The following is a 132,333-nucleotide window of genomic DNA, read 5'->3' as shown; positions in this document are numbered from 1 at the left end:
AAGTTTGCACCAGACATGAATTCTGTGTGCACATAGTGGCACAGAATTCCCTCAAGAGTAATGACCTTCTTCTAGGTCTCCTAAATAGCTACTACCACATAGTTACAAGACAAGTCTCTGAGTTGTGTTCTGCCAGTAGGGAGGGAGGCAGAGGGGCAGCAGCGACCTTCACTGCATGATCTCTCTTATCTCTGCACAAAATGCATTCTAATGGAATGCCATGGGACTGAGGAGTTGAAATGGGGTGTGGTCTTCAAAATTCACAAGCCCCAAACCCCTCCTCTCAGACAGAGAGGTTCCAAGGACTTGGATACTTTCTTCTTGGGTATATCTCTGAGAAAGAGTGTGATCTAGCCTTCAGATTCATGCCTTACACAGGAAAAACTCCATCAATATAACATGAGATGATGTGCAGGACTGAGTTCAGGATTTGGCCATTAATGCACATACATTTTCCCATGGAGAACCCCATTTTATAGGCCAGTGCTGCTCAGCACTACGCAGGACCAGTCAGTGCCTAAGTTACCAGAAATAGGAGACCTAAGGTCCCATGAAGGAGAAAATAAGTATAATGCAGTACATTTTGGTCACATCCTTGACCCTTCTCTCCATCCCCTGACAGACACACACACACACACAAACTTTGTGAAGAGGCCTTTGTAAATGAAACTACATGTCACAGAGACTCCCTTCCACAGGGACAATTTCTACTCTCTTTAAGGAAGGCTCTTTTAGAGATGTATGAAGAGACTTATGTATAACTAGGGCTCAATCTCAATGTATTTTATTAAGATTGTACTTTAGTAATCAGTGTCATCCTACCTTTCACCTATCAAATTCTGCTTGACTTACAGAAAAATAATGATAACAAATCATATGGTAGCATGTTAAAGACTAACAAAGCCTGTAGATGGTATCATGAGCTATCATGGCCCTGGGCACAGCCCACTTCAGACCAGTCATCTGAAGAACTAGGTTGTGCTCATGAAAACTCATGATACCATCTATAGGTTTTGTTAGTCTTTAATGTGCTACCATACTATCGTTGTTTTTTTAAGTTTACCCTGTACAGACTAATTCGGCTACCCCTGTGAAGCAAAAAAATAATGTAAAGTTGAACTAATTAATTGCTTGTCACAAATAGCTGATTGAGCAAAACAGATGACTAAAGTCTTCACAGACAGTACATATGATGAGTGACTCATAGAAAGAGACTTGTTTAAACTGGTAAAAAAGAAGTCTGAATAAAGGATTATGTCTGCTTAGTTTTTGAGCTGCAATTAAACCATCTTTGTCTTTGAGCTCCCTCTAGTGGACGGTATTATGTTTTTCTGTACACAAACCCCAATGGCCCTCAAGTTCAGAATAAGGGACACAACAAAACAAAAATCAAAAAGTCTTCTTAAGAGCTGAAACAAAATACAGGACTATGTAGCACTTTAAAGACTAACAAGATGGTTTATTAGATTATGAGCTTTCGTGGGCCAGACCCACTTCCTCAGATCAAATAGTGGAAGAAAATAGTCACAGCCATATATACCAAAGGATACAATTTAAAAAAATGAACACATATGAAAAGGACAAATCACATTTCAGAACAGAAGGGGAATGTGGGGGGGGGGGGAAGGAATGTGAATGCCTGTGCGTTAATGATATTAGAGGTGGGGAAGGGTAGATGTCTGTGAGTTAATAGTATTAGAGGTGATAATTGGGGAAGCTATCTTTGTAATGGGTAAGATAGCTGGGGTCTTTGTTCAGCCCCCTGCGGAGAGTGTCGAATTTTAACATGAATGCCAGTTCAGAGGATTCCCTTTAAGTGCAGATTTGAATGTCTTCTGAAGTAGGATGCAGGTGAGTAGGTCATTGAGACAGTGTCCTTTCTGGTTGAAATGGCAAGCAACTGTTTTTTCTTTGTGATCCTGTCTAATGTCTGTTTTGTGGGCATTGATTCTTTCGCGAAGTGTCTGAGATGTTTGTCCAATGTACATAGCAGACGGACACTTTCAGCACATGATAGCATAGATTATATTTCTGGAGGCGCAGGAATATGTATTCTTGATGATGAGGTTTCATTGTAACTACTTTTAAATGAGAAATGTAGTATGTAAAGTGATCATTTAAAAAATAAAAAAATCAGATTTAAATAAAAAATATATTTTTAAAACATTTAAAAAAGTCAACGATTTTATCCATCCTGCTATGAATTATGGATTTTAAAAAGAAATTAGCAAAGCCACAGGGAAAAACTTAAGAAATGCCACAAAACTAGAGAGCAATTGTTAATATCTATAAAAGTTATTTTCAAAAGTCTAATTGCTGAAACCATTTTAAAGCTCAAGGAACAAAACCCCAAGGATAGCAAGTAATCTATTTTTCCTATTATTGGAACTGGGTTGCCAACAAATTCAATTACTCAGACAATGAGAAAAAGGTTAGCTACAATAAAATGAAAGCTGCTATTAAAACAGAATCTCTGTTTTACTAGCTCATCTCAAAAGCAATACTACAAAGCATCACTACGTGATGATGAGAAATGAGGAGTTCTACAGCATTCCAGTCACTGAAATAAAGTATTAGGCATTCAAGAAGGATACATGTACTCGGTGGATTAGAACCAACAGGAATATTATAGCAGCAGGCTACAGGGTTCTCCAGGATCATTCTGCTATTCGTTTGTGTGCTGCAGGAAACCATCCCTCCCACTCCCATTAGCCACGATTTGGCCAATGGGAGGCGGCGTAAACAAGATTTGGCAACTTTTGCATGCTGCCATTACATTTGTCACCAAAACTTTCCAGTGTAGACATAGCCTTCGGCTGCGTCTACACTGGCATGATTTTGCGCAAAAGGTGTTGCTTTTGTGCAAAATCTTGCTGCCTGTCTACACTGGCCTCGAGTATTTGCGCAAGAACACTGACTTTGTAATGTACAAAATCAGTGGTTCTTGCGCAAATACTCTGATGCTCCCACTCAGGGATAAGCCCTCTTGCGCAAGAGGGCCAATGTAGACAGCAACGTTAATTTCTTGCGCAAGAAAGCCCGATGGCTAAAATGGCCATCAGAGCGTTCTTGCGCAAGAGAGCGTCTACAATGGCACGGATGCTTTTGCGCAAAAGCAAATCTTTTGCGCAAAGGCACATGCCAGTATAGACGCTCTCTTGCGCAAATACTTTTAACGGAAAAACTTTTCCGTTAAAAGTATTTGCGCAAAATCATGCCACTGTAGACACAGCCTTCATGTTTAAACAGTAAGAATATCTTGCACATATATAGTGCACAGATCCACAGGTACCAAAGCACTTATGGAAAGTCTGAGAGGACATAGTGCTGGGGTGGTTTTTTTTCCATCCTGGTGACATGGCTGAAGAGTGTACAATGCCACTTTTGAATATAATAAGTGACTGGTGGAAGGCCAGGTCTCTGTAAGATGATGAGATTTTGCACAAAGTCAATCCACTTTATGCTCAGAATTTGACATTGACAATACATATGGAACTCCTGTAGCTGCCCTAAAGCTGCCTTTAAGAAATACAGGTAGTGCACAGGTACGATAGCCCCTGAATTTTCTCTCAGGGCAAAGACATTTTTGCATCTGTAAGAGAGACATAGACTCTAAGATATGATGTGATAGCAGGAACTTAGCTTGCAGCCCACATAGATGACTTTTTCTACATACTCCATTGTACCCAACCCTTTCTGCTCACAGGATTTTGATAGCCCAGAGACATTCAACTCCATAGTACACATGGCATCTTGGAGACTTTAGAGGGCAGAGATAAAATTCTCTTCTGAATATGAAAACCATCACTGGCAATCCAAAATCAGAACAGTAGTTCTGAATTATCTTCCTATCAGGAGTTGTGCTGGACTATGACCAGTAACTATTATCGGTGTTCATCTGTCCGAAGAACGAGGAATTAATCTTTGTACAATAACATTTTCTTGATGGTCTGTGCAGCTCTCTTACCCTCTCCATCTGTGGGTAATAAAGGTTCCTTGCAGGATGATCAAAATCATATTCATTCGGAACGTCAAGTTCTCTCAAAATGAATTGTGGTCCGTTGTCTGCCATTAGTGGCTCTGGAATACTGAAGTGAGCCGAAGTGTTTTTCTGTTTTTCAACAACACTGCAACATATTATGCCTTTCAAGTACATCTAAATACCTGGAAAAACAGTCCCTGCGACTAAGTAATGATGTCCTCTGAACCTGCTGTCAGGGCTGTTCCCCACTCTGGCACTCTAAGTGCAGAAGCCCACATGAGACCTTAAAAATACCTTGCCTCTACGGGCTCAGATTACAATTCCCCAGAGTCACAGATTCACTGGCCCTGGGAGATAGACTGCCACCATCAAAACCCTGTAAATCAGGTAGAAACCCTGGACCTTCTTTCTGAGGGTTATCCCAAGCTCTTTTACCACAAGAGAGCTTGAAAAAAGAAAAAAAAACCACAGGAAACAAACTGCAATCCAGTCCTGCCTGGATTTAAATCATCCTGTTCCTTCAAGCTTCTGGTTTAAAAACTTTCACAAAGAGAAATGGCAGCGGGTATATATTGACAATTTAAATTTCAGCACTGTATGCCATTGGTTCTTCTGGCTCCCTGCCAACCCCTTAGTTACCTGAGTTTAATCCTTTAGTCGCTGAGGCTATGTCTAGACTGCAAGCCTCTTTCGAAAAAGAGCATCTAGATAGCAACCAGTATTTTTGAAAAAGCAAGCCGCTTTTTTGAAAGAGAACCCCCAGGCAGTCTGGATGCTCTCTTTCGAAAAAGCACAATTTGCATTACATAGTGTTTTTTTTCGAAAGAGCACTTTTGAAAAAAGGCATTATTCCTCATAAAACTAGGTTTTCCGCAGTCGAAAAAACTGCCATGTTCTTTCGATTTACTTTTGAAAGAACACGGCAGCAGTCTAGACACAGGGGAAGGTTTTTTTGAAAAAAGGCGACTTTTTTCAAAAAAAACCCTGTAGTCTAGACACACCGAGTGCTGGCCAGCACACCTCTTATCCATTAGACCTGCATAAATCTGAAGCTAGTCTCTTCCCAAGTCTCTCTAGTAGAGATGTTTGTACACGATATGGTTCAGCAGCAGCAGCTCCAGCTGATTTGCCCTGGAACTCCTTTCAAAAGTCAAATATCAAATTTTTCACCAGATTTTTCCATGTTTCTCAGTAGTACAAAGATCAGCCCAGGCAACAACTGAAGGCATCCAGCTACAAAGAGGGCACAGTGTGCAAGGTCTGGTATCTTCCCTCCTGCTCCACTGCCATCAGCAGCTGCCATTGCACTGTTCCTCTCCTCCCTCCCGCCCAACTTCTCTTGACAATGCTGCTCTGGACCAGGAGAGTCCTGTTTTCTGTCGGGGGGGAGGGGGAAGGGGAAAGGAGGGCTGATGCTGGGGTCCTCCTCCCCCTACCTGTGTATCTGGTCTCTGCTGGGTTCAGATGGTGGACCGGGGTAAATCTGTGCTCCTGCCTCTCTTAGTCAGTAGTGGTAGCTGCTGGCAGCTGCTTGTGTCTGAACTTGCTTCTAGGCCCCTTGACTTTGGGCTCTTTCTTAGAGAGAGAGCAAGATGACACACTCAGGCACACACACACACATACGCTCATGAACACATACACAATCTCACATACGTGTTCTCACACTCATACTCTCTCTCTCACACACACACATTCCCACAGTACATATGGTCTCCATCACACAGTCCCTGCAATACACACAACACTAGGGCTCTGTGCCTCCAGGTCATTTTCCACACCCAGGCTGCCTTGTGAGTTGAGTAACTCCCCTGCCCGCCCCTTCTGCGACCCAGGTGAGAAACGTGACTTGGATTCAGGGAGCCCTAATGTTGCTTCTCACACACACACGCACACACCACCCTTGGGGTACACAGAGTAGCAGTGTTCTGAGCAGGAGAAGCACTGCAAGCTGCTCTGAGCATCCAGGCCAGTTTCCCACCATGGGCAAAGGAGGAGGATGCAGAGTTAGGAGTGCAGGGGGCACAGTGAAGGGCTTAGAAGCAAAGAGAGGGTGAGGAACCTCAGGAACCCATACGAGCCAGGGGTAATGAAGGCCCGGCCAAAGAGTTTGTAAGGCCCAAGGCGGCACGCTGTGGTTGGTTGTGCCTCATGGCTCCTAGCCAGGGCAGCGAGCAAGCAGCCAGCTGGCCAGGTGCTGGGCAGCACCGAAGGTAACCGCCCTGCTCGCCTTGCCTGAAGGCTGGGCATGGGGCAGTGATCAACGCACCCACAGGGGCCAGGAAAAGTTTGCTCAGGGCAGTATTTTCTCTAAGGCTGGCCTTGCAATAGCCCATCATGGCTACCACACTGTGACTGAGGAGGTTGCTGATCCATTGATCACATGCTTTCTGACTGAAAAGTTTGTGTCTTTGTAAGTTGTTTCTTTGGTGAACTGTTACTGGTCCATGCAGTTCAGAATACAGCCAGGGCTAGTCGGCGCTGCCAGGGGACCTCAGCTCTGAGAGGGGTTGAAGGTGAATGCAAGTTCCACTTGAGGAGGCAGGGACATCAGCTCCTGAATCAATTCTAAAATCAATAGTTTTGCCATGAATACTCAGTTTCACTCTCTTTGAAGGCTTTTGATCATAACAAGTGACAGATCCCAGAAGCAACCGCTCTTCGTTGTCTGTAATGTAAGCCAACTCCCTGAGTGCTTTGGTGCAGCAAAAAGCTGCAGAATGCCCAGAGTTCACGTGTTTATTACATCACATGCCTGGGGCTAGGCATACATCATGTCTTGGGATATGACTTTTCCCAGATCCTGTACATATAGGCTGTGTCTAGACTGCATCCCTTTTCCGTAAAAGGGATGCAAACTAGACACATCGCAATAGCAAATGAAGGGGGGATTTAAATCCCCCCCCCACTTCATTTGCATAATCACGGCTGCCACTTTTTTCCAGGTTGGGGCTTTGCCGGAAAAAAGCACCAGTCTAGATGGGGAACTTTCGGAAAATAAAGCCTTTTCCAAAAGATCCCTTATTCCTCTTTAAAAAAGGAATAAGGGATCTTTTGGAAAAGGCTTTATTTTCCGAAAGTTCCCCATCTAGACTGGTGCTTTTTTCTGGCAAAGCCCCGAGCCGGAAAAAAGTGGCAGCCATGTTTATGCAAATGAAGTGGGGGGGATTTAAATCCCCGCTTTATTTGCTGTTGTGATGTGTCTAGTTTGCATCCCTTTTACGGAGAAGGGATACAGTCTAGACACAGCCATAGGCTGGGCTTTGTCCCTCTTAGCCTGGGAGTTCTCTCTCCTTGCCTCAGGAGTCTTTCAGCACTCATGCGGCATCTGCTAGCAACTTCTAAGGGTACGTCTACCCAGCAGTATTATTTCAAAATAACTGATGTTATTGCTGTGCTGCAAAATCTCTTCCCCAGATGTACAAATCTAAGGACTCTCAATTGGAACATCCCAGTCAATATCTAGTATAAGGATAATGCATGAGAAAAGGCTAAATAAGATTCTCCTGACCTGACCCATAAAGGCCTTTATGCATTTTATCTGGTTTGCGATGGGCTTCTCTCCTTCTGCTTCTCTGCTTCATAGAGCAGTAAAAGGAGCAAGCGGAAAAGAATGCTTGCACCTTTGGCTGTTCTGTACTGTGCAAGACGTGCTGTGAAATGTGCCGGTGCAGGGATGAACAATGTCCCAGACTGAGCCAGCAGAGTGGGTAAGTTGCATGTGGTCTCCTTTGAGTGACAGTGACCAACCAGTTCACTATCAATAGGAAGTTTCCTCACTTTACTCCATAAATTGATAGCAGTGGTTCTTTGTAACGTTGTTTCTCTCTCATGGAGGAGTCATTTTTGGCTAATGGCTGTCTTATTTTGACACGGGAGGTACATTATGGGCCCATTATTCACCAGTAAATTGACTCAGAGATTGTCAGGTGCAGTGTGTATCATACGTCTAAAATAAGAGTTTACTGCTGCTCTAATTTTCCCCTGGCCTTCAATTAAGAGAGAGCATTCAACACTTCTTTTTTAAACATTAGGACTCTAAAAGCATATCTGAGTGACTAACATTTGAAAGCGTGGTGTAGCACATTGAGCCAGATATTGATCATGATACTTATTTTGAGATAAAAATATTTCTACGCTTCCGGAGAACTTAACTTCTGCTGGGGGAGAAAGTCTAGTGGAAGATGAAATAACATTAATTGTTTCTACATTGTATCATTTTTGCACTAATGAATTCTCCTTCTTGGAACATGCAGAGGTCTCCACCCAGATTAATAGATCTGTAAAATGATGACCGTGGATCACAAATTTGTTTGATTTTTAAGCAGAACTTCTCAATAGGGCGTTTTAAAATTTATTATTTGTACTCTACCCCACTGGATAGAACAGAAATAGCAAGGGCCAGATAGTGAAATATGAAAGTACTAATAAAAAGACTAACCCCACAATTCCCTGACGGCTGAAGTTGCCTTTTTATGTAATGCATCCCCATGTGGCTTGCTAAGGCAATTTGTTTTAATATATGTAAACAGCATCAGTTGCTATGGGCATGCTCACTATATTTATTAAATAAATAAAAATGGCAGTTAGATTTAGTGCCATAGGCTGGAAAAGACATTCCCTTACCATATTAGTTTTTCAAGGTCACACGGTGGTTAATTAAATATAAAAATACAGTGAACCAAATAGAGTTGAGTTTAAGGACATTTCAACAATTACAAATTGTCTTTTTATTTTTCCATATCTGTGGACTCATGACCAATCCTGAAAAATGTATGATTGAGAGGTATCGAACAGGAGACAGAATTCATGAGTTTTATTCCAGATTCTGCCTCCTGGTTGCTGTGACACTTCAACAAGTCATCTAAAATATCCTGTCACCCCTCTCCCCCTGATTTCCTGAACTATTTCTCTAGGGTTTTTTTCTGTTACATTTCTATAAAAGCTAGAGCTAGCTGGAAAATGTGTTCTTTTTTAAATGACACTGTTAAAAGGCATCTGTGTGTTCAAATATTTTTCAGTGACAATTTGCCAGTCTAATAGGAGGCAGTCAGAAAATGAAAACAAACAGACAAAAAAAAAAGCTGTTTTTTTGGTTTACTACTTTGACAAACTTTAATGAATAATGAAGTTCGTTATTAATCCCTGCTACCCTCTTCGCTAGCATTAACTCAGCCCTTACCCTTTTGTTTTATGTATATATTTATTTTGTATTTTTAAAACCTCAGATCTTTGAGACAGTCATTGGAAAATCACACCGGCCATTTTCTCCTTGCATTCTTTTCCAGGTCTGCTACAGTTAGTATGTGTTCAGTAGTATGTAGTAGTATTCAGAATAATACTGTTTTCTACATAAAAACCAAATCTGTCTTTCTACCTCTGGATTTTAGGGTATGTCTAAACTATATCCCTCTTTCAAAAGAGGGATATAAATGAGACATATTGAAATTGCAAATGAAGCCAGATTTGAATTTCCCATGCTTCATTTGCATAATTGCATCACGGTCTTTTTTCCCTGAAAATCGCTATTTCGAAAGTGAAACCACGGTCTAGAGGCAGTTCTTTCGAAAAGAAAAACCTTTTTCGAAAGCTCCTGTAAACCTCATTTTACCATGACGCGATTGTGCTAATGAAGCACAGGAAATTCAAATCCCAGCTTCATTGGCAATTTCAATGTGTCTAATTTACATTTCTCTTTCAAAAGAGGGATGTAGTCTAGACATAGCCTTACTGTGCAGATTGCTTAATTTTTCAGAACTTTCTTTTGTGAATCCATTGTCTATTACACTGAATATAAGTAGCTCATAGGCATTAGTTCTAAAGTCCATTCCTCCCTCCCTTTCACCTCTGAGGAAGTGAGTTGTAGCTCACAAAAGCTCATGCTCTAATACCCTGATGTTAGTCCTTAAAGTAGCATCGGACTCTTTGTTTAAACCTGTTTTTCTCCTGTTCTCAGACTTCCTATCTGTTAAGCCCTGTCTATGCAAGCAGATTGCATAAGTTCAAGCTCTGTCCACTGGTGAACTTCCTGCTACAAGTAATAAACAGGGCAAAATTGTTAGAAGGTCTGATCTCAACTTTTCATTTGAATTTAGTTTGAATGGATGAACCGTTATCAATGAACCGTTAATGAGAAGGTCCTAGAAGTATCAGACCATGTAAACTTGAGGATTGCATCAAGTGGGAAACTTAAATCAACCAATGAAACTCCTGTGCAGCAAGAAAGTGCCTCTTGATCTGATAGTTGTTCTGAAGGGTTGTGTCTAGACTGGCCCGTTTTTCCGGAAAATCAGCCACTTTTCCGGAAAAACTTGCCAGCTGTCTACACTGGCCGCTTGAATTTCCGCAAAAGCACTGACGGTCTCATGTAAGATTGTCAGTGTTTTTGCGGAAATACTATGCTGCTCCCATTCAGGCAAAAGTCCTTTTGCGCAAAAGGGCCAGTGTAGACAGCCCAGATTTGTTTTCTGCAAAAAAAGCCCCGATTGCGAAAATGGCGATCGGGGCTTTTTTGCGGAAAAGCGCGTCTAGATTGGCACAGACGCTTTTCCGCAAAAAGTGCTTTTGCGGAAAAGCGTCCATGCCAATCTAGACGCTCTGTTCCAAAAATGCTTTTAATGGAAGACTTTTCCGTTGAAAGCATTTCCGGAAAATCATGCTGGTCTAGACGTAGCCAAGATGTATAATTTTTTATTGAAGGATGAGCACTGAATTCACACTTGTTTTCAATGTTGTTCATTGAAACAGGAAGTGAAGGTGTCTCATCTCTTCATTCTGAAGTACAAATTTTCCGTACTTATTTTAATTGAGTGTGCTGATTGCTTTGTGGGTGAATTAAGTCTGTCAAGTTTAGTTTATCTAGCCGAGTTGTTCACACATCTCCACGAAATGAACGCTGGTTACTGGGGTGAAAACTAACCCTGTTAATGTTCATGACGACACAAAATCAACAGTAAAGAAACTGCAGTTCATAGTACAAGACAAAGAAGAGAGAAATTGCCAAATCCATTCACTCAACCATGAAACATTCTCCATATTAAAAATTCATCCTGGCTCCATTGGTGACAGAAAAGACCAGTGCCTGAATTTGGTCACCAGTTGAAGCTGATTGATATCGCCTTTTGCTGAAAGCACTGTTGTCCAGTAGCAAGCACACCCTTCTCATCTATGGCATGGTGTTCATTTTCTCCATGCCTACTAAACAAAACAACATTTTTTTCTTTATTTAAGAGTTGTAACAAGAAAAGCAAAGTGAACATTGGCTCATATTCAACAATAATACAGGTAAGGGATAAGCAGGATCTTCAAGTTCAGCAAAATGAAAGCCAATTTGTAAGAATGGCTTCTTCTCTGTATTTTTTTCCATGCAGTGTCTAAAAACTTGAGATGTGAAAATGGATGTTAAAACTCAACATTTCAGGCTTCCTTTGGCATGTATTTTGATATAAAGTGTCCAAAAATACATATTTTAAACCTATTAAGGTGTAAAATAAATGTACACAAAATGGAGAAATTGGCATATGGTACTTCAAACAATGGTTTTAAGGAATGTGGCATGTAAACTAACAAAGTTTAGGTACCAGTTGTTCAGGTCAAAGAACCAATTGATGGCCTCTAGCACCTCTTCAGCATAACAATACCCATGTCAGCTTTACCTAGTTCCCATTATAGCTTTAAAATCCCAGAACCCTGAATGATTTATCTCCCAGACAGAAATAAAGAGAGGAGAGGATGTGGAGGCAAAGAGCACCTGACATCAGAGGGAATGGGAGACAGAGCCCATGGCACGGGGCAGGAAGGGGGGGGGGGGGAAGAAGAGCCTCCAGTGAGGTGGAAACGAAGTAGGAGTAGCATCAAGTGCCTGAAATAATGGCGGCTGGACATGGGTAGCGCATGACTTCCCCCCACATTCAGGAAGGTTTGGTCTGAGTGCTGGAAGCACCTTAGGAGTGTCGGGGCCACCAGCACCAAGACAGTGGCCTCAGCCCCTGTTCTTCCCAGAGGCCTTCCTGAATTCAGCCACCTCTCCCCACAGCTCTGCTCATATTGCACTCCCACTCCTCAGACAGGGACCCTCCCCTGAGGTTCCCCCTACCCACACCTCTTCATTCCCTTCCACCCATTGTGGAACTTTGAACCAGTATTAAAACTGGGGAGAGGGGCATTTGTTGTCCCTAGGCACCTTTAATTGCTGTCTGCTGTTTACCAGAAGGTTCTGAAGGATTCTGGGGCAGGTGGAGTGGCAGGGGTTCCCCTCCTATCGTGGCCATTTCAGTTGATATTGCTCACTCCCCACCGCTTACCCGTAACCAGCCCTGTCTGGTGCCTGGTGCACACTGAGTGATTCAGCCCTGCAGCAGCTTGGAAGGGAGGAGACATTGTACCCACTGCACAGAGCATAACACTGGCATCTTATTTAGGGAACAGAAAAACCTGAGTGATGGACAGGCTTGATGGAAGGGCAGAGAAGCACAAGCAGTGGGGCTCTGGGAGAAGAGAGAGAGTGGGGACAGCAGGAGGGGGAGCGAGGGCAAGAAGAGGAGCAGCATTAGGGTGATTGGGGCCTGAGGGCAGAACGTGGAAATGCTCCAAGGGTGGCAGGCTGGCAGCGTGCTTCCAAAGAAAGATGTGCGGCATCTTGTTTGGGGAGGCTGAGCCGCCCCTGGCCTCCTATACCCACTACCCGTGGGGATGACAGATTGGCATGAAGAGAGTTTGTAAGGAGGGACTGGAGGGTTGCAAAGAGACTCTATGCAATCACTGACCAGTTGTGCAAGGCTTACAAACCAACAAAGCATGTGTAGGACTCATACTAGTGTTGCCAACTCTTGTAACTTGCCAATCTGATGGTACTTGGTGATTTCTTAAAGCCTCAGATCCTGGAGTCCATGTGATCACATAAGAACCTCCACTTAGGTTTCAGCCTACAACCAGAGGCAAATAAAATGAACCACCACCTTTTAAAAATTCTGAAATCTCATATTTTTTAGCCAAATCTCACAAACTTTTCAGGTGTGACTCATGATTTTTTGAGCACCTGTGGTTGGCAATACTGCATTCTGCTCCTATTGAAGAAATTAGGATTTTCTGTTTTTGTTTTACATTCAATTCAATAAGAGCAAGATGGGGCCCTGATCCGTCATTAGGGCACTGGAAAGTTACAAAGTACCAATCTGACTTTAGAATGATGGGTACATTAAATTATGGTGCTGAAAACTAACTGGTTTTGCATTTAGCAGAGTCAAGGGATTTAGTAAAACTGTCAGAACAACAAGAGGAAAAACTCAATGTGTGTGACACAAAAGTAGTAAAAGTATTACAAAACATGCATTCTTGGATTTAAAAAAAAAAAACTCAAATCCCCCCCGCCCAATAGTTCTTGATTCACAAGCATGTTTTAGGATTGTTGCCTAAACTAATTACTGGAAATACTTCCTATTTCCTTTCATCCCACAGGCAATCCCTCTTTTTTTTATATCCTTATAAATCACAGCACCCAAAAGGTTCAGACATTTTCTCTGGGACACTTTATTTTTTTTTGCTACAATATTTCATTTACAAGCTTAGCTGATGTTCTCAAATACAGTTACTGCCTTCCTTTGCCAAAGAAGGCTCATGTTAGATTTCTTATAGATTATAGCTAGTTCCTTTGAATGGTCTTGGTTAACAGAATTAGGCAACATTGTTTTCATATGAGGGTAGCAGCCATTTAGTCATGATTGGAACATCCCTCAGTTGAAATCTCAATTTCAACCTAATCTGATTTATTGAGATTTCAAGCTTGTCCTTCACTCACATAATTTCAATAACAAGTTTCCACTATTTTGCTGTGGCTTTCTCTTTCCTACTGTTAGCAGTCAAAATTGTACATCCTTCCTCTAGGCACCAAAACAAAAAAGAGCGAAAGTATTTGCAAGACTTCAAACACGCTTAGTGGAGGGGTAGAACAAGGAGGCTGCGGGCAAAGTGCCTTCAGAGGAGTGATCACATGATTAAAGGAACATTCTCGAATTGAAATTAGAGCGGTCAACCAATTAAAAAATTCAATCTGCATTAAAAAGTGAGATTAATCATGCTGTTAAACAATAACAGAATACTATTTCAATATTTTTGGATGGTTTATATTTTTAAATATATTGACTACAATTACAACACAGAATACCAAGAGTATAGTGCTCACTATTTTTTATTACAAATGTGTGCATTGTAAAAAATAAAGTTTCAATTTTAGCATTACAAATTCTGTAGTGCAATCTCTATCATGAAAATTGAACTTATAAATGTAGAATTATGTAAAAAAAACCCTGCATTCAAAAATAAAACAATGTAAAATTTTAGAGCCTACAGATCCACACAGTCCTCCTTCTTGTACACCAATTGCTTAAACAAACAAATTTGTTTACATTTGCAGAGAATGGTTGTCCGCTTCTTGTTCACAATGTCACCTCAAAGTGAGAAATGTTCACATGGCACTGTTTTAGCCAGTGTTGCAAGATACTAAGGTGCCAGATGTGCTAAAGAGTCATACGTCCCTTTATGCTTCTACCACCATTCCAGAGAACATGCATTTCATCATGCTGATGATGGGCCCTGCTCAATAATGATCCAACTCAGTGCAGACCAGTGTATATACATTTTCATCATCTGAGTCAGCAGAAGCTTGTTTTTCAGATTCTGTAGTTTCCACATTAGAGTATTGCTCTTTTAAAACTTTTGAAAACATCTCGGCCCTTTCAGATTTTAGAAAGTATTTTGGATTCTTAAACCTTAGGCTGAGGACTGTAGCTATCTTTAGAAATCTCACATTGGCATCTTCTTTGCTTTTTGTCAAATCTGCAGTTAAGAAAGTGTTCTTGAAACAACAATATGTTCTGGGTCACCATCCAAGACTATCGTAACAGGAAATACAGGGTAGAATGTGGTAAAACAGATGAAGAGACATACAATTCTCCCCCACAGAGTTCTGTCACAAATTTAATTAACACACTTCTTTAATGAGTGTCATGAGCATGGAGGTATGTTGTTTGAAATGATGGCCAAACCATGAAGGGATCTATGAATGTTTAGCATAACTTGCACATAAATACCCTACAGAAGTGCCATGCAAACATCTGGTCTCACTTTCAGGAGACATTGTAAACAAGAAGCGGGCAGCATTTTCTTCCATGAATGTAAACAAACTTGTTTGTCTTAGTGACTGGTTGAACAAGTAGTAAGACTGAATGGAACTGTAGGCTCTAAAGTTTTACACTGTATTGTTTTAGTGCAATTATGAAACAAAAAAACTTCATTGTAAATTGCACTTGCATGCTAAAGAGATTGCACTACTGTACTTGCACGAGGTGAACTGAAAAATACTATTTCTTTTGTTTATCATTTTTTGTTTATCAGTGCAAATATTTGTAATAAAAATACTATAAAGTGTAATGGAAGTCAATATGTTTAAAAATGTAGAAAAAATCTAAAACGTTTAATATTTCTATCTAGTATTCTATTGTTTAACACTCCAATTAAAACGGATTAATCATGATTAATTTTTTTAGTTAGTTTCTTGAAATAAAGGTGATTAATCGACAGCCCTAGTTGAAATCTAGTCATATTTTAAGAAAGGAGTTTCAAATAGCTTTGAAGAAGACACCAGCTCCTGTATCCATCTACCAGATGTTACAAATTTACCATTGTATAATCCTGTTTTTAGAATGAGTTCTCTCCCCGTTGCTATGTAGAACATGCCTACAAGCAATGGGGGGAGGACTAATTGAAATTGGCTATCATATGCACAGAGTAATCAAATACCTTCTCCCCTCCCCATTTCTTTCAGTTACAGTAATCTCAGCTGTTGCTTGTTACTAGCTACAAAGTTTTCAGGCAGAAGAGTAATTTCTTGAATTGATGGTTTCCCTTTAGTTTGGATTTACCAGACTGCAAGGCCCTAATCTAAATGGAGCAGAACGTGCAGGAAGGTCACCAAGTTGGCCTTACCCACAAACTATTTTGATGTCTAAGTTACGGATGTTAAATTTCGTTTAATCGGCTAATCGAGTAGTCGACTGAATTTCCATCGACTACTCAATTAGTCAATTAAGGGGAAACTGCAGAGCCACAGCATGGTTAGCTCCCAGCCCTAAGAACTAACCCCACTGTGGCTCTGTCTTTTAAATGTAGTAAGATCTGCCAGACTTTTAATACATTTAAAGGGCAGAGCTGCAGCATCTGGAACTCTGCGCGATCCGGGACAGCTGATTCCCAGTTTGCATCTGGTCCCCTGCTGCGCCTCTGCCTCTTCTGCTGCCCCTCTGAGCACTATCTCCATGGGGTGGAACAGGCTTTTAAGCTGGCTCCCCCAAACACCGGCTCCTGCTTCCCCCACTTGTTGCCATGATAAAAGCAGCGAAGGGGGGGGGATGACTAATCAAGTAGTCACTCAACTAACCGCTTACATTCCTACTCCAAGTACAGTAATATTGCTGTGTACTTAACCAAGCATTTGGTAATCCACCATAGCCCACGTGAGCTATTTCTGCTAACAGAACTGTCATGTAAAACGAGAATTAGTGCCACCAGCGTTTTACAAAGGTATCTGAATAAGGTTCAGTCCAGGCTCAGCTGGAAAGATGCTCTAAATTACACCAGCTAGAGACTGTTCATAATTTCCTGCCACGCCCTTAGCACAAGCAACAGAGCAGGGAGGGGCAGAGAAGGAGCAGTCACACTGGCTCTGTCACTGAAGGTACCCTTGGTGATCCTCCTGTGGCCAGTTATGTGGATTTTGAAGTGGCTTTACTCTGGCAATGCAGCACAAAGCATCCATGCCACAGTGCAGGCCATCAAGTGCAAAGTGAACTGCTTTTTAAAAATTACCTTGTCAATTATCTCTTTAAAATTTACAATTGAGCAGCTTTAAAATAGTTTGTAATAATATGAATCTAAAGTATAAGGATCTTTGATCTCTGTATCTGATATACTTTTAAATAAATACTTTTGGCTCCAATGCGGGATGTTTTTGGTGACACACACACTTAACGTGGGTTTTTTTTTTTAAGCTGAAATTAACAGTTGGAGTTTTAAACAAACTTAATATGCTTAAACATTGACAAACTCAAAAGTTACACAAACTCAAAAACACACTAACTGCACAGTAATTATAAATACAGTTCGGTAACAACTGAATGCATGCTTATCAACACTCCATCAGCAGTTTACAAAAAATAAGAGGAAAATAAGAGAATTTCTTTAAAATCAACTGGAATTAAATAAATAAACCCAGACAAAGTGATGTACTGAACCAGCCAGTAACACTTCAGAATATAAAAGCAATTTTCCCTCTCTCTTTGTAGATTAACCCAGCATTACAACAACATGAAACACAAGGCCCTACTTGGGGAAAAAAAGACAATATTGTTCTCATATTTCATTTAGAAAGCAAAAGTTTTTCATTAATCTAGACATTTTAAATTGCTAGTTATAATATAAAGCTGCAAGTGAGGCTTCCTAAGGTGTAAGCCAACCCTCAGAGATGGGGTACATAAAACAAAAACCACACAAGCCATTTTTTCTGTAAAATAGTGATTTCAACTTTCACTTAAAAAAATACTCATGAGAGTGCATTAGGAATAGTCAAGCTTACTAAAGGGACAACCTACCTGCAAATACAAGAAAGCATCATCATGTTCTAATTCTGAGTGATATCTTGATAATTTCACTTCATGTTATTTTATACAGTAAATACTTAAACCTGAACATATACCATCATATAAACCTAGTAAGCATTTAAAACATTGGGTGGAGTGAATTGTAGTCGCCAAGCAGACTGTATCCTGAGACAGAAGAGGTATAATTTCAAACAACACTCATCTCAGAGCTCTTCCACTGGCTAGTTCATTGAGCCATTAGCAGAAGCAGCTGCCATATTCTGGTCATGACTAGGGCAAAGGGCCCTACAATCCAACCTTGTTTTTCACTATCTTGTCAGCAGTTCTCTGCCCTACAAATACGAAGGGCTGTGCACAAGCAAAAAATAGCAGTTCATTTAAAACAATTCATTATTACAATTTAAAAATTGTTGAACCTCTCTAGTCCAGCAACTTGGGGATCTGACACATGCCAAACCAGAGAGTTTCCCCAAACACAGGATGTCACTGCTTGCAGTTGGGGTAAAGTAGAGCTAAGTAACAGCCCTGAACACTGAGAGCTAGGACTGGTGGCTGTAAACAAACTTTATCGGACCATGGAAAACTTGGCAACACCCATGATAAATGGACATTCAGCTAACTAAAATCATGCTGGACCATGGATGTTGCTGGACCAGAGCGCGCTGGACTAGAGGCGGTCAACCGGTATTGAAAAACAGAGCAAATTTAAGTGACTCAAATCTCAATCCTGGGAGCAAAGCCAGAGTAAAAAGTGTTTTGCCTAAAGGAATGATGAGCAAGATGGAATCCTCCTCTGTGACTGCAACCCATATGACCTGAGGCACCTGCATAGCTGACTCACTTACAGTTATTGTCAAACAACGACAGAATTAGCAGCTACAGATGACTACCTCCACTTACACCATGTTGTGATAACACAGGTCCTCAGGCCAGGCTCCCTACATATCCCCATCCCAGGGAGAGTTAGTTAGGGAGAAATCCAGTCATTGACTTAAATGAAGCCAGGATTTCAGCCACCCCTGCTGTGGGGATCCCTCTTTTGTATAATCTCTCTCTCGCTCTCTCTCAAAAAACATCAACCCCTTCCTGCAGGATGACAGTGACCTCAACATGTCACTCTGCATCCTGCTGCCTGCCTCTACCTTCAGCTGCATGGCCTCCCTCCTTTCCTGTTCCTCTGAGGTGGAGGTAGAAGTGGGAGAGCTGGGGCTGGCACAGACTCAGCTCGGTGGCTGGGGGGAGAGAGTGGGAGAGCCAGGGCTGGCACAGCCTTGGCCTGGTGTAGGGCATGGGAAAGGGCGGTACAAGATTGCCACGCCACAGCCCGGCTCTCCTCAGCGGCCAGGGGGAGAGCTGAGGCTGCCTACCTGCAGAGAGAGGGGGCTTGGAAGCATAGCAAGCAGGGGCACAGCCCCCAGTAGTATTTAGAGCAAATTTGTCTAAAACATCAAGTGTCTGAGATGTCCAAGTCCCTTTTTCAAGAGAGTCTTAGGCACTTACAAACTAGGTCCCACTGAGTTGCAGAGAGACCTAGGCTCCAAAGGTCTGCTCCTCTCCACTGAAGTCAACCGGTATTTTATCATTGACTTTGACAAGCATAGGATCAAATCCAAAATGCCTAAGTCACATGTGAAAATGGGACATACAAACTTTTGATAATGTTACCTGTGAAATCCATGGGCTCTCCAAGGCTCTTGCAACTCTGAACAGTATCCCCTATTGGCCCTTTCACAGAGGTGTACAGTACCCAAGGATTTGGCCCTGAGTTCATAGATTTCCTCCTGACAGATACATGTGATACACTGCAACTCTAAGAGCTCTTCCCATGTTTTAGATGTTTCCAAATGTGTTCTATGGCTTTGAAGATTTTATTGGCATTTTAAAAATTATGTTGAGTCTCCTTGCTGCAGTTACCTTTTTAAATATGAATGACCACAATGCTGCCTTCCCAAGTCTGCAGACAGAAGACTAAAATGAATATGGTGAGATATGAACTGCTCTGTTAATCTCTATGATATATTCTAAATGAACCATGGACTAAAATAACACAAGTTTAAACTATTCCACTGATAATAAATTAGTATGAAGGGATCTCCCATATAAATAAGATTGCAAGTTGCAAAAATGAAAATATCGATAGTCTCAAAATAGTTTGATTTGTTTTTCCCGTTCAACCTGGAATCTGAAAGGAAAAGGAGAGGAAAAAAAATCTAGGAGAAGTAAATCTCCATGAAAGGAGTGATCAGAATATATGAAGGAGTTGAAAGATCAGGGTGAAATAAAATGTCAAAGAGATGGAGAGGATTTTCCTTGAGAACCAGACATGGTGAAATAGAATCAGTTTTATTCAAAGTGACTCAGTAAAGCTCAGAGGTAAATAGAAAAACACATGGCAGTTTGACCTCTGAACTTTGTAGCTGGTCTTGGCTCTATGCCAACCTGAACAAAACTTCTGGGCACTTATAACAACACCAGATAATTCTATACCACTCTCCCTCTGCAGATGTTAAAGCACTTTACAGAGGGGGATAATTATCAAGGATAATTATCTCCATTTTGCAGATGGGGAAACTAAGGCAGAGAAGTCACTGCAAGAGAGTGGTAAAGTTGGAAAGAGAACCCACTTATTCTGATTCCTAATCACATTGGCCCAAGCTGCTTTACTAGTATGAGTAAGAATAATTTTCTACACTTAAGTCTTCTGGGAATAAATTTTCATTGAAAAATCCCACAAATTTCCAACACGAATCGATCCAATTTTTGGATTAAAATTCCATAGAATCTGGCAAAACTGCCTGCAGATTTACCCACTCATGATAACTGCCCACAAACTTAAAGACATAAGGTCAATCCCTTTATATAGTATGAGGCACTGCGAATGCTAATGCATTCTCCTCACTCCACCCATAATTAAACAGCTTACCAGGTCATTTAAAATAAAGACATTAAGACTTAAAAGAAAAATAAGGAAACATTTTCATAAAACACAGACTTATTGCATGATAGCGAGAGGCAACACTTTTGTGCAAACAGCTGTAAATCAAAATTGTCCTTTCACTAAGATTGCAAAGATTGCTTACAATGTGTGGCAATGGGAGACTGTACAGAGGCGGATCAGTTGTTATTTCTTCTTCACTTCCCAAAGATGTCGAATGGCTGGTTCTCTTGGTTTCAAAAGGTGAAGGCAATGACATTTTGCTTTTATTCTCCCAATCCACACTTGATTTATTTCTCCCCACCTGATTACAAGATCAGAGAGTCCTTCTCAACTGGTATTTAAAGGTTAGGTTTATGTCATCAATTGTACGTCACCTAAAAGGTGGCACATATTAGACAACTTGAAATCACCATTTTTTTACCTTCTCTGGTAATCACTGGTGACCTGTCAGCGTATTGTCCTGTCAACTAAGAGAAGGCTATCCAGTGTTTAAGTTCCTCCACACCCTGCAATATCTGGGTATAGTAAAAGTCCACGTTGGCTTCAAAGTCAGTACATACAGCAGATTCCATGTTTCCAAAGGTACAGTACAGTGCAGTTCCTCCAACGCTAAGGAAAACAGTTGCTATGCACAACAGGATCAGCAAAATGCAGGAGCCGCCACCAACTTCATCTGTAAATATAAAATATATGACATATAGGATGTGAAATGAAAGACCTCAACAAGCACAACGTTTTCATGTGATTAGCCATATGAAATCAACAGAGAAACATGAGATTTATTTAATTGGGGAATTGGAAACGACGTTAGGTACCAGGGCTGTGTGTGCCAAAGTGACAAAATATTACTAATTATAGAACATTCAAAAACAAATGTGTGTTTCTGCACCAATGTGATAACCTATCAATAGTCACAGGATCTTAATTCTGTAACACCTGTTCTTTCCCTGTCCTTTTGTTGAGTCCTTTCATATTTAGGCCATGAGCCTGCAAACTCTCCTCACACACTTACTTAGATTTATCACCATACAATTTTATAGCTTCTCTCCTGAAAAACAAACAAACAAACAAACAAACAAACAAACAAACAAACAAACAAAACAAAAAACCACTGACACATTTGAAAACGAGAAATTACAAATAATTTTTATACCCCAAACATTTTCACAGGGGAAAAAAATAGCGAACTCTATATTATAAAACACTTCAGTACAAAGTGCCTTTTCATTTGTATGCAACAAACCCAAACACTTTCAGGTGCTGTATGACAACACTGCTCTCGAGAAGCTGGCAAAGAAAGAGAATATAGGATATTCAACTATTGGCAGCTGCAAGAATTCCCCATCAGTTCAAGCAATAGAGATCTTTTATTTCTAGGGTAAAAAGTTTGCCACTTGGGGCTTGTCTACGCAGGAAAGTTTTACCAGTTTATATTGGTGTAGTGAAACTAATTTAGTTATACAAGTATAAATTCTTCAGGTAGACACACTTACTCTAGTATAAAAGTGCTTTTTATTGGTTTAGATCAAATTCCTTCCCAAGTGACATATGCTAAGCCAAAAAAGGTCCTCTTAACCCCTTTGCTACATTTGGTGATTTCTCAAAACTTAAAAGGCATATTACTTGTGGCAAAATGTTTCAGTAGAGCCCATGTCAACTGTGGATACTGGGCCAGGAAAATTTGACTCTTGGAGAGAAAGGATTATGTTTGTAACTTAAAATATACATTTTGCTGACCTAGAAGAGTTCTACTGCCATTCAAGATCTTATATACAATATTATTATTGCTACTTCTACCTGTACTCTTGTTTTGACTAACCAAAAAGCGTAAAATGACTTAGCTACAGCTATTGTATGCAGTATTAGAAAACGAAGCTTACCACTTGCTATAAATACACTCTAAATGGTTTATAACAGGGCTGGCCAATTCGTTACAGATGAAGAGCCAAAATAGTGGTGGATACAGTGCAAAGAGCCGAGGGAAAAAAGTTGTTGAACATACACACACAAAAAAAAGGCAGCCCAAATGCTGAGACACTGCCCTTCTAAGAGCAGGCATTGCCCTTGTGATAGGGTGCAGTCACAGACAATGCCTCAGGGGTTATACCGGACAGTCTGGTATTTGCATGCTCTGTCTGGTAAAAAAAAAAAATCAGAAAATACCGGACACGTGCAATGTCAGATATTTTCGGATTTTTCCGGCTGCACACCGGATGGAAGCCTGGCGTGGGCAGGGGGAGCAGCTGGGAGGCCGGGCCGCAATTGCCGCCTGGAGCCCTCAGTCAGTTGAGAGTGAGGAGGGGAAGCCGCCTCCTCGCTTGTGCGTCGCTGGAAACCTGCGCGGGACAGGCAGCAAGTGCCCAGGTCAGTCCCACTCGCTGCCAGCCAATTTGCTCCCCCACCCCTTCCCAGCCGGTTCTCCCCCACTTCCTCTCCTGATCTTCCCCGGCCAGCCCCCCTGCATACTCCCCAGCTCTGCTTACCGCTCCCCTTTCCTCCTGGCCAGTGCCGCTGCACGCCCTCCCCCCCCCCCGCCAGCGCTGCTTCCTGCCCCCCCTTCCTCCTGGCCAGGGCCAGGGTCACGGCCCCCAACCCCTCCCCAGCTCTGCTTCCTGCTGGCCCATTCCTCTTCCTGATCTCCCGCGGTCAGCACCATTGCACACCTCCCGCCAGCTCTGCTTCTCGCCCCCCCCTTCTTCCCAGCCACCCTCGCGGCCCCTGATCCCCCAGAGCTGTGCTTCCTGCTCCCCCTTACTCCCGGCCAGTCTCCCCTCCCCCGATATCCCGCAGCCAGCCCCGTTCCACCCAACCCCCCACCACGACCAGCCCTGCTTCCCGGTTGGCCCTCCCCATCTCCCCCAGCCAGCCCCGTTGCCCCCTACCCTTAGCTGTTTCCAGTCCGCCCCTTCCTGGCCAGCACTGCTCCCTTCCCGGCTGGTCCCTTCCTTCCACCCTCTCCCTACAAAGCGTTTTTTTTTTTTTTTTAAATGACTACCTGGTATCCCCTAGCAGTGATCCAGGTTCTTGGAGTCCTTTTTTTTTCCCCCCTCCTCAACAACTTTTGTTTTCACACCACCTTTTTTTCTCCCCTTCAACAAAATTTTTTCCCAGTGGTTTTTTTGGGGGGGCGGGCGGGGGGGTCGGTATTTTTGTTTCAGCCATCTGGAAACCCTACCCCCAGCCAAGGCCCTGAGCAGAGGTCCCTGCCCCCACCGAGAAGCAGTACAGACACTGAACCACTTTAGGTCCAAGGAGAGTGCAATTTAGTGCCCAGCCTCCTGAGACAGCACTCCCCAGATGGGATCAAATCCCAAAGAATTAGGTAAGCCCCCTTTAGCAATGAAAGGGGGAATGTGCACACTGGTTCTCTCCCCCCCCCCCCGGTAACAATTGCTTACACTAGGTTTGATAGAAAATAAAAATGGTTTTATTAAGTTGAAGTAGTAGGATTTAAGTAGTAATAAGAGAAAGAAGGCAGAGCAAAGCAGGTTACAAATTAAAAGAAACAAAACTGCTTGGCTAATTCTACATTGAAACCTCACCTCAGTACAAACATAATCGAACTCACCCTAAAACCTCTTTTCCAGCAGCCACTCTAAACCAGGGCTCTCGTCCCCACCCTGGGGTCTCAGGCCCCTTCCTTCAGGTTCAGCCCAGCCCAAAAGACTCAGGCCTCTGCTTTCCTACTCCTTTTGCTAAGGAGTTGTGGCCATTCCCTACCAACCACTGCTCCAACTTAAGGACAAAAGATTGTTTAACAGTGGCTCATCTAGAAGTTGCAGGTAACACCCTCCATGACTCTCATTCACACATTTGAAACTCACAAAGTATTCCCCACTCCATGTGTCTAATTTTACACACACACACACACACACACACACACACACACACACACACACACACACACACACTACATATAAAAGAGTAAGATAAACAGAACCTGCAGATCATGACATGAAGATCGATGGGTTACATGAAATAATTTGCTCAAACCACCTTTGAGTTATGTATATTCATGTCTATGAATCCATTTCATAAACGGTGGGGGGAGGGGGAAGAGGTCCGTCACAGCCCTTTTAATGGTGGACATTTTGAAGGATGCACAGGACTCCACGGCTTTGTCTCTTTCACACAACTGCCCCTTGGTAAAGCCGTGGGTGTGGGTGCAGGTGAGGGAGCCGCAATTTTTTCTTTTAAGAGCCACATGTGGCTCGCAAGCCATAGGTTGGCCACCCCTGGTTTATAATACAAGGTTGTTCCAATGGTCTATAGTGATGTCTATAGTTGCCCCACAATCTCAGCAGAAATTTGATCTCTAGAACTCAAGACAGTACTGGTTCATGAATCTAACTGTACAATAGTACTTAATTACCTAAAAGATGCATACAGTCTAACAACTATTAAATATTTACAATAAGAATTATTTAGTGAAAAATATGTTGGCAAAAAAACAACTCTGGGCACAGAAAAAGTTTCTACCACAGCCACAAGAAGGACTGACTAGAACAGTGGTCCTCAACCTTTCAGGGCTGCCGGGCGTCTGGGGGCAGGGCCGCGCTCGCACTGGGCGTCCGGGGGCAGGGCCACGCACACGCCGCGTGCCCAGGGCTGGCACCGCGCATGAGCCGTGCACCTAGGGGCTGGGCCAGTCCAGATCGTTTGGCGGGCGCACATAAATGCCCCGGCGGGCGCCATGGCGCCCGCGGGCACCACGTTGGGGACCACTGGACTAGAGAGGTTCAACTTATATTACTGTTTTTAGTGTATCACCATAAAAATGGATAAAAACTGTAAGATAATATTTACTGACTGTGACAGGATGCTGGGCTTTTTAGGCATAGGCTACATAAAAGCTGGCAGGGGAAGGAGAAGGGAGCCAACAGAGTAGAGACTGGAACTCTTCTCTGCAGTCCACAAGACTAGTGGTCTCTGAGGCTAAAACCCTGACGCTGTCAGTAGTAACAAGGTGGTGGGAACGGACATTGCAAATAAAAACCACAGGCGAGAGCACCAACACAGAGGTTTCTGACAGCTTTACAGACACAGCAGGGGCAGAACTGAAGGGGGCCCAGCAATGCCCTGTTACACTAAGGGATTCCATCTGTGAATTGAGAACATAACCCCCAGTAATAAAGGTAGAGCGGGACAGGAAATGGTTCTCTCATCCCATAAGCATTTGAGCTTTTGAAATCTTTCCCATCTCATATCAGGACAAAACCAAAACATGTCAAAGTTGTTAGATGAAACAGAGAGAGATGAATCTCTCTCATCCCAGATGAGTGCCAACCAACTATTGGCACTTTCAGGGTGGGCCTCTCAATCTATCCAGTTGGAGCTGTTCCAGTTTGTATACAGAAATAGTTAGTGGATCAAAGAGAGACTGACTCTGTAGTACAGTGGTTAGAGCTCAGGGTATGTCTACATTATCAAGTTATTTTGGAAAAATGGCCATTTTTCCAAAAAAACTTGAGTTACGTCCACAGTGCAATCGCGTTCTTTCAAAAGAAAATTGAAAGAACAGAGGGTTTTTTCCGACATTGGTAAACCACTTTCTATGAGGAAGAAGCCTTTTTTGGAAAGAGCTCTTTTGGAAAAAGGTGTGTGTGGACGAGGAAGGGGGAGTTCTTTCAAAAGAAGAAGAAAGAGGAAAAAGTACTATGGACAGAGTGGCCACCTGTTATCACAGCTTAAATGCCAGATAGTATCCACACTGAATGGACGCTATCTTTTGAAAAAGCAGATCACTTTTTTCAATGTGCTTTTGTGTGTAGACATTCTCTTTCAGAAGAAGTTTTTTTGGAAGATCTCTTCCAAAGAAAGGTTTTTCTGAAAGAAGCCTACAGTCTAGACATAGCCTCACCCGTGATGTGGTGACTCAGGTTCAGGTCCCAGCTTTAAATCAAACACATCAGAGACTTGAGCCTGGGCCTCCCACAGCCCGGTGAGCGCCATAAATCAGCGGAGTCACTGTCTTTTTTGGGCTTTCGTTTGAACCAGAAGTTCCATCCTGTACCTGAGAAAACATTTTCTGACTGATCTTTTGCTGGAACTGATATGTTCCCATGAAAAGCTCCCGATTCAATGTACTACCATTTTTGGATGGAAAAAAAAACATGTTTCATCACAAAATTCCCAACCAATCCTAATAAAATGTGACCTTAAAATGAAAGAACACTCTGTTTTTGGAGGATTTACAGTTCATCAGCAAACCAGAAGTTATAAACTTACATACAAAACAACTTACATACAACATAAGTATCACCTGGAAAGAAAGTGGTCACAGTAATTATCTGTGCTCATAAATTTGAAAGCCATATGGGACCATTATAATTACCTTATCTTAACTCCTGCACAACACAGGCCATGGAATTGCACAAAGTAGTTCCTGCATCAAGCCCATTCTTGCAAGTTGAGCTGCAGCATATTTTTAAGAGACACATCTAATTTTAATTTAAAGCCTTCAGGTGACAGGGAATCCACTGCATCCCTCAGTAAATTGTTCTAATGGTCAATTCCATTGTTTGCAACAGATTTACAGCAGAGATTAATTTGGCCCCATTAGTGTTACAATACTTTGATTCATGATGCAACTTATCTTACCTATACGTTTAAAAATCTTAAGATGCCAAAACTGTAACAGGGTAATGCACTGTAACAGGGTAATGCACTGGTAAATTCCTAGCGCAAGTTAAAAATACATTGATAGAGAAACATTATCCCAACACTTTCCTGGCAGACATTAAATTGTAATGTTAGTACAATAGTGGGAGCCACAAGATCTAATATGCTAAAAGTGACCAGCTCTTTTTATATTTCTAATTATTTGTCTGGTAGTCTTCCCTTACATAATGCTGCCTACTCCAAAATCTGTTGAAATCAGTGCCTGGCTAGTTTCCTTTGCTAATAAAATATTCAACACTATGTGGCAATTGCGGGACCAGAAGATCCTTTATCACTTACACCAGTTTAAATCTAGTGTCATGCCTCTGCTTCCAATGGCATAGGCCAGGGGTGGCCAACCCGCAGCTTGTGAGCTTCATGCGGCTTTTCCCCTGCACAAGTGCAGCTTGTGAAGCCTCCCCTGTGGCTCGCGAAGCCTCCTCCACGCCCCTCCAAAAGGCCTCCTGTGCTCACTGGGGCAGGGGAGCAGTCCGGAGGGGATTCAAAATAGCAGCCAACAGATGGCGGCAGCTGATGGGAACCTGCTATGGCCAAAAAGCCTAAGCCCTCCCCACCCCTCCTTTCTTTTTTTTGCTTAACAACTCTGGGGAGGCTTTCCTCCCCTCCCCCCCCTCGACAATTCTGGTGCAGCTCTTCGCATTTTTTCTGCTGCTGTTTCGGCTCTCTTTGTTTAATGGGTTGGCCACCCCTGGCATAGGCTCTTCTCTCCCCCACTCCCAATACAGTGTTTTTTAAACTATCCACAGAAGAAGCGATACTAAGGGAAGCAGAATTCAAATAGTCTCATTAAGACCAGATGTATCTTCAGAGGAATAATAGCAATAAAAGATGGTAATTACTAAGCCTGCTATTCTGTAGGTCCTGGCCTTTCATAGACTATTGGTCCCCCTCTATGGTTTATGGTGAAAACCAAATACACTGTCAGCTAAATCCCAGTTACTCTCAACCTCCTACAGTCAAAACTTTCTTTGTGTGCAGAGGGGGCATCTTTTCACACAAGTAGTGGCCTCAAGCATTGGGAGCTCCTAACGGAAGAGGAGTCACTCCTGGTACTGATTCCGGTTCGGTACCGAACAATCACGAAGAAATGGAAGATGGATCCTTCCTCTATCGGACCTAGCCCCTGCACCCCCTTATCTTTCAACCTGATCACAGGGTCCTGAAGAAGCCCCTGCAAAGAAGAGAAACAGTCCCAACCACAGGTTACTCTGAAACAGGAGTATAAGAGAGGTTGAAAAATGGGATCTCCCCATACCAAATCTCATTCTCATTAACCCACAAAGGGGCTGCAAGCTCCCGCCTTCTGGACCACAAAGACCCAACCACTCTTAGTTGTGGGAGGAGTCTAGGACACCTGCAATACTTGGGAAGAGGAGCCAGAACTCCTGGCATTCCCACCTCATGCAGGAAAAGGAGCAGACAAATTCCCTGACTCCCCAGGATTCCTGTGCACTGCCCTTCTCCGAGGTAGAGAAACCAGGATTAGTTATCTCTAGGAACAACCACAATGCAATGTACTGGTCAGCCCAGAAGAGAGAGCATAAGTTCCTGCCCCATCAGTAACATGCATTCTAAAATACATATATACATTCTACTATTTTTGGTTAGATTATTTTGGCAAATATGAAACAGGCGTCATCTCAGATGACATTCAGATAAGGAGATGCAATGACCTCAAAATAAGAAACGTTTGGCTACATAATAGCAAAAGATCTTTTTGGACCTGTAATAGGTCATAGTAGGGCCCTCTTAGTCCTGCCTCTGCTCTGCTCCAAACATCACTCAGACACCTCCTGGCTCAGCTGTCATCAGTGCTAGTTATTTACACAGACCAAACCTACCACCTCTCACCACATATTACTGGGGGTTCCAGCTTTAGAGATTTCTCTTTCTTATAGCCAGGAAGGGAGAGATACCCAGTTCTCTTCCACCATCTGGTTGCTTCCCTTCTTCTCTCCTTCCATTCCCCACTCCGCTCATCAGGCTGGTAGCTGTTCCACCTCTGCCAATCTTCTAATCAGTTCCATTTCCTTTCCCTTAATTGAGCGGGGAAGTGACAAGAGTGCTGGCTCCACAGTTTCTGGTGAGTAGCACCCTGTTGCAGGCCCCCACGCTGCTAAAATGTGGAGTGACTTTAGTGAGGTAAGGTTTTGTGGTAAGGTTTTGTGATGAGAGTGAGGGACTGTAGTAAAACCCATTCTAGTTATGACAGTAGAGCGCAAGGATTTTCCCTGCAAATAGTTACCCTATCAATAGACGGGGAGGCGATAAACACAATTTAAACCATGTTTCAACTGCAAACAAATTGACACCAGTGTTCATTATGACGACAAGATTAAAGCCTTCCGAACTCATAGTTCTACAAATACGGTTTCTGAGCTGGCCTTGTCATCCTGAAGGTTTGCTATGTTGGGGGGGGGGGGGGGGGGGGTAAGAGAGGAGGAAGAGAGGGAGATACAGGTTTTTTGCATTGCTTTTTTTACATGTTGGTTAGATTACTGAACAAAAGCCTACCGCTTCCACTTCCCAGGATTAGAAATTAAATGACGGAATATCCAATAGGTGAAAGCTGTCAGGCAAGAGAGCAGTAGGTGTCCTTCAGCTCCAACCAAAGCCGGGTTTGGTTTACAACAGAAATGTATTTAAAATTTTGTTCTGGTTAATTAACTTGTCGCACAAAAGCCTTTGCACACCCTATCCGTTTCAAGAACAAGTTTTAGCACACTCCATTACTACTGCTACCTGGAGAATAGCTAGCAAGGCAAAACAGGGCAGACTACCCCAAACTTTGTTTAAAACTATTTCCTGCTTTTTCCCTCTCTAACATATGAAAGCATGCATATAATCTGTATGCCATGAAAACACATAAATTAAACATGAGCAAACTACCTTGATCCAAGGTGTCTTCCATTTCTTGAAATCTCACTCTTCTCTTTGGATTTTTCTGCTGGATTTGATCAAGTGTCTTTCCTTCACTGTCATCTCTCTTCTTTAGGATTGACACTAGTCCCTCTGCAGGGGCAACCTATGAGAGTTTAAAAGAACCATTTGGCACAGAGTGACACAACAGACTGTGTTAGAAATCCAGACATGAAAGTACTCTCAGTAATGGCTCTGGGGGGGAAGGATAGGCGGAAGGGAATTAGAAACAGCAGAGAAACAGTCTCCTGTTTTTCTTGTAATGCTTCTGCACTGTGAATTATTTTTTCACAAGTACATCTCCAAAGAAGAGAGGTCAAATGCAATGCCAAATTGCAATATCCTCTTACGCAACAGAAAAAGGAATGGCAAGACTTTTCTTTAATTGTTCTCTAGGTTAAGTATCCACAGATCCATTCTCTTAGATAATGTATCAGATTGTAGTTTCCATTAGTTGATATGTAGTCTCAGGCCTTAATTTCATGAGGGATGAGGGTAGTGCCGAATATGGGCCTTCAATAACTTCAGCCAACAAAAAGGACAATAAATTACTTCATCTTTCTAAAGGCCAGTAACCCCACATAGACCATCAAACTACTCTTGGAAATTACACAGCTTGATTCATTGCCCAACATAATGTCTTTATGGCAGCGACTCTGGCTCCCCTGGGAGGAAAGAGAATAGTCTGGGGGCAGAAAGTACAACAGAGGAACAAGAGTGGTAGGGAAAGCTGTCTGATTCTGCATCCACTTCCAGTTTCTCACTGGAACTCTGGGTAAAACAGCACACAGCAATTCAAAAGTTCCTGCTCTACTGGCATTCCCCTAATGCAGCTGGCCATGCTAACAGCTCACATAAACAGTACTCTGGGCAGCAGGTCACTACCCAAAGATTTTTCCATTATCTTTCCTGCAGTAATTAGGTCAGCAGCAAAAACACATGCTGTCTTCCCACCTGCCTATCCTCTAGCCAAGAAAGAATGTCACCCCAACACAGCATGTAACATTTTGGTGAGAGTAGGAATGGAGAGAGGAAGCCAGTAGGGAGGGAGAAGCAAAAACTAAGAACAGGGCAGAATGGGGAATGACTGAAAATTAAAATATATCTGGAGGATTCAAAGCAGTATAAAGAAGACTTTATAGAAAAACAGAAAGCTCAAAGAAGAGACAGTGGCAAAGGAATTAGGCGATGGCATGAGACAGAGAGGTGACAAATGGACCACCCAGCTTCTGACATGGAGTGGTAACACAGAAGGACAGAAAAAGGTCAGGAACCAATGTCATATCACCTATATTTGGCTGCAGACAGAGGTGCCAACTTTCTACTTTTCCTAGGGGTGCCTGACACTGTGATCAAATCACGCCTTAACTTTCTCTTTGTTAAACTTAGGATTTAGCACCCTGACTTTATCACTAAAATATTTTTTCTAATCCTTTAATCATTCTTGCAGATCTTCTCTAAATGCTCTCCAATTTATCAATGTTTTTTTGTATTCTGGACACAAAATCCCAGTAGTAGTGGTACCAAAGCCAAATACAGAGATTATATAATTGCCCTATTCCTTCTGGAGATTCCCCTGTTTATACATCCAAGGATCACATTAGCCCTTTTAGTTATAGCAGAATATTGAGAGTTCATACTCAGCTGACTGTCCACCATGACCCTTAGCCTTCTTTCAAAGTCACTGCTTCCCAAGATAGAATCTTCCATCTGCTGCTACTTGTGCTCTTTGTTCCAATATATATCATTTCACATTTGCCCAAATGTTGGCGCTGATCTCATTAGATAGGCACATAGAAGAATATTTCAAAAACACATCCTGAAGCAAAGGAAGAACCACTGTCTTATGGTGAAATGGTACCGCTGTTATTCAGCCTTAGGATGTTTGGACTGGAGAACCTAGTGAATATTGAACAAACATAGTACCAAATAGGGATGTAACAATGTAGTCGATTAACTGATAAGCAAAAGCTTATAGGTTAATGCTATAGACTACATGCATTCCCCCTGCCCACCTTGCCAGTAAATTGTTTAGCTGGCCAACAACCTGGCTCAGTCCCAGGTTGAGCCAGGTCTGGGGCCCACCTCTGCAGCGGCTCTGCCTTTAAAGTATATTAGGAGCCATGCGGGCAGACAGCACGGCTCAGTTTCGGCTTGCGCTGGGTCAGGGATTCCCCTGGACAGCCACCTTGCTGCTACCCCAGGCTGCTGCCAGCACTGGGTGACAGGCAGCCAGGCCGCGAGGGGAGCTGGTTTTTAAACTGGCTCCTCTCACAGACCAGCTCCCGCCTGGCCCCTCAAGCTGCTGCCTCTGATATAGATTCATATAAAATAAAAATTCATGAGGCTAATTGACTATTCAATTAACTGATATTTAACATCCCTAGTACCAAAATGTTTTAGAAAGTATCTGAGAAAAACATAATAAAAATAGCTGAAAAATACAATTCCTTCAAAGACAAAAAAACCCTCAAACCAAGCAATTTTAAAAAAATATACCAAACAAAATTATTTGTGCATACTTAAGAGCAGAAGGGATCAGGCAGAGTGGTCCCAATAGAACAAAAAGGAGAAAAAGCTGGGCTTCTCAGCTCAAAACAACAGTTTTGCTGAATAAAGACATGAAAGATGCATTCACTGGTTGATGCAGTGCTCAAACAATTTTTGTTTGGCAAGATTAGATAACATCATGAGTTTTTCAGAGCAGGCCTAGTAAGTGGGCAGAGACTAATCACCGCATTGGATAAATCTGTGGCAGAGCGCCCAAGTCTGCAAGGTATTGTCCATCTTGGACGGTCAGGTTCTGAAAAAGTTCAAGTGGCAGTGATTTTCATACTGTTAGCATGATACAATCCCACTGAAGAAGAGAGTAACAACAGTGATGTAAGTACTGATACATGGTGCTTATACTCAGTTTAGTTTAAAGATAGAATCCAGGAGACCAAGTAAAAAGTTTCTGGAATTTGGTTTCTTCATAATGAATTGGAACAGCTACAAAAAATAATGCAGGATGTCAAACTGAAGTGGAGATTCAATTCTGATTTCTGAAGGAATTTCAGTCAAGTACGTAGGTCTACTTTTATCCTATCTACAAAAAGCGTAAGGTAGGAAAAGTATTAGTGGTGCTCAAGTGGTGATGTGGAGTTAACCACTTCTACTGGCTTCACCTGCATCTAATTCAACCTCCAGAATGGAGCCTAGAATATATAGAGAGTTCCATTAATACACAAGAGGCTAAATGATATCAATATAAGGAAGCTAGTTAGGGATATGTCGTTTAAAAAAAACTTCAATCTACTGACTAAACGTGTTTGTCTTTAGTTCTACTCATATTTTTGTAGTGATCTAATATTAAGCTCTAAATAATCAGCTGTTTCAATATTAAAGTAATGTGACCAAAGTAGACAATAGTATTTACAATAAAATAATTCACACAGATAACTGCAATTATACAATTGTACTTCTGGTTAAACAGTAATATATTAAAGAGGATATGCTTGTACTGTGGTCAGTTGTTAGCAGAAACCTACTTCATCCTTCCAAACGACTGTTTTTTAAGCAGAAGCACCAAAGAATGCTGGATTAACTGTTTTATTAATTTTGGTGTGACTGCAGGACTGTTTTGGAATTGCAAGCTATTACTGTAAGAGTGTGAGATTCGGGAAGGTGGGAGGGCAGCTGTTTCCTGGTCTTGCTTGCATTTGCAGGCAATGGTTTTCTGTATCAAAACATGGGATCAGAGACACTTAAAAAAAAGAGTTTAAAGCAAGGTGGGGGTGAGTGCTTTGCTGCCTTAGGAAGCAGCCTGTATTGTCTGTGATTTTTGGTTCTTGCATGTTATTCTGAATTTTAAGAAATAAAGTAGTGTGACATTTAGCTTTACAGCTTTTGTATTTAGTTTATCTGTTTTTTCTGTGAGTATATGCTGTAAACCCAACATACAGTCCAACTGCCTGAAACAGGAAAAGAAAAAAGGAAAAAGTTCAAAGAGTAGCTAGAAGGTACAAAGAACTGATTCATGGGTAGTAATGTAAATGCATATTTAAAAATTTGCTTAATGTGTTAGTGTCATCATTATGATAAACATGGTCACAATTACACAAAAAGAAAAGGGCTTCCATAAAATGGTATTCAACTGAGTTTTTAAAAAGTTAGCTTATAAAAAACTAAAAGAATGCAGCTATAACAGTGTTCCCATTTGCTGGATGTAAGATTTTCACATTGGAGATAGCTCTAAAACCCAACACCAAAATAATCCCGGCACGAGCACACATTCCCTGTGATCCAGATGTTGACAGGACTAGTCAACTGTTTAAACACTGCAACTGAGTTTTCAGGATCATATAGCAAGTATGAGAGGCTACTAGTTTACTGGCAGTCTATGCTTTAGCAAACTTCTAGAACACAAAGAACTTAACATATTTTACAAATTAAAACACACAAGCAATAGCAATGTGCCTGAGAATATTTTCACTAAATCAAACTAAGATAAGAGTTAAGCATCAGTGTCTGTTCACAAACCTCTTCTTTAAAACACCTACTATATTTTCCTATTACTACATAATCCTTTTTGGCAAGAGCATCAACTATTTACAATTGATGCAGATAGTAAAATAATGAGCACTGCGATGTTTTCAGTATATATGATGCATAAAAACAGAAGTGCACACAAAAAGTGTCTCTTACTGCAGAAGAGATAGTCACTGTATTTTAGCAAAATATTTTAAGTTTTTCATGCGTCCTTTGGCCACTGAATTTCAATTGAGTCAGAAGGCGTACCTCAATTTTTCCTCCCCAAATGTTCCTAGTAATAGCCTTCATATGTTGATAGTTATGTCCATGCTGGAAATTAACAGGATATAAAAAAATATATATTCTGATGTGCCCATTTCTGTCCTGACATCATCATTACTTAGCAAGAAAAACATCTATGATCCATTAAGTTTGAGTGAAATGTTACTAGCACTTTTATTCCTACTCTAACAAATCTATTTTTACAAACTCCTGATAATTTGCACTCTAAAAATTTAGCAGGAGTTATCTGAGTACGTTTGTGATACAGCACTAGATGTATATGAAATCAGATTTGCAATAGAACCAAATATACTTTTCATCTACTGCTGAGGGATAAGATCCAACATATTTATAATTATCAGTCTCAATTTCAGATTCAAAAGATGCAGATTCAAAAAACTCAACATTCCAGACTACTTGTCTGGTTTTACACAGCTATAATACTCATTGTAATCTAATTAATGTAGCAGAGGCTGTAACAACATGCTGGCACTCTACAGAAATGGTAAGAATAGCACAAACAGAGAACAAGTGGACTGTTTCACAATTCTGATTTCCTAAATAACTTCTGAGTACAGAGTTATATACTGCATAAATGCACACTTTTAACAGACAAATCAGAGACAAAGGACTAAATACAGAGCTACGACTAAGAGCAGAGGTTGATGGCATAATCCAATAGGCACTGCACCAATAACGTCATTTGTATTTCCAATGACTTATTTGGTGAAAGATCATGATTAAGCTTGGCTCTTTCAGCTGCTGGCAATATTATATAACCATTAGCTACTCAAACAATTGTAGTATTGACACACAAACTAAGAACAAAACAGGTGCATTAGTACACATATCAGAAGTCTGCAGTTTCAAAATTGTACAATCAAATATAATTAAAAGAATAAAATTAAACTCTGATGCACATTTTCTTTTTTATACTCAAAATAAGCCCCATACTCTGATTGTCACTTTGGGACTTAATATATTAGTTTTGATTAACAGTATCTAACCAACAAAAACTTCACAGGAGTTAGTCTGTAACAGGAAAAACTTAAAAAACAACAAATAGTCTAGAAGCATGTAAAAGACTAACAAAACATGTAGATGGTATCATGAGCTTTCTTAGATCTGGACTTATTATACTCCGGTCATCTGAAGAAGTGGGTTTTACCCACAAAAGCTCATGATCATCAATTATCACCTCAAATATCATTAGCTCACAGACAATAACCTCCCCCCTTCATCCCCTCTCTTCTGAAATTTGATTTGTCCTTTTTATATGTGTTCACTTTTTTTGATTGCATCCCCTTTGGTATATATGGTCATGCCAATTTTCTTCCACAATTTGATCTGAGGAAGTGGGTCTGGCCCACGAAAGCTCATCACCTACTAAACCATCTTGTTAGTCTTTAAAGCGCTACATAGTCCTGTTTTTTGTTTCAGCTAGACTAGACTAACACAGCTACATCTCTATTACTAATCTTCATGTTTTGTTAGTCTTTAAGGTGCTACTAACACTATTTGTTGTTTTTTAAGTATAACCAACAAAGCACATTAAAATCCAGAAAACATAGCAAGAAAAAAAATAGTCTAAATTGGTTATATACTAGATGAATGTTATTTGACCCAGCTGAACCAGAAGTAATTGTCTACACATCTCACCATACGAGAGAAGGGCACTGGGGCTAAGTTTTCATTGGTAGTGTTGTTAAAATGACCTTGCAAAATGTTAATAATAATTTACCAGCCCAGGCACAAAAACTGCTCACACTTTCTTACTATGACAAAATAAGGTGTAGGAAGAGAATAGAAGTTTAGGGGACAGAATTTGCTTTTCAAAAAGTAGAATGTTTGCTGCCTGCATGTGTTGCTATAATTGTACTGCTTGTGATAAAGAGAATCAATGGCTCCTAGTGAACTGCCTCAGGAGCAAGCTAGTAGTCACTAGCAATGTGTTAACAGGTTGGTTCAGGCTGTAACTGTGTGAAGGACCATTTTGCTACTCTGAGTTTTAACCACTGAGGTTCAATCAGGTTTTAGTTCTAATATATAAAAGGACTCAAGTAGATTGTATCCCATGCATCTTAAGCTATCAACAACTTATAAATCATCTTCCCCATTAATGAAAGTGAGTGAGGAGGACTTTCAATCTTGCAGCAGCAGAACTGCCTCTGAAATTATGGTCTTTGGGATGTATTAACCCTCTGACCTAAGGATAAATGTTTTCTATCTTATGCTTAGTTTTTAAACTTATGTGACAAAAGTCTATCATTTTAGTTTTATCCAATATATACATAATTTTTTAAAAAATGCATTAAGCAACAAGTATATGGGAAACTGCCAAAAGCAAGACTACTATTAGCAGTTTCATTCTGAAACGGACCAAATCTCTTTTGCTATATTAATAAGACATATGAGTTATTACGTTTCAAGAAGAGACAACTGCAGGGGTGGACAATAATTTTTTGCCAGGGGCCACTTCAAAAATTTTTGAAGTGGCTCCGGGCCGCACAAGAAGCGGTGTGGCTGAGATATTTCCAGATTCCCCACCACCATACAATGACTGATCTTGGGGTGAGGGAGTGCCTTTGCCCCCACCCCAAGTTCCCCCGAGGTGCCCATGCCCCTGGTGTGGGAGGAGACTTCCTTCACTCCCCTGCCCCATGCCAATTAGGGCCGGGGGGTGGGTGAGCATGCAAAACCTCCTCCCTTCTCCCCGCTGCCCCTGCCAGCAGCGCTTTATAGCGCTGAGTGCTCCTAGCAGGGTAGGAAGAAGCTTCATGTGCTCCCCCACCCCCAGGCCATTAAGGCCTGGAGGCGGGGGAGTACGCAAAGCTTCCTCCCACCCTGCCACAAGTGCACAGCGCATGCAGGGCAGGGGCAGAGCGGAGAAGGCCCTACTTGGCCTGGTGGCAGGGGAGCAGCAGGGCCTCCTCCGCGGACCAGATCCACACGCTTAGCAGGCTTAATCCGGCCCACAGAGGCCCTTTTGCCTACCCCTGAGCTACTGGCTATGTTCACTAGTTGCTGTTCATATAATATTTAGATGCCATCGAACCATTTTTTTCCCCAAGAAACTCACCAGAGGGTTACCTGAGTTTCACCACATAGCAGTAGAGGTCCTGATTCTACAAATGTTTAAATATGTGACAATTTAATGTACAGCTTTACATTGAACACTAATCTACACAACAATAAGGAATCTCAATAGGATGTCGGCTTTGGACTTGTTGGTAGAGATGGGGACATTTGATCTCTGATACCAGCCTCTGACTAACAGATTTTGAATACTTCTTTTAAGCTTTGCACACTACACACAATCACATTTCAAGCAATACACCCAAATGCAATAGCTAAAGAATCAGGACAAACAGGAAATATATAATGTAAACATGGACCTTACGGGTTCAAATTGCATCTGTTTACATTATGTGTAAGTCTGCCCTTTAACAATAGGTAAAATGAGGACTGAGTGGTTTCTATAATTCTGTCTCTTTATTGTGGTTACATTCTGTTCAACTGATCTTGCTGTCAAGCTGTCAATTGATTCTTTCAGAAATAATAGCAAGCTGACCTGAGCAGAGGGCTTTTACCTCTGATATCTCTCACAGTTTGGTGATCTTAAAGGCCGTTTGTTAGGGTTTGTGTTTGTTCCAACTTTTGTCCACCTGGCAGGGCATTTTCTTACGATTTATTGTATTTTTGCTGGAAAAAGCCAACATTTAGCAATTTTTTACTTTTTTGTACGGTTCCCAAATCCTGAGGAAATGGCCACCATGTATAAATGCTTGAAATAAATATACAAACTCTCCTTTTATTTTTATAAGTGCTAGTTGAATTAAGATGTACAATTTGATAGCTTTTTAGCCTTGGCCTCTTTCCCTTTACTTTAAATGGCAGCCTAAAAAATAAATATGAACCTAGAGTGGGGTATTGCGTGAAATAATTATCTGATACCAATAGAAGGCTAATAACAACTGCTCTTTACTATAAAGATAGCAATAATATACATGTATGCTTCTTATGTATATATAAAATGTTTTTGTGTTCAATAATTTATTGAAATCTAAGTAATGGTGTCATAAATCCAGACAATAATATCAAATAGGTACAAAAGCCATATGATAGGGTAAGTGTAATTATTTCAAAATAAGCTGCATATTTCCCCATTTCTTTTCCAACTCATTTGCGTTGTTTTATTCCGGTTGAAACTTGCTTCATGATCACTTCCACTCACATCAGATTGATCCATATAATACTTCATGGTCCACTTAGGATTAATTCAATGATTTTGTTTTCCCATTCTCAATGTATGCAAGGATTTTTGCTTTCTAAATATTACAGACTGAAACGCTACTCCAATTTTCCAGGTATTTGCTTCACAAAATATCATATCAATACATAGTACTCATACTTTTTGCCAAAACCAATTTCAAAGGTTTCATGACAATAGTAGGAGATATCTTAATGTGAATTATTTTTAACAGTACTGTTAACAAAAATATTTATATTAAGGAAATGTAACTATAGAAACAAGTTAAAGGGCTAATTTTTCAGAAGTGGCAAGCACTGGAGATCCTGTTTTCTTCTACTGATGTTGTGGGCTCTTAGCACTTCTGAAAATTAAACCCTAAAATAACATTAAGTGGTAAGATTAATGGGGGGGAGGAAACAGAACACAGATGGGCTATATACTGTCCTTAACTCACCCTGCTTAATTTAGCAATTGCAGGCATTTCAGAACAATAATATCCTGCATACTATACATGGTAATTTTTTGAGATTAACTCATCCTTTCCCCCTAATTTATATCTACAGGCTCAGGTCTCCTGCTAAGGATGACTGGAAAGAGACTCTTTAGAAACAAACAACATGGCTCCTTATTTGGCTAGAAAGATTGTTATTGAGTTATGCAAGATACTCTCTTCCGTCTCCAGAGACTCAGTAATGCTGCCACAGCACCTAAAGTGTTGGAAGCAGAATGAAATTAGGAATCAAACAAGATTTCCCATAAGAAAACAATATCAACAAGTTACCATGTGTAGTATGCAGATTACCACACTGATCTGAAATGCCTGCAATTGCTAGACTAAGCAGAGTGAGTTAAGGATAGTACAGCTCATAGCACAAGTCTAGCTTTGGTGAAGAAACTGGGTAAATAAAACATTTGGTCTAGCAGTTTAATTTAACTACCAACTGCTATAGAATGTATTGACTCCTTTCTATATAAAAATAAATGCTTTAGCTGGGTAGCTCAAGATATTGAATTTTGAGAAGATACCCAACACTACGGGATGATAATTAAGGGTCTTCTCTTCTATATATCCACAGGTGTTTTAGGGCCAAATTTTCCAAACCATTCTGTTTATGCAGAGTTTTGCAAATGCAAACCAGCAAACTAGTTAGTTCAATGATGCATGAGAATTATGGTGTTTCCATGCGCAAATTCAGGCCCTGATTCTGCAGACACTTTATCCACATGCATAATATTCAGCATGGCTGTATCTACACTGGCATCCCTTCCGGAAAAGGGATGCTAATGTAGCACTTTGGAATAAGCAAATCTGTGGGGGATTTAAATATCCCCAGCAGTATTTGCATTAACATGGCTGCCGCTTTTTTCCAGCTTGGAGATAAGCCGGAGAAAAGCGCCAGTCTAGACGTGATTCTCCGGAAAATGAAGCCTTTTCTGGAGGATCTCTTATTCCTACTTTCAAAGACGGCGCTGCGGGACCAACCCGGCAGGACCACAGCTGCTCTGCCCCAGGGGTCCCCGATTCAGCCGCTGCTGAAACAGATCAGCGGCTGATTCCAGGAAGCCCCGGGCAGAGCAGCTCTGCCCCGGGCTTCCTGGAATCAGCCGCTGATCTGTTTCAGCAGCGGCTGACTTGGGGGCTCCTGGGGCAGAGTAGCTGGGGTCCTGCCGGGTTGGTCCCGCAGCGCCGAGGGGCGGCGCTACGGGACCAACCCGGCAGCACCCCAGCTGCTTTGCCCCAGGCGTCAGGATTCAGCCGCTGCTGAAACTGACCAGCAGCGTCAGTTTCACCAGCAGGCTGAATCCAGACGCCTGGGGCAGAGCAGCTGGGGTGTTGCCGGGTTGGTCCCGTAGCACCGCCCCTCAGCGCTGCGGGACCAACCGGCAGCACTCCAGCTGCTCTATTGCAGGCATCCCCGATTCAGCTGCTGCTGCTGAAACTGACCAGCAGCAGCTGAATCAGGGACGCCTGGGGCAGAGCCAGACTATTGTAAGGGGGGGCTATGAAGGGTCTGGGGTGGGATCCCCTCCCACCAACCCGGGAGCACCCCAGCTGCTCTGCTCCCGGCTTCCCCGATTCAGCTGCTGGTCAGTTTCAGCAGCAGCTGAATGGGGGAAGCCTGTCCGGCTGCCCCAGCACTTCCGGGTTCCTGATGGTGCTGGACCATCAGGAGTCCCGGAGCATTGGATGCTGGACTAATGGAGTTTTACTGTACCAAGTGCACTTCCCTGGTACCAAGTGCAGGAGGCACTGGGGAAGTGCAGTGTGCTCAACCATGGAGCAGCAATAAGGAGATCTTTGGGCCAAACAGTTTACTGGCAACTCTTGTGATTTTATCATGCATATCACACCAGAGAGGACAGATAATCTAGTGGTTAGGGCACTACCCTGGATTATGGAGACCAGCATTCAATTCTGTGGTCTGCAATTAACTTCCTGTGTGGCTATGGTCTTTTAGTCTCTATGTGCCTATGTTTCTCATCTGTAAAATGAAGTTTATAGCACTTTCTTACTCTTTAAAGAGTCTTAGACACTCAGATACTATAGTAATGCAGGCCTTTTTTAAAACCTCTGCTATTGGACTCTCATGGTTATGTGAGGAAGTCAGCTTTCATTAAAAAAATGTTTCTAGCCTTCATGATTGTAGGCAAAAGCATGAAAACATGAGCTAAGTATACTCTTAAGGCTGAAAAAACAGACAGACAAAAAGAACCCTCAAAAGTGCATTATTTTAAACATCTCATGATTTTGGAGGCCTGACTCATGATTTTTGAATATTTAGGGAGGCCAATACTACATGATTTCCCAGGCCTTTCACCTGGCAGATACATAAGGATGGGATTTTGCCTTTTCTTTTTAAAAATGTAAAAAGAGCTTTTGATATTTAGAATTGTTGATTCTCCTTATGGGCAACACAAGTACAGCAACAATGGTTCTACTGACCAAGCCCTGAAGTTCCTAATTACTTTTATTTCAACAAAACTGACAGAGGTTAAGAAAATTATAAGTATATACATAAAATGTGTCAGGAAAGATTTCTTCCTGTCTTTTTTTCTTGCTCTTGTTTGATAAGTTACCCTTCTGTTTGGGAATATGGGAATGGGAATATATTTTGCCATTTAAAAAAAACATATAGAGATGTATAAAAAGTATTAAAGAGTATATTATATAGGTAATTCTCCTCTCCATTACTCATCTATGTGAATGGGCAGTGAAAAACAAATTTTACTCTATCAGTGAATAAGAATAACTAACACTCACAGGAAGAAAATGTATATCACATATGCATACATGAAATTTGCATACATTTACAAAGGAAAAAAATATGATTTTTCAGTGCTCCTAATAGCAGTGTCTGTATATAAAATAATAATGGTAAGGATATTTTATGCTGACACAGAGTAAAAGTCTAATTTTCAGAAGTGCTGAACCCACAACCGAAGATGGTTTCTGTGGAAACTGTGGATGCTCACAGCACCATTTGGGGGAGGAGGGGGGAATGAGGCTGCAAATCAATTCATAGGAAGACTAGAACAAATAATTTAGTTTTCTTTTTACACTAAAAATAAGGAAGTGATGTGCAGGAACATATATTTATCATCAATTTTAAAGAAAGCACCAATTTCTAAGACTACAATAAATTCAATTAAAACTTTAGTTTTTATAGTTTTCCCAGTGTTTACCTCGGCAATCTCTATCCTTTTTGCAAGTTCATCGAGTGAAGAAAAGCTGTCATCTAAAAATAAAGCCTCTGTTGAGCTGTGTGATGCTTGCTCCAGTGGAGTATCTGGAAGAGTTTCAGAGTCCTCTTGGTTTTCTAAGATTGCAAGGGATTCTTCAGTGTCTTTTATGCTACCATTTAAGAATCTCCCAAAAAAATCTTCTGGTTCTTCATTATTTATCTCCTTCTCCTGTTGCCTAGGCATGTCTTGCAGCCCCTTGCATATTTCTGGATGTGCAGAATTGATATGTTCAGATACTTTGTTATTTCCATAACACATGTTTTCACAAATGTTTGATGCAGCTCTGTCCTGTGGGGATTTTCCATCCTCCTCTCCTGAACTAGGATTCTGCTGCTGTTGGCTAAATGGATTATTTCCAAGCTGGCTTCTGGTAGTCTCAGTAGAGCCTGTATGGTGTTTTGACCTGAGAACATTTCTTTCTGCTTGTACATTTTCATCTTTAGAAACCAAATCAGCATCCGTTACAACAAAGATGTCTACCATTGGCTCACAAGAGAGTTCCACTCCAGGTTCTTTAGCCACGTCTTCTATTTTTGCTACATCCTTAGAGAACTGCTTCTCTGTCAGCTGCAAACTGTTATCTTTACCAGCATCCCCAGATGATAAACATTCAGAACAAGGCCTGCCGACTGTCTCTGTGGACTGGGTGTGTGGCTCCAGTGTTGATTCAGCACTGCAGTGCTGCTCCTCCATGTGGTCCTTCCCTGCAGCTACTTGAAAACTTGCTGTTTCCGTAAGCCTATCAGTTTTACTATCACACAGGGAGCTCTCACTCATCTGTCTCTCTCTGTGCTTGTTTTCTTTTCTTGGTGCAATGCCAGGCCAAGTTTCAGTATCTAAATGCAACAGGAAGACAGTTCCAGCATTTTAAAATGATTCAGAACATTGAAGTGTATAGAAAGAGTATGCTATGACTTGATAACTCTGCATATACATGCTTCAGAATAAAGTCCTCTCTAATGCAGACAGTGCTGCTGCAGTTAATAGAAAGCACAAAATACTCAGAATAAACTAAATATAAAAACCCCAATTCAGCAAAGCACCGAACTGCATATTTAAAGGTAAAAAAACATGCTTAAGTGACTTGCTGAAAATGGATGGGTTTATTCACATGCTGAATGTGAAGCAAGTTCTTAAGTGTTTCAAGGAATAAGGGCCTAATTTCCCCCCCTCAAACATATTTCATGCAACTAACTACATGTAGATCATTCCAAGATTTCTAGAAGGAAGGGTGTGGAAGGAAGATGCATATGAGGTCATAATCACAGAAGAAAATGTTTTCCTGGTTCCATTGCAATAGATAACTTACATATATTACTATTACTGTTACTTATTCTTCACTGAGATATGTAGGTGCATTTGAAAAAAAAAGCCCAACATTGCAAGAATTTAACAAATTTTCGATGTAGTCCTTTTCCCTTAATATTTTACTATTTTCTTCAATGAATGCAAAGTAAAATATTTGATTACAGTGTTCATAGTTGATAAATTACACAGTTATAAATGGCTTTTATGGACTTCTATATGAATAGCCAATATGGATTATATATGCAAAACACAAATACAATTTAGATTTATCTTATGTTTGGTCACAGATATTTTTAATGTAAATTACCAGGGAAGAGTGATCTTTGTTTATTGAGCTGTTATGGAACTTTAATTTGGAGGGAAGTGAGAACAATAATACACATATATTTTCAAAAAAGCTTTGAGCTACACTCATTTTCGGTTAGGATAAATTGGTAAATTATTTATGAGCAGATTAAAGAACTTATAATTCATTAATAATTTATTTCTAACAGAAATTTAAGAAATTGTACATTCAGTGTCAATACAATATGTTTATGTTGTAGCAGAAGACCAAAACGCTAGTCTGAGTTTCTAATAATTTTAGTCACAATGGACCTTAACTGGAAACTCAAATCCAAGTCTCTTTTCCCCACTGTCCCCAGTTTTGGGGAAAGGTAAAGGGAGAGACTGAGATCCAAAAGATAAATCAATCTCTGTTCACCAGACTTATTACATGTTTATACAGAGCGACATAGCACCATAGATTCTGTATTACAGAAGATATTGTAACAATAATGCAAACCACATTCTTAACTCAAAATCTGTTTAATTGAATTTTTAGTTCAGAGCCAAAACCAGAAGCATTTATGGATCAGATTGATGGAAGTCACCTCCAGAGATTAAGTGGCCCCAGAAATTTCAACCATTTTCTGCAGAAGTGTCACAAGATTGTGATGTCTTTCAATGTGAATACACCCTAGCTATGGACTTTGCCTCAAACCTGAACTCTTCAGTACATCTGTGCTGTATCAGAGTACTGCCACTTTTACTCAGCTTTCAAATACATTTAAAACAGTGTTGAGTTGCATTGTCTTAAGGTAAGTAAAGATTATATTTGCTGATAATTCTCATATTTTAAAAGTTAATGAAATACTAGAGAAACATGAAAAGTAAGGTTAGAAATGTTATGGAAGACTATGCAGCTTGAGGACATTAACAGAAGGGATGCCCAGAAGCTAACTTATAGAGGATAAGGAAAGAAGAAATGGGTATGAAAGAGACACAGTTTTGAAAATTAAGCACAAAGGACAAGACAGCTGAGGGGCTGTAATGTGATACTGAGCCGTTCACATAGAGGTCATCGGTTCAAATAGAGCCCAGATTGTCAGCAGCAGGATTTTGTTACCATCTGTCAATTTTTCCTCAGTTGATATGTCCACATTAAAACAGACACCTTTATTGGCAAATAAGACCACCAAAGATTAAATGGACATGGAAATTAAATCAGCCTTTTTATCATGCAAGACAGCCTTTTGAGGTCAGGGTCGAAACACAGAGATATGTCAGTGGGGAAGCTTACACTGTTCTGGGTATGCTGTAACTCTACTAGAGTTGGAAAACTTCAAAGTCCAGTGTTGTCAGTCTTTTTAGGGCTACTCAGGCATACATTTTCAGCAGTGAGTAGTGGTTTTGAGTGGTTGATTTTCAGAAGTGATGAGAACCTGCTCTCTAAAAATCAAGTTCCTTTAAAGGTGTCATGTCAGATGCCCAAAACCAGAGGCATCCAAAAATAACAAAAAATTAGAACTAAATTCACTTAAGGAAACAAAAAGCTCAGTCTAGAAAAATAGTATTAAGTTCATAAGAAAGAAAGAAATGCCTGCGAGAACATGAGAACAGCCATACTGGGTCAGACTAAAGGTCCATCTAGCCCAGTATCCTGTCTTCCAACAGTGGCCAATTCCAGGTACCTAGAAGGAACAAACAGAACGGGTAATCATCAAGTGATTCCCTCCCCGTCATTTATTCCCAGCTTCTTGACAGAGGCTAGAGACGTCATTCCTACCCATCCTGGCTAATAAGCACTGATGGACCTAACCTCCATGAATTTATCTAGCTCTTTTTTGAATCATGTTACAATCCTTCTCTTCACAACATCATCTGGCAAAGAGTTCCACGGGTTGACTGTGCATTGCATGAAGAAACACTTTCTTTTGATTGTTTTAAACCTGCTAACTATTAATTTCATTTGTTGACCTCTAGTTTTTATGAGCTTCAGGGGGTAGCCGAGTTAATCTATTACAGAAAAAAACAACAAATGGTCTGGTAGCACTTTATAGACTAAAAAAACATGTAGATGGTATCATGAGCTTTCGTGCCCATGAAAACTCATGATACCATCTACGTGTTTTGTTAGTCTAAAAAGCGCTACAAGACCATTTGTTGTTTTTTTCTAGTTTTTATGTTACAGGAACAAGTAAATTACTTTCCCTTATATTCACTTTCTCCACACCAGTCATGATTTTATAATATACAATGACTCTATAATTTTGAAATATAAGAGACCCAGGAGTGATTTCCTGTGACAATCTGTCAGCTGATCGCCTGAACAGATTGTTTCCGTTTGGGATTGAACCTAATAAGGCCTAAAAGAATTTGGGAGTTCCATAGTTTCTCCAGAGGCTGAGAATGCAAACTGGATGGTTTGTAAAATATTTTACTACATTAATTATTTAATTCAAGACAAATATGCAGGGTTTTGGCCATCTCAAGTTATAACAGGAAGGAATAAAGACTTTCAGACAGTCACTGAAAGAATGAATCCATACACATATAGTATGTGCTCCAACTCTATTTTAAGAGCAATAAAAAGATTTCAAGGCCTTGAACCATCCAGCTGGCAGAAAATAAGCTCCAGCACCCTGAGAGGAAGTGATTACAGCAGCACAGGTTGTAAAATAGGTGGCTACGTCTAGACTGGCATGATTTTCCGCAAATGCTTTTAACGGAAAAAATTTTCCGTTAAAAGCATTTGCGGAAAAGAGTGTCTAGATTGGCATGGATGCTTTTCTGCAAAAGCACTTTGGCATGGACGCTTTTCCACAAAAGCATTTTTTGCGGAAAAGCATCCATGCCAATCTAGACGCGGGTTTGCGCAAGAAAGCCCCGATCGCCATTTTCGCGATCGGGGCTTTTTTCACAAAACAATGCCACGTTGTCTACACTGGCCCTCTTGCGCAAAAGCATTTGCGCAAGAGGACTTTTGCCCGAATGGGAGCAGCATAGTATTTCCACAAGAACACTGACAATCTTATATTAGATCGTCAGTATTCTTACGGAAATTCAAGTGGCCAGTGTAGATAGCCGGCAAGTTTTTCCGCAAAAGCAGCTGCCAGTCTAGACGCAGCCGGTGAGTCTATGCATCTCCTACCAACCTCTGGCAATTGGGTTCTTAAAAAAGCTGCTTTCCTGGGAAGAATCTCAAGGGGGAGAGCCCAGAATTAGTCTTTTTTTTATTTTGGGAAAAGTATATGTATAATCAATCAATTTCTCCTTCACCCACCCATAATTATGACAACTCCTCCTTGGAGACAGATGTCTTCAAAGGCACAAGCTATATTCCCTTGTGCATGCAATAGATGAATCAAGCCAAGTCGGCTTGAGATTAATGAAGTAGTGTCATTTTCTTTCCAGGATGCTACCACAGTATACATTGTGCCTCAGTACGTAATTATTTAATATACATACACAGACAAAACCCACATGCTCCTGCCACTCCCCCATTCTATACACAGTAGATAAATGGGAGTCTTAGGACTTATCTAGAAGCAGAAGCTATTGAAAAATAAGCTTAGGTCTGATAAAGCACAATAAGCTATTTTGCAATCTCTCCTCATGTGGATACTCTTATTCCACATGAAAGCCTTGTGTACACGGGCAGTGGCAAGTATGGTACATGTAACTAGAGTGAAAAGGAAGCTGCATACATATTATGGTGGATAGCAACACGTGGCAGCAAAAGACGCCAGAAGCTGGGGACATAGAGGGGAAAAGGCTTCAGCGGTTCCCTATCGTTAGAGCCTTTACTTGTAAACATGTAAATCGAGAAGGCACGGCTTGGACACTTAGGGTAGGTCTAGACTACATGGCTCCGTTGACGGACCCATGTAGATGAGTTTACTAGACATAGGAAAATGAAGCGGCGATTTAAATAATCGCCGCTTCATTTACATCAAAATGGCCACCACGCTGTGCAGATCAGCTGTTTGGCATCACAGCAGGGCAGTCTGGACGTGCCGCGGTCGACAAGGGAAGCCTTTGTCGACCACTCCGGTATGCCTTGTGAAATTATTATTTATTTAAATTGCCATTTCATTTTCCTATGTCTAGTAAACTCATCTACATGGCTCCATTAACGGAGCCATGTAGTCTAGACAAACCTATAGAGAGCAGTATAGGGTGCACATCCTAAGGTTCTGATGTGTCTACTTGCCTAATCCATTCCTCACCATCTACACTTCTATTTATACCCATGCTAGGGGCACATGCAGTATATGTACTCAATATGCCACTGGACGTGATAAAAGAGCCCAAGAGTGCCTTTGTACTGTTTTGCTTAACCACTTTGGAAAAGGACCTTAATGGGTTTATAAATGACAAAATTCATTTGTCTACTTGGGAAATGGCCCATAACAGCTATTGTAGAATTGCTATTCCACAATAGATTCTCATGTGGACACTCTAATCCCACACAATTTACCTTAATCTCGAATGGCCCCATGGCACACTGTTTTACAAAAGCTATTCTGGGCCTTTTCTCCATGTAGGCAACCTCTTAATTTGGCTATTTATATTCTCAATAAGGCCCTCTTCAAACCCTTTGGATTTTGCCTTCCCCTTCCTTGCTATCATAGTCACTTTCTTGCCTTTAAAAGCAAGTGAGTGAAAACAGCCAACTAGCAGGTCAGACAAATTGTATGCCCCCTGCTGCTCACATACCTGGATTGTGAGAAGTAGTAATAGCTGATCAAGATAGAGTTTTATTAAAAGCCACCCTCCTAAAGAGATCTGCCAGTGTGAACGCCATAGACACAAGTCTATTGCTTCCCAAAGAAAGTGTCAGCCTGCAGGAAAAGGTGCAGGAGGTTACGTAACCACTCTTCACAGTATAACCAACCTGAGCAATCAGAAATCATTAGTTAGGTTCCCCCAAAAATCATGAGATTTTTAAGCAATCAGAGCTTAGCTGGAATTTTTTTGATGGTACGTAGTGCTATTGAACCAGAAACTACAGTTTTCCATTGGAAAACATAAATTTGTCATAATGTAAATATTTCTGAGACAACATGTACATGTTCACAAAACTTCAGAAGGAAGAAAGTTGTATTCATTTTTATTTTTATATTATAAATTTTAATATACAAGTATTTTATATTTTACATTATAAAGTTCTGACATGATCAAAACAAAATATTTTGAGGTGCCTGAACTGAAATTTTTCAGAATTTCTGTTCTGCTGGAAATTTTTGCCTTATGTTCTGCTTCAGAGAAAAAAAAATCTGTTTTCCAATCAGCAATAAAAATTATACATTTTGTGTTTTCGATTTTTCTTCTGGTTTTTGAACCTGCAGGTTTCAGTCGCTTCCTAATTTTTAAGTTTTTCTTTGTGACCATAAGGGCTATAAACTTACTTTAAAAAAAATAAGGTAGCTGGAAACGCAGAAACTCGGGTTTAAGAAATATATCAAACATTTAAAAACTCAAGATAGAAATCAGAATAGCTGACAGCATGTTCTTCAGCCTTGTGAATGAGCCTAGATACCAGAGTAGTGGATGCACTATAAAAGAACCAGACAGAAAGACAACAGAATACGTGATGGTGGTGGTGGTGGTAATGATAGTAAGGAGTGTGGAATGGAAAGGACAAGAGTTCTGTAGTGTGTGGAGAAATAGTGGTCCAATGCCACCAACACCTCCTACAGGCTGAACTCCCCTCCCCCATTTCCTGTGTGATTACAAATACCCCTGGAGAGGGAAAAAAAAGCACTGAATTTAGACTTCTTTAACTCTCGTCATCTGTCGCTGGAACATGCAAAATCTTGATGTACCAAGGTTAAATAGCTTAAAAACTATCTTACTTCTCCATTCCCATGCAACTACACTGTGCAGGCTATCCTCAAACACATCACTAATGTGTTCTTGCAGAAAGGGGAAGGGAAGCTGAGACACACTTTCAGTTATCATCTTGAATATTAATGTTAATATTGAGAACCCAAAATATGCATTACTCAGTTTTTCTTTATTGGTATGGAAAATGCAGCTTTACACAGGATTGTTACATTGCATACCAGATGAAAATATGGATCATTTAAATAATGAATGGCCACAACTTAGAATATTTATAAAGATCTTTGTCTAGCCTGACCTGGCATTTTATATATTGGAGGATGACTGGAATTTTCCTGGAAGCATGACATTTTATTTATTAAGAATAGCCTTTTGTGTGTTATATGAACTGATATAATACAAAAAATTCAGACATTTTAATTCAGTCATTAGTATTATGAACACCATTGCCTTCTTAGAACTATTCATTATTGATGCTGTGCAAATACTTTATTATATTCTGTGAAAAATTAACATTTGCCCTCTAATTTTTGCTCTTGTTGGAATCTAGCTCATGGGCTGCAACCCCAAACACAGGAGTTGCACACTGTCAACAGGAGTAAATTTAAAAATATGTACACAAGATGTACCTGAATCACAAGCAGCAGCCTCTTTTTCCTTTAAATCTTCTGATACCATTAATTGTACAAAACGATTGCCTCCCAATGACTTTTCAGTAGTTACTACCTGTAAAACAGGATAGCACTTACATGTAACTGTTCATTTTAAATTCAGACACTGGAATTATTTGAGAAGTCTATAAGGTACACAATTACCGAACAACCTCTATAAAAAGTATGTCTAAGCATGCTAAAGAATACCTTCACTCAGATTTTCAATTGGTAAAGCAACAAAGAAAACATAATTTCTTACCTTGTGTTTGGATACAAGTGGCCTGCAAGCAAAAAGAAAATAAGAATAAATGACCACATTCAACAACAATATTCTTCACAACAAATATCACCCTAACTACTCTACAAACTACCCTTACATGCTCTAATATTAGCACAGAACATTTCCAACACTGAAACACTATCAGTGAACTAGCATAGTTTAAAGTACAGAGCTGTACCATATGTTAACATCATTAGAAGGCCAATTATTATAGACATTGCTGTATATAATTGAGAAGACAGTTAAAAAAAACCCCACCACATCAGGAATGTTCTAAATTTCTTAAAATTCATCTTTCTTTCTTAAAAAAATCATACTTATATATGAAAATGTTTTATCAACTAGCATGAAAAGTAACATCTATTGTAACTAAGAGATTTGGGGAAAATATCACACGCCTCTCTCTTCCACTTCTCCAATTTATTCTGGTTCATGTTTTTCGGAAGAATTGTGCACCCATCACTCCCTCTGAAATCAGTGGGACCCATAGGTGGATTAACATCACTGAAAATCAAGCTATGTATTCTACAGCACTAGATATACACAATAAACCAGGGAGCTAATTGTGTACTGGGTGTTCTCTGTTACTGTTCTTTCACACAGCAATAAGGGAGAGACAGATTGTTTTTAAAAATTATTACAAAATCACAAAATTAGCAAGGGGCTTCAGAAGCACATGGAGTCTCTAAAAATGTTACACACATTTTTTTTAAAAAGTGTTTAGATTTTAATCTGAAAATATCCCTGAAAGTACATAAACATTTTTTGCAAAGGCAAAGCAGAACAGCTCAAAATAGTTTCTGAAAGAAAAAAAAATGTTCAGTATGAGAATTTGGATTATAAAATAAATTACTGGAAAAAACATTTATGCTCTCAATTAGAAATACATGTACCTTAAATACTGAAAGAACTCTGTCTTTAAAAAAAATGGAAACAAGTGATTCTGATTATTTTCACCACGTAAATCTAACTTTAATCCCCAGAAAAAAGACTGAACAACAGTCTATGAACATCTAGAGAACACTGATAACATGAATGATAACATGGATATTTAAAGAGCAATTTATGCCAAATAAACAATTTTTCATCAAATTGCATACTAAGGGTGTGTCTAGACTAGTTTTGTCAACAAAAGTGGACTTTTGTCGACAAAACTATACCTGCGTCTACACTACCGCTGAGTTCTGTCGACATACTGTTTTGTCGACGCTGGTAAACCTCATTTTACGAGGCATAACAACTTTTGTCGACAGAGTTCTGTCGACAGAAGGTGTTATTGCATGTAGGGTTGTGTCTAGACTACAGGGTTTTGTCGACAAAGCAGCTTGCTTTGTCGACAGAACTGAATGTGTCTAGACGCTCCTTGTCGACACAAGTTTTGTCGACAGATACTGCTGTCGACAAAAGCCTGTAGTCTAGACATACCCAAAGTGAAGGAAGAGAACACAGCAGATGGAATGTATCTGAATTTTAGTCTCTAAAGTGAGGATACATGGAACAAATTTCAGGAGAAAACACAAGACCACCATTTTGGGCCCAGTAAGATGCTGTGTATACATGTAAAATATATAGGCTATATTTCCATCCTAGCTCACATCCCAAGACTCACATCCCATGTAATGAAGCTGTATATTGGGGAACCTGACAGGCACCTGGGCAAAGGAATCAGTCACAAGGCAGCAGCAGGGTCCTACTGCAATCACAGTACTAAAATTGCCTCTGTGGCACTGCAGGGTTGCAAGTTTATACTTCCCAATGGCTCCATGTCAAATATGCTCTCACGGTAAGTGAAGAAATTATTTTTTCTTGACTGCTGGCAAGGCAACCAAATCTAGGCTTTGACAGTAAAGCTTTTTACATTATTATTATTAATTCTTATGAAGGGTCTGCAAGTCAAATTGTGCCCTCAGTGACACGTGGATGAGAACCGACTGGTTGAAGTTATAGCTAGACAGAAGGCTGGAGAAGGCAAATAGAAAATATGGCAAAAATTGTATCTGTCCTTTAGATCAAACACACATCTCTGCCACGTGCAGTCATTTTTACAGCCTTGGATCTGGTAAGATTTTCAGTTACTTATGAATAATCACTAGTCATAACCAAGATGCCTTTTTTCATTTACAACTGCCCAAGACCTGTAATCTTTTCTTACCAAAGCAAACCTCAATGCAGTGATTCAGGACTGTCAATTCAAGGCCAGACTACTGCAATATGCTGTAGTTGGGACTCCAAAATAAATCCATTTGGAAGGTGCAATTAGTACAGTATGCTGCTTGTGAAGGAGAGTTTCCTGCTTCAGTCATATTAATAGCTGCCTTCCAGATATGCCTTGGTTACCTGTGGGTTTCTTGGTGGAATTTTAGTGCTTCACTGGTTAATACCAACATCTTAATAGCCCAGGTCCAACCTGCTTGAGAGCTCATTTCTCTCTCTCTGTCACACTACCACAGCTGAGATCCATGCACCTGTCTGAATTGTACTTCTCTCAGTATAATAAAAAGGGGACTTGCTGCCCAGGTACACTCTGTGAGATCCTCTTTCCTTCAGAAAGGGCTCCCAGAAGTCCAAAACAGTGCCAACTCTTGTCTTCCATGTCAAGTTTCCTCTTATTATTTACAATGTAACATAAATAAGGCTTTTGAAACAATACCATAAGAAAACTAGGGAAATGCAGTCCACATGAAATTACTCTAAGGTGGGTGCATAACAGGTTGAAAGACCACACTCAAAATAATAGTTATCACACTATAAAGAGGACTGTGGTCAATTGTTCTCCACCTTCACTAAAGGTAAAACAAGAAGTAATGGGCTTAATCTGCAGCAAGGGATATTTCGGTTGGATACTAGGAAAATTTTTAACAATAAATGTAGTGAAGAACTGGAATAAGGTTTCCAAGGGAGATTGGGGAATTCCCACTGGACGTTTTTAAAAACAGGTTGGACGAACACTTGCCAGGTATGGTAAGGAGGCTGGACTTGATGACTTCCAATATAGGTCCAATACTGTCCTATATTTCTATGACTATGGGTTAGTTGGTTAATGGATGAGTGGATGGATGGAACTAACACTATTATTATTATGATTTCTTTGGGTTAACCTTGTAGTGACCTAGAGAAACACAAAAATACACACCTTGAACTCCAGAAAAGCAGACTTCGACTCCCTCAGAGACCTAATGGGCAGAATCCCCTGGGATGCTAACATGAAGGGGAAAGGAGCCCAGGAGAGCTGGCAGTATTTTAAAGAAGCCTTACTGAAGCCACAGGAAGAAACCATTCCAATGCGTAGCAAGAGAAGCAAATATGGTAGTGTGCCCTTGTAGCCAAGAAGGCTAATGGCGTACTTGGTTGCATTAAGATGAGCATTGCCAGTCGATCCAGAGATGTGATTATTCCTCTTTACTCGGCTCTGGTGAGGCCACATCTGGAGTATTGTGTCCAGTTCTGGGTCCCCAATTACAGGAAGGATGTGGATGCACTGGAGAGGATCCAGCAGAGGGCAACCAAAATGATTAGGGGGCTGGAGCATATGACCTACGAGGAGAGGCTGAGGGATTTGGGTCTATTTAGTCTGCCGAAGAGAAGAGTGAGGGGGGATTTGATAGCAGCCTTCAACTTCCTGAAGGGAGGTTCCAAAGAGGCTGGAGAAAGGCTGTTCACAGTAGTGACAGATGGCAGAACAAGGAACAATGGTCTCAAGTTGCAGTGGGAGAGGTCCAGGTTGGATATTAGGAAAAACTATTTCACTAGGAGGGTGGTGAAGCACTGGAATGGGTTACCTAGGGAAGTAGTGGAGTCTCCATCCCTAGAGGTATTTAAGTATCAGCTTGACAAAGCCCTGGCTGGGTTGATTTAATTGGGTTTGGGCTTGCCTTGGGCAGGGGGTTGGACTTGATGGCCTTCTAAGGTCTCTTCCAACTCTATAATTCTATGAAAAAAATAGAAGGGCAGCTCCCTACTGCAGAGAAAGAAAACAAAAAAGACAACAATTTTCTACTCATCTTTCATGCCTAAACATATTGGCTTGGAGGGGGTCCTACTGTTAGACATTGATTAATATGACAATCTTTTCTGAATGACTTGCTAACTGCTAGCAGTGGAAGGAATTATGCTATGGTTAAAGTGCAAGTTGCTAGCATGCTTCATTAGCATTCTAGTGCTGCAGGCTATCCCAAGAGGATTGATCATAACTGTGTATTTGGGGAGTAAAGGACAATTTTGTCCTACTGAATCATTGCAGGTTCAGCAAAAGATGACAGCAATGTAATCAAAGTATAAGCTCTTCAACTGCTCAGACGGTCCAAGTAATATTTTTAGTCTGTACAAATTTTTATAGCAATATTAATACAGTTTGAGAAATTATTGTAAAGCTAAGTATTGTTACTATATATCAAAACAAATACTTTTAGATGTGAATTGGTTTTGATCCATTTTAATCAATTGCTGTAATTTTTATTTTTGGGGATGCAGTTGAACTCTTTACAAACATCTGCCATACAAATAAAAAACAAGTATACTTACACCTGTTAAAGTAAACAGGTTTACTATACTTACTCTCTATGTGACGTACAAAGTTTAGCAAGATTTTCCAACTCTTCATTGTTAAGTCCTTTAGTTGAATTCCTCAGAGTTGTAACTTCACTGGGCACTGCTGTTTTCCACTTTGTTTCTAAATTAACCACAAATAGTTTTAGCTACACTACTAAAAAAATTAGCATGTACTTACCCAAAAAACATAGAAGCCAAAGAGACTAATCCATGGTAAATATGTTCAACTCTAATTTTGTTTTTTTAAATCAATAAAGCAAATTTGACCAGTGTATGTTCTAAAATTATGACAACAACATAGATAACTAGCATAATATCACGACACGATAAGTTGTGCTGTTTTCAAACAACAAAACATGACACACCAGTTTCACTGGAGAATAAAAGAATCAACCACAGCAGAGAATACAATGTATAGAAACTGACCAAGATAAAGAATAATTCTTTATACATGCCTTTTCTTCACGAAGACCAGAGAAAAAAAATCTAAGGAAAGAATTATTTTCTCATGACAGGCTCTGAAAGGTTCTAGTGAAAGAGCTACTTTTGTTTTGCAACACAGTATTGACTGGAAAAATATCTGTTCTGTTATTTAGAAAGACAGAACCAGTTCTGTATACAGTATCTAAAAAAGAACTCTGCTCTCTAACACATCAGAACACACTGTACATACCCCACTGCTTCTGAATGGAAGAAAGATTTTCAAGTAACTGCTCATGATACAGTCGTTCAAGCTGAATGAACTTCATTGCTTTCTCGTCTGAATGGAAGGTTAAAGAAAAATACAGATAGAGACGCACATATGGGAATATATTTATTTTCAATACCACTTTAAAAAGGACATCGTCTAGTTCTATGACTGAAACCTGACACACAAGTACCAAAATGGATGTGAGACTAGTGATTATATGGCCAGCAATCTAATAGACTTGAATAAATTATTAAACTAAATTAAACCTGGAAGACTTATATAAAAACTTCCTAAAAGCAGCACGGAAAAAATTTTTAGGACATTATAATCTCTTTCAACAAACTTTGACCTAGAGCAGGTATATTTGATCACCTATGAGTTTCCAAATGCAAGTACATTATACATTTGTGTGTGAAGGTACTTATTAAAAAAATTATCCCAAGGCAAACAGTCTAAACCAGAGCCATCCATATCCAAAGATATCAAAGAGACTTTGTGTCTGTCTAATTTGTAAGCTTCTCGAGACAAATCTTCCTCTATGCTTTGAACAGTGCAAAGCGCACTGTAGCAGCTTAACCCATAATAATAAAGTAGCATTTGAAAGCAATTTTCTCTCTTCCCAGATAAGACATCTGCCCCAAAAACCTGTCAGACAATATACAGGCTATAAAGACTTCAAGAATTTTGATTTTCCCTATTTATGGCAATACTTTGTACAGCTGCAGTGAAGTATGAAGTTACTACTTTTGAAGTGTGAAGGTGGGGAAATGAGAACTAAAGCAACAGTAATAGCATAAATATGTAGTTACTTTTACACAAAAGAGAACATTGTTAAATTTGATCAATAAAAGGATACATTCCTCTTCCTGAAAATAGGCCTCAGCTATCTGTAAAGGAAAAAGGAAAAAGAAAATAATATTTAACATCACAGTTCCCTGATTCTTTATTACACTAATGCATGTATAATATCTTATTTCAAGAGTGCATGTGTCATTTGTATATATATTTTAAAAGTTATGCTTTGCACATGACTATTTGGTTTTTGATATTATGTAAGTGAGTAGGAAGCAATAAAAACTGACAAGACAGTAAATACAACTCCTTTTGCTTATATTCACAGAATCTGATAAGCTCGACTTAGTTGGGTTCTAGACCTGTGAAACCAATAGGATTTATGCTTATGTGACTCTACAACAAAGAGCTTTGTTAAAGCAGTCTAGATGGAGCACATTTACTTACATCAAAGTTTGAATTCTCTAACTGGGACATGAATTTCTCAAAGCCTCAAAAAGTAATATCACTGCAGAAAATGAATTCTTGAGTAATGCTACAGCACAGTCTGCTAAAAGGTAAAATGAGGAGCCCTCTTTCTGAAAGGATAGAGCCCTGACATATCAGGCAAGAACAGCTATTGGAGGGAGATCTTTAAAGATGGTGGGAAAAAATGCTGCCTGTCACAAGCCACAGATATAACCACTCTCCTCTTTCAGTCTCTTTCACAACACTACCAACTCTAAGCATTTGAAAATCACGAGTGAGGCCTCAAAAAAAAAAATCACACACAAAAAAGACAGGTTATTTTTATTGTCTTCTGAGGTTTTGTGGGGGGTTTTTTTTGAGTTAATAGATTATAGTACAGTGTGGTTACATTGACATGCTTTTTTCTGCAACTACATAGGCCAGAACCTTTTTTTAAAGAAAACTGAAATTCTCATGTAAATCATAGGACTTCAGGAGTTGGGGCTTTAAGGAGAGTATCAACTATTGAAACTTGTGATAGAATTGAAAGAGTTGGCAACACTTTTTTATACAACCCCAAGACCCATGTACTTTCTCTTCAGGTTTTCTCTCCCAACCTCTTATACACAACTGATTCCTGCATAAATCTTGTAAGACCATCTAGCCATCTTTCCTCAATTCACTGAGCCCAAGTTCTGATATCTAAAAAAACTTAAGCATTGCAACAGGAATAAAATGAAGCTAGATTGCAGCTGTGTAATCTGCATTACAGATTTTAGGAGGTAGAATCAGTTTAAGACTTTGCCCCTTATAATGACATTGCTATAACAGAACAGGTTAAACATGACCTTTAAGTGACAGCTCTGCCAAAGGAAATAATGAGAAACATAATGAGACAACATTTGAAGACTCTTCTACCAGATGTAGAACATGCATGTAAGAACAAACAAAACACTAACTGGCAGTTAAACACAGGAAGCCAGTGAACTCTGTCTGTTTCATATAAAATCCACAATACTGTTTTAGGTTTAATCTGGAAATCAAAATATTGTCAAGGACAGATACACAGTAAGAAGAACAATGATGTAAGAAAGGAAGGCTCATTATTTGAAGTAATATTTCAGAAGACCGTGTAAAAATATTGGGAGGGGTTAAATTACTCTGTCAGAGACATGGCCTCACAATAAGCAGGGGAAAAACACAGTATATAGTAAGTAATTTCAATAACGTGAACACTGAAGAATTGACCTTGAAACTACAGGGTCAGACAGTACAAAAAATGTAAACTTTTGACTATCTGGGTTCCAGAATCCACGAAAATGTGGAAATAAAGGATGAAATGAGAGTTTTAATAATTAACACGTTGCTCAAAGGAGATAGAGAAGTTATGTAGCATGTGACAGGAGACACCAGTAAGACTAAAAGGGAAAGTTTATAAAATGGTGGTCTGTTCATAATGATTGAAGCTAAGTGCTGGGCAACAAAGGAGAAACATGAAAAAATAATCTGCTCCACAGAAATGCAACTGTTGGGTATCTGAGTGGTGTAAGTAGAAAGACCACATGAGGAATATGTATGTTAGCAATATACTCAAATTAACCCCCTGTAAGGGAGCGAAGAGAGACTGGACCGTCATCACAGGGGTTAAATAAAGCCTTTTGGCCCAGCTAGCCCTTCCCTGTAGCCAATGCCAGGCCTGGAGGAAGGATAAAAGGAAGGAGCCTGGCTCTGTTAGGAGCTGGCTAGCAAGGAGACAGGAGTGTGGTAAACTTCATAAACAAGGAGACAGGATCATGGTCACACTCCCATCAACAAAACACGAGAGAGTGCAGGTTCAGATGGTATGGTCATTTAAAACACAGTACTGAGACAAAATCTGTGACCTTAAAAAAAAAAAAAAAAAAAAAAAAGACAAGTCAACCCAAGAAGTAGTACAGAAATATTATAAAGGAAGAAGACAGATCAGTATGTAGTATGAGAGAGGATAGGGGCATTGGACAGAGTGCTTTGGAGGGAGAGAACTCATATAGCAGACCCTATTTGAGAAGAAAAAGAAGAGATTAGATTAACCTCTGACTCTTGAAACTCAACTAGCCTAGAAACTGAAAACTAAATACAGTACCATCGTGATGGTTATCATCTCGGCCAATACACTGGGGACTGAAGTGGAGATCGCTGGAGTTAAAAGCATGAGGTGCTCCAGCTGCAGCTAAAGTGCTAACTAACTGTCCTGTTTGGCCGATGTATATAGCAGTAGGGCATTGTGGTGAGTCCGGGATGGAAACTGGAGGCATGCAGGTAAGTATAGCGGTCGGTAGGTTTTCGGTATAGGGTGGTATTGATATGACCGTCACTTATTTGTATCGTGGTGTCCAGGAAATTTGTATCGTGGTGTCCCGGACTCACCACACGATCCATTGTTTACAGCCAAGCACTGAGGTACAACCGCATATGCTCCAACCCCTCAGACAGAGACCTACACCTACAAGATCTTCAACAAGCATTCTGTAAACTGCGATACCCACACGAGGAAGTGAGGAGACAGATTGAGAGAGCCAGACGTGTACCCAGAAGCCTCCTGCTACGGGACAAGCCCAAGAAAGAAACCAACAGAACACCACTGGCCATCACCTACAGTCCCCTGCTAAAACCTCTCCAACGCATCATTAGTGATCTTCAACCCATCCTGGACAATGATCCCCCGCTTTCACAGGCCTTGGGAGGTAGGCCGGTCCTTGCCCACAGACAACCCACCAACCTGAAGCATATTCTCACCAGCAACTACACACCACACCATAATAACTCGAACGCAGGAACCAAACCTTGCAACAAACCTCGGTGCCAACTCTGCCCACATATATACACCAGCAACACCATCACAGGACCCAACCAGATCAGCCATACTGTCACTGGTACATTCTCCTGCACATCCACCAACGTAATATATGCCATCATGTGCCAACAATGCCCCACTGCTATATACATCGGCCAAACAGGACAGTCCCTACGTAAAAGAATCAATGGACACAAATCTGATATTAGGAATGGCAACATACTAAAACCTGTAGGGGAACACTTCAATCTTCCTGGACACACAATTGCAGATCTAAAAGTAGCCATCCTGCAGCAAAAAAACTTCAGGACCAGACTTCAAAGAGAAACTGCTGAGCTACAGTTCATCTTTAAGTTTGACACAATCAACTCTGGATTAAACAAAGACTGTGAATGGCTTGCTAACTACAAAAGCAGCTTCTGTTCCCTTGGAATTCACACCTCCAGATCAGCTGCTAGAAGTGGGCCTCATCCTCCTTGATTGGATCACCTCATCATCTCCAGCCTGATCCTGGCCTGCATATTTATTCCTGCCTCTGGAAATTTCCACTACATGCATCTGATGAAGTGGGTCTTTGCCCACGAAAGCTTATGCTCCTACACTTCAGTTAGTCTATAAGGTGCCACAGGACTCCTCGTCGCTTTTGTAAATCTAAAGTAGGCAACGAGCAGTCCTATGGCACCTTAGAGACTAACCAATACATTATATCATGAGTTTTGGTGGGTAAACCCGCTTCAGGCAGTTCATGAGACATTACTCCATTCCAAAGAAGATAACGCTCTAATTAGCGCTCATGTCACAAGAAAATACAAGCTTGTTCTTCACCTGTTTCATTTTATCTATCTTAATAAAAATGTTAGGCCCAGTATTTTAAATATTTACTAACTTTCTTTCAATTATTTTATTAGGGCTTGTTTCATTTTTCTCAGGAAGGAAGGATGATCTTGTGGTTAGGACGCATGACTGGGAGTCGGCAAGCACATTCTATTCTCAGTTCTGCCAGAGGCTTCCTGAATGATTTAGAAAGAGTCTGCCTCTTTTGGCCTCAGTTGCCTCATATGCAGAAAAACAACTAGAATTTACCTGGTTACATACTCAAGGGGATTTGTGAGGGTAAATTCATTAGTATAGGTAAAGTACTTTGAGCTCTCTGCGCTACTTATACTGTCTTCTTTATATGGTGTTGACATTCATGAGCTAGCACAAACTTTAGATTCTGTTTCAGTCAACAGATTAACTAGCAAAGTTTAATAAACATAATTAATGCAAGGAATAGAAAATTTTCACTAAAGTATCATTTTTTAATAATTGAAAATTCCACTGCTAATGTAAACTGCCAGCAAAATATTTATTGAACCCATCTCTCATGCCTGTTTTATTGATTCATCTTTTGATCATTTATATCAAATCACAACAAGGGGCAATTCAATAGCAAGGAACCCCTTATGCCATCGAAATCAACTGAAGAACAGCTTCAAATGAGAACACGGATGCCCTGTTTTCAACTATGATGGCAAAAGAATAAAACTGTCAAGCAGCATTGTCAGACACCACAAGAAAAAGGAAGCTAAAGGGCTCCACTGAAATGTATCATTTTAGACAATATGTGCAGTAAGGATTTGAGTAATTTCCTAGTCAAGTAGCAGATGGAATTTCCATCGACTACTTGACTAGTCGATAGGTACTTCTGCATTTCTCCTTTGAATTGTACAAGAGCCCTCATTGGGGCTCTTGTACATTTCAAAGGAGGAATGTGGAACTGTGTGTGCAGCCTGGAGCCAGTGGGAAGCCCAGCTGACGCTGGGCTGCATGCAGCGTGCCAGCTTTGAAATGTACAAGAGCCCCCCAGACCTCATGTTGCACTGCTGCTTTGAAATACCACATGGAGCCTGGTGTCAGCTGGGGACATTTCCCCAGAGCCTGGAATCAGCTGGTGACTCCTCAGCTGATTCCGGGCTCTGCGCACTGCGCTGGAACCTAGGATCAGCTGGGGAGTCCCCAGTGTACCCAGGCCTCCATGCAAATGCCTCTGCGGCGTTTCAAAGGGGAAGCGCTGCATGGAGCCCAAGGTCAGCTCCATGTGGTGCTGCTTTAAGGGGCAGCGCCGCACAGCTGAGCCGTGCTGTCGCTTTGAAGCACCCACTCTTCGCTGCCTCTATTAGATAGTGGCAGTGGGGGATGGGGGAGGGGAGAGGAAATGGACTAGTCAACTTAACTATCCAATAGTCGATTAGTGCTTAACATCCTTACTGTGGAGCCATCTTTCAGAAAAACAACACTAATGAACTATATTACAGTACAAAAGGTCATAGCCACATAGCTATGTTATATTATAATCACACTCCCAGTCACCTTTTGCAGGGAAACAAAGCCATTCACCTGTTGGCAGAAATAAATAGCTGTACATTAATTCTCACATACTTTTCCAATCCACAGCTGTACACATTACAATACTGCTTATTCCCTTAGTCTAATGTAGCCTTAAGACAGCTATTAAACTGACAGGTAACATGGAAAAAGAATCATCAGCACATACTAATCAGATAAAACCACCTTCAACTAAGTAGGAACAATCCTTACCATCCATACATTAAGTTCATGCTGGAAACAGAAGTCTGCGATAAGAGTATTTCCAGATTAAAATACTATTAAGGGGCTCACCCTCTGTTTGCTATGCTCACCAACCCCCCTCTCTCGGGGGTGTGTGTGTGTGTGTGTGTGTGTGTGTGTGTGTGTGTATGTATCTGGCCAGGGGAAGGTGCAGGAACGGGCTGAGGGCAGGTTTCTGGACAGGGGGGAGGGTGCAAGACCAAGGGAGAGTGTAGGAGCAGGCTGGGAGTAGGTGTCTGGCCAAGGGGAGAGGGCAGTAGCAGGCTGGGAGTATGGGGTCTTGGTGGAAGGTCTCAGAAGAGTGGTCAGTGAGGGGCCTGGGGATGTGAGGTCTCAGCAGAGTGGTGAGTGAGCGGGCTAGAAAGTGTGGGGTCTCGGCTGAGGGGCTTTGGGGAGGGTATGCAGCTTGTGGTTCCTGCACCCTATGAGGGGGATGGGAGATGCAGCGTGGCTCCTGGCCCCCCCCTGCGAGGGGAAGTCGTGAGGTTCCCACCCTGTGGCACTGAGGAGTGAGGGAGGAGGGTGACAGAAATGTAGCCCTGTTAGTCTGGTCTAGCTGAAACAAAAAACAGGACTATGTAGCTAGCACTTTAAAGACTAACAAGATGATTTATGAGGTGATGAGCTTTCGTGGGCCAGACCCACTTCCTCAGATCAAATAGTGGAAGAAAATTGGCATGAGCATATATACCAAAGGATACAATAAAAAAAATGAACACATAGGAAAAGGACAAATCAAATTTCAGAACAGAAGGGAATGGGGGGAGGAGGTAAATGTCTGTGAGTTAATGATATTAGAGGTGATAATTGGGGAAGCTATCTTTGTAATGGGTAAGGTAATTAGTACCTTTGTTAAGACCTAGGTATAAAGTGTCAAATTTAAGCATGAATGACAGTTCAGAGGATTATCTTTCAAGTCTGGTGTTAAAATGTTTTTGAAGCAGGATGCAGGTAATCAAGTCATTGAGACAATGCCCTTTCTGGTTGAAATGGCAAGAAATTGTTTTTTCTTTGTGATCTTATCTAGTTCAGAGGGTGGTGGGATGCAGAGTGACATGATGACATCACTCTGTCATCCTGCAGGTAAAATGTTTTTATATAGAGAGAGAGATTTAGAAAACCAATCTATTGCTACTAATACCAATGTCTTTAATCTTCAAGTGATTTTAAAGGGATGTATGTCCCTCAAATGGAGTGTACCAAACTCAGGGACCATATCCATAGAAAAGGTAGGATTTTAACATATGTTAAAGCATAATATAGACAAGGCAATTTGTAATTTTAACATGAACTAGATAGTCAAGGAAAACCTCTCTCATAACACATCTTAAAACTACCCATTTACTTGTCTACAGTAGGATTTTAATGTGTTAGGTAACACACACTCAAGGTTTGGGGGGGGGGTTTCCCTAGCAAGGACAAGCTTAAGGACAACAAACAGTATAAAATATAATCACATGTAACAACATGCTAATACATAGTATACCTGATGCAGACACAGAGGGAGTATCCTTGAGTCCATCTGCTCAAACTCTTTTCGAAGCAGGGAAAAGAGTGACTGCAAAGTCTGGTTTTGTTGCTTTGTCTGTTCATTCGCATTTGTTTCATCAACATCTTCATCATGCAATGACTCTGTAACTTTAAGGAGCTCATTCACTCTCTCAACTGTTGCAGGGCCCACTGAAGGAATTCCTTTAAATGGAAATAAAAACCCATCTAAATTATGATGCAAGTGTTATTAGGAAATTTAAAACAAAGCTGCTGGTATTGTTAAAGTAAGGTGTAACAGAGGGGCGGACAGTGATGCATGGCTCTGAGGAACCCTAATACAGTACACTTCATGCATTTTTTCATCTAAAGGGCTGCAGTGGCCCAATTCGGTTTAAACTGTTCTGCATAATTCAGGAAGAGAGTAGTGGTCTGGGTAACTTCATATAATGAAGGCTGTAACACTTTCTACAGTCATACTGATTTCAACCCTTTTGAACATTTTCTAAAACGTTCTTTTGTAACATGGCCTTGAGCCAAAGAGGCATTTTTGCTGCTGGAAGTTTAAGATTAATTAATTTTGAAGACATGCTACTTACAAGACTTTTTGGTGGACTCCTAACTCAAAAATGGTTTTGTTTAAAAAACTTCAAAGTTGTTTTTAAACACTAGCTTTCTTGAAGAACATGACTATTTTTATTATGGCTGGTGGCATTTCCTCCTGCCATTTCCTTCCCCCATTATTCAAGGGCCCCTTCTGAAACCCTGGCAGTTATGTGAAGGATTCTGCAGATGCAACTTCCCTGAGAGGTTTTGGGGAAGCTTAGAGCAATATGTAATTGCAGAGGTGGTAAATTCAGTTTGATACATAGGTATGTATGAATATCTAAGCATTAAAAAGTTATTCATGTGTAATGAAACTGCATTTACGAATTCTGTAGGTGCAGATGGCAGGACCTGAAAGCCTTGTAAGAGAGACAGATTCAGTTCCATCACACAAATTCCATCATCACTGCATCTCACTTGTGCTCAGCTCCCAGCTAAACTACAAGGGAAAACAAGCAGAGATCTCCTGGTTCCCTATGTTAATCTCTCACCTCATCATTCCCTGGATCTGGATCCACAAAAATCTTTAGGAATTTGGTATTTAGCTAAAAACTTTGTTTTCTGACCCCCTCACTGAAATAAATTACAGAAATAAAAAAACTGGGTGTAAATGAGAGTACAGATTAAGTTTTAGCAAGGCAGCCAATTCTTTAGATAGCCTAACCACATTCTAAATTTGAAGTTTAAGTTCTGCAATTTTGAGCAATTAAGTCTCTTTTTAAAGGGAAACATTACTTTTTCACTCCATGAGGAATGAGATTTTCCTCAAACTTTCCAAATTAACAAACCAACCATGAGACCAAGAAAGGAAAGTGTCAGCCTAAAAGAAAATAGAATTCAGTTACTACATTATGCCTACTTTGTTTTGGAGAATACAGAATAATGGCTCATCCAATAAGGGAAACACTCTTTGCTTGCATATCCTGCCCATGGCGAAGGATGGCAGCAGAAATGGAGATACCCTTTTTTTTCCTCAAAAAGGAGTCCACTTAATTTTTTGCATCACCCCTCCCTGGAATGATTCAGAGTTTACAGCAGTTATTTAAATATGCACAGGTAGTACCATAAGCAATACCTTACAGGTATAGTTCCAAGTGGACAAGTGTCCCAATAAAAAGAAAGAAAAAAACACTGATTTGCAGGTTCCTCCCTCTTACCCCCCCCCCCCCAAATCCTAGCAAAGACATAAAGGGGTGAATGGGTTTGGAGAATAAGCTATCATTTACCTCAAATTCATGAGCACATGGAAGGCTTTGACTTCCACTGCTGCCAATCATTCGTGTCTTTTATTAATGTTTAAAAAGTCAACTCTTGAAATAATTTGAGAAATTTGGCAAGACTATAGCTTTATAATGAATGACTAAAAGTTATCGTCAACACGTAGAGTATCACAACTTTCTTAAAATAGACCCATATAATAAAAGCAGCAGAAAGGCTCTAATATTGAATTAAATAAAATCTCAGCTGTGTCTACAAAGGATGTAACTTAAAGCATATGAGATGAGTAATAAGAAACTTCAACATATAAAATATACACTAATGACAGACTATTTTTGGTAATGACATTAAAAAAAACATTTGAGGCGTTTTAAAAAATGTTTAGACAACAACTCAAGAAGTATTCCTCATCTATGACAAACTTGAATATACTCATTCATGGCTGGAATATGATAGGAAACTTTAATCTAGTCATGAGGGTTTAACTTTTGGAAACCCCAAACTGTCTGAAAACCAGTTTGCACAAGTTTAAGGCCTTCCCTACTTTAAAACTGTAAGACTGAGCACCAGCACATTTGATGGCTGTGCTCTGAGCAGTCTGTGGTTGTGCTTTCATCCTGGTTCCTTCTAAAGCTGTAATTTTGCAGGCCTTCCATTTGTGTTCTCTGCATGCTAAACTAGGAATAGAGTTTAGAGCTCACAATGCTACATGTTCCAACGAAGACTACTCTTTTCCACGTACAGTTGCTACACCCTTTCCCCTGCTTAATTTACTCAAGAGTACTGATAATCTCTATAGGTAGATGCAAATGTGGGGCCTACTACCAGCCAAAATACGAGTGTAATTTAACACTGCTTTTCCAATATTGTACCTGTGCTTTTCCACTATTAATTGATGCCTGTTTTCAGCCAACTTTGGCCTAAACATTTTTATTGAAGGATACGTTAGAGATGAAACCAAACCTGTTTCAAAAGAACAGTTTTTTTTCCCCACAACTTTGTCATGTGATCATTAACTATGTTTTCCTCCTGTTCCTGAACACTGCTTTTAACTTCTTTAAAACCTTTACTCCTAAAGAAATGTCAGACCTCAGACTGCACTTCTTAATTACATATTTTCTAGTTTGGTGGTTTTCAAAGTTGGGTTGTGGGCCAGCCCAGGCAAGCTGCTGGCGGACCTGCAACTCTTTGCTTATTTAAATGTCCACAGACGTGGAGCCCCGCAGCTCCCATTGGCTTCAGCTCACTGTTTCCAGACAAGGTGAACCAAAGCCAATGATAATCTAAGCATTACAGATCTGCCAACGGCTTACCTAGGTGGGTCCGCAACCCAATTTTGAAAACCACTGCTCTAGTTTACCCTAAATCCTAATGATCTGTAAGGTACAACCTGAGTTCTGAGTAAACCATACTCTGCAATTGCCGTCATGGAAAAATTACATTTTAATGAAGCCATTGTGGCACCATAGTTATAAAATTAATTTAAAAAGCATGCTCCAGATCAGCAAGCAGCCATACTCTGACCCACCTTGAACCAAATTCTACCCTTCACATTGATCCACTGCAATTCTGATGTAATTTAGTAATGTCCGAGGCAGAACATCAGAAATGGCTGCCCGTCGCAGGGAGCCATAGCCTGTAATACCTCTGAGGCTGGTATAGGGGGCTCTGTCTGTGAGGTGGAGTGTTTTCCATATAAGGGCATGTAAATTAATAATCTTCCCCTGCTCGCTCCACCCATTGCAGTAACAGATCAGCCAGTGGGCTGACTGGTGCTCAGGCCTGCTACTCCACCCACTGCAGCAAAAACCAACCTATGGGGTGATAAGTTCACAGGCAATAAAACAGGCAGGCAGCCCCTCTCTCACTGGGGATTCGCATTGAGTGAACGCCTGGCCTGATCACCCAGACGCCTTGCACCCCCCGCTCTTGAGTCTTACTGAGCGTACTCCGAGTTGGTCGACCCGAGTGGAGACAGTTTATGAGCATGTGACCGGTACTTGTGTTCCTGCTGTCTCCAGAACTGGTATAACACACCCCCCGCCCCCCACCATCATCCCTATCCTAATTGATTTTTTAGTTGTCCTTATTGCTTGCCAAGTGACAGTGGCTAAAAAGTTACTAAGTTAGTTTATAAATAGTTGTGGTTTAGGTTTTTTACTGTTTCCTTGTATAAAGTTGTGTAAATAATCAGCCCTATGGACAATACCAGTGTTAATTCAACTGTTCCTAACCCCTGGGCAGTTATTGGAAATTATTGTGATTTAGAAAAGCCTCAGGGAATTGTTTTGTGTTGTCTGGCAATCTGTTTAATTTTTGTTCTGATGATTGTCTGGCGCCATCAAAATAAAATCAGTTTGTGCTTTTTGAAACCCCCAGTTGTGGTCTCATCCTTTCCGACATCCCTTCGAACCTCGTGTATTACGGGGACTGACAAGTAAGTCAGAAGTAACTGCGCTGACTTCAACAACAGCGTAACTGAAGACGGAATCAGTGCTTTTTTAGCAGTATGAGCCAATGCCTTTATCTATGATAGCGATGTAAAATTCTGATTAATCAGTAAACTGGTTAAACAATAAAAGCTGACTCCCACCTACTCACTCTGCCCCCACGCTGGTGCCTCTGATAGAGAGGCAGCAGCAAGGGAGGGGGAGGAGGCTCTGTGGAGTCGGTGCTTGTTGGTAGCTCCCCTTGAGCACCAGCTCCTGCCACCTGAGAAGCTGGCATGCGCTGAGAGCCAGCTTAAAAGCCAACCCAGGGGAGGACGGCAGATGGCTCTGTGGGAGTGGATACACGTGGGGAGCCAGCTTGAAAGTCAGTTTCCTGCACGTACTGTTGCCACATGTCCCCTCACCCTCCGTGCTGCTGCTTCTCTATCAGCAGAAGCAAGAGAACAGAGTGTGTGTGTGTGAATGAGAGAGAGAAAGAGAGAGAGAGAGGTGTCTCCGTGGGATCTGGCGCTCATGGGGAGTTGTCTTTTAAACCAACTCCCCTTGAACACTGACTCCCACCTATTACCTGCACTGCTGCTTTTGTGGAGGGCAGCAGATGTGGGGCAGGCAGCTCCATAGGAACTGGCACATGTGGGGAACTGGCTTAAAAGCTCCAATACAGAGGCAGCAAGTGGGAGGGGTTAGTGTTTGGATTAACCGATAAGCCCAGGCTTAAAGGTAAATCGCATAAATGACTATACGCTAACATTCCTAGTACTGGTGGGAGCCTGCGTGTAACCATGCATGTTAACAGATGAGCCCAGGATAGAGCAGAGGCTGACAGCTGGGCTGAAAGATGCCCAGAGATCCACACCACTCTACCCAGAGCCCTGCCAAAGTGCCCACTAGGAGGATCTTAGGACTGGTACTGGCCCTTAGGTAAACTGAGTTTGAGACCCCTGCTCCGCAGACTTGCTCTTTTATATTTGCACCAGAGCGAAGACACTTAGAATGACAAATATTTAAAACTTTAAAACTTCAGGTGAAATCCCTGGAATTAGCACCCCTGAGGAAAAAGAGAGGTGAGAAACAAAATTTCTCAGATCCTGCAGAATTCAAAACATTGAAGTTTGTCTTGAAGCTCTGAAGTTTTAATTAAGATTATGTGTACTAAACTCTCTGCTGTTAATATATTGCCATTTGTGACGTGTTGGGATTCCCCCGCCTCCTGCACTCCCGAAATGGCACGACCAGACTCCACCAGCCAGTAGAATAGAGGGAGTTTATTGCTTCTTCAGGATACAGCACAGCACAGATGTTATCTGGTTACTGGGCCGGCCTAGGATGCCTCAGTCCCCCTTGATATGGGGGGAGGGGGGTGTCTCAACTTCTAAACCCCCAACCTGTTGCTTAGGCTGCTTCCTCCATGATCCCAGACAGAGACTAACTAACTCTCTTCCAGCCCTGCCCCCCAGCCAGGGGCGGCATTCCACCTTCCTTTGTTTCTCTCCCTGGGGGGTAGCTGGTCAAACAGGTTGAGACACCCTCTTTGCATAATGACTCATCCCCTGTCTTGCTGGGCCGTGGTACCAACAGCAGCCAGTGGGGGTTACCACAGAGCCAGCATAGAAACCAGCCAGATACCCCCACTACATCACACCATTTCCATGGGATTCCATTGTCTAGTATTTGAGATTTTAGGCTCGTGTGGGTCCAGGTCCAGTGCGCCTCTGCATCTTAAAAACTGCTGAGCTCTTACTATATTTAAAATGCAGAAGCGCAGTGGTCCGGGAGAGAGCCTCCCCTTATCGACTAATTGTGTAGTCGATACAAATTGTATTAACTACACGATTACCAAAATACCCGTTCCTTAACATCCTTATACTGAACTCCCTCATTTTTGGTCCCACTCCAGAGCCTATGGGACCCCACAAATCTACTAGCCCTGAACCCGCCAGAAGAGTTAATCCGTCCCTAATCCCTTAGCCTTCTCCCCTGTAGGGCTGGAGTAAAGGGAAGTGAGGTGGACGCCTCTCTTTTTTATTCTGCTTCTCAATTGGGAGCCCCATCTGTGAAAGATTTTTTCCACTCATCACTTGGGAGCAACGTCAGTGAGGGGTTTTGTTTTTTGTTTTGATTCTCACTTGTGTGTGGCTCCCAAATGATTGTTTTATGGGTCAATGTCCCCCACGCCAAAAGTGGTTCTCCATCCCGGACTAGATGCCCAAGAATGTGTTTGTAAAACCTTGGCTTGAAAACATATATTCCTAGGGAAAAACAAAATGATTATTTACTGTGTAGCTTTGGTGGGGCAAGATGAAACAAGTGACTTTGAAAATGCTTGCTACAGTACATGGCTAGTCAATTTCATTATTAATTACTGAGATGATCTCCCTAAATTTCAACAAAGAGAAAAAAAAAATCTTAGGAAAAAAAAACCATTCAGGGCATCACCAAATCCTAGCCAATAATTTTTAAAAAATCCTCCAAAATACCAATAGGGTTAAAGCAAAATGCACTGTATCCATCAGTATATTTTGCAATTCTACAAAAAGTATAAACCTTAACATGGTAAAATTCAATAGCAATACAAACATTTTCACAAAAGGAAGGAACATTTGAAACAAGCAGAACATGTCACACAATATTTTAAACATTGTCCATAGCCACTTAGTTTAAAAAGATCTAGAGTTAGATTTGGAAAAGTAAATTATACAATCTTAAAAACTTGGCATCAGCTATACACCTATTTTATGGATGTTTTATTTTAGAAGTACCTAGTGGAATATTTATTAAGCTTGGGAAACCTAAATAAATTATGGTAATAGCAGTTCTAGCTGAAGATATTTTGTGACTAAAGCCAAATTTTCAAATGTTGATGCCTTAAAAGGACACCAAAATCTTGCCTTTCAACACTCAAATGATCAAGAAATATGTTATCTGTATTTGGACTTCAGTCAGAAATGTATCCCCTCCCTCTCTCTTTTAGATTTTGAGCTCCTGAAGGTAGGACGGTCTGTACTTTGCATCTGATTTACTATTGTCAGCAAGTCAATAAATAATACCATTGTAAGGAAAGTGGCTGTAATTGAAAACAAGTCTCTATGTGTAGCCAACTGCATCAGGGACAGGGCTGAAAGCAAGACAGAGGAAGCCTGTGCAAACTTAGCCAATCAAGGCCAGGTTGGGGCCAAGAAAAAGGCTGCAGAGAGGAGGGGAGTTCATTCTCACCCTGACAAGCATGGGAGAAGGAGTTGGGTCCCAGTAGGGGAGGGAATCAGTGGCACCCTGGACAGGGCAGTGCTGGGCAGGCTCAGGGGAGCTGAACAGAAGCTCCAGCCTGATATCTGCCAGGCTGTGGGCCTTGATACAAGGGCTGAGAAAGTGCAAGGGTCACAAGCAGAGAAGGGGAGAGGACAGTAGGAGATGGCTGTTGCCAAAGGGTCCCTGGGTCGGGAACCAGAGCGTAGCCTTTACAGACTGCAGTTTGCACCTGAGGCTAGGGGCTAGATTTTGGGACTGTTGTTGGCTACTCAGGCGGGTGTACGGATTGAGGACTTCTGATACCACTGGAAGGGGAGAGAACAGAACAGTGGGCACCGCTAGAGGATAGTGTCTTGAAGTGGACACCGCAGAACAAAGAAACAACTCAGGTCCAGAGCCAGAGGGAAGAGATGGGGAGAGCAAAGAGATGACTGGTGAGATACCTTCCAGGAGTCAGCACGCTCAATAGACAGAGCTAATTCCTGTTGTGACCAGCAGGAGGTGCTATGGTGGTGAGTAAACCCTGCTACAATAGGTTAGTTGTAAATGTGACTGACTCACTGAATAGAACCAGGACTTCATTATTCAAAACAAAACAAACAACATGTAATTTTTAAAAAAGTACCTGTAGGTTTTCTACTGGAGTCTGTTTTGCAAGCTGAACTTCTTTTTCCATCTCTCCATTTTTCTAGAGCAGGCTTGTCCTCTCTGTGAATGTCCTCACAGTAATTTTCAGAACTCTTCTCAATTTCATCTTCTGTGCAGCTCAGTGTAAAGTCTACACTGTCCAGAGTTTCATTATTATTGACAGTGTCCTGCTCAACCTTTTCATGCACGCCCATTGAACTGTCACTGCTGGTCAGGACCTCACTTCTGTTGCCTTCAAGTTGATTTTCATTTTCATCAGATGAAGAAGCCAGATGAGTTCCTACATTTCCCACACTGTCACCAGCATGAAGTCTATCCTTTGAGACTACCTGTAGACCATTTGTAGGAAATTCTCTGTCATCCATTAGCACGTCCCTTGTTGAGCAGCTTAAACACTGCCAAAATGGTTCTTAGGTCTAAAATATAAAATCAGAAAGAATATTAAACATAGAAGACAAGGTATTTATATCTAAATTCAACCAATATGGAATTAAGCTAGCCAAGGTATATATTCCTAAAAAATGCTAAGAGGCCCTTTAACACAGCAGCGTTATTGCCATGTCACAACATATATAACAAGATTTCACTGCATGATAAAATCATATTTTATGTACATTGTCAATATTGCTCTGGAAGACAAGAGTGGGCCTTTTAGTTGGAATCAGTCATATATTTGTATGTATATATGTACATTATGTGTCCTCCACAATATTATCAGTAACCAGGAAAAACTCCTTATATACAAAGAAAATTAAAACATTTTTGTTGCAAGAGAGACATGGTTCAGCTGAGGTTTTAAAAACAAAACAAAAACAAACAAACAAAAAAACAGTGAAGAATAAAGAGGCATGGGACAAACAAGACCACTTCTATTTCTGCCAAACACAGCATCACTTCAGATATGCAAAAGAACACAGGTACAACAGTTACATATACAAGAAAATTATTTACTAAATTAAACGATCACATTGTTTTCAAGAGAACATTAAACATTGTCAGCACACAAAGCAATAGATGGATCTTTAATAAAACAATAACCTCCCCCACTTTGGTCCAGCAATATGGTTCACCAGGACCACAGATGTTGCTGGATCAGAGAGCCCTTGAACCAGAGAGCCCTGGCAGGGAGCAGCTGTCTGTGGAGCCTTGTGGCCCAAGAGGCTGACTTCCCCTACCTCAGCAAACTCCCTCCTTTAGGAAGGGTCAGTTTCCAAAGGTGCGAGACCAGGGAGGTCCAATCTGTACCAAAGTCAATTTTGCCTTCTTTGGGCATACATAATTCTCATGAATGCAGGAATTAAACTGATATGTGCAACAAGGCAAGAGTAGACCCTAACAAGAGTTGTACTGAGGTTCATACTGAGGTAATTCTGCATTAGTATTGATTGCTTACTACTTTGGCTTTTACGAGAATAGCAGTGCAGATGAACTCAGTTATCAAGTCATTATCATGATGCATCAATTACATACACGGTTATAAAATCATCTGAGATGTTTAAATAATAAACCTAAAAATGCACTGCATGCTTATATTAAAGGAAAGTTTAGATACACTTCCAAGCATTTTAAGGACAGAAAAAAAAAAGACATTTTACATAAGCCTAAACCAGAATATTTTATCCAGACTTATATAATGGCCCTTAGGAAATCAACATTTCAGATGAAATACAGACTTAATAAAGTATGCCTGTGACTTTTTTTTGCTTTACTTCTGAAGTACTTTGCTGTGCAACATATGATTGGGTGGTGCCTCAGGAAACCCTAGATTTAAACAGAACAGTCGTAGGGTCAAATTCACTAGTCTGGCACAAGGAGCTGTAAATACTGCCCTCATGTGCCACCAAGACCTCATGCACACCAGCGAGAACTGAACTAGTGGGAAAACTATCTTCATTATGCCTTTTATGTGCTCTCAATCTAGGAGGGAGGGGGCAAAAAGCAGATGATCAAAGGCAGCAGAAGCCACCAACAGAATAATGCTGAAACAGCATAAATACAAGTCTACCAAAGCTTAATTTGTAATGAAAGAGGTGCCCCAGATTAAGCAGCTTTTCTCTCTTTTTACAGTCAACAGATACATCAAGCCTGAGGTGCTGGGGCTTTGAACTGACAAGTCTAGAAATGCCAGAGTTCAGCCCTGGCACAGATTCAGCCTATAGGCTACCCTAATCATACCTGGCCTTCTAGACAACACTGCTCACTTGTGTTTCCATTCTGCCCAGCAGGTCAGAATAACTGTCTATAACCATCTGCTTTTCTTTTTGGAAACAAGCCCTCCAGAAACCTCCTATTGGGGAACATTCTTACATACAATGTTGTCAAAGAATTGTGCTTCTAAAGCTATTAAACATTATTTACAAAGCCAAAACCATACAGCATAGGAAACTATGTAATTCACTTTTAATTCAAATCAACCATATTGCACATGAATAAATGAAAGCCAAGAGATTTGTTCATGCTGTTAGAAAGGTTTGTTACAGAGCAAAATAAACATCAGAGTAAGAAAACATAAAAAGCACCCAAAGTAGTGGCTTGGTTCTCAAAAAAGCTAACAATTTGGAGCCTGTATGTGTTACTACCACAGAATGAGTTTTTTGATAGTTTATTCTCTGCCTTCATAATTTTCTTAGCCTCCACGAGCTCTTCATTCCCATCCCCCCTTTTTAAAAGAGTTTGCTTGTACTTCTGAGCAGCCATTTTTACTTATTTAAAATCTCTCACCCTTTTTGCATCTCAAGCTTTGTTGAACTCATGCAGTGTGCTAGAGTCATTTCTTGTAGCCAGGGTCTCCTCAAAATGTGGTTATTTATTCATGCTTCTTAGGTATTCCTTGGCCATTTTATTCATAGCTTTCCTAAGTTTTTCAATAGCTTTCAAGGCTTTGGCAACACAGACTTACCCATATCAAAAATCTCCCACAGCATTTGTAGAGATTGTGAAGCTCAATGGGCACATACCAGGAATGTTATGGAGGCTGGTTGGCAAGGAAACACATAAAATACACATTCTAGAAGTTTTATTGAGCAGGTGTGCATAGGGCTGGGACCAGGGTACTAGTTTGGTCTGTGCAAATAATTTCTTTGCTTTGAAAAGAATCTTGCTTTTCTTGTAAATTGGTTTTCTTTGAGAAGTGTTTGTGTATCCGACAGTGCTGGAAGGTTAATGAGTTTGTCAGTCAGGCCCACTTCAGTGGAATGCAGATCTGTGTACTTTTTGGACACCTAAAACTATAAAATGTCACTTTTTGTCATGCATTTCATTCACTTTTGCACAGAAATAGTATCTGGCACTCTGCATGTGTGTGTGTGTATACATATATATCCATACTTACCCGTCTATCACTTCTACTAGAGATAGATGCATTTCATGTGAGAGAAAGAAAAACCATGTTAAGGGGCCGCGGGGGATGAGATCAATGTTCCCTCTAAGCTGCAGGGCAGCACAGTTTGACAGGTGATTAATCAGCCCCGTCCAGTCAGTCAGCTCTATGCATGGAGTCCTGAGCCTCCGACTGGCTGGAGCTGCTTATCACCTGTGAAGCTGTGCTGCTCTACAGTTTAGAGGGAACACTGGAGGACATGCTGAATTAGGACAAGTAATATCTCCCAGAACCTCACTAAGGGCATGTCTACACAGCAAGGCAAAAGTCAAATTAAGCTATGCAACTTCAGCTAGATCAATTGCATAGCTGAATTTGAAATCGATTAATTCAACTTTTGGTGCTGTCTACACAGCAGGAAGAACACTCTTCCTTCAACTTCCCTCACTCCTTGTGAAATGAGGGTTACAGGAGTTGGAGTAAGAAGTCCTCCAACTCACCATTATTTCAAAATAATAGCTTGCTGTGTAGACGCAGACTCTGAAATAATGCAGCTCTATAGACATAGCCAAAGATAGATCAGAGTAAATTAAACTGTTTCCCTTATTCTGGCAACTGAATTTTACCAAGACAATGCTTCACATGGTGCTTTGGAAAAACATTAGAAGATTTTTATCCCTGAACACAGAAGTATTACATGCAATACTGAAAGCTTTCAAAATGCTATCAAGTACCTGGTTCAAATCAGATTCTCAATTAGTTTCATCTTTGCTATTAACTGAAAAACTTATTAAAAAGTTTAACCAAAGAAAACCAGTGCACACAGCAATAATTAAGAACAGAGGTCTCAGAATTATTCCATTAATATTTTAATACTTAGCTTGTTCCATTTCAAAAGGATTTTACAAATCTTAAATAACTCTCGCCAGGGCATACAAAATAGGTAAGTACTACTGCCCCCTCTTTGCACATGAGGAAACTGAAAGTGAATTGCCCAACATCAAAAAATAATCACTGTAAAAGCTATTAAAATTTAGGAGGTAGTTGGGCTCCAGTTGTTTGGTGGTATAAATAGACTACATCTCTTTCTTCTCAATTACATGGAAGGAGCATACTTTCAGGCAGAAATATTAGATCATCTCCCATTATTTTAATGTTTAGCACAAACAGGAAAACTATACTTGCTTTATAAAGAAGTACTGTACTAGTGAATGTCTGCATCCAACATGCACCAACGGTTTTGTTTCAGGATTTTAAATGTTAGTTGTCACAGTGAAACTGGTCTTTAAAAGCACATGCCTTCACACAAGCCTTTAGAGCAGGGGTGGGAAACCTCAGGCCCGTGGCCCCCAGCTTACCTGGATCTAGTCCCCCAAGGCTTAGGACACTGGGGAGCCAGCAGAGCTGGAGCACAAAGAATCTACTAGCCTGGGCTCCCTTAGGCTCTGGTGTGTGAGAGGAATCTGGGGAGTGTTTTTCCCCTTCTCACTTGGGGGCCACGTCAGTGAGGATTTAGGTGGGTTGTCTGGTTTCTCGTGTGTGGCTCCCAAATGATTTTTCTGTGTATCAGCAGCCCCCAACCCAAAAAAGGTTCTCTACCCCTACTTTAGGGTATGTCTACACTATAGAGGAAGATCAACGCAGTCAATATTCCCGGGTTCAAATTAGCAGTCTAGTTAAGATAGTTAATTCAACATGAGAGTGGCACTCTGGTTGATGCTGGTAACCATGGTTTCATGAGGAGTAAGGGAAATTGAAGGAAGAGTGCTCTTCCTTCGACTTCCTGCTGTGTAGACAATGCCAAAAGCTGAGTTAAGCTTCTTCAACATCAGCTACGCAATTAATGTAGCAGAAGTTGCATATCTTAATTCGACTTTGTCCTGCACTGTAGACATACCCTTGGAGTGCTCCCAAAATGAGTAAACAAAAATCCAGGAAAGAATTTCTGCAGTAACAATTTCTTTTAGGGCAGTGATCAGATCTTACATTTTTAAACAGACGCTTGATAATTTTTCCTCTCTTTTAGCTACCAATATAACTACGGCTCCCATCCTGCTATTTTCTGCCCCTGTGCGGAGCACCCCTCACTCCAAAAAGGCTTGGTGTAGGTGCAGCAGTGCACCTAAGTTCTCTGCATTGCAGGAATGGAGTCTAGCTCTTCTAAAATATTTACTAATGCTGTTTGAATTCATGCTTCAGAAAATATTTCCCCAATAAACAAAAATGAAATTAATTCACTGGTGCAAAGAGAAACAGTAATGGTTTACAGAAAATAAGTGTTCTATAATTTGTCACTGAAAACAATAGCAGCATATAAAATAAATAGACAAATCATGTAGACCTCTTTCTTAAACAAAGTTTGCTGGCATTATGGTATTGAGAAAAAGCCAGCACTGAAAATAACTGTGCTGATATCAAGTGGAGCTGCTAACAGAAGTGCTTTGATTCAAATTGTCACAAAGATTGATGTCTTTGTTAAAAATAAAAGCCATCCACGGCAATTACTGTTTCTGTCCAATCCAAAGAGTTCGCCAAATAACAAAAGAATAGAGTTAGAAAGAAGGAAATTAGATGTTTTTTCAAGTTAAAAACAAACCAACCAACCATGTTTATGCATTTCAAATGCACTCTTCATTGTGGTATCTTGGTACTATATTTAAAATACATTTATTTCAATGTACAAAAGACCATACTCTTCACTTCAACTGATTACTACTTAAAGAGCCATCTTATAATAATTATTCAGTAAGAATTTTTAAAAAGTAGCACTACACACGAAGTAGCAATTTAAAAATAAAGGCTCAGGGAGTATTCTTGATTTTAAATGGCACTTCCATATCCAAGTATCTGCCACCAATAATACCCTCCTAGATATTCTTGGCCTAGAGAATTTCACTCTTTGTAAGCACATCCATATTATAGAGGGGGGCTTAGACAAGATTAAGTCACTTGACAAAGGACCCAACAAATCTCTGGCAGGTCAGGGAGCAAAACCCATGTTTTTTGATTCCCAGTATGATCCCTATCCACTGGAACATGCTCTATCCTGAAGCTTGCATGGGGCCTTGACTTCAACAGAGGGTAATGCAGTAATAGGATTGGAAGGTGAGATAGCATAGATAATTTTTGAACATCTCTTCAGAGAACAACGATGGCACTTTCTCAGCTATATGAAGATTGGGGGAAAATGTCGTTTTCTACTGTAGTTTGAGCATCTAAATGCAGCAGAATCCAGAAAGAGTTAAACTCCACACTATATGGATTATCAAAGAGAACGCCCACAAGAGAGAACAACAGTCTTGGCAGTTCCTTGAAGTATTGTCCTCGCCCAAATAACATCACCACCATTTTACCAGAAGTGAGCAGGAGCCAGTTTTTCATCCAGAGCCTGAGAGAAATAAGTACATAGCATGACAGAAATGCATATGACATGCAACAATGTGAATAGTGCAGGAGTCCCTGCATCTTAGGCTATGGATTTTGACATGTAATAAATAATGGTAAGAACACTATGCAACCAGGTCAGCAAGGCAAAGTTCTTATAACCAAACACAGAACACTTTCTGGTGTGAATCAATTCTTTTGGAGCGACGAGAACAACAAGGACACAACAGAATGGGTTCCCAGATATGAACATGTAGTTGCACACTAGAAAGAAAAAGGACACAGCTGTTAGATATTGGATTTGTGAACTTATCTTCCTTCCATAAATGTTTTAAGGCTTGTTTCACAATGCTGGGACCTACCAGACCAAATGGTTTTAAATAGCATTTTCATTCCAGAATGTGGAGGGGATGGGTGATAGGTGGGTGTCAAAAGCAGTTTGAGGAGAGGCTGACACAGAGATATCACATTTATTTTTTTCTTAAATGCTTTTTGTTCTACATAATTTACACTTTTCTTTAAGAAAGCTGTTGGTCACTAGATACCACTGTCATGCCCCTGAAGGGAACAGTACTGCTATAGTGATCATGGTTGATATAAAGAGAACTGTCAGTACCTTGTATGAGAGTGGGAGACTCATGTGATTCTGCCGAGAGATGTAAAGACAAGAGGCCTAACACCTGAGCAGGCACACTTGGAAAAACCAAGAGGAGTCAACAGTGCAATAACTGTCACACCTGGAACATCTGGTTGATGATCAAAACCTCAAACATTTATGAGTACATTGCTCTTGCACTGCATAATAATTTATTTCCAGACGTCACATGCTTCTCTTCTTATCTTTTCAAGACCATCAATGCTGTATTAGTCACTATATTTATTAGAAACTTGGGGGCTACACCCCCTGCTTGGTTTGCTTGCCAACCACCCCCTTTCTGGGGGGGTAGGCAGCTGTGGCTCTCCCCCTGGCCACCAGAAAAGGCCAGGCCAAGGTGTGGCAACCCTGACCTGTGTCCCCCCCCCCACCCGCCAAGACAAGGCCAGCTCAGGCTCTCTCTGCCTCCTGGTCGGTCCAGCCCCAGCTCTCTCCCACGCACACCAGCCCTGGCTCTCTTCCCCCAACTGCCGGCAGGGGAGCAGTGGCTGCTACATGGCAGGCCCAGTTCCCCACCCACACATTGGGGTTGGGGCAGGCTGCGGCGCAGCCACCCAGACTCTCCGAGCACTGGGGAAAAGGGAGTGGGGATGGAGGGAGAAGGCAGGCGAGACACAGAGTGATGTGATGACATCACTCTGTTGTCCCACAGGACAAGAAAAAAAGAGAGAGAGAATTGACGAAGTGGGTCTTTGCCCACGAAAGCTTATGCTCCAATATATCTGTTAGTCTATAAGGTGCCAAAGGACTCCTTGTCGCTTTTGCGGAGAGTGTTAAATGACCTTTCAACAAAAAAATATTCCAAGCACCTGTATTTGATCTGCATTTTCTTTCTGAAATTTTTTTCAGTGAGGAATATTTTCCTTCTTCATAAGCCTTTACACTTTGGTTTTCTCCAGAATGCTTCAGTTCCTCTTTCCCTATCCCTGGAAGTGCACATTTTATTACTTCTCTGGTCTTCACTCCAAATTAAGAAATCCAAGATTAGACAGTAATAGAGAGGTAGCCGTGTTAGTTTTTCCTTTTGTTTTAGCAAGATCAGACTATGTAGCACTTTAAAGACTAACAAGATGGTTTAATAGGTGATGAGCTTTTGTGGGCCAGACCCACTTCCTCAGATCATATTCTGGAAGAGAATTGGCATGACCATATATAACAAAGGAATACAATGAAAAAAAGTGAACACATTATTAAACTGACAAATCAGATTTAAGACAGAAGATGGAGTGAGGGAGAGGGAGGAAGTATTCTTGATTTCTATTAGCTTTGCCATCAGAGAGATGAAAGCATATAACATTTAACTAATCCAGCCATGAAATTGCAGGGATTTTTTTTTCAATTCACGATCACCAAGTGACATCTGTAAGATCAGTTGATTATAAAATATGAGTGTTGATGCTAGAGAACAGTACAATGGAATGCTGCTAAACATAGGATTTTCCCTGAGTAGCCATTAAGATAATAGGCCTACAATTAAAATTCCAAAGGACAGACTAATTAGACACACCCACAGTAAGTCAGGAAGTGCCTTTTAGTTAAGTAGCAGCACTTCCTAAACAAAATTTTAAACTTGATTTCCAAAGCAGTAAAACACAACAGTGTGTTGTTACAGTTTGCACCCCCCATGCATTATGAAATTGACTTATGCATAACTCAAAGATGCATTGGACAAAATACCTCATATAAACTATCAATGTTAATGTCACAATCTGCAGGATCTGTATATCTTATTTTGGTGTATGTTTCATTCTTGGATGTAAAATCAGAGATATAGCAAATGGAATAATTTATGGTTTTAAAAGTGTAAATTAAAAACATCAAGAGTGTTCCCCTCAACATCTGAGTGATCACCTGTAAAACAGCCTCTTTTGTCCTTTAAGTCTAAGCAGTGGTTGGTCTTAGGAAGACATATGACCTCCCCAACTGGTAGGGACTAACCAGATAGTTTTCCATGGAAGGGGAGAATGTAGAAACAAAGAATTCCCACCCAAAAGGAAGGCTATTTAAGATGCAAAGTTTTCAGGCTCTTTGTCGTTGGCTGCCATCACTCCTAAGAGAATAAACCAGAGACACCAAAGAAATAAAATCTTCCCTGTCTTGGAGGTTTAGCTGAAATAAGAACCATTTTAGGGTAAATCTGCAATACGTTTTAGGGTGTTAAAACTAGCTATGTGCTTCTGTTATTTTAAATTTGTCATTTACTTTGCACTGTCGGTTTTCACTTGCAACCACTTAAATACTAGAGTTTGTACTTAATAAAATTACTTTTATTTACTATCAAGCACAGTGTAAATAATTGTAACCTGGGGGAGCAGTCAGTGTGTACACCCTTCTTTCATTGTTAAAGGGGGCTTACCTGAATGATTTATTTGGAGTTCTGATTCCATTCAGGGAGCAGGTTTCCTGGAAGCTGTGCACAAAACTGCATTCTCCACAGACCTGAAGGCTACGTCTACACAGCAAGATTTTTGCGCAAAAACCTGTAGAGCGTCCACACCTCAAATGTGTTTTTGCGCAAGTAAATTAGCAGTAAAACAGCAGAACAGAGGGCTTTGGCCAGTGTAGGTAAACCTCCATCTACAAGGCTTAACTCCCTTTTGCGCTACAGCTATTGCACAAAAAGGCAAGTGCGGACACTCCAGAGGGATTTCTTGTGCAAGCGCGTCCGTGCAGTGTGGATGCTGTCTTGCGCAAAAGCACATCACTTTTGCGATGCGCTTTGAGGTGTGGACAGGCTCTTGAGCAAGAAGTTTTTGTGCAAAAACTCTTGCACAAAAGGCTTCTTGAAGCCTGCAGTATAGATGTAGCCCAGGCATGTCCAAAGTCCGGCCCGCGGGCCAATTGCGGCCCGTGTTCCGGTTTAATACGGACCCCCAGGTAATTTGGCAATATCTATCTTTTATGGCCCCCAACGAATCCATATGTATTGATATGAATACATTGTAAAATCTCAGTTAATGTCAGTTGGTCTAAATCAGTTATAAATATATTTGGACACAACATGTATACTTGGTGTTATGTTCCTGTTCATATTTTTTGAACTTAAAAGTTGACAGACAACCTTTATTACCAATAATATGTAATGTACTTTACAATGTTCCTGACATATATTTCAGCTTCCTGGATTTTTTTTTTCATCTGGCCTTCAGATATGAAAGGCAGAGTGATTTAACACCTGTTTAGATTTGTCATCCATGTGACGAAATGAAAAGTATGCCGTTTGCAATAAACTTTGCATAAAATAGTTCATTTGCATTTAATTTTAATGGTTCAAAGAATGTCAGGCAAAATGGTCGGCCCTCACGCATGTTCACTTCATCAAATCTGGCCCTCTTTGAAAAAAGTTTGGACACCTCTGATGTAGCCGGAAGAGTTTCAGTGTCTATACTGTTTTTCAGGGGCGGGTAGAAGAAGTGATCTCAGCTGTGTGCCTTGGCTGGGGGAGACCAGGGGATCTGGCCCAGCAGAACTTAGTGGTGAGAAGCCCCAGAGAGCAAGGAGGCAAGTCAGTGGCTGTGTCAGCACACCAGACAGCAGCCCCAAAGGGGTTTTCTGTGACCACATCCCATCACACGTGCTTTAAATAAGCTTAAATTTAGGAATTTAAAATACTGAAGGTGATTTAAGTCAGAAGTAGAAAGACCTATTAGGTTACTGAATTCATCTTCCTGCCAGGATCAGATTGTTCTTTGAAGTATTAATATTTTGTCCATTCAAGGTTAAGGTTTAAATGTCTGAAGTGATGTTGTTTCTACCACTTGCATAGGGAATCTAGTCCACATTCCAAAGCCTAATACGCCTCACCATCAGGCAGCATTTCCTGATACTTAGTCTAAATTTTCCTTTATTTCATTCAGTTACTCCTGTGTATTGACCTTGGTGGCTACCTTCTTCAAATATTTGAAAGCATCCCCTACCCCCATAGGGATGTTAGATTACATGACTATTCAATTACATGCTATCGCATACAATTTTAGTGGTTACACAACTATTTGATAGTCCCTGGGGGGGCAGGACCGGCAGCCAGTGGGCTCCGGGTTCCATTCCCAGGCAGCCCTCTGCCATCCCACACTGCTGCCTCTCCAACAGAAGCAACAGCAAGGGGTGCTAAAGGCCACACTATGGGGCCCGTGAAGCTCCTGCCTCTGTAGGAGGCAGCAAACGGAGGGGAAGGGGGGTATACGGAGCCAACAAATGTGGAGAGCCGCTTAAAAGCTGGCTCCCCACGGATATTGGCTCCCGCCTGTTCCTGCTCACCCTTCACGCTAATACAGAGGTAGCAATGGGGGAAGGGATGCGTATAATCAAGAGGATCAACCAATAAGCCTAACGATTTATCTGTTAATTGTATAATCGTCTACATGTTGTCTCATATTACACTATACATAAAAAGCTCATTTAATCTTTCTTTGAAAGTCAGTTCCCTCTACTTTCCAGATCATTTTTGTTGTTCTCCTCCAAATCAACCCCATGGCTGTATCTACATTGGCATCCCTTTCCGGAAAAGGGATGCTAAGGAGACACTTCGGAATTGCAAATCCGCGGGGGATTTAAATATCCCCCGCGGCATTTGCATTTACATGGCTGCCGCTTTTTTCCGGCTCGGGGTTTTTGCCGGAGAAAAGCGCCAGTCTAGACGCGATTTTCTGGAAAATAAGCCCTTTTCCGGAGAAGGGATGCCAATGTAGACACAGCCTAATTGTAAAACATTTTGGTGATATAACCAGTTCTGGCTGCTACATCATTCCTGATGGGCATCAAGAGGGGAATCAATACCTCCCAGATTTTGAAATCTAATCTTAGACATAAGCTAAGACTGTAGATCTTAATTAAGGGTTTGTTGCCCACTCTGCATGTGGGGGGTGGAGGTGTTGCATACAGCTTTCAGAGGGTCTGCCAAAATAAACCTGAAAGCAGGACTGGCATTAGACTCACTGGGGTCCAGGGCCAAGACAGCCAAAGTCTGAGCAACTTCACCTCCTAAGGCCCCGGGGCCCAGTCTATCGCCCTATTTGCTATCCCAGAACACCGGACCTGCCTTTTAACCTAGATATGCCAAACATAACAAAACATACACCCCCAAAACAACAATAATAAGGAAAACACAGTTGTTGTGGTACAAGTGAGCTGTCAACTTTTTACAGCATACTGCAGGGGAGGCTCAGAAAGAAAAACATTGAGAATTTCTGCCTTTGTATTCTAGAAGTCTCTGTCAAAGTGTGTGATCACAGTCAACATAGAAAGAGACATCTTAAAGCAAGGTGAGTGTGAGTTGGGCTGTTTTCTCCTTGGGTGCGTCTAGACTGGCAAGATTTTGCGCAAAATCTTGCTGCCTGTCTACCCTGGCCGCGAGTATTTGCACAAGAACACTGACTTTGTACTGTACAAAATCAGTGGCTCTTGCGCAAATACTCTGACACTCCCGCTCAGGGATAAGCCCTCTTGCGCAAGTATTCTTGCGCAAGAGGGCCAGTGTAGACAGCCAGGTTAATTTGTTGCGCAAGAAAGCCTGATGGCTAAAATGGCCATGGGAGCTTTCTTGCGCAAGAGAGTATCTACACTGGCACTGATGCTTTTGCGCAAAAGCAAATCTTTTGCGCAAAGGCACATGCCAGTATAGATGCTCTCTTGCACAAATACTTTTAACAGAAAAACTTTTCCGTTAAAAGTATTTGGGCAAAATCATGCCAGTCTAGACGTAACCCTTGTGTTGTAGGGAATTTGGGGTGTTATTATTCTGAAGTCTAAGATATAGTGTTAGGTCTCATTTGGAACCATAGTAAAAATGCAGAATTCCCTCAGCACTGACTTCCAGCAAAAATATCTATGCTGTTATATAGGTATGCTGTGACCAAAACACACATTATTATTTAAAACACCGTTTATTTGCTCTAAATTACTGTCAACAAAGATGTTGAATAAGACTGGATTTAACACTGATCTACATGATTGTCTAGTCTACCATGCACACTTTTCCCAGCTGTTGCTTTATAATATTACCCTTTGTATACATACTTGTTTTCAGTTCACAAGCAAATGACTGCACCCAAGCCAATTTGCACTGACTTGTTAAATAATCATTTCATACAGCTATGAAATCCTAACTAAAATTCATATGTTTCAAGCTACTGTGTTATCTTCCAATTTTATTTAACTTACCAAAAATAGCTTAAGTTTTGGCAAGGTTCTTTATCAACTCATTTTCCCTTTTTTTTTTTTTTTTTTTTTAAACACACAGTTCTAGTATCACTAGCATTTTCTTTAAAGTATTCCATTTTATTGAAAACAGAAGTTCTATTTACAGAGCAATAGCTGTCAAGATCATTCCTTTCTTTTTTACTCTGGAACACTGGCACGGTTGCTGGTTTTCTTTGGTGCCTCCCCAGTTGTCTGCGTTTCAAGAAAAATACTCCATAGTAAACTAAATGCATTCATTAATTCCCTTCAGACAGGGGTTCTCAAACTTTGTGATACTGCAACCCCCCTCTAAGTTGCTGGCGACCCCCCTCTAAGTTGCTCGCAATCCCTAGGGTGTCAGGACCCACAGTTTGAGAAACATGGCGTTAAGAATTCATATAATCCAGGCATACACATGTTCAAATCTTCAAGATATCCATGCTTTTTAATGTAGCCATCACCAGCATACTTTAATCCTTCAGTTACCGAAGTCAATGAAAATCCCCTATTGACTTATATATTGCAAAAACTGGCCTATAGAGCCTAAGCACCCTTAGCTTCTCTTTTCCTATAGTTATTTGTATAGGCTCTGCCTTCAAGGTTTTTTTTAAAAGGAATATTTAAACATTAAGTTGAATATCTTAGCCATTTTAAAATTACTAATTTAGTACCCTATTTCATTTGCTCATTTCCTCCTTTTTACCACTCCCAACCCTTACCTTATATCATAACAGCTTTCTTATTCCACTTAATTTGTTTGGCTTTCATCAGCTCATTCAGCATTGGCTGCCCATAACTTTCCCTGCAAACTTTAACAGACTATTTTTGTTTGCTTGTTTCCCCTTCTATTTCCATTTACTTTTTAAAATCTCAAAACTTTTAGCAGTAATATTGACTGCTTCTGTCACAGCATTCCAATAATGTAACTTTTTAGTAACAATTGGATGTTGCTGAAAATAGTCTACCTCACAAGACAGGCTCGGTAGATCCTACCAAAATTGAGCCTATGATTGCAGGGATTTCAGCTATTTAAGAGTTATTCCTTCTCACGATTGTAAAACTAGTGACTGCACTACAAGAATTAATACTCAACATTATCAAGTTCAACAGAGCCAAGATGACCAAAATATTTCCAAAAGCAGCACCAGTTAGTCTAAAACCAGAACATATTAAGTCAAGTAATGATAATTTATGATCATTTAATAAAAAGGAGGCAAAAATTATGGCTGGGTTGAATCAGAAAATATGAAACTTTGGTGGGTTTTTGGTATTAGTGTTTTTGGTGTCAGTGTTTAAGAGATCTTTTATTTAGAGGTTAGTGATATTTGGGCCAAGTAAGCTGAGCTGAGAACTTGAATTCTTTTTAAAAATCAGTTGGTTTTATTCCCACACTGAGGTTATATACGAGAGAAACAAATTATTGATAACCAAAACCTTCAAGTCCAAAAGGTTTCGGTAGTTCTCCTTTCTATTCCTCAATTTTAAATGACTATCACAGTTGTTGACAGTAACTTAGTATATTAAGATCAAGGACATTTATAATCATAAGGACACTGAAATCAAAATGGAGTCTTGGATTCCACACAGAAATCAAAATGGAACCTAAAGGACTGAGACACCTTTTTGCCGCCAAAACCATCGCTTGCACACGGCACTAAAGTCTGCACCAGGAACGCTAGTTTGCACTCAACACAACACCTTGTGCACTAGAGACGCTCTTGGGATCTTTATAAGCGCAAACCCCTGAAGAGATCGGGTTCCTTCGTTCCTTTGGTTTGTTGGTTCCTGTTCGTCGGCAGCCTACTGTTCCCAAGGACCGTGGTGAAGGCTGGGACCTACTCCGGGACAGACCACCATCCCAGCTGCTAGCAGGGTGCTTCAGTTCACCACTGTGGTGATAGCCCAGTGTTGGGGGCTCCAGCTACCTGCACCACTGAACCAAGCATACCACCTAGTTCCACTCCGATTACTGTAGTGAAAGCCCTTAATCCTGGAGCCAAGGACTAAACATTTCTATCGGGTGTGTAAGTGTGCTACTCACGTGCTGTCACACCATCGACAGAGCAACACTTTTGGATTCCTCGGTGTTCCTCCCTTGAGGCTGTCAAGCAGCCAACGGGTAGCAGGTCCTGAGCCTCGGCTGTCACCTCCATCCTAGTCAGACTGAGTATAGTTTATGCAGCGGCGGATATAGGGCAGGGCGAGCGGGGCGGCTGCCCCGGGCCCCGCGCTTCAACAGGCCCCGCTTTGAAGTGTCCTTGAGCGCTTTGATGCAGCTTTTTTTCCTCTGGACTTGGACCCCCGTCGCGGCTCGCTCCTTGCAGCTCTTGGAGAAATCCGCTCTCCACAGGAGCAGCTGGGCGAAAGCCGCCCACTGCCTTCTAGGCAGCATCTTTTTTCTCTTTTTCTTTTGGCTGCCTGGGGTTTTCTCCGGCTGCCAGCACCGCCCCGCCCTTCTTCTTTAGAAGCCGGTTGGCTCTCCACTGCCAGGCGCTTCGAGCGGAGCCGCTCTCACCCGCTCACGCCACCTACTGGAAGCCAGAGCTGCTGCAGGCTGCTACTATAGCGTGGACCCTGGCACAACCGAATCAACTTCCCGGTCCTCCTGTCTCGGCCTCTCTGGCTCTCCTCGAAAAGTGTGTGTCTGAAACCCCAAAATCCCAAGAGACATGAGGCCTCCTCTAATTCCACACCAGCCAGGCATCTTGGTCGGAGCCGGAGGGTGTTCCTTTTTCCAACCTTGCTCCTAAGGAATGACCCATCCCTTGCTTGGGAACAAGGGGAAGGGAGAACAAGAGGGGCGAGGGACAACAGCAGCAAAGCTTTGCACACACCCACAATTCCGAGCTCAGCCTGGACCAGCATTTGATTTGTTTTCTCTTGACGAATGTTAAATTTCCCCACCTTGTCTCTAAACTGAAAGAGGATCAGGAATGAATGAACAAATAAATCGACTTATGAAGGAATTCAACAGATGATTTGGTGCGGGTCGGGAGGAATGATTTTTAAATGAAGTGGGTGAATTTATCAGACAAGAATATCAAGGATCCAACCCCATGTTCTAGAGATCCCTAAACTCGGAATGCCAGATGCTGGGAATAGAGGACAAGCGATAGATCACCAGGCAAGTGTCTTGTTCCGTTCTTGCCTTCTAAAAGATCGGGCACCGGCCACTTCAGCTGTTTGTATTGACAGTAGAGGTGAACAGAGCGAAGGAAAGAAAAGAGGCTCTCTCATTGATTTATTTAGGATCCCCATTCTCATTGGGTCAGCAGAGCTGTACTCCTATTAGCCAGTCAGGATGGAGGAATTGCTCAGTTCTCGGGTTATAGTAAAAACTCTTAAATATTCTATGTTGTTGAGACAAGGGAGGAACACCGAGGAATCCAAAAGTGTTGCTCTGTCGATGGTGTGACAGCACATGAGTAGCACACTTACACACCCAATAGAAATGTTTAGGGTAGTTTATGTCTGCTTAAGAGGAAAGGAAATTGCATAGGTAAAGTCTTGTTCATTTTGGGTGGAGCTATACGTTTTCTGTGGTTAGGTTATGTAAGCTGCTCCCTGAGGGGTTGCAGAAACTTTGCCAGTTGATAATTTGGTTTGTTGTACTGAAATATCTGAGGACTAAGAACGTTTTATGGGGAGAGGAGTCCTGGGGAGCCTAAGAAGAGCCAGACTGTGCTGTGCCCTCTATAGCTCTAGAAAGACTGAAGACCTGAGCAAGCTGTTGAGAGGTTTTCCTGTTGTGGGGACTTGCACTGAGTAGTAAGGCAGTGTTTTATATGAGAAAGCACCAGCCAGCAACAGTAATTACTAATGCCAAATATAATATCAGAGGCTACTATTGGTAAAAGAAAACAGGAACTCAGGTTGTCTGGTTTTGTCTTTACATCACCTTTAAAGGAACAGGTAAAGAAAAGTCTCCCGGACATAAATAGGAAGAAACTTCGGATAAATTATTATCCTCACTCTTCACTGTAGCCAGCTTAATAGCTATGCTATGGGAGGGGGGAGGGGTACCCTTTACATTTTACAGACTATTTCTTTCATTGAGCTACATGGTCTTCATGATAGAAATCACTCCAGGTTACAGGCAATGCATATTCCACCAGATTACATTGCATCATATAATTATACTGTGTGTGCATATAACATTAAAACTTTGTCTCACTTTGTAGCCATCTCAGAAGTAATATGTAGATAGCCAGCAAGGCTGAATCTGGGACACGTTCATTTGCATATTTCTGAAAATGTGTTCCTTAAATGAGAAATTGTCACATAGATATAGATGGGAGATTTTTCTCAAAGGTATAGCTGATAAAGTTGGACTTGATCATTAGAATTGGCCTATGGCAGTTGGGCCTAACTGCTATTTGTCATTTTGAAAACCTCTCTCTAAAGGTCTAAAAGGATGCAGAATAATAGGAGTATTGAGAGTACAATCATGCAGGATTTCACTGCTGTAGGGGTTTAAAAATCATGTTGGCAAGTGAATGTATTGCTTAATATTTATAGTCCTCAGTCACGCATATTTGTCATGTGGTTTCTGTGACATCTGTGAAGAAGGATTTTTAAACTTTTTTGAAAATTACCTGTGTAAAGAAATGGACTTTAAAGACATAATTGAAGAATGTGCTGCCAAAAGAGCTAAACAGCTATAATAGACCTAAATACAAATGCAATGTTTTAATTATTAATGCAGAATTTTCTTTATGAATGAATTACAATATAATTAAAATAAAATTATCCAACTAAATTAAGTTTCTATCAAATTTACCCAGTTCACGTTTAATATGAAAATAGCCTTCAATTTGCGCATTTGACACCTTTTTTCTATTTTGTCTCCATAGGGGGGCCCCGCGAAATTGTGCTGCCCTGGGCCCCGCAAATCTCTCATCTGCCCCTGAGTTTATGTTCTCTTGTTAACTGTGCTATCCCCTATTATTTCAGAGGGTGAGGGGTTGGTTTTCTTTGTACAGTGTTGTGTTCTGGGTTTATACTGTCATCTGTTGTATTCAATATATATCTTTTAAAATTGACATTCGTGTCTGTGTTTATTTCGGACTGGAGAAATTCGCCAGTGATAGATATGGTGGTTTCCAGGTCAGACCACCTTCTGGGACAAAGGCATTTACCATCTAGCTGGCCCCACACCAAATGTAGCTTACTAGTGCGCCTTTGCTAGTAACACAGTAATTCTTGCAGGAGAATGTAGTCTATAGCAAATTATTTTCATTAGTTCAAAATAAAATAATTCAACGTTAACTCTTGTTTGCACTGAAGATGTTGTTACTATATGGCTAGACACAGTTGAACCTCTTATATAGAGCACGAAGATTCATTTTAACCACACAAAGAACATTATCCAGAGCTAACATGGTTACAGAGTAAAAATGAATGGGAAAGTTTAGTGAGCATAAGTTTATAAGCCAATAAAGCATCGCCTAAAGAGTGGCTTAAGACACAATATGAAAAAGTCAAATTACATGAAATACACCACCTCTGGTTTACTCCATTCACTTTCAAGTGACAGTTCTTAATTAAAATACTATTACCAGAGCTAAATGGCAAGGAAACGTCAGGTATCCTTATAAAGGGAAAGATTTTCTGTGGCTTTTTTTTTTTTTTAAGTATTTGCAATGATTTGGTTTAGGTGTGGTTTTTCCACACCTAATGTTTGATTATTTTACTATTAATCAGATAAAAATCTCTGTGAAATGGTTGCACTAGCAAGGCCAAAGCTCCTGTGTGATGCCCTGGCCTCCTCACATTCAAGATGGAAAATATTAGAAGCTATAGTAGTGCTGGGTGATCTTGCACAAATCTCACAGAAGAAAAATGGTATTGTCCCATTTAACTATCATTGCCCCAGAAATCCAAAAAACCTGTCTACGTGGGGAAGTTTTGCTCTAGCTTGTGCTAGAAGCACAAGACTCAAGGGTGAAAATTAGGGATGTGTGAGTTTAAACAACTAACGGTTATCAGTGTCGGTTACACTCAGCGAAGCAGTTTCCCAAGGTGCCAAGCAGTGACTTGGACCGGAGTGCAGGAAGAGGTGCAGGGATTTGGGTAGTGACTAGTGGTAGGGGATTGGGCTACAAGGTCCAGGAGGACTTATGGGTGCAGGAGCTGGGGTGCAGAGGGTTTGGGGTAGGAGTTCAAGAGGGGGGCAGAGGGTTGGGGGAGGGAGGGGCTGGGGTGCCAGAGACAGGCTCTGGCTGGGAGACACTTACGTGAGTGGCTTGCAGCCAGCAGCTTAGCTGGTTCCTTAGCCAGGGTCCCTGCCTTCCGCACCCCAGCACGGGCTGCAGGGGCCATGTGTGGCTGACTCTGAATGCTGAGAGTCTGGAGGGGTACTTTGTAGGACAGGCAGTGTGCAAACAGGCAGCTCCCATTGGTTGGAAACCAGTTGGGATTTTTGCTGGAGGCAGGGGCAGCATGCAAAGGCTCTCCTGTCTTCTTCTCAGACTTGCAGCATTCAGAGAGCTGTGTGTGTGTGGTAGGGGTGGGGAGGTGGAGGGAGAGGCAGGGACTTCTGCAGGCCATCTCCTGAAGCTTAGCAGGCCATATTCAGCCTGCAGGCCATATTTTGCTTGCCAGAGTTAGAACATGTAAAATCTGAGCATCCTTCAGAAAGCATCTTTAAACAATAGTGGTTTGTCTGATTCCAGTTTATTTTCAAACAACAACATGTCTGGGCAAAGACACAGATTAGTGGTTTGTCACTTTCTAGTGTTAGAGTGATAGCTGTCAAGTGACATTTACAGGTACTTAATCTTTGTATTGATTATATATAGATATCAGGAATAGCAAATAACTAGGACATTTCTGAGAAGCTTCCATATACTGTTTTCAAGTTCTAATTTTCGCAGTTAAACTAATTACACACCTCTGAAAAGCCATTATGAAAATACACCAGACAAAAATCTACTCTCCCATGCTTACCATTATGAAAAGATGCTTTTTCTGTAAAATACTGCAAGGTAACGTCATCATATAGATACAAACACACCTCTTTAAAAGATAATCTATGCTCAAACACAGGGGTCTCACACGGCCCACAGACCATTTATGGCCAGAGCACTTTCACAATCTGGTCCTGGAGTTCCAGGAACATTGGGGAGTGGGAATGTGTATCTGTACCTGCATCCCAAAACCCATCCTTTCCTGCCACCACACTCTCCCCCTCATTATTCCCCTTCCCCTGAGGGACACAGCCTTGGGGATTACCTGGGGGGGAGGGGGAGAAGGCTGGCACAGGGCAGCAGCCGGGGTCAGGCCCTCCCTCCCTTCCTGTGCCAGTGGGAATCAACAGTCAGTGCCGGAGGGGAGCAACCCCTGTTGCTACCTGCACTAGTCCTCCCCCATAATTTCCAAGGCTGTATCTCCCAGGGGAAAGAGGAGGGAGGGGAAAGGAAGGAGTAGTGGCAGGAAGGGACAGGGTTTGGGCCACCATTAAGGGTAAGGATGTTAAACTGCAGTTAATTGACTAGTCAAGTAGTCGATAGAACTTCTATTGATTACTTGACTAGTCAATAGGCACTTCTGCGTTCCTCCTTTGAAATGTACAAGAGCCCCATTTCAAAGGAGGAATGCAGAACTCCTAGTACAGACTGGAGCCAGTGGAAAGTCCTGCTCACTCCAGGCTGCATGTGGGCGTGCCTGCTTTGCAATGTACAAGAGACCCCAGCGGGAGCTCTTATTCATTTCAAAGCCACAGCACCCTCATGGAGCCCTTGGGTTCTGCACAGCATTTCCCCAGAGCCCCGGATCAGCTGGGGAGTCCCCAGCTGATCCTGGGTTCCACTGAAATGCCGCACAGAGTCCCGGATCAGCTGGGGAGTCCCCAGCTGACTCTGGGCTCCACGGCACTGTCCCTTTGAAATGCCAAGGGGGAGTTTAAAGGGTCAGCTGCACAGCTGAGCCTGGGATCAGCTGTGAGGCGCTGCCCTTTTGTAATGCCGAGGCAGCATTTTAAAGGGGCAGCACCGCACAGTTGAGCTGGGGATTCTATTAAAAGTCAAAATCATGACTTGTTTAGTAAAGGTCTCCTTTGTTTGATAGAAGTTTTAATTAAAAATAAATATGCCTATATTCAGATAGCCAAAGAACAACTATAATGGGTGTGATGCTATTTGTGTGAAAAATTACTTAAACAGAAAAGGCTTCATGTGGAACTAATAATGTGCACAAACTTCCATGCAAAGAGCTCACAGCATTTCACAAACATTAATACAGCTTCACAACACCAATGTAAAGGAGGAATGACAATTATGACAAGGATTACCATTTTACAGAGGAAAAAATACACCCCAGGTTGCTCTAACCACTAAACAATGCTAGTCATGTCCAATGACAAGATATAAAAAACAGATGATAAATTAAGCAACCACTAAAGAAACTGAAGCCAATGTGTTTAACTAGTTAATGATCTAAAATGTTCTTAGGGCTAAATGTGAAAACTCCATGCTGCAAACTTCAAACACCTCTGCAAAGGCACAAGGGCATTTATAACAGAAGTTGCCACTTCATTATTGAGTAATTAACAAACCTTCTTCTCTACAGCTTTCTAGACAGAGGCTATCCAATTTATGGGTTGATGATCACATTATGCAAATATAATACAACAATGACAGAATATATAGAATTAGTGATACATGCATTTAGCATTGAGAGACTAATTTAAAGCACCAGTGCATTGCTTTTTAATTCCAAAGCAAAAGGTACACACAACTCAGATTTAATCATATGGAAATAATTCTTTAAGATGTATACTCCAAGTTGCAAAGCTTTAACTAACAAAATCTATAGACATTCTAGATTCTACTAGAATAAACTGGCTATCCATTTTAGCAAAAGAGAGCAAATATTCTGGTTGGTTATGCAGAAGTACAGGATAATTAGAATGAAAAACTAGAAAATTACTTTCAAAGGACATATAAAGGGATTTTCTAACAAAATGGATCCTGCTTACCCCGTCTATGAAAAGTAAATAGACTTTCAATTAACTTCAATATTAAATTATAGTAAAAGAACTTGCCGAAGAAAATAGAACAAATTTCTATCAAACAGATAGTATGACAAAGGCAGATCTAGTGAACACATGGTCAGGTGAGATTTTAGGGGTTTAGATTGGAAAAAAAAAGAGCACAGAATCAGAGCAAAGACCATACATGGGATGAGCACAGAAATGACTGAAAAAAGTTACGCTACCAAGATGGGTTGCAAACAATTTTAGATGTCTTGTAGTTCTTCAAAACTATTTTGTCTATCAGAACATTAAAACAGTAACAACTTTTCTCCATTCAATTCCTCCTACCTTTTTCTTTTAAACCAAAATTTGTTTTCAAAGATTTTACAACAATACACAGGTAGATAATAAACTAAGAGAAGTCCTGTGAAGTTAGTGTATCACATTTACAGAAAAAGACGTTGAATGAAACAAATTCATGTATATATCTGTGACAGAAATGTAGTCGTGTTAGTCTGGTGTAGCTGAAACAAAATACAGGACTATGTAGCACTTTAAAGACTAACAAGATGGTTTATTAGATGATGAACTTTCGTGGACTATTTGATCTGAGGAAGTGGGTCTGGCACACGAAAGCTCATCATCTAATAAACCATTTTGTTAGTCTTTAAGTGCTACATAGTCCTCTATGTATTTATCTGGCATTGTTCAGATCCTCAACTCCATTTTTTTTTCATTTTAATCATTGCTCTGGGATGGGGCTGAGGGTGAGCATTCAGTACGCAGGGTGTCCCAGGGAGAGAGGACTACCTCAGTCCTCTCTCACTGCAACATCTTGGGGCCAGGTGAGAAGCACCTTGCTATACTCACTGGAGCTGCAGCAGTCATAACTGAAGGAGAGGTGCATATCTTCTAGCTGGGGCAGCTCCAGGTTTGTCTGCTCCCTGCGCTCCCCAGCCAGAATGAGGAATGGAGCATATTGTGCACTTTCCCCTTGCTCCCTGACAAAGAAGGACAGCCAGCAATGTTACCATATGAATTGGAGGATAGTGGGAGGGTTTCAATCCGCACCACCCTCCCTAAAGGGCGCATGGGGGGTTGGAGGGTTGGGGCAGTCCTAGATGGGGGTGAGGATGGAATAGTCCTGTTACTTTACATTCACGTCAGCTTGCATTAATAAGATGCATTCAGCATGAATCTAGCACTCAGAAAAGGCCTCAAAATGCAAACTAACTTGGTTTCTAACCTCAATCAGCATGGAAGTGCTCCCCACTAACATACAAGATTGACCCAACCTACTTAAAAGGAAACAAATCTGATAATGAAGGGGTTAAGATGCTAGTCTGGCAGCTTTTTACATTGCCATATGGCAGAGACAGGTTTCCAAGCAGTCTCAGATTTTTGTTTCCCCAGTCATTGGAGTTTGGCCATGATGTAAACAAAAGGCCTGATGCTAAGCTTCAGATTACCTCCATTTATTAATTTGTGCATAGAAAAGAATAATTTAAGGGTTATAAACTGTAGAAACATAGCAGCATGGATTACAACAAGAAATGACCTCATTTTAGTCTTTCGTATTCAGGGCTGGCCCATAACATTTGGCACCTGAGGCGGGGAGCTCAAATGATGCCCCCATACTCCCTCATTGGGGCCAAAACTTTGAAAGGTCTCAATTCTGCCTTCCTCCTGTTCTACTCTAGAGCAGAGAGAATACATATGCACCATCAGCAGACACAATTTTCTACACTCTGGGTCCTAGTGGTGCCCCTCCCCACAGAGTCTGGCACCTGAGGCGGCTGCCTCAGTTCACCTCATGGTAAGGCCAGCCCTGTTCATATTGCAGACAGATGCCATACAAACAGTAGATTTCACACCTATTTGTGGGTCCCAAATTATGTATAGAAGGCAGTTTGAAATATGTGTGTAAAAACTGGTGTCTGATCATTTGTTTTTGGAATGTTACAAATATTTCTGGTGACTTCTCCTAAATTTTGTTTAAATGTTCCTAGATCCAAGGGTTGATAAATACTGGAATAAATTGCCTGGGAGGTTGTGGCATCTCCATCACTGGAGATATTTAAGAGCAGGTCAGATAGAACGTAACAGCAGCCATACTGAGTCAGACCAAAGGTCTGTCTAGCCCACTATCCTGTCTGCCAACAGTGGCCAATACCAGATGCCCCAGAGGGAGGGATCACAACAGGTAATCATCATGTGATCCCTCTCCTGTCACCCATTTCCAGACAAACAGAGGCTAGGGACACCATTCCTACCCATCTTGGCTGATAGCCATTGATGATCTTATCCTCCATGAACTTATCTAGTTCTTTTTTGAACCCTGTTAAAGTCCTGGCCTTCACAACATCTTCTGGTAAGGAGTTCCACAGGCTGACTGCGCATTGTGTGAAGAAATACTTTCTTTGTCTGTTTTAAATCTGCTATCTATTAATTTAATTTGGTGATCCCTTGCTCTTATATTGTGGGAAAAGGTAAATAACTTTTCCTTATTCACTTTTTTCCATACCTGTCATGAGTTTATAGACCTCTATCATATCCCCCCTTTGTCTCCTCTTTTCTAAGAGGACAACTATCAGGGATGATCTAGATCAGGGTTTCCCAACCTATGGGTCACCCTTACATTTCAAAAGGGTCGCCAAGTGTCTCCTCGGGTGGCTTTGCCCCCCCCTCCCGTTCTTGAATTGCCTTGGGTCACCAAATCTTCCTGAATTGTCAAAATGGGTCCCCATCTGGAAAAGGTTGGCAACCACTGATCTAGATGATGCTATGTCCTGCTGTGAGGGCAGGGGACTGGACTTGATGACCTCTTGAGATCCCTTCCAGTTGTAGTATTCTAAAGTCACACATGAAACAGGCAAATACCTGCGGAACAACATTTTTTCCATTTCTTTATGGAGTACCTACCAATGTTTATGGCAACACTTGCAAGTGACATTCTGCTTCTTTGTTGATTTAATAACCTGAGAAAGTATTGACCAGATTCTAATCTATGTTTGAATCAAGAAAAATAAATCAAATAGTTAATCTTGCCACCCAAATGTTTTTAATCCTCAGTCATGAAAGGAAACCAAAAATTTCAGGGTGCCCAACAAGAATCACCTTTGCCGATTATATTAGGCTGCTTAGTTTGTTAAAACAATACACTAGCTACCATTATACAGACATATTTTACTCTTTATTGAGTGAAGGCGTAAGATTTCATAAATTAGAAAGTGTTTAACATTACTGTGATTGTATGATAATTTTCTACACTATACATCTTTTTTAGTCTTTTTCTAAATCAGAAAATTATAGCACTTACCATTTTCCTAAAACGACAATAGTTTCAGAGAGATACTTTAAGGACAGCTAGATGCATTTCTTGAGCCCTAAGAGACTCAATATGTAGTTATCTGGCAGGCTTTCATTCTGCAACAAAAATAAGTATTTAAAACAAGATACATTTGTGTACCTAATGCCAATACGTTCTAATCAATGCTTTTCTATTTAATGCAGAAGTGATTATGTTCCTAATAGCATAGGTTAATATATGAAAAATCTCTTTTGGCCTCTATCTGTGGTATCTAGAAGCCCCATGCCCAGTTCCCAAATACACAGAAGAATATAAAGATAGGAAGTATGAAACCATAAAACCAATGTTATTGTATCATAATGTCTGAACAGAAAAGTCTATAAAATTGATCTAAAATAATTTTTATTTCTACACCATAAAAAGAACAGAACATATGAATTTCCCTTTAAAGGAAGCACAATTTACCCCAAAGCCAGTCCAATCTTTAGTCAAGGAAAGGCTGTACTCAAATAAATCCTGATGTGAAGAAAACAGTAGTTTATTGCCTATGAAGGACACAGAATAAGCTTGAATTTTAATCCATCCAATACTGCCTTGCATATTTCCCAACGAAGCTGAGTGACCCCACTGGTTTCAATGGGACTACTATTTCTGTATTTAGCAATATATCTAGGCAAGAAGTGTTTGCAGAACACCTCTGTATCATTTAAAAACAAAGGATACAAAATTGCACAACAATACTATATTTGGAGATCACAGTGAACACTTTCTCTAAGAAAACAAAACTCTTTATTATCAGTAAATTGTTGGGGTCTCTCTTACTAATTAATTAATTAACATCATAAAAGCCTCTCATTCAAAAAGAGGTTCAAAATTAACATAGCACTCATTTTAAGAGATTATTTCCCCTAAGATTCAATGAAGATTAACATGGTACTCAAATGCACTTGCAGAATCAGGACCTAAATTAACTACTTGGTTGTCAATGCCAAAGGGTCAAAGAATTCTAAAAGTCAAAAGCATTAGCATAAATCCCCAAAATGTAGTATTTTATTTCTGGGACTTGGGAAATTTACTCACCAGTGACTAGTGAGATACTTCCCCTGGCAAGTCAGTGGTGGGGAAATAGTTTATGCCAGCACTTTCTCTAGAACATAAGCTCTCATTTGAAAAAATAAAGTTTTTAGGCCTTACAGTTGTGAAGTTATCATCCAATCATGAATGACTGGTAAAACAATTCAATCTTGAGAGTGCAGGCAGGTATCTCCTTTAGGGATGTGAATGGTTAACCAGGTAACTTGGGTGAGGGGAGGGGACACCTGGAGCAGCTCTCTGCCTGCTGAGGGCAGGGGGCTATTCCAGTCCCATGGGGTCTGTTGTGGGCCAGGAGACACTGCAGCCCAGAAAGAGCAAGCCCTGTTGGCAGTAGGCCACCCCCCACCCCAAGTAAAAAGAGATTTTACATCCCTAATCTCCAGTGCCTCTATTGCTGCTCAGAGCTTTTCCATAGCCACAGCCCAGTGAAAATGACCATTATATTCAGTTTCACAACTGATAGTCAATACCTAGTGAACAGGGCAGCAGTGTAAGTGACAAGTATTATGTCACATTCACTCTACTAGGCACAGAAGCAGGCACTGGACCTATTAACAAGTACCAAAGGAAGGAACAGAGCAACAGAAGCCCATTCACCTAGAACGTGTGCAGCATTTCAAAAACCTGCTTAAATAAACCTTCCTATTTACTCTGCAGCGTCGTCCACTGACCTCCAGCAGAACCCCTACGTTATAAGGAACACAAATGCCTAATTAATACCCTACTGTTTCCGCAGGTGAGTAACCCCGCTGGTATTGTTTTTCGCATTACTCACATTCTGCTGCGGGAAGAGCACACTCAGTCCGCAGGACTGCATCGCTCCTCGCACCGTAAGAGCCGCGGCTTCATACCCATCCACGCACCCCCTAGCACAGGCAACGCGGGCACTAGAGGGATTTCTAGCCTCGATCGCGGACCAGCCTGGGAACTCCCGCCCGCGCCAGCCGGACGCTCCCGCCCGGAGCAGCGCAGCTACCTCGCCCCCATCTGTCAGTCCAACCACCCGCCCGCCCGCCGGGGACCTGCACCTTCCCGCCCCCCCGCGGCAGCCCCGGCCCGGCGGCGCACGGACCCTGCTCCGGGGGCGGCGCTGGCAGCAGCCGGAGCGCTCAGCGAGGCGGCATCTCGGGACCAGCCCCCGGCGCGAGAGCCTCCGCCCCGCTCCACGTCGCCTCCACCTCGCTCCCCCCGCCGTGACCGGCACCGTCGCTTCTAACGCTTCCCGCCTGACCCCTCAGCCCGCGCGGTCCCGGCGGGTCGGACCCGGACTCGGCTCCGTGCGGGGGGGGGGGGAAGGGCAGCAGAGGAGCCTCCGTCTCCTACCTGGGTGCCCGGCTACCCCCTCAGGGCTCCGGGCGGACATGGCCGGCGCTGGGCGGGGGGAGTCCCGGCCTCCGTGGCGGCACCCGCGGACTCTGCGGCAGGCTCCCAGCGGCGCAGAGCTGATACCATAGAGAAAAGGAGACTGAACGGCATACAACCATAGAGCGGGGGCGCTAGAGAGCCCGGGCGGAAGCGGAAATGACGTTGCGCGGGCGCCTAACCTGTGTTTACCGGTGAGGAAGGTCACCCACGTGGGGGTGGGGGAGTGCGGCTCTGACCCGTCGCGTGGGGATGCTGGTCGCGTGCCCGGGCCCGGGCCCCAACGGGCGGCGCTCGGTGCTGGCTGTTCTGGGGGCCGCGCTCGGGCCCCTGCTGGGCGGCTGCCGCGCTCCCCGGCGCGGCCTGGGGCAGGAATCGCGGCACCGGCCGGACTCCCGGCTCCCGCTGCGGCTCCCGGAGGCGGCCGAGGCGGCGCAGCTGGTGTTGAAGAGGGCCCGGTGCGCCCCCCCGCTGCGCAGGTTCATCGCCTGCCCCGACCTGGCCCGCACCCTGCACGCCAGCCTGCAGCGCGGCCCGGCCCGGGGCCCCCCGCCCCTCGTCCTGGAGTGCGAGCCGGGTAAGCGTCCGCCGAGCCCCGCCTCCCCGTTCCCAGAGCCGCTAGGCCGCGCCAGATCTAGGGCGCCCGGTCAGGGGGCGGCTGGATCCTGCTGCCCTAGCGGGGAAGTCGGCTGCGATGTAGGGGTGTGAAATCCCCTTGAACTACTACGTTAAACGTAATGATTAACCAGTTAACCGATCAAATGGGGCTGGAGCAGCCCCCCCCCCCCCCGTCTGCCACCCCCCATTACCCACCTGTTAGGCAGAACTTGTGAGCCTCACCCGTGAAGAGTGAGTGTTAACCATTGACATCCCTACTGAGGAGGGTGGTGGGACATGTAGCTTACCTAAGTGCTACTTAAAACCTTGTCAGCATATGGGGCAAGCTGGTCCTCATCAGTTCGGCACGGGACCCCAGGCCAGCAGAGAATTGAAGGGGTTAGCTTACGAAAGAGGCAGCTGCACTCCAGGTTTTTTTTGTTTGTTTGTTACGGTTGTGGCTGCATCCGTTGTTGTGTAGGAGCCGCCGTGTTAGGGGGCCAGTTGGGCTTGGCATCTCATGGGGGATGAGATGTAGGGGAACCTTGTAAATGTTCACATGTAAATATGAACTTTATGGTTTTGAAAGGTCCTCAGCAAAACAACATAGATCATAATGCTGGGAATGAAATGATGGGTCTTGCCCATTGTCTTCAGAGTTGGTATAATGTGGGGCTAGGTTGACAGTCCACACAGTCTGAAATGTTCATTTATCTTAAATCTTATTGCAAGTTTCTGCAAACTAGTTTTAAGCTCCAGTATTTGAAGAGGGGTCGTGAAATGAAATTATCATACTTTATTAGTAGTAGCTTCAATTCTACAAAGTACACTTTCAGTACCACAGCAGTTTTTTGCGTCTTTGCTGGAAGGTTGTGACTTACACTATTAAGCTCTGCACCATAATATGAGCTCATCTTAAGTGCTGACACTGCAGTGCAGTCATGGGGTGGTGTGTTCTAAGAATTATTCTTTGCTTGTGATATCAAAATCAGCTTTTACCTGCTTTGTGTGGACCTCTCATGGAACTAAGTGAGTGTCTGATGCTGCCCCTTGGATGTGAAAGAGAACTTTACCATTGGCATGGCTGGCATTACCTTTGTCAGTAATGCGGGTCAGTAAAGGTTCTAATAGCCAAAAGTGTGGGCTTGCTGTCGCCGAACTACCAAAGAGTAGCTCATTGCTTTGCAAGGCTTTTTATTAAAGTTCCCTATTCTATTTCTTTTCTAAATATTTCAAACCAAACTCAGAACAGATTATCTAAAGTGTAGGGCTGTTTACATAATCACTAGGGATGTTAAAAAGTGGGTGATTTGGTAACTCTTTAACTACTAAACATTTCAGTGGTTACATGAGGGATAGCAGCCAGCTCCTTGGAAGCTGGTAGATATTGCGAGCTGTCTTAAAAAACCACCTGCCACCCCCATTCCTGGAGAGCTGGACCATAGAAATATTTTTGTACTGCACACATTTTATGTAAAAGTTAGTCTTAGCACAAATCCAGTAAATGTGATCTCAGTGTAACTCACACTGCCTTTTTCTTTACATGGCAACCACACAGTTCTTACAAAAACAGGACTGTGTAGCACTATCAAGACTAACAAGATGGTTTAATAGGTGATGAGCTTTCGTGGGCCAGACCCTCTTCCTCAGATCAAATAGTGGAAGAAAACTGTCACAACCATATATACCAAAGGATACAATTTTTAAAAATGAACACACATGAAAAGGACAAATCCAATTTCAGAACAGAAGGGGGATGGAGGAGGGAAGGAGAGGAAGTAAAAATCTCCTCCCCTTCCCCTCCCCATCTCCCTTCTGTTCTGAAATTTGATTTGTCCTTTTCATGTGTGTTCATTTTTTAAAATTGTATCCTTTGGTATATATGGTTGTGACAGTTTTCTTCCACTATTTGATCTGAGGAAGTGGGTCTGGCCCACGAAAGCTCATCATCTATTAAACCATCTTGTTAGTCTTTAAAGTGCTACACAGTCCTGTTTTTTGTTTCAGCTGCACCAGACTAACACAGCTACATTTCTACCACTATTCTACACACAGTTCTTAGTTACTGCTCAAGATATGATCAGCTGCTAAATAGTAGTAATGCAGATCATTACTGAAGCTCCATTAAACCATCAGAACTTGACGAGAAAATTGTAGAACAGTGATCTCCAGAAATGCGAGAGATTGTGTCTGACCACTGTCTGAAGCTTTTATGCTGCAAAAATGTGTATATATGCTTAACTAGATTGATATGAGTAGTCTTACTCAAATTAAAAATGTGTAAGTCTTTGAAGACTTAGGGCATAGTCGCTTATGTATTTTTTTTCCAAATATTTAAGTAAGCTTATTTTTTAATGAAAGGCATGTGGACTAATTATGTCCTTAGAGAGCCAATGTTAAAGGATAAAGCCAAACAGTGCTGACTTTTCCAGGTCCTGGACTCTTGACCCGGATGCTTCTCAATGCAGGTGCCCGAGTGGTAGCTCTAGAGAGTGACAGAGCTTTCCTTCCAGATTTACAGGTATGTTTTTTCTAAGGGTATCTGACACTTTGCAGTGAGATAGCAAAATGAGAAATTAACTTAAAATCACACATCTATTTGATTTTTTTTTTTTTTTTTTTTTTTTTTTTTTGCCTGTTACCAGTAACACATAAGATAGAGATTATATTACAGATGATAGGGAAAAATATTTTTAATTTGTTTACACATTTGAGAACATTTTTACTGGCTGCACACGAGAGGGAGAAAGTTTATCCTGTTTGTGTAGGATTTTAAGTTGAGGTCCTTTTAAATAGGGATATACAAGATTTGCCGCTAAGTCACCTAAATGATGCTCACTGTTTTAAGCACAGTGTTTTCATGTAGCCTTCAGAAGCTTCTACAAATATTCATAACTATTTTCAGTGCTTATTTTGCCCAATTAAACTTTTGTCCTGGATCCTGTGGTTGACTCCATGCATGTAGACTCTTGGGCCCATGATTTTAGTGGGGCTCTGCATGGGCCTAGTGGTCTGCAGATTTGGAGCCTTTTTTGCTGTTTCAGAGAGACTAGGGTTTGGGAGTTACAACTTCTGCCTGGCTGTGTCTACACTGGCGCGATCTTGCACCAGAGATATTCAAATGAGGCTAAGCGTGGAATATCACTGAGCCTCATTTGCATATCTAATGAGCCGCCATTTTGCGGAAGAGGCTCTTGTGCTAGAAGGAGCTGTCTATACTGCCTTTTCTTGCACAAGAAGGGGCAGTGTAGACAGCTTCTTCTAGTGCAAGAGCCTCTTCCGCAAAAATGGCGGCTCATTAGGTATGCAAATAAGGCTCGGCGATATTCCACGCTTAGCCTCATTTGCATATCTCTGGCGCAAGATTGTGCCAGTGTAGACGTAGCCACTGTGTGTTCATTTTTAATTGTACTTTTTCATCTAGTTGTAAGGAGACTTAATTTACAATTACAAATTGATATGGAATCTTCAGATGTATATGGCTAGTTGAACTTAAAAAAAAAAAAGTTACCAAAAATAATATAAGCTTATTAGTGCAGTGTAAAGTTCTAGTAAAGCAAAATATGTCAAAATACATCGGTCTTACATCAAAAGTGATTCAGCATGCATCACTTCAACAGCTATCTCTGAGAAATATTGTTTTAATTTTTAAGTAGTGTTTACATAATCTGTTTGTTTTAAAGATAATTCATTGAGAGTTGTTTGTTTTAGGATGGAAAAATAGCTAGGATGTGTCCAAGTTATTGATACTAAATACTTAAAATTTGACTTCACCATTGCTTTCAGTCTCTAGAGAACAGCCTACATGGACAATTAGAAGTAGTTTATTGTGACTTCTTCAGATTGGATCCTTTGGGGTGTGGATCTATGAAACCACCTGCTATGTACTCTGAGAAACTTTTTGAAAATTTGGGCATCTTGGCAGTTCCTTGGACAGCAGGTAAATTGAAAATCAGCCAGTGTTGGGGGAAGGAATTGAGGCCTCAGAGGCAGTTTGGCAGCTGCTTAAGGGCTTTATTTAATTTTGTATAAAGGAAGTACATCTCCCTTCCTCTTTAATACAGTCAAAGATGCTACTTCTCCAGTAGTTAATCCTCAAATTTACTTAAGTAGTCTGGCATTTTAGTAAGAGGTAAAACAGTGTATGGTGGGATACAGTGAACCCTCGTTTATCGCGGTAGATAGGTTCCAAACCCTACCGCGATAGATGAAAATCCGCGAAGTAGAAGTAGGATCCTCAAAGCCTCGGGGGAAGCCGGCGGGGGGGGGGGGGCATCCCAGGCGCGCCTGGGCTGCTCCCCCGCCGGAGCCCCTCCGCGGCTTTCAAAGCCTCGGGGGAAGCCGGCGGGGGGGGGGCATCCCAGGCGCGCCTGGGCTGCTCCCCCGCCGGAGCCCCTCCGCGGCTTTCAAAGCCTCGGGGGAAGCCGGCGGGGGGGGGCATCCCAGGCGCGCCTGGGCTGCTCCCCCGCCGGAGCCCCTCCGCGGCTTTCAAAGCCTCGGGGGAAGCCGGCGGGGGGGGGCATCCCAGGCGCGCCTGGGCTGCTCCCCCGCCGGAGCCCCTCCGCGGCTTTCAAAGCCTCGGGGGAAGCCGGCGGGGGGGGGCATCCCAGGCGCGCCTGGGCTGCTCCCCCGCCGGAGCCCCTCCGCGGCTTTCAAAGCCTCGGGGGAAGCCGGCGGGGGGGCATCCCAGGCGCGCCTGGGCTGCTCCCCCGCCGGAGCCCCTCCGCGGCTTTGAAAGCCGCGGAGGGGCTCCGGCGGGGGAGCAGCCCAGGCGCGCCTGGGATGCCCCCCCGCCGGCTTCCCCCGAGGCTTTGAAAGCCGCGGAGGGGCTCCGGCGGGGGAGCAGCCCAGGCGCGCCTGGGATGCCCCCCCGCCGGCTTCCCCCGAGGCTTTGAAAGCCGCGGAGGGGCTCCGGCGGGGGAGCAGCCCAGGCGCGCCTGGGATGCCCCCCCGCCGGCTTCCCCCGAGGCTTTGAAAGCCGCGGAGGGGCTCCGGCGGGGGAGCAGCCCAGGCGCGCCTGGGATGCCCCCCCGCCGGCTTCCCCCGAGGCTTTGAAAGCCGCGGAGGGGCTCCGGCGGGGGAGCAGCCCAGGCGCGCCTGGGATGCCCCCCCGCCGGCTTCCCCCGAGGCTTTGAAAGCCGCGGAGGGGCTCCGGCGGGGGAGCAGCCCAGGCGCGCCTGGGATGCCCCCCCGCCGGCTTCCCCCGAGGCTTTGAAAGCCGCGGAGGGGCTCCGGCGGGGGAGCAGCCCAGGCGCGCCTGGGATGCCCCCCCGCCGGCTTCCCCCGAGGCTTTGAAAGCCGCGGAGGGGCTCCGGCGGGGGAGCAGCCCAGGCGCGCCTGGGATGCCCCCCCCCGCCGGCTTCCCCCGAGGCTTTGAAAGCCGCGGAGGGGCTCCGGCGGGGGAGCAGCCCAGGCGCGCCTGGGATGCCCCCCCGCCGGCTTCCCCCGAGGCTTTGAAAGCCGCGGAGGGGCTCCGGCGGGGGAGCAGCCCAGGCGCGCCTGGGATGCCCCCCCGCCGGCTTCCCCCGAGGCTTTGAAAGCCGCGGAGGGGCTCCGGCGGGGGAGCAGCCCAGGCGCGCCTGGGATGCCCCCCCGCCGGCTTCCCCCGAGGCTTTGAAAGCCGCGGAGGGGCTCCGGCGGGGGAGCAGCCCAGGCGCGCCTGGGATGCCCCCCCGCCGGCTTCCCCCGAGGCTTTGAAAGCCGCGGAGGGGCTCCGGCGGGGGAGCAGCCCAGGCGCGCCTGGGATGCCCCCCCGCCGGCTTCCCCCGAGGCTTTGAAAGCCGCGGAGGGGCTCCGGCGGGGGAGCAGCCCAGGCGCGCCTGGGATGCCCCCCCGCCGGCTTCCCCCGAGGCTTTGAAAGCCGCGGAGGGGCTCCGGCGGGGGAGCAGCCCAGGCGCGCCTGGGATGCCCCCCCGCCGGCTTCCCCCGAGGCTTTGAAAGCCGCGGAGGGGCTCCGGCGGGGGAGCAGCCCAGGCGCGCCTGGGATGCCCCCCCGCCGGCTTCCCCCGAGGCTTTGAAAGCCGCGGAGGGGCTCCGGCGGGGGAGCAGCCCAGGCGCGCCTGGGATGCCCCCCCGCCGGCTTCCCCCGAGGCTTTGAAAGCCGCGGAGGGGCTCCGGCGGGGGAGCAGCCCAGGCGCGCCTGGGATGCCCCCCCGCCGGCTTCCCCGGAGGCTTTTTAAAGTTTTGGTAACCGCTACTTCGCGGTTCGACCATCGCGGATTCACGTATATACATAATGTAATGAAAAAAGTCCGCGAAGTCGTGAATCCGCGATAGTCGAACCGCGAAGTAGCGAGGGTTCACTGTATGTAGTCTCAGTTGTTTGCACCTCCTGAAGGAAGATTCAGACAGAAACTGCGTTCAGCGGTAGGTTGTACTTTAAGACACACTTGAGCAACAACAGGATCTGTAAATACATTCATGTTAAAATAAAACTTGCCATTGGGTTTGTAACTTACATATTGGTGTTGATGAGGTTGTGCAGTTATATTTGAAAATTCAAAGATACCTTTGCTCATTTTCAAAACAGATGTTCCTGTAAAAATTGTTGGATTCCTCCCCCAAAAAAAGGAAAGAAATTTTCTTTGGAAGCTTATCATTGGCATGTATGAACGCAGTTCCATATACAGATATGGAAGAATAGAGCTGAACATGTTTGTTAGTGAAAAAGAGTACAAGGTATGTTTATGTACAAGAAACTTCATTTCACTGGTTAATAAAGAAAGGCTGATGCTAGAACATTCTGGGTAAAGGCATTTTGTCCCTATTGCTTTACATTTGTTTTATTTATTTATTTATTTATTTATTTATGTATTTATGTATTTATGTATTTAATGTAAACATATTTTTCTAACAAAATGGAGGGACTGTGTCTCTGCTACTTGCTTCTCTTTCTGAAGGAATGTTTGTAATAAGTTTGTTTTAAAGGAAATGAGTGTCACAAGTTAGTGTTCTTTAGTCAGTAGAGGCGGTATATCAAACACATGTTGATAAGTGATAAAAAAGCAGCACTTCTATTATATTTTTTATGTAGTAACAGTAGTTTCCAGATGTTTTCATCCTGTTAGTCCCTTTGGGATCACCTCTGTTGATGTAGTTTTGCCCTTCTTCTCCCCCCCCCCCCCCATACTTACTGTTCAGATTGGCTGCTTTGCACACTTCATCTTACCACTCAACTTCTGGGGTGGGGATGGAGGAGTGGGCAACTGGGGACCTGGGAGGTCAGCCTGGCAGATCATTTTATTTGGTCTGCCACACTGCATTCTGGAAGAGAGGGATCCAGTGAAATCCCTTTTCTCCCAAGGTGCTAGCAATTGCCTACAGTTGTATAGGTCATAGGGCAGGAGCTGGAGAGCATGGCCTTGTACCTTTTAAGCTGTAATTCTGTATTAAATCTGTACAGCTGCTGCCAGAGTGGCCTGGACTATCGCTCTGATTGCGTGGTAGCATTGCTGCTGAAATTTGACCTGGCTGCCCCTCTTTACAATCAGAGGTGCGGCCTAGCCAAATGGTGTTGCAACTCAGCACACAGGGAGTCTGTTCCTGTATGGCAGAGTGCAGGGGAATCCCTCAGAATTCAGCTACTGGTGGCACCCGTTTATGTGGTTTGTGGGTGAGAGAGAGAGGAGTCCATGGCTGAGGGAGATGTAATGCCCTTGAAGTGGGGGTGACACAAGCGCAGACTGTCACAGGTCTCTGGCAAGTTGGGAGGACATCAGAATTTGCTTGCCCTCCCAAGAAATATCTGAATTGGTACCAAAGCTCATGCTCCTCCAGGAAGCATCAATTTTCATATCCTTTTTTAAAAATAAAATCCACTAAATCTTGATATATCAGGTATTACGATTTCTAGGTGTACCTATGTAATCCAGTTTATCCAGCCCATTTCTTTTAGTATCACCATTATGGTATTACTTCCTTACACCAATTTTCCATTTGCTTCATGTAATTTCTGTAACCCGTCCTCTGAAAGTGCTCCTCTCCCCCTGCTAAAAGCTGAATGCCTGTCTTGGGTAAATATTGGAATCCTCTTCTAGGCAGGGATACATCTAGCTCCATTTTTTCAATTGATCATTGTGGCAAATTGTTTTGTAACTATACTTTAAAAATGAAATCACTCCATAATAGATGCACACTTCTGTCTTTGCTCAGCTCAGGAATAACCAAAATGTATTTTTCCTTTCTGGAAGTTGAGTATTTAATTGAATTGCCAGTCGTCTTAGGAAAGTTCCTCAGAAAAGCTGTTTGGCATTCATCTAATCCATCATCTGGAGCTGTTTTAACGAATTGGCTGTGATACTCTCTTTCTTAGGAATCTTACTAACTTTACTATAAAAATTACATTTATGCAATAATGTAACATCTGAAATTTGGGTGATTCTTTGGCCTCTTAGGGTATGTCTACACTACCCCCCTCGTTCGAACTGGGGGGGGGGATAATGTAGTCATACGGAGTTGCAAATGAAGCCCGGGATTTGAATTTCCTGGGCTTCATTTGCTTAAAGCCGGCCGGCACCATTTTTAAATGCCGGCTAGGTCGGACCCCGTGCCGCGCGGCACGGACTAGCTAGTTCGGATTAGTCTTCCTAATCCGAACTAGCTAGTCCGTGCCGCGTGTAGCCGCGCGGCACGGGGTCCGACCTAGCCGGCATTTAAAAATGGCGCCGGCCGGCTTTAAGCAAATGAAGCCCGGGAAATTCAAATCCCGGGCTTCATTTGCAACTCCGTATGACTACATTACCCCCCCCCCCCAGTTCGAACGAGGGGGGTAGTGTAGACATACCCTTACAGAGAGAGAGAGTGAATGGGTGAGTGTTTTCTTGCTCTTCCACAAGCTGCTTTTTTTTGCTTTCTTAGTAAAATGGTTAATATAGACCACCTAATGCAGTTTAAGTATATCATTTTATATAATAAAATGTTGTGCTAAATGAAGTGGTCTTATGGTTTCTAATGTGTTCCTGTGACAGTGAGGCTTAAAATAATATGTGTGGTGCATGTTGTATGAGGTCTAAGCTTGAGCTTGGCATGGAGTGTAAGTGAGTGGAGCTGAACATTCTACTTTTAATCTGAATTTGCTGGCTCTGGAGAATTTGTCTAACCTTTCCAGCCACATTTATAAGGACTTTGAAATAAGTGGATTCAAAATTCATCTTATTTTTCAACTTTTTGCTTTTCTGCCAGATGCTGACTGCAAAACCTGGAGAGCTAAGGAGTTATCAAACATTAAGTGTGCTTTGGCAAACAGCCTGTGAAATTGAACTTCTGCACATGGTGAGTATTTTGTACTGTCTGTGGTGTCTACTGAGCTAAGTGCTTTTTATAGTAAACAATGAAATTTTCTAAAATAGTACATATTTGTAGTTTTCTGTGTTGAAAATGTTCTTATGGGGTACCATTATAATTAACGATCTATCAATATTTTCTTCAGAACTTCCTGTCTTCCTAACTTGTGACATAAAATCAGGGATGGGCAATCATTTTTTGGGGGGCAACTCCAAAGTTTTGGTAAGTGGTCAAGGCATGCACTTTTTTATGGAAAGGCGTGATGGAGCAGGGAGTGAGGGCAGCATGTGATGTCTTGGCCCTTACCTCTCACCACCACCAGGGATTCGCGCACCTGGAGGGACCTGCCAGCCTCAGGTTGAAGCAGGCAGAGAGTCTGCCTTGGGGTCTTGGCAGGGAAGACTGCAGGCCAGATCGAAAGGCTTGGCGGATCGCATCTGGCTTATGGGCAGTACTTGCTTACCCCTGTGTAAAATGTCTTTATTCACTCTTACTGCAGAAATTTACATTTTTTTTTTTTTAAACTCAAATCAGATTGAAATGTTAACAATTTTTTTTTAGGTTAGATCTAAAAGTAACACTTTGAAATTTGGAACATCTCTCTTCTAAATTAAAAACAATAAACCCAGCAGCGAGCGTGGACAGGTTGCTTTTTAAAACCAAAAAAACACCCAACAAATGCAGTCCTATAATGGAAAATTAAAAAAAATGCTAGTAAGCTTATTTTATTTTCAAGTCCCCAGTACGGATGTAAGTGACTAGTTGACTAGTCGCTCTCCCCACTCTTGCTGCCTGTATTGGAGGTAGCAGGGGGAGGAAGCAGGAGCCAGTGCTGGGGAAGCTGGCTTAAAAGCTGGTTTGCTCCAGTACCATCTCTGCAGGGGGCATGGGTAGCAGGGACCCAGCAGGAGCTGGGAACTGGCTGATTCCGAGCTCATGCCTAGTCCCAGATGTGCCTCTGCTTTTAATTGGATTAAGAGCCTGCCAGCTCTTACTCCATTTAAAAGGCAGAGCTGCAGCAGGGTTAGCTTCGGGGCGGGAACTAATCTCGCTGTGCTCCCCACTGAAAATCCATCGACTAGTTGATTAAAGTAAATTTAACATCCCTAGTCCCCAGGTCACTTAGGTTTTCTTGACAGAAGCAATTTTGTGTTTCAGATTTTTAAAGATTGGCCGAATGGGTTTTTTTTTAGTATCTCTTGATAAGTTTGTCTTGGCATCAAGTGAATAAAAATAATGTTCCTGCTTTGTAGTCTGATGGAAGCATGCTCCAACTCCTCCTGATTCAACCCCCGACCCACACTGATTCTTCTTGTACTGTTCCAATCTCCTCACCCCTAAAAGATTGGGACCAGCTAGTCTATTTGCCTTTGATAGCAGCAAGTCTGTTTACCACTTGTAACCAATGTATGGTACCATAATTCATTTGACTCTGACTTGTGCTTTGATTGAAAGATGGAGAGCTAGGAAAACATCAGAGAAGAATGGTGATCTTGTGGTTGGGACTTTGTACTAGGAGATCTGGGTTCAGTTCCTGCCTCTGCTAAAGACTGTGAACTTTGTTCAAGGTCACTCAAGTCTTTATGGCTCATTTTCCATCTATAAAATGAATTTATTCTTGACCTACCTCACAGGGGCTGTGACCATATGATCAGAAATGTATAGTAGATGCTGAGATACTACAGTGATGGGGGCCAGCTAAATACTATGACAGAACCCATGGGCAGAGAGATGCACCCGGCACTAGACACGAGGCATAGGCAGGAAGTACCCTATGAACAAACAGTAGGCAACTGTAGATGGAACTATAGCATGTATGAATTGACAGTTGCTGGACATACTAGGGATTTATGCTGGGGTTTCTTTTGGAAATTAAGCTAATATAAATGTCTATGTCCATGTGCAATTTTGGCTATAAAGGGCCATATTTCCAAAGGTGGGAAGAACTTGGAAATCTGAAGGTATTTTTAGTTTTGTAGCTTTTGGGTCTACTGAAGGAAATGGGACTACTCACATAGTTAAGTAACTTTCTGAATTGGGCCAATGTATTTTTTTAAAAGACTTGAATTCATATTTTTATTTTCAGTATACTGTATTCACCCCATGTGTAGAACAAGTTTTGGAAATGAATATGTTTTTATGTAATATTTGGCAAAAGATTTAAACAATTATGAAGCCTTTACAAAACATTTCAAATGGTTTTTTTCCTCCCAGGAACCTTGGTCTTCATTTTTGACTAATTCAAAAACCAGGGGACTTGGAATACAAAAGAGCATGGTAAGCACTATGGTCTCTTTCTTTAAAGAGTCTGTCAAACAATATAGGCTCAAAACACAGTTTTTTGTGTGTGTTTTTTTTTAAACTGTTTTACAAATTGTGATAAGAATATTTACAAATTCCCATGATTTAACTGAAACTTTTAAACTCATTCCCTTCATTGTTGAGAATTCGGATACCATGAGCTCTGTATATAGGAAGTGGAATTGTGATTATAAGCAAAAGTGACACTGAACTCAGCTAGTATCTTTTCATTAACCAATGTGACAGAAGTGTGGCAAACAGACAGAATAAATGAGAAAAGATGAAAATGTGACTTTTTGAAGAGACACTTGAGTTAAGAATCATCTTTTAAGTAATACATTTTGTTATTGGTTACTAGTAACGCATTAGATTAGTAAAACAGTTGAGAAAAATGAAAATCTACTTTGGCATCTTATTTGTTTAGTACTTCATTCAGCTTAGATGATGAAAATGCATGTTCTTGTGCTAACACGACATTTAAATGCCAAGGACAATGTTTAAATTGAAACAAAATCCTGAAATTTAAAAAAGAGGCATTTCTATCAATTTTTAAAGAATTTGGTTCTAAAACTCATCAGTATATTACGTTACCCAGTGATGTGTCTCTTTAACCTAAGATTGTAGCAAATCTAAAGGATTTGGTGTGTCTTTGTAAATTTCAATGTAACTTTGAATTTTTTGATACTATATAAGACAGCTTTATAGATACACATAAAATGCCACTATAATTAAGCACAGTTCATAAGAAGTGACACTTTAGCTCAGAGGTAGAGAACCTTTTATGGATCGGGACCCAGGCTAGTAGTTTTTGTGTGCTCCAGCCCCGCAGTGGAAGGTGGGGGCTGGAGCACCAGCATGGGCTCCCAATATTGGGGTGGAGTTCTGAACCTTGGGGGCTGAATCTAGGTGAGCCTGAAGTTCCCCAACCCTGCTTTAGCTGATAGCTGCATACCAAAAGGATTGGTGAAGATACATTAAGACTGCTTTATAGCTTCAGGGAAATTGGAGATGGGAAAGATCTATTGGATCTTATATCTGTCTTTGCCAGTACAAAACTACCTTTATCTTTAAAAATAAGTTCTTCATACACTTCTCAGATGGGAGGATAATCTGCACAAATGTTACACACAGTATTCCGTATCTGTCCAAAAGACAGATAATTAAAATGAGTTAGTCAGATGTTTTAAGGACAGGAAAGGCCATTAGGTTTATTTAATGTAACCTCTTGCATTGACACAGGCCAAAATAATCTCATCTGAAAATTGATTCATCAAGCCCATAGCTTCTGTTTGCACTATAGCACATCTTTTAGACAGATCTCCTGTCTTGATTTAGAGCAGTGGTGGGCAACCTGTGGCCTAAGAGCAACATGCGACCCATCAGAGTTCTACATAAGGCTCGCAACACTTTTTGTTCACCATTACTCACGCACAGGTTTGCCAGATTCCATTGGTTTCCGTCCATATCATTTTTTGTACTGGTTTTACACACAAAACAAGGGCACATGAAGTGAGATGCATGCTAATTGCACATGACATTGACTGTAAAAGCTGTGTGCTCCCTCTGCGTTCAAAGCACTGCTATGGTTCAGTTGGCGCACACTGCAGATTCTAAGTACACAAGCACAGTTAACAAAACTATCCTGTCCCAGGAAACTGTCTTGATTATGACAGTCTTGTGACTCACTGAGATGAAGGTGGACCACATATACAGTCCGCTCGCTAGTCTAGGATGATTTAGAGACTCAAAATGATGGAAAATCTATCTTGTCCTTAGGTAAATTGTTCGATGGTTGATTACCTTCACTGTTTTTTTTTGTTTGTTTGTTTTTGTTTTTTTTAAAGGAATTGTACCTTATTTTGAGTCTGTATTTATCTAGCATCTGTTGCTAACTGTTGGATCTCATTATGCCTTTTTCTGCTCACTAAAAGAGCTGTTTACTTTGAGAAATCTTTCTTTATGATGTCAATGAAATACTTTTTGTACCAAGGCCAGATGCAGTCTTAATAATGACCTTTTCATTAACTTTTTTGTTGTTGCAGCTGCTGCCAAACAACCACTTATGTTTAGTACGAATGACCCCACGGTGGAATTTATTCACAGGTGGCATGACAACTGCAAATTCATCTACTTTTATACTGATGGTACAACAGTGTCTGGCTAAACGCAAATCTAAACTAATTGATAAACTTAAGTAAGTATGGAAAAGTTAGGTAACAGTTTTTCACAAGACCCATGAATGAAATGTATGCCAGTATTTTTTTTCATAAATATAGTCTCAAATGCAGTTTACAAACATGAATAATAATAGTAAGTTGCATACCAAAATCAACATTGCCAACCCACAGCTCTGAATTAAGGATGTGGAGGTTTAACTTGTTAACTGGTAAGCCTCACCTTTAACAGCTGTGGGCCTAGGCTTCCTGTGCTTTGTGCAGGAAGGGCTTGCTCCCATGTCCTGGCTGAAGCAGCTTGTCCGTGGTGGGCCAGTGTGCCACACAGTTAGGAATTGCTCTGGCTGGGCTGAAGCAGCCCCTGTCTGTGGCAGGGGAGGGGAGGAGAAGCCTCCCACCCCCACTATCCCTCTTTAATCAGTTAACCGGTTAAACAATATGTTAAACGGGTTAGCCAATTAAAAGAGGTTTTACATTCCCTGCTCTATCTGGATATTTTTTAACAAATGAAACTATATAATGGTGCTAATGTAGAAGAGGGGTCCGTGTGCTTATTCTGAAAAATCAGATGACAGAGTGGAAATTATTAAATATAATAAATTGTTAGTTTCTTGGATGTTAATAAAATTACAGGAAAATATTAACAAGTTTCTTTACCTGATCTTGTTTCTGTAAAGGCTCAGTAATATGTTCAGGTTTCCCATTATATCTTTGGGTTTGTATATAAATTTAAATTTCAACAAAATGTTCTACATAAGGCTGTATTAAAATATCTTAGAAAAATAACTAAAAATACAGTACTGTGGTATGAAAGCATCTGCTACTACAAGGGACAGGCTGGACCCAACAGCTGGAGTTTAACTGAGAAGGCCCTGTCCTGCCATAGGGCTCAGCTATGTAAGTAGGAAGAGGGAGCTGAGAGAGAGGGGAGTGAAATCCATGCAGGCTGCAGTAGCTGGATGGTGGGTTCTTTCCTCTCAGGCTCTGGGAGACTTAACTCACTAGAGTCTGTGTGGGAACAGAAAGAGGATTCAGAGACTGTTTATGAACTGTTGATTTGAACTTGTCCTGTCCTGAGCCTTATTAAAAGAGGACATGCTCTTTTGTTCATGAGTGTTGGCTTCTCTATGCTCCTGGCTATGTAAGCAAATCTGTTGCTATCATGCAAGTGATTTAAGGTGGGCACATCCAGAGCACGACACTGGGCTGCAGTGGGCCATATAGGGTCTGCCCCACCTTCACGTATGGATTAAAAATTGTGTAGCTGATGATGGTTAAAAAGTTCTCTTTAACCATCATCACAATTTTTAATCCATACGTGAAGGTGGGGCAGACCCTAATTAATTACTTGATGTAAATAAGTAATTATTAATCACTCTCGCTATGCTTACTCCCGGGGTGTCCTCTTCCCATTCTTGAAAAATGAATGCTCCCTGAGAAGAACCTGCCTCTGGTTCTTCTAGTACAGTAAACAAACTAGTTTTTTTTTTTTCTTTCGTTGCCACTGGTTTGTAGTCAATAGTTTGGGTGGATAATCCCCCCAGAAATATGCTAATGAAATTCTATAATTTATTGAGCAAGATGAGTATAAATAATAAACATATTTTTTTCCTTGCCTTGAAAATAAATGCAGTCAAGATACCTGTAGGAAAGGTACAAAATCTAAATTGTATAGCAGTGACATAATGTGTGGGAGAAATAGTGGGTACACTGAAGCAGACTACCTCAGATATGGAGAAAAAGGAAGGGAGGTGTAATTAAACCCTTAACTTTAGAATGTTACCCTCATGACAATTGTGACTTTCATTGTTCTCAGGCTTCAGAATCATTCATGCCCTAGGTTCTGTATTATTTCGTTTATACAATGAGTTGCAGGAAAAATTTGCCAACTGAGAAGTTTGTGATTAAACTCTTGAATCTAATGGACAAAGGCCTCTATGGTGAACATTCACAGAAAATAATGGCTGTCACATGAGGGAATTCTTGACAGCCTGCAATTTTGAGAGAATGAATTGTACCCAGTGTTGCATCTTACTGTTTTTCCTTTTAACTTAAATGCTAAAATATGACTTTTTCTTTTGTAATGTCTTGTGTTTCAGCTCATGGAGTCCAGACAGTGGGAGTAAATTATTAAAGCAGCTAGAAATACCGGAAAACATTGTAACAGGCCATTTGTACCCAGAAGAGTACAGACGCCTTTTTGAAGCTATGGAACACTCTAAAGAGTTTAGTGAAAGCTGGCTCTATGGTGAATTCTTGGAAAATACCAGGCACATAAATTTCTAAATATAAACCTTCTGGTTTTGAAATAAATTTGTTTTAATGACTGTATTCTGAGGTAACAAACTCAAAATCTTACAATTCCATCAGTGAAGATAAGTGTTCTCTCCTGCACAAATCAGAAGATAAAGTCACTTGAGACGAAAAAGCCTGTTTACACAGGGAAAAAGACTGCTTAAACTAAGCATATGTATAGCTATTAACAGGTTGTTCTGTGTGCATGGGATTGAGGTCAAATTTTGCACCTTCTCCAGTATCATATGGCAACGGTTGATGCTCTCAGAAACGTGGCATAAAATGAACTACTTTTTTGCTACTCAACTGTATATTTGTTACATTTTTAAAAGTATCAAACCAAATATTTGTGCAATTTGGATATGGGTGTCAAAATACTTAATTGTTATGACTAACTCGTTAACAGTGCCCCACATTGTTTAGAGTGTTCAAAAATATAAAAGCTATTTTCTTTCTCCCCGACCTAAGAATTTAGTCTGAAATTGGCACGATGCAGTAGTAGTTACCAAGAGGTGAGGAGTAATGGGAAAGTAGAATAATTTGGCTACTCAGGTTAGTTATGTGTTTCACATTTCAGGTATGCTTTGCATTATATCTGTGTATGAGAGCTGGTGTTGTGGGAAGAGAGAAAATTAATAGTTACTTCTTAAATAGTAATTTCGAAATTCAGAAGATGTTGATCAGCCTCTTCTACATACCATGCCACCCATCCACATACATACAGACTTTGCTATCTTGTTTGCATGTGAAATTTTTCCATCAGATCTTTGACCATTATATAGGCCATGAAAATTGTTTCCTCCCCACAACTGTATGCCCTTAATGTAGTCATGTTAAAGTGTGTGTGTGTGTGGACACACACACACACAAATATATATAACACAACCCACTGAATAGTTATTCCTAGACCAAGTACTAGTTTACACAATCCCCGCTCCTTTTCTCCCTCGTTACCCATCTCTCCCCCCGCCCCCATTTCCCCTATAAGTTTGGTATTGAGGCTGGCAGGAGGTGTCAAAGATTAGCTGTCCAAATAAACAGCAGCATATCTGTAACGTATGGGAAGCTGTGCTGCTTCAGTTTCTGTTAGTGAAGAAGTAAGTGTGTCCTGATTCTCCAGGAGGCATGGTGGGAAGCACTGGTTGGGCTGTTGTTTCTTCCTTTCTACTGCAGTCGCTACTACTGGACAAATGATTGCTGCTGCAGGGAGTGAGCTAGGTGCACTGCTGGGTTCCTCACTTCCACCTCACTTTTGCAGTCCTACCTGTTGAGTCTATTTCATCTTTGGACAATCTTTTGCAATACTTAAGTGCCAAAACTGCCAGGAGGACTGTTTTCATCCTACAGCATGAACTATATCCTGGAGTAATTCTTGCATATTGTGATTATCTTGCCATTCACACCTTTCCTGACTTGGCTATTATAAGAATCTGTACTTACAGCGTGATCTGTATTTACCAGTGCTGAGTTAGCATATAACAGAAGCAATTTCATTTCTGTTGCAACAGTGATAGGGAATATAACTGAATGTTCTTGCTGACTCTGCCAGTCAGCAAGAAATATCATAACTTCTCCTGTGTTTTTTCTTTTGTGCATCAAATGCCTCCTTATTGGAGCAAGATGTCTGCACTGAAGCAAGATGCTAAAGAACGAAAGGAAGATTGTTGTCATAAAGTGATTTTGTTACTGATAACCCTAGAATATATGAGCATTGAATTGGAAAAAATGTACTGTCACACTTGCTATTTGATTACGAAACAGTAAGGCAATGCATGCATTCCATGAGTTAGTACAGTGGCATAGTGATTGGTGTAAGGGATTAGGAATTAAGAAATTTGAGTTATGTCCCTCGCTTTGCTCCTAACTCTGACCTTGGGCAAGTCTTGGTGTCTTTATGTAAAATGGGGAGCATGATGGCTGCCATTATAAGGTAAGATCTCCAAAAGATGCAATGAGTGAAAAATACTGATTTGATAAGTCAACCTGGACATGAAAACTAAACAGCATGTATAGCTTCAATTCTTTAATCTCATGCACTAGCCCATTTTTGCAATGATCTGTTTGAAAATCGAGAGGGAAAATGTTTAATATAAATTTTAACTCCTATTTTTTATCTTATTTGAAAGGAATTTTTGTTTTGTTTCTAATTCATGTAGGTGTATTTGAAAAGTCTACCCTACATCATTGCTGTTTTATATGCTTAAACTTAATTAAGTCTGAATGCCTCTTTATACAAGTGAGATCTTAAGTTATATATTTGAGGCATTTAGTATACAAAGTGCTGGCTCCTTTCAGTGTTTAATGCTACAGATTGAACCTTCCTTGTCCGGCACCCTCAGAACCAGAGTGGCCTGAACAAGGGAATTTGCCGGACCAGGGGAGGTCAGGCATCTGGGCTCTCCTGGGGCTCCTCTTTTGGCAGCTGCTCCAGGAGAACCCAGACACTTGATCTTCTTTGGTTCACTTGCCTGCATCTGCTGCTCCCAGCTCCTTGTGGGGCAGCAGCTGCTCCCGGGGTTCTCTGGCTCCAGCCCTGTGCACGGCAGTGGCTGCTCCCAGAGTTCCCCGGCCCCAGCCTCATGTGTGGCAGTGCAGCTGCTCCTGGGGTTTGCTGGTCCTGTGTGCTGCTGCGGCAGCCGCTCCCAGGGCTTTCTGTCCCAGGTCACTACCCCTGCAGGCTGCCACTGACCAAACCAGTTCCGCTCTCAGCCTCTGTGGCTGGGCTTTCTGGTCTAACAGCATCTGTGGTCCTGCTGGACCAACAATGTTGCCAGATCAGGGAGTCCTGGATATGAGAGGTTCAACCTGTAGTATCTTAAAACAAACACCAAACTTTATAGTAAGACCACCAATTGCATTTTATGTTTTTTGGTGAAAATATAGGTGTTGCAAGGGAAAGGAGCATTGAGTTATGTAATTTGAAAATGTAGATTGGCAAAATTTTAAACCATCTTTTTACCTCACAGATTAAAAAACACTTTATGCCTGCAAAATATATTTTTATTTTTAAATCTTAGAAACAAGTAAATTGAAATAATAGCTCAGTTTTGGTAAACACACGTGTGAGCATGCATTCATATACTTTACTTTTGCATTGAGAAATGTTCCCGTGTCTAAAAATGATTGCCTCTGGATTCCAGCTACAAATCTTACATTGTCAGTAGTGTTAATGCTTTTAGCAGTTCTAGATGTATGATGTACCTAAAGGTGACCTGAGAAGGAGAAAGGAAAAAAGGTGTATTTTTTGACTGCCTTATTATAAGAGACCTAAACTAGTGTCAGAGTTTTGTTTTCCAAAAAGTCTGACTTTTTTAAACTTTCATCCCTGTGCCTCCATCATGCATAATCAACCCTAACGTCACTTTCATTTTTCAGATTTTATAAAAGCAAACCTAAAAATGGCTTAAAGGAAAAACAGAAGTATATAGCTTTGGTGTCATTTCCGATCTAGAGAACAATGAGCCACCAAAATACCACAGAAAAAGGGAATTGCAGCAGAGTCTATAGAAATTCCAATAGCATAGTAAGTTCAATACATTCCTTTGGTCAGGACATTCCCATTGACTTCGGTTGCAATTCTGTGTTCGAAGGCATGTAGCAGCAGTCCCATTAAAGCAGCACAATGAATTCCCGTATTCCTGCCCATTGCACTGAATATATCTCAAGTTCCCACCAGACCCACAAATTACCATACTAAAATATTTCACATAGTTTTGATGCAGAGAAATTGAGGTATCTCATTTGCATGTATCTATATTCTTAGTGCAGCTCTTAATATGGTTTTGTCATAAGTAGTACAAGACTTTAAAATTTCATGAGGATGCTAATTAAGTTGAAAGCATTTGGGACAGGGTCTCTCTTGTGTTTGAACAGCATCTGGGCTTCTGGGTGCTTCTATGTGCTACAAGTAATAGAAGATTGATGTGGCAGTTTAAATTGCACAACACGTGAATGAATGTAAATAAATCTTTTGAAGAACGTGTTTCATGCAGGTTTGGCCTTTTCTTGTTAAATAATCACTATCTTGTTTTATGTATTTATTAGGAGCACTGTTCAGGCAGACAGACTTACTATACCAAATCAGAGCAGCAGTCCATCATATTTTATATCTTCCCTTTAGTTAATTGTGACAAATCTTTCTAATGCCCCAACCTCTTCTACAATATATCCTACATCTCAGGGAGAAGTTCATGAATCCTTTTGGTCTGTTCACATCTTCAGTTGTGAGATCGGAACACATATCTTGGCATATGTAATTACCAGTGTTACTGGTCATAACTTTTCTGGCTAGGTAGGTAATTTTAAGAGCATGCTGCCTTGCTGTGAATTTCTACAGGGTATCAACAATATAAAGCAGTATTTTATTTATTTCTAGACATTAATTTCAGTGGTACAGGATTCATCTATTTTTAAGATATCCATCTGGTAACTTTTCATCCTCTGGTATATATGAAACTGAAAAGTATTTTACAGGCAGTCCCCGACTTACGCGGATCCGACTTATGTCGGATCCGCACTTACGAACGGGGCTTTCTCGCCCCGGAGCTCGCAGGCAGCGGTCCTGCCACCTTGACCTCCGGGGCGAGAAAAGCTGCTCCTGGTGCCCCTGGTCTGCTGGGGACCGTCCCCAGCAGACCAGGTGCACCAGGAGCAAAGCCTCAAAGGCGGGGGACCCCGCCGCGGCTGCGGCTTTGCTCCCGGTGTCTCTGGTCTGCTGGAGATGGTCCCCAGCAGACCAGGGACACCGGGAGCAAAGCCGCAGCCGCGGTGGGGTCCCTCGCCTCTGCGGCTTTGCTCCCCGTGTCCCTGGTCTGCTGGGGGGGGGGCGCAGCTAGTGTGCCCCCCCCAGCAGACCAGGCTTTTGTCGTGGACCCTGGGGCAGAGCAGCTGGGGCGCTGCCGGTTGGTCCCGCAGTGCCGCTCTGGGCACTACTGGACCAACCCGGCAGCACCCCAGCTGTTCTGCCCCAGGGGTCCTGATTCAGCCGCTGCTGGTCAGTTTCAGCAGCGGCTGAATCAGGATGCCTGGGGCAAAGCAGTTGGGGTGCTGCTGGGTTGGTCCAGTAGCGCCAAGGAGCGGCGCTACTGGAGCACCCCAGCAGCACCCCAGCTGCTCTGCCCCAGGTGTCCCCAAGTCAGTCTCTGCTGAAACTGACCAGCGCTGACTACAGGAAGCCCAAGGCATAGTTGCTCTGCCCCGGGCTTCCTGGAATCAGCTGCTGATCAGTTTCAGCAGCAGCTGACTTGGGGACGCTTGGGGTTCTTAAGTTGAATCTGTATGTAAGGCAGAACTGGCGGTCAGTTTCAGCAGTGGCTGAATCTGGACGCCAGTTCCGACTTACATACAGATTCAACTTAAGAGCAAACCTACAGTCCCTATCTTGTACGTAACCCGAGGACTGCCTGTATTTGGTATATAGGTGACATGTACCTGTGTGTGCTTTTTTTAATTCTGAAACATTTATTCATAATAGATGAGGTATTGCTGAGCTTCCCTTGAACATCAAGGGCTTTGCAAACTTTAATGTAAGATTACTGTAGAGTAGTTTTCCCATGTACAGTAAAAACTTGAGATCTTGATCCTTAAAGGAAGGTAGGCACCTAATTCTAATTTTAATCCCTCTGAGGATCTGGGCCTAAATCAGTTTGTCAAAGATGGAGAGCAAGTCAATGGTAGATCGGGAATTAAGATTTACCAGTTACGGTATCAGCTAGCATCTTATTCAGCAACCCATATTATCTCGTTGCCTACCCATAATTGCTCAAGGTAAACATGCCCTTCTATGCTTTCCAACCAACTGGTGAAAAAAAACAGCTGTTGGAGAATACATCCTGGAATATTGCCAACTGACATTAGAGGTAACTTAGGTAAGCAGAATAGAATCAGGATAAATGCCTATACTACTGTAAAATACACTTTAGGAGGGATGCTCATTAGGAGTGGTCAGCACCTCTAATTTACAATCCTCTGATGGTTGGTAATTAAACTGGAGTGTTAAAGTTCAGTACTAGCAGTACCCCCTTTTTAAATGAGCAGAACCACTGCCTTATGTATCTGTCCCCCTTGGAATTCATCCATTACTGAACTAGCCCTTTAATGGTCTGATGAGGTGTTAGAGCGACAGATGAGTTTGGTGACCTTCCATAAATGTAAAAATGTGGTACAAAGCAGTAAAGTTTCACCTTCTTGGACAGGCTACATATGCATATCATTTAGGTTTAGGAGAGGGGTGAGAACCTGGGGCCCATTGCTTAATTTTATCCAGAGCAGGGCAATATTATCCAGATTAGAGCTGTAGGCCAGAAGCCCTGGGTCTTGATGACCTCCACCCATTCTCTGCAGGACTGGCAGGATCTCCAAGTACTGGGGAAGCTAGGGTGTGAGGGTCATCAGCTGTCCTCTGCACAGGTCTACTGCTGGGAAGGAGGGAAAAGGGAGCAATGGGTCTGGGGCCCCGTGGTTCAAGAGGGCCCCCGGCTCCTTACTGCTGCAGTAGTGGCCCTGGGTGGTGCTGAAGAGCTAGTGGGGGGAAGTTAGCCCCAGCTTCTTCTGCCCAGACCCACACTCTTGGAAGTGCAGGGCCAGCCTCCCCAATCTTATCCGTGAGTCTGGCAATTCTGTTGCCCCCTGCCCCTAAGAGGTGGGGCACTGACATAAATGCCCAGGGAAACTCCAAGTGCATGTGTGATTGCCACGGGAGCACCCATTAACTAGGGACTGCAGCCAATGGCAGCTGCAGGGTCAGTGTCTTCAGGTGTGGCCATCATGCAGAACAGCCTGACGACATATGGCAGCTTCGAGGAGTGGCATAGGGCCAAGGCAGGGGAGGAGCCTGAGGTTAGTGGTGCCCAGCCAGAGCCCACATTCTGACCCCACTCCTCTACCCCAAACCCCAGCCCTGAGCCCCTTGCCACCTGCCCCTGCTATGAGCCCATGTCTGTAGCCAAAATCCCTGTGGCTGCATCTACTCAGCACCCTAAACTCAAAATAAGATACACAATTTGTGCTATGTAAATTGTGTATCTTATTTCAATTAGCCTATTGAAATCTCCACAGCACCAGATTTCAAAATAATGCTCTTATTTCAAGATATCCCTTCAGCCTCGTGGAACAAGGGTTGCTGGGTGCCAAAATAGCACACCTGTTATTTTGAAGAATGTTTTGAAATAACAGGTGGCTGGGGTAGATGTGGGGTAGCTATTTTGGGATACCTCTGGTATCCTGAAATAACCCTGCAGTGTAGATGTACCTTGCCCCAAGCTGGAACCCCCTCCTGCACTCCTATCTGCATTGCCAACCTTCTGCTATGTCAAAATCCCCCATGCACCACCCTAGCCCTGAGCCTGCCCCCACACTCCCACCCCTTCAGCTCCAGTTTGGCATCCCCTCCCACATGCTGAGTCCCTCATTTCTGTCCCAATCCTAGAACCTAGGGGAAGCCCCGAGCTTTTGCTCCACCTACTCCCCCGACAAGCAGAGCTGTATGTGGCCCACCACTGATTTTTTCCCCCCGTGTGTGAATGGCCCCTGATAGAAAAAAAGGTTCCCCACCCCTGCATTACAGCAATACAAACTTCAGTCTAAGTTGGCTGTTCCTAGAGGCAGAGCCAATCTTAGGGGTGGGCGAGCCAGGCAGTTGCCCAGGGCTGCCATTTTCAAGGGGCTGCTGACAGAGCCTGATAGAAGCCTGTTCGGGACACACGCAATTAAAGGGTCCACAACTGTATTTCGGCCTTTTTTTTTCCTCAACAGTTGCCTGGGGTCACTACTTGGTTAGGACTGGTCCTGCCTAGAGGTGTCCCTAGAATTGCCACTGTCCCAGGCTCTTGTTCATAGATCAGTCACAACCTTCAGCATGGTTACAAATACGTCCAAAGAGCGTAACCATCCTTCCTTTTTATTTATGGCTGAATGGGAGTCCTGAATTTTTTTCTGTTGAAAGATGTAAGTGTATGTTCTTGTTCTACTTCCACAGAGACATCTGCTTGGAGCTAAGAGTCTAGAGGGGTAGGCACCTAGTATGAATTATCAGTAGTTACTGTTCATCCTTATGCAGAAGAGTTCTAACACCTGATCTCTGATAAGGGATCAGCCAAGAAATCCAACATCTTACTACTTTACTTGTGGGTACATTTCAAAATATTTAACATGTTTCCCTAAAATAGGAAAGAAAGAGTTTTGGAAAAAGTGACACCCATACAGTAGTAGTGAAACACTAACTCTTTGAAGAATATTGTCTGGAAGAAATAAAAAAAAAAAATGCCTTGTAACATACTTGACTCATGTCTGCTGGTCTGCAATCTTGTGAGATGATTTTCATCTCATGGTAATTATCTAGGATATGAGTTGGCAATAAAGTAGTTACAATATTTGAGTGCTAGTAAGAAATTATATGACTGTTAACTTAATTGCTGCCCTCCAAATAAAGTTATACTTCATGGTTCTGAGACAAGGAGGAATGAGAGAGAACAAAAGTCAATTATAAAACTAATTGTGAAAGGTCAGCACGTAATGTCTGTCTAAAGTAATCTGTATGAGAGATTATTATAAATCAGCACTAGGTTTCAGAGTCCTCAGGCTGCTTTTTTTTCCCTTCAAATATACAGTGCAAAGTTATCCAATAGGAAGTGTTCACTTCAGAGTAGTGGATCAACATCGACTGCAGAGACAGGAGGTATACAATAACTGATGACAGTGCATCCACTCAAAAAAACTGTATCTACTCTTGGAAGTTTCTGATTTTGCAAACATTTATGCACATGTACTTATTGGAAGGGGAAAGGTTTACATACATGTTTCAAATTAAGCACTGTGTCATGTATAATCATGTGCAGGAGCAGAGGCTAATCCTGCTGCTGGCAGAGGTTGTCAGCAACAGATCTTGGGCCCGGGTGCATTCTGCTTCCCACTGCCAGGGTGAGGCTGAGCAACTCATCTGGGAGAGGATGGAGTAGATCAGGTTGCCTGTTGCTCTGCTTCCCACAGCTCCTGCCACTGCAGTGAGTGCGGGAGGGAGCATGACTCTTGCTGCTGCCTCATGCCAGGTCCTCAAAGTAAGCCTGCAGACTGCCCTGGGCCTTACAGGCTAACATGAATATGGGGGATAATCCTGTTCATAGGATGGTTGGGGCAGCTACTGTGGGCCCCCCCCCAAGTGAGGGGCCCAGAAAGGCCACCATAAATCATTCTTTGGACAGGACGGCTGTGGGTCCAGGACAGTTTCATCTTTTCTTAGGTCATGGGGGATTAGATGAGAAGAGTTGCTATTCCTTTCCATACTGGAGAAGCGTTGAGAATTTAAACCAATTGCTAGGGCTAAATGTTTGTCATATTTCTAAACATGAAACATGTGGTCTAGAGTAGGTTGAAGTTGGTCTTCTGAGACCTATGGCCTTAAGTCTGTATCTTTCTGAAGAAACCCAAGTCCAATTTGTGGCTGTGGGAAAGGTATCACGCAAATTGCTGCTAGCACCAAGCCACCACAAACTTCCTTTCTCGTGTAGGCAAAGCTTGAAAAGGTAATGCCACTTCTCTTCCCCTGTTTCAGCTTTGCCCTGTGAACAATGGTGTGACCAGAGTGGACAAAGTGGCTACGTCTACACTGGCCCCTTTTACGAAAGGGGCATGCTAATTTTAAACTTTGTAATAGGGAAATCCGTAATAGGGAAATTCAAAGTAGGAATAAGAGATCCTCCGGAAAAGGGCTTTATTCCAGAGGATCGGGCCAGTCTAGACGCTTTTTTCCGGCTTTTCCCCAAGCCGGAAAAAAGCGGCGGACATCTTTATTTAAATCCCGCGGGGGATATTTAAATCCCCCGCGGATTTCCCTATTACGAAGTTTAAAATTAGCTTAACCCTTTCGTAAAAGGGGCCATTGTAAACGTAGCCAGTATGTTTAATCCTGGGAAGAGAAGAAATGTTTTTGCAATGCCAAGAATACTAAGGTCTGTTCTGGGCACAGCACAGAGGCTGTGTCTAGACTGCAGGGTTTTTTTCGAAAAAAGTAGGCTTTTTTTAAAAAAAAACTTCACCTGCGTCTAGACTACAGCCGCGTTCTTTCGAAATTAAATTGAAAGAATGCGGCTTTTCTTTCGACGGTGCTACTCCTCATTTCACAAGGAATAATGCCTTTTTTTGAAAGTGCTCTTTCGAAAAAAGGCGCTATGTTATGCAAACTGTGCTTTTTTGAAAGAAAGCATCCAGACTGCCTGGGTGCTCTCTTTCGAAAAAGCGGCTTGCTTTTTCGAAAGTACTGGTTGCAGTCTAGACGTTCTTTTTTGAAAGTATCTTTCAAAAAAGCTTCTTTCGAAAGAGGCTTGCAGTCTAGACGTAGTCAGACAGTAGCAGTGCAAGTTTCTCTGTGCTGTGCTTCTGCCTTTTTCTGGAGGGACACCTCGAAAAGCGAGATAGAAGTTTACTCTCCCTTTGCCTGCTAATGATAACTAAGATTGCTTACAAGTGTGTATTAGTTTTTGTTATGCATGTGTATCTATTAGGAATTTGATTGAGACCATGAATTCATTTCACACTGGCCACAGAACAAAAGCTAACAGCAAAAATATTTTAAATATATCAAAAACAGGAAGCTTGGGAAACAATCAGTGGGACCACAGGATGATTAAGGTACTAAAAAAGCATTTGAGGAAGAAAAGCTGTTGCAGAGAAGCTAAATAATTCTTTGTATTGGTCTTCACTGCAGAGTGTGAAGGAGAGTTCCACACGAGGGATGTTAAATTTTGATCAATCAGCTAATTGAGCAAATGGTTGATGGAATTTTGACTCCATAAGGGGGAGAAAAACTTGCTATCCTGCACCTCTGCCTTTTAAATGTATTAGACCACTGCCTACAACTCTTACTACATTTAAAAGGCAGAGGTGCAGCAGTCGGGACCCGGCACAAGCGGGGACTGCTTGAACGGGAGCCAGCACCATCTCTGAAGAAGGTCAGGGGAGGCAGAGGCACAGCTGGGATATGGCATGAGTGGGGACTGCTTGAGAACTGTGTCCACACTTGTGCCATTTCCCCTGCTGTGCCTCTGCTTCCCCTGCCCCTCTGTGGAGACAGTGCAGGGGGAACCAGCTTTTAAGATGACTTCCCTCAGCACTGGCTCCTACTCCCCCTTTGCTGCCTCTGAGACAGAGACACAAACATTAACTCTGTTATATAGCCTATTGCTTAAATAAGTGCCTATACCCCCATATCTCAAGAAAAGATTAAATTATCTGGATATTTCTAGGGCTTCAAAATCTCAGAAGAACTCAAAAGATTGCCTTTGGCTCTACCTGCCCTTGTGGCTTGGGCCTTCTGTCTTGAGCTACTAATCCAGCATCTTACATAAGCATTAAGGTAGTAGATTTTCAAAGGATCCTAAGATAGATTTGTTGTTTTAAGACACTGTGTCAAAGTCTCAGTAGGCTGTGATGGTGGCTTGTATAGATATGTGAAGAGTTGGCTGCAGGGTTTATTGCAGGGATAGGTTCCTGGGTGAGTGTCTGAGGTGCGATGTGTGGCTGCTGGAAGGAATTTGCTTCACATTAGGGTGTTGTCTGTAGACAAGGATTGGTCTGTCTCCCATTGTCTCTGATGCACTGGAGGGGTTTGAGCTGGGGGGCTATAGGTGATGACTAGTGGTGTTCTGTTATTTTTCTTGTTGGGTCTGTCTTGGATAGGCAGATTCTTGGGAACTGCCTGCTTCTGTCAATTTGTTTCTTCATTTCTCTGGGGTGGCGCGCGCGTGTGTGAGAGAGAGAGAGAAAGAGAGAGAGAGAGAGCGCGCAAATCTGGTTGTATTTTAGGGCTTGGCTGTAAACAATGGATTGTGTGTTGTGACCTAGATGGAATCTAGAGCATATAGGTAAGAATAGGGTGGCAGTCATGTGGCCATCATTTTATTGTACTGTCAAGGAAGTGGATCTCTTGTGTGGACTGTTGCAGGCTAAGGTTGATCCAGGGTGGGTGGGGTGTTAGTTGTTGAAATCCCTATGGAATTCTTCCAGGATCTCTTTCCCATGGGTTCATATGATGATGCCATCAATGTAGTGTAAGCAGAGGGAGGGTGCTAAAGGATCCTCTTTAGCCTCACAACCATCTCCCTAAGCAGATGAAATGATTTTTCTAGCAACTGGCAAATCCATAAAACCTCCCAGCCAGGTGGTAACAGTGTGATGCTGTTGCAAAACAGTGTGATGCTATTGCAAAAAAAGCAAATATGGTTCTAGGTTGTATCAACAGGTGTGTTGTAAGCAAAACTCGTGAAGTCATTCTGCCACTCTACTCTGCACTAGTTAGGCCTCAGCTGGAACACTGTGTCCAGTTCTGGGCGCCACATTTCAAGAAAGATGTGGAGAAATTGGAAAGGGTACAGAGAAGAGCGACAAGAATGATTAAAGGCCTAGAGAACATGACCTATGAAGCCAGGCTTCATGAACTGGGCTTGTTTAGTTTGGAAAAAAGAAGATTAAGGGGGGACATGATAGCGGTTTTCAAATATCTAAAAGGGTGTCACAAGGAGGAAGGCGAAAATTTGTTCCTCTTGGTTTCTGAGGACAGGACAAGGAGTAATGGGCTTAAAGTGCAGCAGGGGAGGTTTAGATTGGACATTAGGAAAAAATTCCTAACTGTCAGGGTGGTCAAATATTGGAATAAATTGCCAAGGGAGGTGGTGGAATCTCCCTCTCTGGAGATATTTAAGAACAGGTTAGATAGACATCTGTCAGGGATGGTGTAGACGGAGCTTGGTCCTGCCTTGAGGGCAGGGGGCTGGACTCGATGACCTCTCGAGGTCCCTTCCAGTCCTATTATTCTATAATTCTATGATCACTACTCTAGGTACCACAGATCTTTGCTCTGCCCTCAGGGGCTTTCTGCCAGGTCAGTGGGGAAGGAAACCCACCCTGAGAGCGGCCAGGGGTGCAGGGAGACCAGCCCCCGCGCAGCCAGGGGCAGCTCAGCAAGCCCCCTCCTCGCCCCCGCGGCGGGGCTTTCTGGCTAGGCCCCAGGACAGAAGCGAGGCCGCGGCGGGCAGGTGCGACTCTGCCCTCACTAAAGATGGCTCCGGCGGCTCCCGGGCCACGTGGGGCGGGGCGGAAGGGGTCGCGGCGCGGGCCATGGAGCCGGGGAGGCTGGAGAAGTTCCCGAGCCCGGGCAGGGGCAGCGGCCTCCGCGCGCTGAAGCGGGCGCGGCCCGGCGAGCTGCTGTACCGGGCCGAGCCCTTCGCCTGCGTCCTCACCAAGCAGCAGCTGGGCGGCGTGTGCGAGCGCTGCCTGCGCAGGTACCTAGCGGGGCCCTTCCTGTCCGCCCGCCTGCTGCCGCTGGCGGCCCCTCCCCACGCGGGGAGGGCTTCCCGCAAACACACCCACCCGCCCCCAGCCCGGCCCGCCCACGCGGCGCCTGACCGCGCCACGGACCTTCCCTGCTCCCCTCCCCCAGTCCCCGCCACGCGTGTGGGACGAAGGCGCCGCCCCGCCGCCCTGGCTGCAGCCCGGAGCCCAGCCCGGGTCCTGGCCCCGAGGCGCGTGTATGCAGCGCCGGGCACTCAGCCTGGCTTGACCGGTGCTAGGAGGGGGAGCGGTGCTAAGGCGAGGGAGGATGAGCGTTTATGTCTACGCTTGGCAGAATTGGATACTTTTTAGTTATTGGACCCACCACTGTGCTTTCATGCAATTTCAGTTTAAATAATCATGCAGCGGTGAAAGTAACTTAACATTTCTTAGGGGTACTATCCTCTTGCAAGAACCCCGGCTCTGTGCCAGCTCTTGAAGTAAGTAAGTAGCTCTCTGCTGGTTTTTGCTGCAACTCAGCTAGTTCTCGCTGTAGCTGCTGCACCTGGGGACACCCTCTTACTTTCATATCAGCATATATGGGAAGTTAGGGGGCAGAGAATAGGGAATTAGTGACAGCTGTTTGCATTCAAAAAGTGGAAGATAGATGATTGTGGAAACCCCAATTGTCAGCATCATGTGTAAACATACACAAACTCGAGTAGCGTTTTCACTTCGCTTATTTGTAAACTGAAATGGCTGGAAATAGTTTTGTGTGTGAGTTGGAAATCAATATTTATCAACAGTTACAGACAATCTGATGCTGCCAAGCCAATTTATAACCATATCTCTCAAATGACCCTGCGTTTAATCTCAAGCTATTTTATGATGCACACAGATGGTATGTCCCTTCACTTTCATTGTGAAATTATTTCCATCAAAGGTAATGAAAATAAGACTATAGAAATAGAAGTTACATCTTTAGTGAAAATACCTAATACATTAATGCAGTCGTTCTCAAACTTCATTGCACAGCAGCCCTCTTCTGACAACAAAAATTACTATCTGACCCCAGGAGAGGGACTGAAACCTGAGTCTGCCTCAGCCCCTCTGTCTAGAGCTGGGGTCCAAATCTGAAGCCCACAGACTACAGTCCTACTCATGCAACCTAAGCCTTGCAGTCCAGGGCTGAAACCTTCCGACATCAGCTTTGGCCCTGGGCCTCAGCAAATCTGATAGCAGCACTGGTGACCCCATTAAAAT

General features: G+C 42.3%; 3 protein-coding genes across 10 annotated transcripts in view; 2 read left to right on the top strand and 1 right to left on the bottom strand.

The window, feature by feature from the left end:
• Nucleotides 1-13,487: 13,487 nt before the first annotated feature.
• Nucleotides 13,488-101,261, bottom strand: CNST (consortin, connexin sorting protein). Of its 6 annotated transcripts, none has more exons than XM_075924905.1 (12): nt 101,123-101,261; nt 98,714-98,820; nt 72,863-73,301; nt 64,716-64,921; nt 57,404-57,434; nt 56,530-56,616; nt 55,863-55,977; nt 51,288-51,309; nt 51,005-51,101; nt 42,900-43,795; nt 30,140-30,275; nt 13,488-21,242 (listed from the first exon to the last, which is right to left on the bottom strand). In XM_075924905.1, the coding sequence occupies exons 3-12, from the start codon at nt 73,248-73,250 to the stop codon at nt 21,037-21,039; spliced, it is 2,184 nt and encodes a 727-aa protein (XP_075781020.1). In that variant the 5' UTR covers nt 73,251-73,301; nt 98,714-98,820; nt 101,123-101,261; the 3' UTR covers nt 13,488-21,036. The 6 variants fall into 6 exon arrangements, with proteins under 6 accessions (XP_075781020.1, XP_075781021.1, XP_025046577.1 ...); XM_075924906.1 differs by lacking the exon at nt 101,123-101,261 and adding an exon at nt 100,872-101,065; XM_025190792.2 differs by lacking the exon at nt 101,123-101,261 and adding an exon at nt 100,575-100,820.
• TFB2M (transcription factor B2, mitochondrial) lies at nt 101,218-121,792 on the top strand. 2 transcript variants are annotated; one of them, XM_075924910.1, is made up of 8 exons: nt 101,218-101,355; nt 104,191-104,279; nt 105,545-105,698; nt 108,288-108,436; nt 110,939-111,028; nt 113,255-113,317; nt 115,384-115,535; nt 117,615-121,792. In XM_075924910.1, exons 2-8 carry the CDS (start codon nt 104,211-104,213, stop codon nt 117,799-117,801), a joined length of 864 nt encoding a protein of 287 aa, XP_075781025.1. In that variant the 5' UTR covers nt 101,218-101,355; nt 104,191-104,210; the 3' UTR covers nt 117,802-121,792. The 2 variants fall into 2 exon arrangements, with proteins under 2 accessions (XP_075781025.1, XP_075781024.1); XM_075924909.1 differs by lacking the exon at nt 101,218-101,355 and adding an exon at nt 101,362-101,738.
• Nucleotides 121,793-130,898: 9,106 nt separating this feature from the next.
• SMYD3 (SET and MYND domain containing 3) overlaps nt 130,899-132,333 on the top strand; it is a 612,222-nt gene continuing 610,787 nt past the window's right edge. For both annotated transcript variants that reach the window (XM_075924904.1, XM_075924902.1), the window contains exon 1: nt 130,899-131,081. In XM_075924904.1, coding sequence (XP_075781019.1) covers nt 130,918-131,081 — 164 coding nt within the window. In that variant the 5' untranslated portion in view covers nt 130,899-130,917. The remainder of the gene's footprint in view (nt 131,082-132,333) is intronic.

This window comes from Pelodiscus sinensis, chromosome 3 (genome assembly GCF_049634645.1).
Source record: "Pelodiscus sinensis isolate JC-2024 chromosome 3, ASM4963464v1, whole genome shotgun sequence".
NCBI classification, from domain to species: domain Eukaryota; kingdom Metazoa; phylum Chordata; order Testudines; family Trionychidae; genus Pelodiscus; species Pelodiscus sinensis.
This window is presented reverse-complemented; position numbering and strand designations above follow the sequence as displayed.

What these genes read in the sequence shown, in the direction of transcription:
- CNST (XM_075924905.1), bottom strand. Translation starts at nt 73,250, where the DNA reads ATGGATGACAGAGAATTTCCTACAAATGGTCTACAGGTAGTCTCAAAG. An exon ending in TCCCTCTGTGTCTGCATCAG is followed by an intron (nt 57,435 to 64,715) that starts GTATACTATGTA and finishes TTTCCTTTACAG; the next exon opens with ATAGCTGAGGCCTATTTTCA. An exon ending in GGAAGACACCTTGGATCAAG is followed by an intron (nt 21,243 to 30,139) that starts GTAGTTTGCTCA and finishes TTATATTTACAG; the next exon opens with ATGAAGTTGGTGGCGGCTCC.
- TFB2M (XM_075924909.1), top strand. Translation starts at nt 101,414, where the DNA reads ATGCTGGTCGCGTGCCCGGGCCCGGGCCCCAACGGGCGGCGCTCGGTG. An exon ending in GGCAGTTCCTTGGACAGCAG is followed by an intron (nt 105,699 to 108,287) that starts GTAAATTGAAAA and finishes TTTTCAAAACAG; the next exon opens with ATGTTCCTGTAAAAATTGTT. An exon ending in TTAGTGAAAAAGAGTACAAG is followed by an intron (nt 108,437 to 110,938) that starts GTATGTTTATGT and finishes CTTTTCTGCCAG; the next exon opens with ATGCTGACTGCAAAACCTGG.